This window comes from Pseudopodoces humilis, chromosome 1 (genome assembly GCF_049639895.1).
Source record: "Pseudopodoces humilis isolate 2021_Gansu_Grassland_sample_001 chromosome 1, ASM4963989v1, whole genome shotgun sequence".
NCBI classification, from domain to species: domain Eukaryota; kingdom Metazoa; phylum Chordata; class Aves; order Passeriformes; family Paridae; genus Pseudopodoces; species Pseudopodoces humilis.
The window spans coordinates 110,578,220-110,695,883 of NC_142200.1; the positions used below are offsets into that span (position 1 = coordinate 110,578,220).

The following is a 117,664-nucleotide window of genomic DNA, read 5'->3' on the forward strand; positions in this document are numbered from 1 at the left end:
GACATGGGAGGGAGGGACATTTGTTGGATTTGGTTTGTGCTTTTTTGTTTTTTGGGGTTTTGGTTTGGGTTTTTTTTTGTTTTTTTTTTTTAATTGCTGCTGCAGCAGAGAACTTTTTCCTGTTCTCCTTTTTATACCTCAGTGTGTTTGATTTACTGGCGAGCACAGCATCTTGTTCCCAAACAACTTTGAACGTTTTATGAAAGTGAGTGGGATTCACTTGCCAGGAAGAACAAGTTTGCATCTTTTTTGGCATTTCTGTGTATTTTTTTACTGAAACATGGTAATTTAACAGCACAAAGTGAAGCTGATGAAAATGCACAAAAATTCTTTAAGTTTAAACCAAATTGTTCATTTTAGTGGCTTAGTGCAGTCATTGTAAAGTTCAGATAAAAAGCAAGGCTTCCTTTAATGTATCCTATCATTGAGAATTTAATTTTTACCCCTTTTCACCTGAAAGCTAAATTAGTTTTAAAAAAGTTACTGTTTCTTTTTATCAGTGCCCCAAATCTAGGTAACAGAATAGGTTAGGAGGAGCATTGAAACAGGGAAAATCAAACCCTTTTGATATACTTCCTTGTGAAATGACTTAGTGTTTTTTGCCCCTCCCCATAGAGAAACTTTAAAGGAATAGCATGTGAATGTGTTAGAACAGAAGTGGTACCTTTTTCCAAAAGTAAGAAATAAGCACAGCTTTGGAGATTCAGGGTGTGTTTTGGAGAAGTCAACAGTTGTTTTGCTTTATTTGTTTTGGGTTTTTTTGTTCAGAGAGGATTGCAATAACTCTATCAGTGACTATTTTTATTTTTTTTTTTAATCATTTTCTGGCTTCCCCAAAGAGCTGGACTGAAGATTTTGGGAATATCTACTGTAGCTTTTAGGGTGGGTGGGGTGGCCTATACCTCCCTGCTGCAGGATCTTTGGCTACAGATCCAAGTGAAGAGTTACCAGTACCAGCTAAAGGCAAACTGCATCAAGGTGAAACTTTGCTGATTTTTTTCCCAGGGCAGTACCAAAGAATTCTGTGTAGAATTAACATATATGATCCTTTAAAGCTTGGAGGCAGGGGGAAGTTTGCCCTTTCGGGGATATAGAAACAGATATTCTGAGAAGCAAAAACTTTTGGGGAGAATAGAGATCTCTTTAGCAAAACGTGACTTTGAGTCCCTGGAAGGATTTGGTTTAATTCTTCAATTTCTTGCATTCTGGTTTAGCTGTTCACGCAGATATGGTCTCTACAGACCTGTAGCTTCACCCTCTGGTGTTGGCAAACAAGAATCGTTGGAAGTGGGGAGCAGAGGGCTCTTCTGTCTCTCTGCAATGGAAAAACCTCATGTGTCACTGCTTGGGTTTGGGAATGCCATGGGATTTACCTTACTGTTTGCAAGAGAAGATCTCTGAAATGTAAATATGGTCGTTGTCAAAAGGTCTGAAGAGCCTTAACCATCCTGCAAGGAAAGGGTTCCTCTCTCTGCCAGCCACCATGCACAAAAGTGACCTGAGGTTGAAAGGCTCTTCACAAGTTCGTGAGAAATCACAAGGTGCACTTTCCTTCTTGCTGCTTTTCCCCTCCAAGGAGTGTTAACTTTCTGGGTTTTGTAGAACTACCGATGGTGTGTGCAGACAGAGAGAGCTGCCACTTTAGAGGAGGCTTAAACTAAAAGACCAGAAAGAGACAAAAAAGATTCATGAGATGGAAAAACCTCTTTCAAAAGAAGGGTGAGGAAAACACCTAATTTAAGTTGGATATAAAACAACTGTGCTGCCTTTCAGTCAAAGCCTCAAGGAAGCAAACTCTTCAAAGCAGTGTGTTTCAGTTAGGCTTAATCTTAGGATGGCATGGTTTAAAAACAGTCTTGAAATGATAATCTTTTATACAGGTGTCTGTCATTAAATTTCTGTGGCCACACAAAATGTGTATGAGAGAGCTAGTTTACCTTCAAGTTTTGCAAGTTCTGCCTGTGTACACACCTCCCTTCTTGGGAGTGGCCTACAGTTGACAGAAGTTCATGGTTGTCTTGTATTAATCAGCCCAAAAATTATTTGCAGCTAGGGCTGTGGAAACTTATCAGCCTGCAAGATCTAGATACCAAAGAAAACTGGTTTATAAAGCTTTAATGTTTAGTCTGCAGTATCCTTGCATTTATCCTGTCATGTCTTAATGAAAATGTCAGGTCTCTAAATACTTTGACCAGAGTGGCTGACGGTGTTGAAGTGTCCTAGAAATGCTCTTGTGCTTAAATGCTTGTGGGGCTTGCCCTTCTCTGGGGCTAGAAGGGAGTTGTTTTTCCAGGCATTAAAAAAAAAAAAAATTAAAAAAATTTAAGTGTGCAGTCAGGATTGTGTTGAATTGGAGGAACTTTTTGCCCCCCTAGCCTGCACCGTGTGGAAGGTGACAGATGCTGAAGTTGCCGTTTGCTGTTTTGAATGGAGCCATTATTGCACAACCCCCCAGCCCAGCCCAGCTCAGTCAGGAAGAGGAATGACTTGAACTCTTCCTAAGTTGCTGTCTATTTAACTCAGTGGGATTTGCTTGCAAACCGAACCTTGAGTGTTTGACCTCATGTGTTGGGAAGCTTTTTCGTTTCAAAAACACTACTATTTAGCTACCCAAAAGAATTTCTTGTCTTTGTAATAGATAGTGCTAAGCACACTTGGTCTCATTGAAAAGTGGTAGTGTAGCTTATAAAATGGAGTGTTTTATATGCAATGAAAAAAAGTAGTGCTAATATACAATGCCAACATCAGATGCCCCATAGAGGCTTATTAAAAAGTAACATACTTAAATGAGATTCAAACCTTGCTCTGCTTTTCCATGCACATTCTCAGGTTAAACCCCAGTATCATAACATACATACATGCAGAGAGGAAAAGCAAGGCTTGGAAGCTGGATTGCAAACCAAACAAGCATTCAGAGTAACCTTCTTAACTCGGGGAAATGGCCTGGAGAAGGGTGAAGTGAGTGTGTGCCTCTTCGTTGGGGAGCAGCAAATGTGGGGGACAGAGCTGTCTACTCGAACTCCCAAAGGATTTTCTCTATGCCAGGTTAAACCAGTGGCTTTCTGTAAACCTTTTGCTTGACAAAATGTTATCAGCAATCAGTGTGGCTGGTTTGGGTGTTCAGCATATAAAGCAATCTCGTCCTTTCTCAGAATTATTTAAGCAGGAGCTTTAGTAGCAAACTGAAGCAGATTCAGTACTTGATAATAATGCAGGTTCTTCACATAACTCGCTCCTTTCTGTTTAGTACCTTTTAAATATAACTTATTTAAGGAAGCCCATAAACCTGAAAATTTTAAAGAAAGCAAGGAAAGGAAGGTAACACCTGAAAACTAATGCATGTTAGGGCCAGACATAATAAACCTGGGAGAAAGAATAGGTCACTTGGATGTGGCATTCCCTTGGAATTGAAGGAAAGTGGGCCCAGTCTGTTATGTTACAGTTAAACCAAAATTGATTTCTGAAGAGAGCAGGTTTTATAGGCTCATCTTGCCATAACTTTGATCAGAAGATTTCTTTGTTCAGTTCTAGTTTGAAAAAATATTGTGCCAAAGTTTTGTTTATTTTTTAAAGGAGTGTAAGCCAAATGGTGCCAAAAGGTAATAGGGTATTTAAAAGTAGAGATATTTAGACAAACAGTTTGGAACTGTATAAAAAAGGAACACTGGTACTTGCGTTAGACAAATATTGTACCTTTGGTCTTTGAGTCCTTGGGAGTTTGAAACCCAGTTTGCTGTGGTACAAAATGCACAACTAGAGATGCCACTATCTTTTGCTTGAAATTCTACCTCACTTTGCAGAAGTAAATCATCTACCTCAATTTAGCATCAGACAGGTTTGGGAAATAGTTGAGAATCTGCCTGGGGGAAGGATTCATCCTGCCTGTTGGAAAAGCATTTTAATTGAAACAGAGATACTAAGTGTGTCCTATGTGGTAACTGCTTGCTTTTGTTTGCTTTTGTTTTTGCTGCCTGCCTATGGAGATATTAAGCTGCCCTTGCTAGAGAATCTGTAAATAAAACCAAATGTTCAGGCAAACTGGACTGAGACCTGAAACACTTTTGAGTTTGTTCTGGTTTCACTACGAGGTATGAAAGTGTAAACTTTTGTTCAGTATTATGACACTACTGGCTGACGTGACATACTTCATGTTCATTTGCAGTGTTCTTGTTCTGTGAGACCTTTAGGTCTTCTCTCTACAAGAGAAAAACTTTTATGCATGCCTACCAATGTGTTCTGCTTGGGAGGACTGGTGTTATGATTGCTGTAAACACAATGCTATACCAAATGCTTGAAGGGAATAAGGTCCTGTTTTTTTTTATTTTATTGACTTGGTGATTGTATTAGTAGCTTGCTTGACTCAATGGGATTTTTTCCACCATGACAAAGCAATCAAGTTCCTATTCCTGGAGGGCAGCTTAGGTTCAGACATACTCAGGAGAGGCAGTTTAAAACCAGTGTCTTGGGATTTTAGGCAAGTTAAGTAGTGACGTGCAACGTACCCCATTTTACCTGTGGAGTTAAGTTGCACAAGCACATTTTCAGACTACTCTATTGGACGAAAAAATAATCCTTTTTCCAATCCCCAGCTCATATTGAGGGGTGGCAGAAGTGGGTACAGGAGACCCCTAGTAACAGTAGGCTGTGTTGGGTTTGGTAAATGTTATGGTGGGAAATGTACATTGATGTCTCTAAGTGATCTTACGGGTTAACAAGCCAGAGTGGCATCTTTTTCCATCATTGTTCAACCAATAATGGTTCTAAAAATGCTTTGTGTACCTGCATGGTCTTAGACCTACTATTAATGATTGTATCAACTTACAAACTCAGGTAGATAATTTTTTAAGCTCTTTTCATAGAGCCTTACTGACTGAATGTTAAGTGTCTGTGTACTGATGTAGTTAAGTAACTTCCTTTTGAACTACCAGACTAGTTAAAAAAAAAAAAAAAAGTCTTTTTATAGATTTGTAGAGTACTTTTCAGACAATGTAGTAGTTTTTCCTTCAGAGGGAGAGATGTCTGTGTTCTGGTTTTAGTTGGGTTTTTTTTTTTTTTTTTCTCTCTAAAATGACTAAGAGGTTTTTAACTAGTTTGTAAGGTTTGCTTAGACACCTGAGTTGGTGGGGGTTTCTTACGTCTGTGACTCTTGTTTGTACTGTGCATTACCTGTCATGCCCTGCTCACTTCATGCACAGGTCCTTGGAGGAGTTGAGGGTGTGAAACACATGCCTGCAATTTAACTCAAATAGAAATTGCAAACCTTGAACAAAATGAAGCTCAGCCCCATGAAACCAATGTCAAACTTTTTTTTCCCCTCCTCCTCCCCCCCCCCCCCTTTAATTTGCTGTTAGTTGTATGCCCTGTCTTACAAAATTTTCACTACTGATTTATAAGTAGCATTGCCCCAGTGCAGGTTTGCATTGGGATCCAGGCTGATCTTGTCCTTCTTTGAATGTTGGGCATCTTGAATTGATTTGTTTTCTTGGTTTCCTCATCCGTTATTTCTTTTCTATTTTAGTGACTGATCATGCTGCTCTCCTAATAACAATAAAATATCTCAGGAGGACAGACAGTGCTCTGCTTTTAATGAGCTGCTCACAGCTTTTCTATCTAATTGGGAATGAGGCAGGCTGTGACAAGAATTGCCATGCTCCAAAAAGGGCATCACATTTTGACTTGGACAAAAAGGCCAAGTAATTTTTACTTGTCAGATGTTGAGTACTGCAGAGAAGAAAGCATGACAGGTTATGTGCAAACTTTTACATAGAATAAGTGAACAAAATGTTAGAACCCTTGTGTTAATGGAGGCTTCTGAATGTATCTTTGTGGTCCATAGGGAAGGCTGAAGGATGTAGCAAGGAGATGATGTATCAGCTACTGGCAGCCTTAAAACAAAGTCAGTGTCTCTCTGGACTTTAAAATGTTCCTATGCAGTTTATTTTATTTTTGTTTAATCAAATAAATGTGAGGTTTTTTTCATGGCAACTCTGTGTGTGTGTTTCTGTACTACCAAGAAAAAGCCTTCTCTTCTATCAGGATGCAAAAAAGAAAAAGCCCCTCCTTGTTGTTTGTGCTGTTAGAAAAAGTCCTCATTGTCATGACTGGAGGAAAGAGTTGTGATATTGAACTCACTGCTTACAACTGCATGCTTTTTTTCCCCAATATCTTGCCAGAAAGTTTCTGGTTTAACTTTTCTAGGTCTATTTCTAGGTTTCCATTCCTTTACCTTGGCCACTGAAAGAATGGTTCTTCTGCATGGCAGTGTAAAGCAAAGCCACCAGAGCATTTAAAAAGTCTCTCTGGCATCTTACAGGGCAGACTGTCAACAAAATTGTGTAAAAGCTGCCCTTTTTCTTCACTACCTTGGAAAAGGTTTAAAAAGAAATGGTAAGCATAGGAAGATGCTCTTCAAATAAGGTTTGAGAACTAAAGCCACTGACTGAATTCCCAGCATGGCTAGCAGTGGAGGTGGAGTCCAGGCTTGGGAAGTGCTGGCTGCTTTTGCTTTTCTAAGCCAAGATGCCTTCTGGGCCTGCACCAACTGTAGGGCTCTCAGCACCATGCTGTGCTCTATTCATCAAAATCCTTGACCAGGCCATTGCTTTCTTCCTGCTGGAGCATCTGGCAATGTCAGAAGCATAGAGATGACTTCAAGTGGGAGGGAGGGAGAAGGCCCTGTGGAGGTGGGGACAAAAACTGCCCAGGTGAGTTTGTCCGGCTTCCTTTGTTACTCTGTATTCCCTTGGCTCCTCTGTGCCCTCTTCCTGAAGACAACTGGAAGCCAGAAGCTCCCTGAACAGCAGGAGATGGCTCAGGGCACTGCTGAATGAGCGCTGTCCAGTCCTTGCACCGGGGCCATGGGCAGAGCTAAAGGTTCTGATGCGAGGAACAGCAGTGGCCATGGTGCAGGAGCGGTCCTGAGGCAGCCACAAGGCTTGTGCTGTGTGGAGGGGGAAAGGGAATGCACGTCCTTTCTCCTGCTGTGGGAATCTGAGCCGGTGCATGGCTGCAGGGGAGATCCTGGAGTAAGGGGGGAGTGGGGGGAGAGGGACAGGCACCCTTTCCTTCAGATAGGGCCCAAACCAAACTAAGCGTTATTGGCCTTGCGGCTGATCCTGGGCTGCTCGTGCTCCCCCTTTTTCTACCGAAGCACAGCTCGCTGCTTTACTTGACCTTCGCTTTCCTACCAGAGACTAAAAGCACCTGAGGGAAATGGATTGAAGGGAGAAGCCAGGTCCTTGGCTGCTGCCTCCCTTGATGTGTATTGATATTTACCTTTTGCTTTCTGTTGCTAGCAAAGGATGGGAGCTGAGAGCCGTCGTCACGGCTCCTCCGTGGCTCTGTGCGAGGCAGGGCAGCAGGAAAGCGGCGGAGCTGCTCGGGGGCTGAGCCGCCCGAGGGCCGCGGCTCACGTGTAAATGGCTGCGATAAGATGTGCTGTGCCTTATCTGGGAAACAACTGCATCCTTCACCGAGCCCGGCCACGGCCAGAGCATCTTTTGCATGTGAATGCCCCGCATTCCTGGGGGGGGCGGGGAAGAATCTTCTCTGTTCAGGGCCCGGGACCACACAGGGAGCATCTTGAACCTTTTTTGTATTTAATCAGTCAATCTACTCTGGCGTAAAGGATGTATCAGCTCCCTTCCTTCTTTCTTTCAGAAAGGTGATCGCTACTTACTTTTTCCTGATACTTTTTTTTATCCTTAGTGTTTCTAAATTGTTTGTCCCTACCTGAGGACAAGGGTGCATTGCAGCTCCTGCAGGAATAGAAAAATTACCAAAAAAGGCAGCTACTGGGTTGTATTCTGAAAGGACTGAAAAGCAGGGCAGGCAGTTCTCTGACACGAGACTGGTTTCTTCAAGATGATGGATACAAAGCCAGGGCTGTCCTGCTGCCTTTCTCTCCTGGACACATCTACATTCCGTGACACTCATGTTACTGAGAGCAGAAGTGGCAGGACCCAACTCCAAGGTGCTGCTTGGAGAAGCAACCTTCTTGGTGCTGGCTGGAGGCAAAGTACAATGCCAGCAGCACAGGGAGATGAAGTGGTAGCTCAGCTCTACCCTGGAAATTATCAGAATAGCTGAAATGGCACAAAACAGTTCTGGAGGGACTGTGGAAGGAGTGCTCTGCTCCTTACTGGGCTCCAATTATCCTATGCCTGCATTAGGTCTCAAGGCAGGATCATTCCTCCCCTCCTGTGGTCACAGTAACCTAAGGGTCCTTGATTATGCTGCCATCTTCCTTTGAGTAAAAGGCAGATTATTATTTTTTTTTAAAAAGAGAGAGGTATTCCTCTACACTAGAAACTAGATTAAAAACTGCCACAACTGCACCCCCCCAAAAAAACCTAACAGAAAAAAATCCCCAAACCCTCCCCCCCAAAACAACAACAAAAAATCACCCCAAATCCAACCTTTTTCTCATAGCCAGGCCCATGCTTCCTCTGTACCTGCACCATTGCACCTTTCTATTGGGCAAAGGAAAACCAGGGAGGGGAGAAATAAAAAAAGAAAGAAAAAAAAGCCAACAGAAACAGGTTCCCTCCTTGTTGAGGATGAGCATGCTTCATATGTGTCAAAACAGCAGCCAACACAACAGCTCAACTGCTCCTTCAGGAGGACTTTAGTTCAGGTAAATGGTTCTCTCCACTCACTGCTCTCCCCTCTATTCTCTTCAAAAAGAGCTGAATTACACACTTGGATAACCTTTTTTTTTGTAAATAAACTGCCACTCCCATTCAAAGCAGGTACCAATCTCCCATCATTCATGAAATAACCTTTACAAAAAAGCTTTTGGTTTACATCTTTTATTAAAAATTTACATAAACAAACACACTCCAGCAATTGGGGTATTCAGGTGTCCTAGGTTAAAAAAAATATACAAAATCCCAAGCCCCCACGATCAGGGCAGCAGCAGGTTCAAAGCACAACCTCACTTCCTTTGAACAGTGGTGAAAGCTGGCATCTGAATGGGCTGGATCGAGTGGACTGGCTGGAAAACAGGCTTTTTCCGCATGTCAGATAGTGTTTTCACAGAAGGGAGCAGCTGGTTCCTCTTGATGATCTGCAGTGCCAGCTGCGTGTTACCTACAAGACAAGTTTCAATTAAAAAACCCAAAATACCGTTTTATGACATATGAATTACTGTTCAGGGACAGAGCTGATGAGCCAGCCCTGGGCCCAGGCCAGGTACACCAACAATCCTTCCTCTCCAGTGAAATGCTGGCACAGATAGGAAAAGGCAGTAGACAACAGGAAATTTGAATAAAATAGTTTTGATTGAGTCCACCTATTCTTAGCTGAAGGCATCAAGCTTTTACCTCAGAGCTGGAAGATGCCAAAGCACCTTCTAATTTCCCAAAGGTCACCTCTCCTCTCTCCCAGCTACACAGTGAGGTGTGCTAGATCTCACACAAAATGCTCTCACACTGTGACACTGCAGACGGTAGTGCAAATGCCAAGGGGATAATAAAACGTGATTTCAAAAGAAGAAATCTGATTTTCAGCTGTATGTATGGTCCATCAAATAACCACCGATACACATGGAAAACTTACTCTGTTAAAAATTTAACTTGTAAAATTACAGGCCAAAAGACACTGAGTTCTGAGGAGAGTATTTCTCCCTCATACTTTCCTTTCTTTGAAGTTTTAGTTTCAGAAGAGATGCACCATTCTGTTGTCATTTATAGGACAAAAACCATCTTTAGCCTCTTAGTTATATACTTAGAAGAGGGTGAGGGATGTAAATCACACTTTCTACTCTCTTCTGCTCTGTACATCTTTGCTGCAGAAATAAAGGTTTCCAAAATTCCAATTTAGAAACATCTTTGTAAGAAAAGCTTTACAGAAGTCTCAATTTGAAATGCAAATGCTCAAATCCTCTGCCTGCCTGCAATGCAACATCACCGAAGGGGAACAGGCACACAGAACATTTCACAACACTTGGATGTGAAGTGCCCCCCAAGGGGCACAGGTCTGCAACTATGACAGCTTCAAACAGCAGCTGCACCAGTCTGCTCACACTGCAGAATTCAAGTGCAACCTTTCCAGTTTCCCACTATGTAGGGTTCTCCCCTCATACAAACGAAGTGAACCTTCAAAAGAAAGTGTTGTGGAAGAGAGAGTTATCAGTATTACAAGCTTTGCTGCCACATTTGCTACACAGGCCTTGACATAGCTGCTTTGGGAAACTTGAATTGTGGTTGCATTTTAAAGGAGAAAGCTTTTCAAGCCTTCTTTATAGGATAAACCTCATCAAGGGTTTTACTAAGCCTATCCAAGACTGCTGACTTCTGCACTAAGATAGAAAACTTCAGCTCAGGAAATCAATGTTTAGGAGGTCTGAAGTGTGTAATAACAGGATGGCAATAAACTATGGGAGTGAAGGTGCTCATACATGGGTCCTGCCTACTCCCCTCCTCCCTTTGTATCCCAGACTAAGGTGACAGAACATTTTCCAACTTACCATTCTGCAATTCAAGATACACAGCCAGCAGGATGGCCTCTGGAGGGATCTCTTTGGGGTGGATCAGCGAAGCAGCCTTTATTGAAAGGGGGTGGAGAGAAAAAGTGCTTGAGAGAATGATCGAGCACAAAGAAAGTGCCCCTTGACAAGATTGCTACCACCATCTTAGGTAATGAAACTAAATAACAATTCAACTAAGACCAGATTTTTCAAACTCATACACTCCATTCAGGTTTAAGCATGCAAGGAGAGACTGCAAGATGATCTACATAGCAAGATTGTTTCACACTAATTAGCAGGACCATCTGCTGTGTGCTTATGTTCATATGGATATGTATTTCTTGGGCCAGCCTAGCATGGTTTCCTGGTGAGGTAACAGGTGAAGAAAGTAACCTCCACTGCTCCAAAGTTCAGAATACAAAGTTAACAAGGCTTGTTCATCAGCTTTCCATGTACAACCATTTTTCATCTATGAAGTCAATAAATTTATTGTAAATGCAGAGCCCCACTATATTTTACATCCATGGGTGGCCTTGCACTGCTTTGGGCTTTACACAGGTGTTACAGAGCCCAAGCACAGACACCTGCCCCATCCTAAGAAGGCTCATGAGGAAAAAGAGCCAGACAACTGCCTTAAGTGGATGAGAGCCTCACAGGATTTGAATCTATTCACATACACAGCTACTGTGGAGTAATTTGGAAGCTGCTGTTTCAGTTTGTAGCTCAACAATGCATCCAAGCAGTCCTCCTGACAGACAGGAGTGGCTGCAAAAAGAGAAATATAATGACTGAAAGAGATGGGTCCCAGCCATGAGAAAGACTGAGTGATGTGACAAAGGCAAAGTGGAGACAGCATTTTAAAAGCAGTACTTGAGAATTCTTGGGACAAGAGGCAGACAAGGAGCATACCTCCAGCAGAATTGCAGTTTGCTCTCACAGCCCTAAAGATAATAGTTCTGATGGTGAGTTATTAAATGACATGGGAGAAAACCTTCTCTGAATTATAGCAATTACTACTAGACCACTGAAAAGACCACAAAAAACCCCAAACAAACAAGTAAACTTAGAAAACGTGAAAAGGCTTCCCAGCCATCTTCCACTGTTGTGATATGACCTAAGGAAAATAAAAGGCTGCCTTATAGTGGTACTGAACTTTTTACACAAGTAAGAAATTTGGAATTATTTTTGTTTCTAATAGAGACTGGTTCATAAAAACAAAAGAAATCAATCATGTCAGCAGGGTCTGCAAATAAGCCTGGGCTGTGAAGTCACCAGAATTCGCTGTGATGTGAATGGCACTTTGAAGGAAGTACATTTGTCCCTAAAGCTGCCTTGAGATATGTTTTTCATACCTGATGAAGACACTTTCGAGCCTTATCATATTCACTCCTCAAGCAGTAAGCACTTCCAAGGTTAAATAACATCATTGTTCGTGCAGATGTGACCGAACTGGGGTAACACTGTGGTGTCTGCTTGCCAGCTGCAATTAAAAAAAAATAAAATTCTTTTTGTTCTTACACATTTATTCCAACTGGCCAAGCAAGTTCTTGTACTCTGCTGAATACAGTGTATGGTACTTACAAGATTCCATTGCCTCATTCTCTCCTTTGTCAGACCCTGCAAAGGGGGAAAAAAACAAACAAACAAACACAAACCCATCATGTTCTGTGACCTTTTTTAAAGGTTATTACAAAAATAATATAGATACATATTTTCTGCTTTCTTCACAGTCTGACATTAAAGAGGGAAAACAGATCAGTTTGCTCAAGAGTTTATGTCATTTAAGACTTCCTGTCTTCAGTGTCAGCACTGTCTTCAGTGTTGTGCTTTTAGATCTGCAGATGAGTACAGTGAAGTTTAAACTGCAGGCATGTCACTGGAATCAGAGCTGCTGTAGACTTCACCATACAGATGGTTCTGAAGTACTTTTCTCTTACAGAATACACACTCCCATCAAGAAGGCTAAGATACAGATTGACTAAGTTCTCCCCACTCCTACATCTTACTAAAGTAGACTCCAGTGGTATGACAAAGCCTGGTTTAAAGACCAAAAAGCTGGAAGAGATGGTATAAAACCCAAATGTAACCATAATAGCACATTTAACAAAAGCAGTTTTCAAAAGTTTCTGTCAAACAAGTCAGAATACTACAATATACAGTCCTATTAATGCTACAGAATTAACCCCCTCATAGGAATGACAAACAAGGAAAAGACACACCAAACACAAAGCAGGAACTGAAGCCAGGAAAATAGAAACACAACAAAACTACAAACAACACCCTACCCCACCCCTGCAATAACCAACAGGTCTTAAAATAAAATGTCTTCATCATCATTATATTTGTGCCTACAAAGTTACAGCAGGAAGGCAGTTGAAAGCATAACCAGTTATAATGAAGTGTGGATGCATTAACCTTGATCCTGCTCATTTGAAGAGATCCCAAGGGAAACATCAGTGACATTCTCAGGGTTCAAGTGAGTGATGGCATCAGATATTCTGTCTAGAGAGATGAGAGCTTCTGCTGCATACAAATGCCCGAGAAACCTACAACAGCAAAGGGTCAGGGTATAATGTCAGCACAGCAATCCCCACAGTTTGTTATATGAGACAAACAATGCAGTTTTTAATGTGAGCACATGGGAACTATTACTGGGAACACTTGCATGGAAGATAACTTGCTCATAAGGTATTGTCATAATACCCAGTTCTACCATTTACTGCTTTTAGGCATCAAAGTTAAATAAAAAAAATTCCACACCTGAATAATGACAATACATCCATGCACAGGAGTTGCCATTCCACAGAGAAAGTACCTTGGTGGGGCTTCATTCAGAGAATTAAGAAAAGCCACCCCAGAATATGGATATATCTACAATTTAAAGTGTTATATTATTTTACATTCAATAAAAATAAAGTACCTATTTTCCTGGGACCAAGATACACACCTCTTTGTCTTTGCAAAAGACCAGTTTAGCAATTTCCTTCATTACCTAACAGTAACACAAAATTATGTGTTACCTTGCAAACTCCTCAAAGATCTTGCTAATACAATGACTGTGCAAAAGGATGAGCTCCTGCAGTACCATGAAGAACAGGAGCCAAAGAATTGAATTGGCATGGACCAGTTTAGAGCATGGTGCCAGCATATAAAAATAAGCACGTTACCTTGCCTTCCACAAGTACGTTACTAGTTTTGAAAAATATTACTGCTGTAAAAACCTCTATACTCTCTATATTTTATCCTGTGCATTAAATGGGATATTAAATATAAATAAATAAATATATTATATATTAAATGGATAGGACTGAAGTTGCCTTTTTAGAATTTGTAGAGCTGTATGAGAACTGGTGGGTAAAAAAAGAATGCACTCTGAATATCCTTCAAAAAAAATACAGTGCCAAATGAGAGGTGAACAAGAGAAACTGAAGAATGGAACCTATATAAGCAGCAGTAGCAGGTGACGTGACAGTCCTGCACATACAAGATCTGTTATCCTGAGTGATTGAGCAAACCTTCCCCTCTGAGGCTGTAGTTTCATAAGTAACCTTTCAGCTGTGTGGGTTTGGGCTGATGTTGGCTACCCACAGCTGCACATCCCTGTCCCTTCTGCTGTGCCAAGCATGTACAACCCCACAGTGAATCACGACAGAGACCTGATGGTCCTGCTGCTGCATGGGTCCCAGAGCTGCAGAAACAGCAACAAAAGCAGCAATTGATTCCAAATTTCATGGAATTCATACACAAAGGAGCGAATTCATGTTCCTGTGTGTCAATGGACATTTAGTCAGGGCTTCAACAAGAACAGGAGCAGGCCAAGCAATTCTTTGCATCAGACACAGATTTGGCAAGCAAATAAGACATTGGAAGCTTCAAGTCAGAACTCTCCAGTTAAAAACAGGGCTGAGAAAGAAGATACGACTCCATCAGACTTACTTAAGAGACCCTGAGAGCTTTGGTTGCTGCAGAAGTTTATCTGCATGATTCAATGCCATAAGGTTATCCCCCAAAGCCAGAGCCACGTAAGCACTACACGCAAGGATCGAGCACCTGAAAGGAAACAAAAAACAGACAAAAAAAAAAAGGGGAGGGGGAGAGAGCCAATATGTTAAATGGAGAATTCTGTGACTCCAAATACACCTGTTAAATTTTCTTTCTTGTTTAGTGGTAAAGAAATAAATCAAACTTTCAATAATGACTTTCCATCTAACTTCAAAGTAAAAGAGTTAGTTTTCATTCTTTATGGGCTCAACAGTCCTACCAATATAAACCAAGGATCACCATAGTGTGCAGTTTTCATCATAAATAACAGACTAAAAAAAGATGGACTTCATCATGTGTCATTTTTCTCACACTCTTGTTACTGGTCTTGCCTTGGACTCTCATTTTTACTCCTCTACCCTCACCTTCTGTTGTAGAGAAGAATAGCAGATTTCTAGATTGCTGTAAGACAATCTACAGACACACAGTAGCTATCAATTAAGCTGTAACATATTTCACTCTTCTATTGTACAATGTCTGCACACGGGGAGACGAACACTGTAGAATTTGGCATTTCCACTTTTGTGTGCAATTGAGGGCTGTAAGCCAGTGCCCAAGACTCTGACTGATCCATGGCATTTTGTTGCCATCACAGACTTGCTTATCTTTCCAAAAACAGAAAACCTCTGGCAGTTCATTTAATGAAATCTGAACTACTCACATTTTCCATATTCAAACAATAACCCCACATCGGGATGCCATCATTAGGCCAAGCTTCACACTTTGTAATAACTGCCCCCCTCTCCAAACACCGTTCTTGGGGATATTTTCCACTTGATAAAACATCATTCAGTGCAGGCTGCCTTGTCCTCAGGGCACAAGCCTCTGCCTGCGATGCCCTGCTGTGAGCAGGACTCTGTTCTTCTCCAGGGAGGACAAGTGGATGCTCTGAGTGGGGTCTCACGTTGGGAGCGATGGGAGGAGAGCCGTCAGTTCTCCCGCTGGTAGGCGGGCTATTATTGCGCCAACCTTCTGGCAACTGTCAAGCCCACTTTTGGTCCAGCAGTAAGTCATGTAATTCATGGCAGGACCTGGGGTGCCTTTATTCCCCTTTCCCAGGAGGCATGCTCCTTAATTATGCACAAGCAGGATAAGAAACTTCTCCAGTGTTTCCCCCTACCCCCCACTTCCTCTCCACCGTGCCCAGATGTCACATCAAATCTGAACACATACAAAAGCTTGAGAGAGGGAGAGGAAAGCTTCCCCAGCTCAAGTCCCAAACCTAAAATATTTCTGAAAGGTTGTGACAGAGGAGGGGGATGGAATGGGGGAAACAAAATCTCTGCAATAACAGCCTGCTTCTAACTAACCTCTTTTCGTCTCTGCCTCAAGGAAGTACAGCTTTGAAATCAGCAGAGATGCTGAATGTCATGAGCAAAATACCCTTACACACAAGTCAGGGCCTGCAGAGTTGGTTGCTGCTGCCCTTCCCGTCAATGTGTCTTATATTTTCCACAACTTTTTTAAAGCCTATTTTTATTTCTTCAAGTGTAAATTCAAACACAACACATGCTCCAATCACGCAACAGGATGAAACCTACTCCTCTGCACTAAGCATTAGTCACTGGGCCACATAAAAGCTGGCAAAAGCCTTCAGCAACAGCCGTCTAAGGAGGCAAACATGCGGGTTTCCTCCCCTGCAGTTGTGTTCTTGCACTGGGATCCATTGTTGAGTTGGCTGAACCAAACGCTCAGGAGAGCTGACAGCCAACCGGAGCAGAAGAATTGCACCACAAGGGAAAAGCCAAACTAGTTTTTCACCCCGGTCAGGATTCTGACAAAACTCCACAGGTCGCCTTTGAGCACGGCAGACTTCCAGCATCACCGAGCCTCCACATGCCCTAAATAAAACTGCCTTTGCACTAGGAAAAAGAAAAATGTTTTTTTTAACTGCCAGATCATGTCAAACAGCCTCTTGTATAGGTCTAGGCAACAGGATTTGTCAGCCCACACTGTAAGTTTATGGAACCCCAACTCCACATCTTGACTTGCCTTATTTCTCAGGGAAATGGTAAGCCAGAGCAAATCCAGTTCTTCAAAACTTAGTATGAAGGCACCAAAAATGACACTTCTAAGCCATTAAGAGAACGTCACTAATCCGAAATAATTTCAAATAGCTAAACCAAACAATGGATACAAACTATCTACTTTTTATGTTTCAACACAGGCAAACAATACAAAATATTAAGAAATACAGAATGCAGACTGTGCTTACTCCAAGGGGAAAATCAGCAGCAGCAAAGGGAAGATGGGGAAGAACTACACAGTGGCTAAGAGTGAGGAAGAAGAGAGTGAAACAGCAATGGGTGATAATCACTGTAAGCTTCTAGTATTGTGACAGGGTCAAACAGGCACTGCAACCTTTAAATGGATAACTGAGGCAAAACTGGGTAAGAAACAAATTATCTTACCCAGTTATCTAAACTGGGAGAAAACAAATGATCAAATTATTTCTTTATCTCTGTCTGCTTTGAGGGGGAAAATTAAGGTTCTCACACAAAGACCATTTATCTAGGGAGAAAGACTACAACAAAGCCTGTTGCTGCCCATCTCAACTTTAACAATAAAATCCACAAAATTTTCCAAATGTAGCACTGTGGCCTACCAGAATTTCTCTTCTCTTGATACACCCAAACAGTGTTAGGTGGTTGTGGAGTGTGGAACATACTACAGCCTGACAGCAGAGCAGGGGAATGGGCTTCTCCAAGGATGAGAAGCAGCGAGGAAAATTGTTCAGAGGAAGCTCAGAAGAAAAACCTGGAGTTTCTTCTTCCAGTGCACAAATTCTTAGCAATGATGGGTGTCCTCAGACTTCTGCTTGTTGCTTTTAAATCCTTACAATTAAATTACTGCTTATTATGAGAATAGTCCACTCCACCAATTTTCTAGATGGTATTTTTAGCTTTTAAAAACTGCTTGGGGGCAAAGGTAAGTCAGGTATTTTGAACTCTTACAAGGATGCACAACTGTATAAAATCTTCCCAAAAAAGCATGCACAGTCCCTTTTCAGTTCTAGAAGCAACAGATGTTTTTCAACTCAGTGACTTACCAAGAAAAAACTGAACAGATACCTATTCCTTAGAATAATCCTTGACAACATCCAGAATTTTTTTCTTAATTTTCCCTGACTCAACAAGAATTTCAATTTTCTCACTTAGCTCTTTAGTGAGCCAGGCTAAATGAATTTACTATTTACAATATAAATATACAAGACTACTATATGAATGTAACGTATTTTGCTCTTCACATGTCCAGAAGCCTAGAAACAGTTTCAGCAGGATCACTTTCTAGTAATACGTAGTTCTCTAGATTAAACCAAAGCATGTAGTGAAAAAAAATGCTTTTCCTTTCCTTATTTGAAGTTCTTTACCAGAAGCAGCTCACTTCTTGCTGAACTGCTAAGTTTTTTCCCAACATGTTGTCAGATTTCATCAGTAGATAACAACAGCTGATTGTGAAAGATAAAACTACATATAAAAAAAAAAAATCACAAAGTGATATTGTGTAATTTTGACATGTGGCAGCCACGTTTTCAACAGTCAGGAGAAAAATCCCACAAAACCCACAAGCAACCCACATCACTGTTTTTAATCCAGCGTGTTCTATTTCAAGCAGCGCACTCTTGTACCACTTCAGAATAAATAATCGACATCGCCTCACAGATTCCTCCTGAAGTGCTTTTAAATGAGTACAAGAAGATTTGCTACATGTAGTGGAGCAAAGGAAAGGTTAAGCTGGTCATTATAAAACATAGGTTACCTGGGGTTAGGCTGAAATAGAATGTTTACCTAAGAGTTCAAGTGGGAAATTATTGTACGCTTTGTCCATAATGGAAGCTTAAAACAGATTTCTTTTTTCTAAAAAGGTGCAAGCTTTGTAGTAAGAGATTTTCAAAAGGCTGGAAGCCACCTGAAATAATTATATACCATTTACCAGTAAATGGTAATCTTGTTGGGGAAAAGTAAAGAGGCTCCAGATAACATGATACTTATTTACACACATGTGAGTTATTCTATCTGGAGAACACTCAGACTCCTGAACAAGCAGTTTAAGGATCTTTGAGAACACATAAGAAATCTACAGTGAAATTTTACTTGTTTTTCCATTGTGAGAAAGTCAAATGCCTAGACACAGGCAGTTTTGCTTTCTATTTAATGCAAGATATGGATTTAATCCCGCTGAAAGGAACACCGTTCTCATTGGTAAAAGCAGCTATGCTGTTTCCCACTTTAATTTTTTTTCCCATCCAACAAGCATATAATGGGGGGACTGAATTCCAAACTAGCCTTATTGTGGTTTTAGAAGGAAAAGGTACATACAGTAATTTCCATCCCTTTCCACCAATGTTAACAGCCATTCTCAGGTTTTTAGATTTGTCCTTATGGGACTTGATACTTTCAGCTTTGCCCAATATATGACACCAAACTTACAATACTGGGATCAAACAGACCGAGCTACTTAAGCTGAAATTCTGGATGGTTTCTATTGCTCAGATTCAAAGCCCAGAAGAAAGGGAGCACACACATTTGAAAAAAAAATTACCAGCTACAATTCAACATCACAGGTGCCTACAAAAAAAAAAAAAAACAAAACCAACTAGGAATCGCAATTAAGAAAGAGGCTTATTTAATGGTGGATATTTTATATTATTTACTTGCCTTAAATTCTCCAATTCCTGTTTCTTCAAAGGTGAAGAAGGAGGAGCTGCAATGAATTTATCCCCTTCATGACTTTTATTGCTAGAATAAAAACAGTGTATTATTATAATAAGCAATTTAAAAATTGTCAGTGTATTTATTCACTTAATTTAAAAGAACATAAAAAATTCTGCAGCCTAAAAGAAAAGGAATTTAAGTTATGCAGAGATTGAGGCACATGCTCTTATCCTAACCATTCTATTTGAGAAGGAAGAAGTGGGACACTTGCTGGAAAGGACTTGACAGACAGACCAAACAACCTACACCATCCTTCACAGCCTTAAGCTATTTTTGGACTTCAGTGTAGGATAAGCATTTTTAACTGGAGGGATACAGAATTTGCTGCATTTGTAGCTTCTCTTCTTTTAGCCTGTCAGAAAAGTGGTAAACTAGCTTTCTCTCTAGACATCTTAAAAACTAGTTACATAAATATTCTAGAAAGATAACCCATGAAGTGCTACATCTTCCTTTAGACTTCTAGCTACCCTTCATTACATATATATTATAAATGTCGCTTTTTTCCTCTTTTTTTCCTTTTTCCAAATAAAATTCTACTTTCTTAAAATTACACCTTGTTTGTTTGGGGGGAGCATTTGGGGAATATTAATTCTGTTTAAGAAGTATGAAACTTCACCCTCCAATAAGCTGAAAGAACCTCCTTCTGGAATGAGAACTGAAGAGACAGCTAATGGCAGTGTCTTGGCAGAGAGAGACACCAAGGTCTAGAAAAAGATTTAAAAGAAAATTTAGAACTGAAACTTAATCTGTCCACTTAGAAAGAACTTAATTTATGAATGTAATGTCTGTTTATTACAAACAGGTAAGATAACTTCAACATTCAAAACATAAAGCAGAAAACTCCAAGGTAATCCATACTCAATACTGCTGTAGAGTATATACTTCATGTCTTTACCAAAAATTAGATTAAAAAAATACCCTTGACCACTAAAAGTAATCACTGTTTTCTTGTGAATAAGAGAAGAATCTGCCTTAAGAGTCAGCTTGCTCAATTAGTGGGATTTGCTTTAAAACTATCCTGTTCAATTAGTGTGATTTTCTTCAAATGCCTTGTATGTTTTACTGTTCTCTCACAGAGGTTCCCTTGTCAGAAGGAACAAATCCTTAGAGAACCTTTCAGAATGTGACACAGAAATTCAAGAACAGCCTCTTTTGTTGGATATTTTGAGATTGGCAGTGACTACTGGTAGATATGAGGGAGTCCTTTCTTTAGCTTTTTTCAGCTAAAGAAGCATCTGGTTTTGAAAGCAGAAGGTAGCAAAGGATCTTCCCATACAGGGCATGTTTTCCTTTCCTCACTCCTACAAAAATAAACAAAAAACACCCTAATAGAAAACAAAAAAGGAGGTCTTGTCTGAGCAAGTGCCACCATTTTGTTTTCATCACTGCCCCTTAGTGAGCCCCAAAAGATTAAAATTTAAGTCCCATTTAAACCAGAGAAGCCTCATCTCAATGGGCTGCATATATACTTGCCAGAGAATCTCCAACCTTAGTGAAGAGAAAAAAAGAAAAAAAAACCCTACAACAACCAAACAAAAAGAAAAACCCACAACCACCCCCTAACCCATCTGACTTTTATAAATCATTTGGTCACTTGACAAGATAGATTGTAATCGGAAAAACAGGATTATAGAGAACAGCTTTCAAATACTGTTGCAACAGTAACAGCCACTGACCCCCAGCCACAGTCTATCTGCAGACAACCTCAGAATATATGAGGATGCACCTTGTGCCTATACAACACAGTTTGTGTGCAGTAAATCCTGCCTCGTGACAAATGGATCTTATCTTCTTAACACTTATTGGTACTCAGGTCTGACAAAACCAGTGTTTTTTCATTACTCTCTAAGAAGTTCAAGTTCTATCACAGACACTTTTTCCAGATGAGTTATTGTAACATTTCCGCTCAAAATGGTCTTTAATGAAAGTGCAGACTATGATCAAAAGTTATTCTTTGAAAGGAAGTCCAGAATATATGCGGTAATGCAATAAATTAAACCACCTTCCTTTAACATAGTATCTACAAATTACTTTTTCAGAAGCTTTATTGACAAAAAAGATTTTTCTTAAATTCTTTTCTGCAAAATATGATTTATTAAGCAAAAGCTCCATGCTGCTTTCCTACTTGCTTTCTAAACCTAGTTTCCTACTTTAATGCAAACACAACAAAGTATACTAGGGCTGATGAATGCCAAATCTGATCATAGGGAAATGTTTACAACTGAGATTCCAGACATTCATATATACACATATATTGAATCAAGTCCATGGCGCACGTGTGCGCACACACAAAATCACTGTAACATGTGAAACTTCACTTACAATTAGAGAAATACCCATATGCACAGCAGGAGAGTGTGGGAAAACATAACATTTACAGCACAAAAAAAAAAGATGGCCAAGGGAAAAAATAATTTCACTGTCTAATTTAATAAAAGTTGTTAGGGACAGGAGGAATCAACTCAGTATTTTATTCTTAAATTAAAACAACAGGGATATAAACAATTTCCTTGAACAGGCCAGCACTGTTAAGAGAATTTACAAATATGTTCTATTTTTCTGCTGGCCAAACAAGGTAAGTAGCAGACACAGACTGTTGGCCCACAGTTACTCTGGACAAAAAGAAAGGTTTATTCAATTCTGTTTACCTGCATGCTTCACTGCTTTCAGTGTTTTCTGTATTTCCCCCCAGCTGATTACTTGTTTTAGATCCATTTTCCTGCTTGGGCTCCTGTTGATCTTCTGGCAGTAGCAGCAAGGCATTTCTTAGACAAATCGCTGCAAACTCCATGCTGGCTACAGGTATTGCTGAGGACTGCCCATCACTTAAAGAGAAACAGAAGTTGACAAGTAAGTAGCAATCCTACTAAATTAAAAATAAAAGCAGAGCTCCAGAAATATCTGAATACAGAGAAAACTTCACCCTAAAAATGTTAAATAATGCTTTAATATACCAAATTTAATTTATGAGCATATAGTATCTTGTTATTTTTACATATTGAAAATACATCACAATGCCCAAATAGATTTTACCACGTAACTTCTTGATTTCACTTACTGAAGTTTTATGGGACAGCAACTAGATTCTTCCTGCACTTTTCTAAAGTGGATTACAGAAAACATATATATTCTAAGTGAGAAAAGGAGGACAGATTTAGCTATCTGAAAATAAAAATTTCAGCTAAATGAATTTTAAGCTTTAATGCTCATCTTACTTACAATAAACACACAGTTAAGCCCTCTGCTGGTTATCACAGAGGAGGCACAAAATGATGTTTAAGACTCTTCAAGCATTTTTGCATGCCTCTCTTCACTACATGAACAAACAGTTATTCCATAACAGTTAAAATCTCTGATAAACAGATATGCATCCTTAACAAAGTTATAAGAACAAATAAATTACCCATGGAAAACATACTCACTTATAAACAACATTCTGTATGGACTGGGATGCTAGGACTATCTTACGGTGGTAGCCTTGACCTACTATTGATTGCACAATTCCCTTTTTGCTGGGAAGACCTTTAGTCTCTTGTTCTGATGTCTAAAAGGAAAAAGGAAAAAAAAAAAAAGCTTAAATGTCAAGGCTATTGAATGAGAGCTGGACAAAATAAGTGAAGGCTGAAAGAAGACCTTGAACCCTGCTAAAATATAAGAATAACGGATACAGTTTTAAATCTAAAGTACAATGAAGGATCAAGCACCTTCTATTGTCTTTTGTTGCAGAGGGGTTTTACTGCACACAGTGTAAGCACAGATTAGTTCTGACAGCTTGTCTGATAGCCTACTGACCTAGTTTCTCCTCTGTTTTGAAAGCAAAAGAACAATGAACCAAGTCATATTAAAAGAACTGACAGGATATCTAAAAAGAAATAATTTGATCTGCCAAATAACATTCAGTCTTGGCACTGTAATGCTTGCCATCTTCTGTCCCTGCTTACACAGCACTCGAAACGCTCTTTGGAAAAGCTGCTCCCAAACTGTTCCACAGGGAGCACAAAGCTGAACAACAACATATGCAAAGATACATTAAATTAACTTGTTTAATGGGTTGTTGAGTATGTAGAAACATTATGGGGGTCAAATGAACTTAAAGTACCCTAATTGTCAGTCCCAAGAATTATCTCTACACCATGTTTACTGGGGTTTGTTTGGCTGTTTTACCATGAGCCATCTTAACTTCATTGGTAAGTTTAGTGAGTGATGAAGAGTTGCAGTTTTAAGAAAAAACTTACCCTAAATCTGGATTTTCAATAGTTATCACTTAAAAAAAAAAATATCAGAATCTATTGCAAAAATATTGACATAGTAGCATTTACTGCCAAATAAAAAACACATACACTCAAGTTGCATATGAAGCACATATTTCAAAAAGGGTGTTTGAAATGCAGGTGTTTAAAAGGGAGTCTTCTTCCATTTATATTTTATAAACTAAAATACTAAAGTGGGTGAAAATTAGCTCCAGTGAAATTGCTTTTCTGCATGGTTCTCAGAGCATAAGTATGAATCCATACTTAGATATAAAGGAATATTACTGCAAATTGCGTTACAAGGCCAAATTAAACATATTATTGACTTTAGGGCCTCACTTGTCATGTTGCAAATCTAACGATTTAAAGACACTTTCTCTTTGCCTTTAATATTAATAGCACCCAAAGTTAATTTTTTTCTTTTAAGATTACAAATTTAGGGAACAACAAGCTGGTTTTTTGACATGAATTCAAGCTCTCTGGTACACCACACAGCATCATAACTGTACAGGAAGAAAGCCTCAGGAACATGGCATAATCTACTACTTTGGCTAGTCTGCAGTAAACAGGGAAATGCCCCATAAGGATCTGTATTTCCCTTTTCCAGACTGCTTAACACCCAATCCTAGCTGGAATCCTAGTTGTGGATTTTTGCCACAAAACCTAAGCTAATCCACTCTTATACTCAGCTTTTCACTAGAGATGATCAGATGTGTCTTCTTTATCTATGTGTGACTTGTACCCAGTAGGATGGATATAGAAAACTGAAAAATTAGTATGAAGAAAGCTGTTCTTCCTGCATTTGCTGCGCTTTATAAAACTCAGGCAATCTGACAAGTGGCACATACAGAATCAGTCAGTCCAGTTTTGACCTAGCACTCTTGAATCTTCAGTGCTCTGCCTCTGAAACTGGAATACAACCAAACCTCTGCTATAAAGTTATATCTTTTTTAAGTTCTCTGAAATGGAGATACCAAAATATTGAGTACTATTCAAATTCCCAAGAGAAAAGTTATTAATTTTGTATTTGGAAGTGGGCAGTAAATAAATGCACAGAGGCCACCCTGAGAGGAAAAACAAAGAATTCAGGGGTGGGGGGAAATAGAGTGAATTTGTTCTATTCAAATAGACAAATAAACAAATAGAATAGCTATTTGTTCAATTCATCCCAAACATTCTGTGTAAGGAGTGAAATGGGTATACTGTGGGAATAACTGCATGGGATCATGCAATTACAGATTACATCATTACTCCCCCACACTTAAGGGGTGAATTACAGTTTTACATGGTAACAAGTACAGTGTATCTAAATTTCACAGATGTACTGTTTAGGTGCAGTTTTTTCTTCTAAGAGCAAATGATCCTGTCCTCAGCTCTGTGAATTTTATCATATGGGTTTATCCTAAACATACATGGATCAACAGGTTGAAAACAAGATGTCCCAGAGGACATGCAATATGCCTGCCATCAGCAGGTTTCCACCAGCTTTGCCAGGAAAAGAAGATGAAGACATGGCAATTAGAGGTTCTGTTTCCCAGCAGTTGTGATGCCAACAGCTTCAGGATGGAGAAGGCTGATCGCTGCTTCCTCAGCCTCTGTCACTTTCAGGCTACTCACACTACAGTCTCACCCTGCTTAATCTCTAGTGGACAATAAGTGAGGAAACAATGAAACTTCAGATGAGCTTTGGCTGCATGAAGAGAAAAAGGACATATGCAAAGAGTTCCCTTCAGCTGTTGCAGCTCCAGATTAAACACATAGAAATACATATACACAAGAAAGAATTCGTCTGGATTTACAGAGATGTTACAAGATCAGGCCTTCAAAATACACAGCTTGACTCTAGGTATTAGTTGTACCTTTCTGTAACCACATGCCATTCCTAAGAAGAATTTTCCAAAGCTACTTACCCCTTTATTGGCAGCAATGCAGCATTCTGCTATTCTCAGCCACAGACGAGGGTTTGAGTGATAAACCTGGACTGCCTCAATCAGGCATTCAAAGGCAGCTAAGGGCCTCCCAATATGCAAGAGCTGAATTCCACAGTTATAGAGCAACTCATATCGTTTGTTAGTCAGTAGTGTACACATGGGTCTCCCTGAAAATTTTTTACCTGCAGAAAAGGATTACATCATATTGGATGTGAAGCTCAAGAGAGCACAAAACACTAAGAGGAAGAGAGAAGCTGAGAGAAACACCCCAAAGATACCAAAACACCCTCTCATTGCTGAAATCCACTAGCCTCCCTCTGTAAATTACTTTCATACCAAAACTGATTTCAAAGACAAATTAATTGTATTCTTAATAAAGATTGTAGTACATTAAATGCTAACCTCATACATTCCTTATCACACAAGCTAAGTGTTGCACAATAATACTAAATCCCAGATTTCTGAGAATACACATCTACACACATTCCAAAGAATATAGATTCCAGAAGAAAACCACTTTGCTATTAAGCATAAAACACTTTCTGTCTTCACATCAATACCTAAGGCTCCACTTAGGTCCAGGGGAGAAATAAGAAAAACAATAAAAATGCCTGATAGTGAGTATATTTTAAAGAAAACAAGAAACGAAAACAATTATAACTTCATCATGAAATGATGAAGGCTGAGTGTGAAGGCCCTCTATAGTCAGACAGGAGAGGCCTCACATTCACAAGCTCTGGTCCTGTTCTCTGGGACAACACAGAAGGCCTGGAATGTGTTTATGGTAACTTTCTTCTCCAAATGTTGAAGGAGTCAATGAGGACAGGTCCATACTGGACCTCATTCTCACCAACAAGGTGGGGCTTGTTGGGACAGTGAAACAGTGGAGTTAAAGATCCTTAGGACAGCATGAAGTATATACAGCAAGCTCACTACAGTGGATTTCAGGCAAGTAGACTTCGGCATCTTGTAGGGTCTGATTGGTACAAAACCATGGAATAAAGCCCTGAATGGAAGAGGAGCCCAAGAAAGCTGATTAATACTCACGGACCACCTCTCCCAAGCTCAGGAGTGATGTAACCCTACAAAGAAGTCAGGCAAAAATGCCAAGAGGCCTCCTTAACAAGGAGCTCTTGGAAAAACTCAAATACAAAAACAAGCCTACAAAGGGTGGAAGCAAGGACCAGTAACCTGGGAGGAAGACAGAGAAACTGAGCAACCAGGGATCAGGTTGGAAAGCCAAAGCCCTGACAGGATTAAATCTGACCAGTGACATCAAGAGCAACAACAAAATCTTCTACAGGTATGTTGGTGATGAAAGAAAGACTAGGGAAAGTGTGAGCCCCCTCCACAAGGAAACAGGAGACCTGGTTACCCAGAATAGGGAGAAGGTATCCTTCATGCCCTGATGGTTCTATATATTGCCAGCAGGACCAAAAATAACCTACGCAAAATAGGTCACAAAAACTTTATTTATTTATACCTCCCTAACTGATGGACAAAGTCTATAAACAAGAAAGAATTGTGCCTGCACTATGGTACATCAAGAAAAACAAAGAAATAAAGAACATATTTAATCATCATCATGTATTTCTGGCAGCAGCAACTATATTCTTGTATCAGGTTATCATCAAAATTCTCACCCCTCTTACCCTGCCCTCCACAAAGAGATTTTGGAAGGGGAATTTTGCTGATAATTACTCAAACCTTCTGTTCCCTATTTCCTAGATTTGCCAACCCATCTTTTACCATCTGTTTTAATCTCTTGCTTACCTGGATCCGAGCTGCCCGTTCCCAGCTGTGCACATGCATTATCATTTTCTTGCAAGGCTTTTTTAAAGTAAAAAATTCCTAAATTGTGTTTTCCCATTGCAAAGTGAATGCAGCCAAGATTGTTCCAGAACATACACCTTAAGCATTCACCTGAGAGAACAACAAAAGACCATTTTCAGAAAGTGAAAGCTGTTGCTAAGCCCATGAAATGCTCCAACCACTTTCTGATGGGTCAGCATATTATGGCAGTCTATTAAAAATGTTTTTCATGATCCTGTTGTATCTGATATGACATACATATATATTTATACAAGCAGGAAATGCACTCTTCTTCCTAAATATATGTTCAGATAACACTGTGAGAGGTTCTTTCTAAATAATAAAGGACAAAAAATTAAACTTTTCACTTATCTGATGGTGACTAAAGTTTTACAGGGTTAACATGGATAATAAAGACAAAAGAAAAAAAAAAACCCACCCTAAAAATCCAAATAATCAGACCATTAGCAAATCAAACAGACACTATTTTAGTCATAGCCCAGGAAGACTACTAAGTGAACATTAAACTGTGCCAAAAAGCTAATGCAAGAAAGTTATGTAACAGTGAAGTTTTCGAAAAAAATTTAAGTCATAAAGAGAACTTTAAGCATAAAAACTGCCATAGAGGCCTCAATTCTAGATCTAGTAAGCTGCATTTTGTTTCATTTATTGATTAAGAGACTCAATTATAAGCCTTGCAAATATAACACAGTTTCATAAATCCATTTTCATGGACAATCACAGCCTTCTTAGAAGAAGAAATCAATGAAAATCAGCACAGTGTTATGTGAAAGAGTAGAAAAAGAAAGATGTAACACATCCAGCATGTAAACCCATGACTTTCAGGGCTGACACTGTTAAGTAATCATTAATATCCTTAAAATTGTTATCAACAATAGTCCTATTATAGGAGTCACTGAAGTACCTGCACGATGAAGGGTTTTTATTTTACCTGTTTTCATGAAGCCTGGATGCTCAGCAATGTTGGCACTGTTTAAAAGTTTGACAGCTTTACGGTAATTGCCTCTCAAATACTCAAAATTGCTCTTAAGAAAGAGAGAAGGAGCTGACTGTGAAGAAGAAAACAATAGTTTGTTATCCCCTGCTTGATGATTTCTACTGCTAGTGTTATATCACTTCACAAACTTGGCTCTGCTGCCATTTAAAAATAAATGGGTTTAGGCCATAACATTTTCAAGAACTCTGTCATGAACTATAGAGAACCCTGTCATGGAAATGACTAAGGGCAGAGGATCTCTAACCTGTCTTGTAATACCTTCCTCCCCACACTTCCCCTCCCTGCAGAGTTCCTCGTAGGCTGTAATCTTCCTGGTCTGCCAACAGAGACCGCATGATTCAGAAGGTTTTCTGTTAAACTTGCTTTCCAGAAAGACATAAGCCTCCAAAAAACAACAAAAAGAAGGAAAAAACAATCCTAAAAAATGCCCACATATCCCGGAATTAATATTTTATAAACTGGCTTAAACTACCACTTACATCAAAGTTTGTAATATGCATAACATCTCTAGTAAACTAAAACTTATTTCATTTCAATCATAAAGAAAGCTGAACCTGTTTACTATACAGTGTTTCACTGTTATTTTGACACCACAAGGCGTATTTTTTTAGCAACTGAAAACAGCACAAATAAGAAAATCCTACATTAGTTACATTTGCAAAGAGATTACAAACCAAACTGACTACATAAAGAATTACTTCAAACATCCACCCTCAGCAAGACCTTTTTTTGTAAAGTACATTAGGAAATTCAGTTTTAAGATAAAGTACACAGCCAGATTTGAAAAACAACAATCTTAAGAATACTTACATTTCCAGCTGTATTCATAACTGACTTGATCTCCCTTTTGCATGCTTTTAATGACTTCATCTGGATATAGGCTCTCACCTTATACTGTTAAAAATTAAATTTGTTACATAATGTACAATAATTTCTGCAGGTTTACAAGACAAACTGCATTATTTAGATATTTACTGCAGAATATTTTATATACATCTTTAAAGTAGGTAGAAAAAAGCTATTCAAAAAGTCTTCACAAAAAAGAAATTCTATTTAGACTTTAAACACCACATTTATAGGGTTTGTATTTACAAAAAGCAGATGAACATTTTGTTCAGTGGCCAACAGCTGCTCTATATTCAAACACAGATATGAGTACTTAGAATGACAAACTAATTTATATAAAGAATCTAACATCTTAATCCCAGACATTTACCTACTAAACTGAAAACACCAGAAAGTGAATGCTAACAGAGAAGCACTCTGATTCTTCACATATTTTTCAACAGAAGAGCACAGTGAAATAAAACCTCAGCTGATTTAGACTGCTGGAGGTCAAACAGACAAATTCAATGCAGCAAACTGCCATGTAAAGAAATTATTATAACACACATGGAATGAAATGGTGGTGGTGGGAAAGTTGTTAAGTCAGTTCTTCCTGTACAAGGATTGCATGAAAAAGGAAGATTTAGAAAAATTCATTGTTTTGTTTTACAACAAGGAGAGAGAAAGCATCATAATTTGGGCTGAACTAGTTTTGAAGGATAAGACACTCAGATTTAGAAAACCTGTAAAGAAATGTTCTTCTATAAAGACCCTTACCTGATGTATCTTAGATTTAGCAACCTCTATTAAAGCTCCACTTTCAGCTTTTTGATTCGAGGAATCTTTATTAGTATTATTACCTGACTGTCAAACAAAAAAATTAAGCATTACAGTTAGTCACCTTTTAAATTCAGTTGACAGATTCAACTCACACAAAGAAAAAGAAGTATTTAATAGTATAAATAATAATATTGTTTTAAGTATTTAGTATCAAAATGTACACATCTCACCAGGAACTAACTTGAGTTTAACTATCAAAATCCACGAACCACACCAGCCTATGAAGAGCTGAATTCTGTACTAACATTAGTGCTACTCTGTGTAGCTCTGCAGTTAAGAAGAATTCCTTTGCCTAGAAGAATGACATGCACATTCTAGAGTACCTCTTTAATACTTCCTTCAGTACAATTACTATTATACTTAAAGAGAGAATATTTTAAGTGTGACACTCCATCAAGAGGGAAACACTGAAATGCCTCTCTTCACTTCCAATCCACCACTGATTCTACTGATTTTTCCAAAAGGCAAGTGAAAGACTTCATTTGAAAGTCTGCCTCATACTTTCAGCTACTATGTAAAAAAGATGCTTAATTTCCCATCCTATGCTATCCAACTGCAGTTCCTCTGACACTGACTTCCCTTTCAAACTTAGGGTCTCATATGGACATAATCAAAGACAAACAATATTTGACCCTGGACACAACTGTATTTCCAATGCAAGTCTCTGACTGAAGAAAGACATTTTAGCTCTCTGAAGTAAGAGAAAAGGGTGAAAGAGAGGGAATAAACAGCTGCTGTACACAACTCAGTTACTAACATATTTAAGCTGCTGTCTATAGTTACAGGTGATCTAATATAGTTTTAGAACTCAAAAGCCTTTTAAGACACTAATTTTGGACTGAGCTAAAGCTTACTTCTGATAAAGATTTAATGGCATTTGTGTGATTTTAAGCTTACCTCACTTTTTCCATTCTTGCTGTTATTGTTGCCCTGTGAAATCATTTTTTCCAGAACAGCAAGCAGATGCAAGGCTTTCTCAGCTTGGTAAGTTAACAGGTATAAGTCTACAAGCAAGAAGCATACAGCCTGGGCAAATTTCTCTTCTGTGAAAAGCAAAGAAGAAAAAATTGTTTTACAGCTCTCATATCAATCCCTCCAAACATGATGGAAAAACAATGACTATAAAGCGCCATCTATGCAACACTATGAGAAAAATCAATATATTACATAAGAAAAAATAATGCTGCCGTGTCCATCCCACAGCTAAGTACACACACAGAAAAGAAAGCTCATTCATTCAAATGGCATCAGCATAAAAGCACAGACTAAAGACAGCTTAACAAGTATTTCATGTTCATAGGTTCTGAGAACTGAGCTAAGCAGATCAGCACCAAAGATGCAGCATCTAAACAGACAGAGCCATATGCAGATGTAGAATCCCACAAAGCTCAGAAAGATTTTGTACAAACACATCTCTGTTTAGCTGACTTCACAGAGTAAGTCCCAATTATGCATATTGAAAACTGGGAGGAATTGAAGCAGAAACACAGTCGTATTTACTGAATTTACTGAGACCCACATATATACATCCTTCAGCCTTCTCACTTCTAAAATTCAACAAGGATTATGAAATTATTTCATAAAAGTATGGCAATTCCACTGCACAAGGTATCATAGCTCATAAAAGTTGCAGACTTTGTATTCAGATATAAGCACATACAGTTCTGCATTACCTAATAAAGGTATTTAAAAATGAGTGCCCTGAAAAACAGACACATACCAGTGAAGTTGCATGATGGCTCAAAACATCAGCTTTAAAATAATTTCATTAGCTTGCACATATTATTTACATAAATACCTTCACAAGTTGAAAAAATCCATTTCAGTTTCATAGCTCTTGTATGCTAAAGCTCTCTGAAGCACCTTCCCCCAAATTTGTTTGCTGTCCTTGATATAAGTAAAACATATTCTTCATTCCAAACCCTACTTAATTTCTTAAAACCGTATTAGACAAATTACAAATCACTTGTCTGGTAGTGAGAAAGACTGAATTGTCTTTCTGTGGCTCTTGAATGAACAAGATTCTTCTTTCTGCCTACATACCAAAAGGCTCTATGAACTGGTACAGCTTCTCCCCAACGGATATAGCTTCAGTATACTGACGCAGATGGTACAGGATAACAGCTTGATTGTAGTACAGCATACTGTTCTCAACATCATCCAAACCATCCATTTCTTCAACAACAGAGTGAACCTGAAAAAATCCCACTCATTTCATTAAACTTTCAGTACTCATGATTTTTAAGTACCAGGTATTTAAAAAAAAAAAACAAAACAACTCCAAAGCTATGAATTTTTCTAAAGGTAAATTATAACTTACTGACCTAATAAATTTCATCGTTGTTGCACATTAATACAGCAAAAAAACATACAATGAAATAGAAAATAGTCAACTGAGTAGTAAAGTAATATTTTCACTTTTTTATTATTTCACAAGCTATTCCATGTTAAGGAACTTTCTACTGAAATAACATAGCAGGTCCTTCTATTATTATAGTCTCAGACTAATTTCAACAATAGTTTAAAACACAACTACAAAAACTGTCCTACAAGATTAAACTGACTCAGATGTTTAAAAGTAATATTTCTTTCTTATTTTATTAAATCTACAGGACAAGGGGTAAAAGCTTTACTCCTACTTCACTGAAAGATCCCACCACATTAATAGTACTCAAAATCAAGTATCATGTCAATACAGTTGCATTACCTGGTTTTTCAGCTGGTTAAGGGTTTGTCTCAAATTGTCTGTGGTAGTCTGATTACTTTTACAGAACTCTGCAACAGCAGTATTCAAAGTTATTTTGTAGTCATCTTTGTTTATGTCTTGAAGGGTATTTAGGTGTTGTAAACAAGCATCATAGTTTCCAGCCTGTAAATTGTACAAATATCAGAAGCATGCATGAGAAGATACAGTCTTTCCTTTATCAATACAAGTGAATTAAGCATCTATACACATTCTTCATTATTTATGCAGATTAACATGGATGAGAAGCAAGTCTAAATGTTGAAGCCATATCCAAACTTCAAAAATAATTTGGTGAAGTAAGGACAAATTAAATAGCTGATTATTATTAACAGATGTTTTCATAAAAAGCATTATTCTCATTTCTCTTATATATTAAGCTTCAAGACTCTGTTTCCTCAGTTTTCATAATCTTTCCCCATTTCATGAATACTGAGCAGTTGCTTACACAAGTTCCAGCCCAACATTTTATTTTCAGTCTTCAGTTCATCTGAATATATAGTGATTTACAATTTGATCTATGGAAGTTAGCTCGAAAGATTGGAAAAAGAAAATGTCACTTTCCCAGAATAGATTTAAAAAAAACTTTTCACAACCTTTAGCTGTTGGATGAAATACTCAATCACCTAGGCATGCCTAAGCAGAAACTAGGAGCCAAGCATGATACTCCACTGATGTGTGATTTAATGGAAAATTCTCTTTCTTTGACCACAGGAATAAACAAGGACTTCCAATTCACATACCTCTGCCTGCTTTCAGTTTTTCTTTTCTGTGTTGGTACAGGAGGACTTCAGTGGCATCAAGGAATGAAAGAGAATTCCTCACTCTTTCAACTACATTAAGCCTAGATGATGCTTCACTTTCAACCGCTCAATTCCTACACAGGAATAATCACATTCACCTCTTCCATATCAGAGTTACTTTCAAAGTGTTCAGACAGATAAGCAGATGCATTTCCATCTCTGTCAATGGTTCACACCCAAAAGCTAAGCTCCTGAGTACCACCCTCCACTTACTCCTCCTTTTCAGGTGCTGTTGCACACAGCTTCTCCCAGACTCCTGATTAACTTCATATTAAGGGCAGAATACAACAGAGAATAGCCCTGGGTCCTTCTGCTCTTCCCAAGAAAGCTGCCATTCTGCAGCTCCTTTCCATGGAACCATTCCAGTTCCTTCAGTCTCCCAGGCAGGCACAGTTATACAACACAGAGAGAGGTGGCAGGACATTGACCCATTTTCAGAACTCTAAGCACCAACAGCATGGATTGGCTTGTGATCATGTGCACACAGGAACTTGCAACTCAACCTTTATGCATGCTCCTTAGTTGAGCCAGTTCATCTCCCACTGATTCTCCTCCTGTGCTCACACTTGGAGCTTCTCTTCAGTAGGAGATTTCAGATCACAGCAACAAGGCTTCTAACCATGGCTGGTCTACAAACCTTGAACCTTTAAATGCTCAGCTTATTTCATGATGTTTTTCTTCCACTAGCAGTCCTTTATGACACTCTACTAGATAGGATCTAGAATATAACACCCAATTTTATAAGAATTATGTCAAGACTGAAACTGGACGTGTGATATGATACAGCAGCATGAGAGGCACATGCTATATGGAGCTACTCAATAGCAAGAAGTCGGCAAACAAGGCATCAAATTAATACTGCTCACATCTGTTGCCACCTCACTCTATTAATTCAGGGAATTCTTAAAGCAAGAAAAAACTTAACAAGATAAACCAGATACACTGGACCAGGATAAAAGTAAAAATTAAATCATTAGCAGATCAAAAGTATTTTAGGCATTTAGATGTGTGGGCAAGGTGGAAAACAAATGACTCTCATGTGTCTTCAGTTCTCAGGCTCAAATGCCACTGATTAAAACGTTATTGAAAAAGAGTGAGCTAGACAGCATTCAAGAAGACACCAGTGAACAACATAGTGTTAAGAACCAACTACACGCACTTCATGTAACAAAAAGAGTGAAACATAGAAGTACTTGGTGAAACATTGAAGCAAGAATCTCAAAAGACAACACTTAAATTCTTTCCTGACCTATTTCACAAATTCAAAAAAGAATTTAAAACAAGGCATTTCGGTGACAGAGATACAATTGAAAGGAAAAGTAATTATACTTCCTGTCACACATTAAATTAGGAGCCAATACAAAGAAAGAAATAAACTGAAAGATCTGGTACCTGAACTTTAACACAGAAGAAAAAACTCTTACATGAAACACAGAACAAGTAGCAGATACTTGTAGATACTGTAGGAGTTAGGCATTCAGAAATATGTTTTAATGCAGTGACAGGGCATTATACAACACTTTTTGTGAAAGAATATAGCACAATGCTAAAACACAAAAGTGTTTCATTGTTGTTTTTTAAATATATGAGGTTCTTTTAAACACTAACACACCATTTTTAGCTAGGTGTAATTAATTCTTCTGAGAGATCATGCATTTCCAATGCTGATGCAGAAGAGAAGCCTGCTTCTTCTAATTAACTCATCATATAGCTTTTAAGGTTACTGAGTTTGAAGAATCAAGATTAAAAGTGCTCTTGTTCAAGTATCCTGTTCAGTCTTCTCACACCACAGCGGATAGAAAATGCCTGTGCTGTCTTTATAACAAAACTAGTACTACTTTTGAACATATTCTTAATGCATTTGCAACTGTATTAAGAAAACAGGAAAAACACTTACACAAGCTCATTTAGCTGTAATGTGGTAACTTAGGAGTCTCAGTTTGACTTTGTCTTACCTGAAAAGCTTGTAATGCACTGCTCGACAATTCCTTTTCCTGATCAGTAATCCCAGAAGTACCCGCTCCTTCATGTTTTTCAGTGCCTTGATCTGTAAAGTGGACAGAAGATTACAACAAAGCTTGCAAGTGTGATGACAGCTGTGCAGCTTAAAAAATTTGTTTCTTTCAGTTCTCCAGGTCCTCCTGCCAGCACAAGTAATTTTACAGATAACTGTAGCAGTGTCCCTACTACATTATCTATATCCCAAATTACATCTCCTATGACAATATATCAAGTTATTCTATACTTCTAGTGAATTCCTCTCCATAAAATGCAAATTACGGTGCTCAATGAATAACCAAAGTCCTGCAAGTTAATTGATAACCCATACATTTTAGATTTCTCTTTAAAGCTGCAACCATACACTAGGATTGTCTTATTTTGCTCGAAAGTCAGCAGTGAAGGCCATGCATCATGAAATATGTACCACAGTGGGTTAGATGAAAACCCACACAAAATCCTGTATAGTGCTTCCTAAACAGCAAGCAAGGGATACTCCAGGGTGCAACAAAATCCAGAGTAAACACTGTAACTTCCCCACAGCTCTCTACTTTGGAAGAATATCTCCCCAAATAACAGGCTGCACTTGAACCATCACTGTTAATAATCACTGACAGATCTAATATATTTTTGAAAAACCTCTCTATACTTTTGTATTCTTCAATATACTCCAACAAATGCTGTCTGGTGATTATATTGCAAGGCACAAGCACATGCTGCCTGTTCACTTTTTCAGCCTCACTCCAAATCTTACAGATCTTCCTTTGAATTACCTCCCTTACATGAGCAGGAGCAGTTTATTCTCCATCTTACTCACATTTTTTTTTCCAGAATCTTCTCCAGTTCTACTATACTCTTTTCCAGATTAAGACAAGAACAACGAGTAGCAACTATGATGGTGGCCTCTTTATGCATTTATATAGCAATTTAAGAAGGTTTTCATTCCTTCAATTTTTTACATAGAATTCCTAATGATTTATGTTTCAGTCACCAATGAACATATTTTTCAGAAAGTCTACTAAATTCTTTTGTCATCATGTAATTAAGAATTCAGTGAAGTTGCATTAAAAAGCACAGTACAGACATTCCATGTCAAAGAAGCTGAAAATAAAACCAACCCACTAAGCCCTTCCTTGTGCTGAATACAAACTACTGAGAAAACTAGCACACAACCACCACACTAGAGAGAGTCTTTCTAGGAGCATTAATTAATGTGCTAAAACATACAAAAATAATTTCACATTTTTGAAACAAAGACTTTATAAACCAGCAATGGTTTCTGCTTCTGCAGAAAATTATTTCTTGAATTTCACAGTGGAAGACCTGCTCTAACACACATATCTATGTAGGCTTTGTAAACCAAACGACTGCTTTCTCTTCCCTATAATTCAGAGATATAATGCAAACCCTGCTAATTTTGTTTTCACTTTGAACAAATGAAAACACTTAGCTGTGAGCTCCTCTGCAAAATCCATTCCCCATCATCACCAATATATCTGGATCTTCTACTAGTGACCAATGAAAATTTATAAATATAGGACAAACGACAATTATAAGGGGCAGCCAAACCTCAGAAGATTCATGAAATAATATCCTCAGTAAGAACAAAACAGACTTAATAATCTAATAAGTATGTGCCTGTTCCTGGTAAATAGTGAAATTCTTTCCACCTGCAATAACACTATTGCCCCCTGCATTTGAGCAAGAATTGTAAATATTTGGTTGGGACTTCAATCCTGCATAAAGATGTCAACGAAGTAGAGATTTTAAAATCTCAACAAATCTTACACCAGCAAAAGTCACCCACTGTCATTTGGACAAAATTTAGGGTTCAGCAATTTTAGTATTCCGGAGGGATGGATTCTCAAGGGCCTACACCTGCTATGAAATCTGACTGAATAATGCATTGATCAACACCACTTGCACTGCCTTTTCCTTCAAAAGGAAAAGCAAAAGAGAAATTTAAACCACAAGAAAGCTCAGAACATTTTGGATGTGCCAAAAGCTTTCCACAGTGAAAGAGGAAAGGAACAGGAAGTACCTCTGCTTCAACTTAAATATAGCATAGATCTGATTCCAGCTCTAAACTTGGTGATTATACAGATGAACTGAAAGCTCCCACCCTCCAAGGATCTCTTGAACAACAGCAAATAAGCAAATGTATTTTCCCTCAAACTTTCATGCTAGCAGTGGCATTATCTGCTTTACTTGCTCAGCATGTCTGTCAGATTGTGCTGGTAAAATAACCATGGTGCAGAGCCTTGAGACTCTAAAGCTCCTGATAACACTCAGTCTGATCAGATTCCTCACATATGGGTTTACCTAGCAGAGAACCATCAACTACCACGTACTTTACTGATTACTGCCTTTGTAAGCAGGTTTGTAAGACCAGTGTCTCAAAGGAAGTCTGAATTCAATGTCTTCAGTGAAGCGACAGGTAAACCAAGAGACACTTAGATAAGGTCTGCAATAAAAACTACACTTCCATAGCTTGGTTGCTGTAATTCCTAAGGAAAAATCAGGACAAGCCTTCAAATTTCACTGTCTCTCTAAGCTTGTTGGTACATCAAACAAACCCAAAACATAAAATGAAACTGGGGACTACTTTAAGCAAAACCAGAGCTGTCTCTGTAATATGATCAACTGTACCTACTCTGACTCAGTAAACAAAGCAGGTTTGTGAAACCTGAACTGGAAGCTTATCAAGAAAAAACTAAAATCCAGCTGATGTGGTTGACAGCGTAGCTCCTTCCTTTGAAAAAAGCACAACAAACCTTGGCTACTCTCTACCCTTTTTGTCCAAACACACCTGAAACTTGTTAAAGACCTAAAAGCCACTCCAGTCTAATGTGATACAGCCATTCTTGTTTAGATTGGAAACTACTGTTTCAGCTGATCTTTGCTATCAGAGATCCCTCCAAGAGGAGTCACCTGAAAGCTGGCTGGCATAAGATACTGAACAGAACTCACTGATTCCACAGTGAAGTGGCAGGGGTGGTGGGGACAGAGTGCTCCTGTTCTCTTGGCTGCAAATGGCTATCCCAGCGCTTGCAAATAGAACTGTTACTTCCATGTTCCTTGAAGCATTTGAAAGCGAAACAGGGAACTTGTTCCCTGGCAGAAGAAACAGCATGCCTTGCTCACTTGGGCCCCTGTGACCTTTGGCATTCTTGCAGAAGCATGTGGTGTGGGTAACATATGGCACACCAGTCATCTCCAACATGCTCCCATCTGTACAGCAGCCACAATTATCAGCTGAAATATCCAGAGCAGTGCAGATTCTCTGCTTCACAAGTGAGAGAACTTGATTTATCTCTGTAATTTGTATTTAAATATGGACCAGTTTGTTTAACTTTTCATTTGTCCAACCTTCATGCATACAGACCGACTCCAAAACTAAAATTTGTGTAGGCTCATGATGAGGGGCAAAAGGAACAACCTGGAAAAGGATGTAAAAATCAAGTGCTCAGATTTTGAGGCTTCTGGAAGAAGTTTCTGCACTGAGTTGCAAGTTAAAGAATGAAGCCAGGAATTATCTTCCTAGCTATCAATCCTGGGGCTGAGCAACACTATGTCACGGAGGCTGGTTTGCTTTGTACAAGCAGGAAGCTGCTCCTGCTGGAGAAGGTACATCATGACGGACAGCAGAGCTTCAGGAAAACAACCTCTATGAGAGGTGAACAAGGAAAAGTATTGGACTGCCACCTGAAAAGGAAGATTACTCTCCTCATGGGCTTGCTGCCAGAATTTCATAAAGGCAACAAGAAGTCACATCTCCCACATACACATACCTGAAGACACCTGAGAGTGACTGCAATCATTATCCTTCTCATACCTGCTCTCTGTTTCTCCAAGGACTGCTGTTCCTGAGCTCTCTTGTTCCTATATCCTGAAGATTACATCTTGCATGAACTGTGCTGCTGAACACCAGAGCATCTCTGGAAATATTTTTAATTTCCAAACTCTACAGGCAGAGGGATAATCTTTCTTGAAAGGAGGAATCTATCACATGACTTGCTCCAAAAGAATTTTGAAGCATATGAAGCCCAGCCAGTGTCCAGCCATTACAAGATAAGAGTTTGTGGCACCAAGACTTACATTTTAATTTTTGTATTAAGCCCTCCACTATCAGTATAGGTATAATAGGTTTCTTTGATGTTGTGCAATAAAAAGCAAACACTTCTCAGTGGAAAGCTACCTGTAGCTCACTGCTATGAACAAGTGCAGCATGTAGAGTATTTTGCCATAATTCACATCTTTGATTCATTTTGCACATACTTTTACGAATGTAGAACTGAAAAGTTCCTTCAACACTTCAAAGAACATCAACCAAAGATACTAAAAACTTGATGCCAATTATTTTTCTTGTAGTTTAGCAGTCACAGTTATTGTAAATAAACATGCTAGTTTAGTAAACATCACTCAGTACAGTATACTTAATTTCCCTGTAATGCTCCCACCACATTAAAAAAAAAAAAAAAAAAAGGTGACCAGACACAGGACCCAAGGAAACAGCATGAAGCTGTGTCACTGAGGTTTAGGTTGGATACTGGGAAAAGGTTCTTCATTCAGAGGGTGTTTGGGCACTGGAATGGGTTCCTCACTTGGCACAAAGCCTGACAGAGTTCAAAAAGTGTTTGGAAAACGCTCACAGGCACAAGGTATAATTCTTAGAGATGTCCTGTGCTGGGCCAGGAACTGGAATTTCTTCATCTTTATCAGTCCCTTCTAACTCAGGATATCCTATGCTTCTATTATGTAGACTTATACAATTCTATAAGTAAGGTTTTCCTCCACGTCAGCCTCTTCTCCATCCCCTCACAAGCTGCCATCTGATGGAATGACCTTTCCTGCAATGAAGACTTCTTGCATGATGGGGAGCTGTACGGGAGATGGATGAGCGGTAGTTTACCAGTGCTACACAGCAACTGTATTTGAGATTTATTCTGTCTGTTTACCAGAACATGGCTTATTTTTTAGTCTCAGTGAGTTCTCTCTGCAGCGTCTTTTCGGTCCGAGCTCAGTGAACACGCACTCATTCCCTGAAACCAAAGCAGCATGCCTGAGGGAATCAGACCGAACTCCAGCGATTAAGCAGCACCACCAAGAGTTATAACCTCCCTCGTACCCTCTGCATGCCCCAGTTTAACAAATTAACCCAGACGCTCGACCCCTGTAGGTAGATGTTATTAAGCTCTGGGCGACACACACACACACAAACCCCCCCTCCAAGACGTCCATAGGGCCTTCCCCCCCTCCCTTTCCCGGCCAGGAGGGGGCAATAGCCCAGCGCCGCTTGCCGTGCGCACCCGGCCCCGCCGGTGACCCGCAGGTGTCACGGGGACCCCTCACAGCGGCCCACGGACGGCGGGGCACTACCTCCTGAGCGGAAGGACACGGCACACAGCCGCACAGGCGGCCGTTATCCCGGCGGCGCTCGCCGCCATCCGCGGGGGCGCGTGTCCCCTCGCGCCGGGCCCCCCCCCGCCTCGCACTCACCCGCAGCCTTGTCCGCCGCCCTCTCCGCCTCGGCCGCAGCTCCGTGCGGGGCCGCACAGCCCGGGCGCGCCGGTAGTTGCCGAGAGCCCCCCGCGCGCTGCCCGACCGCCGCCACCAACCGGCCGCTGCCCCCCCCGGCTCTACTTTGCCGCCGCCGCTGCCCTGCGCGCGCCGGGCCCGCCCCGCCGGTTGCGCCGCCCGCCCCGATTCGCCCGCCGCTTCCGGGTTCCCGGCGCGCCCGCGACGTCCGGTTGTTGCCGGGGCAGCGCGGATGTGACGCAAGGACGCGGCGGGGGGAGGGAGAGGTGAGGGAGGTGGGGCCGCCATGTTGGCATGTGGGGGCCGGGGTGTGGTACTGCCCGGTCCTTCCCCGGCACGGAGCTCGCTGGCAGCCGCCTGCCGCCGTCTCGAACGGGTCTTGTCCTTTCTGCCCCGTCCAGACCTGCCGGCTCTCATCAATGTATGCAAATATCTAAAGGTGGGGTGCTGAGAGGATGGAGTCAGGCTCTGCTCGGTTGTGCCAAGCAATGGGACAGAAGCTCATCCATAGGAAGTTTCACCTGAACATGAAGATGAACTTTGCTGTGCAGGTGACGGAGCACTGGAACAGATTGTCCAGAGAGGCTGAGGAGTCTCTATCACCAGGGATATTCAAGAACCCCCTGGAATCCTGCGCAAGGTCTCCTAGGATGGTCTTGCTTGAGCAAGGGGGGTTGGACCAGCTGATCTACTGGGGTCCCTTCCAAATTGACCCATTCTGTGATCCCCTCCAAAGCAATAGCAGTGACCTGGAGGCTTCTGTTTAATATATTCTCTAGTTTATGTGGATTATCAGGCAGAATATCTAAAGTGTTGTTAAGGTGTTTCTCACCATACTAATTAATGGCAATAAATGCCCGGTGCAGGTTGGGTGCCTGCATCCCGCATTCCTTCCTAAGTGGCTGTTTGGGCACTGGACACCCAAAGCCTGAGCAGGGAGACAAAACCCTCATCAGATTGAAGACCCCAATTAACCTTTGTCATTATTATATTTCTCATTAAAGTAACAGGCATGGGATAAATGGCACTGGCATAGTCATGAATACTAAAGATACTTTAGAGTTTGTGTCCAGGTCCAGGCCCCTCAGTTCCAGAAGAAAAAAAGGGGCTGGAGTGGGTCCAGCGAAAGTCAGTGAAGCTGGCAAAGGGTCTAGAGGATAACAAGGAGAAGCCAAGGGAGCCAGAGTTGTTTAGCCTGGAGAAAAGGAGGCTCAGGGGTGACCTTATCACTCTCTACAAGTGCCTGAAAGGAGGGTGTAGTGAAGTGGAGGTCAGGCTCTTTTGGGCAGCCTGTGACAGGACTAGCCTCAAGCTGTGCCAGGTGAGGTTAGGCATCAGGAGGAAAGAGCAATTAAACATTAGAATGGATTGCTCAGGGAGGTGATGGAGTTGCTGCCCCTGGAAGAAAAGACTGGACATGGCACTTAGTGCCATGGTCTGGTTGACAGTGGTGCTTAGTCATGGGCTGGACTTCATGATCTCAGAGGGCTTTTCCAAGATAACAGAGACAGTGATTATTTGGATACTGCTATACATAGTATTTAAGCATTCATTTTTGCTACAATGTATCTTGGTAGGCTCAGCAGCTACTTCTGACTCTTGGGCATGGACTCTGTGGATAGTGTGCAGAGGAGGCAGGTAGGGTTTATTTTTTTTGAACCCTCATAGTTATATTTATAACAGGAAGTGGGATGAGGTTAGAAGGTACCCCAGAGGTGTCCCCTTTAAGCACCAAAAGGTTCTTTGTGTCTCTGTCCCTTGGAGTCAAGCTACAGGGACAGTTACCCTTAATGGCCATCACCGACTTGCACTGTGCTTCTCCTGTGTCACTGTGGGGCTCCTGTCAGTCACAGCTTCCACAGTGATAGGCAACAGTTATCTGCTGATATGGGAACACTTTCTTCTATTATTTCTCCAGACATGGTTCTTCAAGATTTCCCCCTCCCCCCACTCCTTCCTCATTTATTCCTGTTAAACTTCACCTTGTTTTTCTGCTTGTGACAGTGAGTGTAGATACAGTCAGTTCTGATTAAGAGATTTTAGCTTTTTTGCCTCAGTTTTTGCTGCATTGCCAGCAGACAACACTTGTCAAGACAGCCCAGAGTGTCTCATGCACACTGCACCTATGGCGTGCCTCTTGCACGTTAGAGAAAGGTTTAAGGAGGAAAGTTGTCATAGGGGAAGTCAACAGCTAAATGGATTTACTGGAAGCAGGATTTCTTAGCAGTCTTCTTGCAGTGGCCTCCAGTGACAATGTTCTCCCTAACTCTGCTGTCAGGCCCCTCAGAGAGGTCAGGTTTGTAGGTAAGGAAAGATTTAACACAGGGATACAGTTGGGAAGAAACACACTCTAACACACACCAGCTCTGAACAACTTGAAATCACAGCTTTTAATGAGCCAGGCCCTGTAGCATGAAGGATCCTGAAAAGGAACAGGATTATTTCAGAAATTTGAAGAGCAGGATGATTCTTTAAATTTTGTAATTGAAGTTCTGAATATTCCAAATTATGTCTAATAACTTACTATTTATCACCACTTCTCCAATTCATCTTCACTCAGCTCTGATCTTCAGGCTTTCTTTTAGACATATATATGAAAGAATCACACAATCCTTTTTCTTAAATATCTTATACCAAGTCTCTGCATTTGTTGTATCTTCTTTTGTAAGAAAGGGCTGTAGGACAAGACCTGTACATGTTTGCAAATATCTGCCAGTTGCAATAGCAAGTCCTCCTAATGTGTATATATTTAAAAGTGTAAGTATTTATTTATGTTGGCATTCTATTTATTTATATGTGCATATATATATATGTAAAAACCATGCTGTTTTGGTAAGAAATAAAACCTATACATGGAAGAGCGCTGTGCTACAAGTTTAACTGCATGTTCTCTCTGATTTTATCAAGGAAGTCATTAAAAATCTATGCTGACTGACCAAGCCAGAATGGCCAATGTGGACCTGATGTGGGTGTCCATGTCCCGGTTTCCCAGGCTTGGCCTGTTTATTGCCAGCACCTGAGCAGGAGCCTGCTTGCTCCAGAGCATGTCACAGCAGGATGGGCACCACGGTGAATTTGCAGTACCTTACTGTAGCTTTTCTTTAACGAGCATGTCAAAACCTATTTAGCTTCAAGAGTGGCAGCCCTGGTATCCAGCTGCTCCTCTTCCACATCATGACATCTAGAGGACAGTAGTAAGAGTTTTCTTTATCCATCATGCCGTGATTTTACCACAGGACTTGTTTACCTGAGGGGTACTTACAGCAAGCTTTGGTATAAATTCCATCATCATTTTGTCATGTCTGTGGCTTGCAAAATAATTTCTCTTTTTCCATTTCTAGGGGGCAGACAAAGCAATTTTTGTCAGCTGGCCTTTTATTTTTCCCAGTATGGATTATTTTTAAAAAAGGAACTTAAATAAAATCTCTTATTAATAATCAATTGCTTATGTGTGTGGAGGTTAGTGAAGGAAAGGAAGAGACCTGCCCTTTAATACAATTCAAACACATAGTCATGCAGTCAAAAATGCTGACATTTCTCCTTCAAAAATATTGTGGTAGCATCACTACTTTCCTCTAAGGAAAGAGGAGCACGTTTATTGCATAATTGTTTCTTATATTATACAATTGTTTCTATGTTATACAAGTTTCTTGTATCATTTACATTCTGCTGGGATCTCTGGTCTCAGGGAGGCAGGCACGCCATCTGCTGTGGAAGATACAGAATAAAATCAAATACCATTTGAGAGAATAAAAGTGTGAGGCAAAAAACCCAAAAAACTCAAAACACTCCTAAAATATTACCTCTCCTGGAATTTTGGTTTTTCAGGAAAGAAATTACCACAATTCAGGCTTTTAAAACAAATCTCATTTTGAAGAAAATAAACATGGTACAGAGATGGGCAGTTTTTCTATGCTTCTTTTGCCCATTTCTAGGCTGAATCATTAGAAGTCCAAGGGAGCCAACTGTAATTTGTAATTTCAAGGAGAGTTGGGAAATTTTCAGGAGGAATAAAATGTATCTGCTCTCAGAGTAGTCTCAGCATCTCATTCCTGCCTTGTTCACTACCTTCCTTTAGCAGACTAGATTAAGTAGAACAGGGTTTTCTCTCTGCTTTTGGCTTCAAAAAGCAAACTTTTCAAGGCTCTATTTCCAGTCCTTGGAGACCCAAGCCCAGCAGTACAGCAATCTCCTACCAAGCTTACAGCTGTAAGGAGATGTAGATAACCTCTCCACTTATCATACCAGGGAGACCTGGCTAGCAGAGGAGAAAATTGGGATTTGTGGCATCCCCATGTCAGGCTATGGAAAAGAGGAGAGAGTATGGCCAGCCCCAAAGGGACCTGTGAAATTACAATTCTTTTGCCAGATTCCACAGTATGAAAATCTCAGCAGCACTTTGTTTGTCTAGTATATTCCAAGAGAGAATCTAATAGAAGAAATGCTTTATATGTTATTAATAAAGCTCCGTCTCCTTTGCCGCTCTAGTTTAAAACCCTTTACCCCCTAGGTGGCACTGTAAAATAAAGCAAGGCATGTTTAAACATGGCATGATCATTAAGAAAGAGTCATTAAGGTTGGAAAAGACCATGAAGATCAACCTGTGGCCAAACACCACCATGTCAACTAAATCATAGCACTTAGTGCCATATCCAGGCATTTCTTGAACACTCCCAGGGATGGTGACTCCAGTACCTGGAGCAACAGGTTGTACCAATGCTTGACAACCCTTTCAGTGAAAAAATTCTTCCTGATGTCCAACCTGAACCTCCTGTGGCACAGCTTGAGGCCATTTTCTCTTGCCCTGTCACTTGCTGCCTGGGAGAAGAGACTAACCTCCACCTGGCTACAGCCTCCTTTCAGGTGGTTGTAGAGAGTGATAAGGTCCCCCCTGAGCTTCCTCTATTCCAGGCTAAACACCCCCAGCTTCTTCTGCTTCTCACAGGATTTGTGCTCCAGGCCCTTCACCAGCTTTGTTGCCCTTCTCTGGACTCCAGCACCTCAATGTCTTTCTTGCAGTGAGGAGCAGAAGACTAAACACAGAACTTGAGGTGCCGAGCACAGGGCGACAATCACTGCCCTGGTCCTACTGGCTACACTATTTCTTTCACAGGCCAGGATGCCATTGGCCTTCTTGGCTACCTGGGAACACACTGGCTCATGTTCAGCTGGCTGTCAACCAACACCCCCAGGTACTTTTCTGCTGGGCCAGTGGAGTTCTTGTTTACAATGTAAATTAGCCTAAGTATGTTGAGTGTAGCTATTAGTCTCAGTTTGGTACTCCTCATTTTCTGAATCTGTCTCTCAGTCAATAAAGCATACTGCTGTGAATCTCATTTAAATACAGTGTTTTTACTTTCAGAGTGTTATTGAATGTATTTTCCTGGAAAATTATAGTGCATTGCATGTATTTGTTCTGTCTGGGCTAGTGAATAAACCAGCAGAGGCTGTATTTTTACTTTAGCAAGTCATTTAGAGCAGCAGGATCAGATTGACAGCTGTAAACTGCAGGAACTGCGGTTCCTCACAGCTCCAGTATATTCTCACACAAAAGTTATTTTGCATCTGGTGGGAATTGGCCCAGTACTGCACATCATCATCACCTATTTTGAAACTCCATGAAAAAAAAGCTCTCTCACAAAACTTCCTTGACCATGGGACCTCTAAGGAGCACCAAGTTCCCCTTTCACCTGTCTCACATACATATGTTTCACACCAGTCTCCACTATGTACATAAAAACTTCACAGGTGGAAGGAAGCCCTCTTTTCTCACTCCTCCAGTTTCTGAGTGACACTGTTTTACCTGTTTCATATCCTGCTCTTCACTCTGGTGCTGGAACATGGATTGCTTGATGGCACAGGGGAGGAGGAATAGCCTTTGCCCTCCAGGCACTGTAGCAGTGCCAGGAAAACACCTTGAGTAGACCCTTCTTACCCCTTACTTTCACATACAGAAAAAAAAAGAGACAGGATATTTTTCTGACAGTGTTTACCACTGTGACAACTTTGTTCACAGTCAGATAGAAATGCTGAGCCTAGGAGACAAGCTTAGACAGACAGGATGTTGGGATGTGGAAAGAACAAGTGGATGCAAAACTTCTGAGAGCAAGGGGATAGATACCAATGAGAAACAGGGAACTGTGCAGTATAAGGGATTTAGAGGAATGATGCCGCAATATCCTCAATAAATTTCTGTAATTCCCTTTTGAGAAGAGGTACTCTGCTTTTCTTCATATTCTAGTACCTGGTAAATAGCTCCATCATGTACCTCCTCTTTACTTGTTAAAGATCTCTGATTTTCCTTGTATATGGTATTGTGTGTTGTCTCTTCATTTGGCTCTCAAAATTGCACCATTATTTTTTACTGGTAATGGGTTTAAGTCCAGAGATCATCCAAATTCTGCCATGTAAGTCTTTCCTAGGATAAGAAACAAAACATGGTTTTGTATAATCTGAAGAAGATTATACATTTTTCTCTTCTGGTGTCATCTAGAAGAAATCTGCCCACCCAATTACTACTCTGGCAAACAAAGAAGTTATGGGAGGAGAACTATTCACATGTCAACATTTTGGGTTGTTTACCTTCCTGTAGAGAAGGCCAGCATAAACCTTACAGAACTTTGGTTTCCAGTTCAACTCTCAAATTGACAGCAGTACCTTTATTTCAACAAAAGTACGCTAAGACCCAATCCATAACTTGCAGAGGGGCAAAATTTCCAGTGTTACCCTGTTAGGAGTAAAAGATCTCTAAAACATTTTGTGATTACATCAGTGCCTTTTAGTGCAAGCAAGAATTGATTTATTCCTAGCAGGAGGATATCTCTATGACATATGTGTTTACGTCCAATGGGACAAGCACTACTTTATGCCCTTCACCATTGCAGAGCTTTGACCCTTTTTAAGACACAGAACTAGAAAGCAAATGTACCTATGTTGAATCAGAGGTTTTGAGGAAACATTTGTTCTTTCAGACCAGCCTTAAGAATTCTTCCTGTACTGGCCCAAGCTGATATGCACACTTAGCAGGAAAGTCTAACACTGGATGGTTCCTTGGTTTACAACAGCTAGGAGGCTGGAGCTTATTAGGAAATTGTCTCCAGGCACTGAAGAAGTAAATTCATATTAATGACTTGTTTGTTGTAGTTATTATTCTCAGCATTTCTCCAGACATTCAGAAATACATGATTTCCCTCTTAAGAAGTATAAAGCAATTTTTTTTTTCACTAAAGAAACAAAATATTTTGCTGATAAAGCCTACATGAGATGTTGCAAAAGACAAAGAAATGTATTCAGTACAGTTTTCCTACCTTAACAGTGTGCAGCAGAATTTTTATGTATGTTCTATTTATTCTTATTTATTTTTTTTAAGCTCTCATAGGCATTCGAGTGAATTTGAAGTATTTTTTCCTCCAAAACTTTTAGGAACTTAGGGACATAAGACTGCCATGCAATTTGTTGAAAGATGTTAAGTCTATGGTGATGGAGTTGTTTTAAGAAATAAGAGGGGGTTTTACCTATTATTTGCCTAGAGTTGTAGGTCTCTGTAAAACTTGCATCTAAATGTCTTCATGCTGCACATCATACAGAAATATCCCTTTTTTGTTTGTTTGTTTGTTTGTGAAAAGCAACAGGAAATACTCTGTTGGCAGCTACTATTGTTCTCTGTGTGAGTCTCTAAGGTTCTGACTCAGTCTCTACTTCAAGTCAAAACCTCAGGTTTTAATGATATATTATTAAATACAAAGGGGGTTTTGTTGGTTTTTAAATTAAATTTTAACTTGCTGTGTTACATCCCAGGAACAAAATACTGCATGTGATCCTGGGCGAATGCAGGACAAAAATCCTAACCCACATGTTTTTTTTATTTATAAAGATTATTGTAGACTTAATTTTATTTCAATTGCTTGTGTTGGCTCTTTTAGTTCCAAATATATTTGACCGTAGGAGTAATTTCTGAAAGCTATTTTAGCTTCTTTCTATCTGTCCTTCCTGCCTAATCTAAGTTAGTTGTAAATGCATGTGACTTCAAAGGAAGGAGGAAAAAAACATAATGAAAATAGTCAATGTGCTCCAAAATGTTAAAAAGATGGAAAACTATTTAAAGAACAAAACGTGTCTCAGGAGCTCAAGAATCACTGTGGACTGACATATGGAAATCGTATGTCAGCATATGCCTGTGCTGCTTCTGCAGCATATCTCCATTTGCTAAATTCTATTTGTGTCCAAAGTTGTAGCAAGAAGATCAAGCTTCAATGCAGTTAGAAAAATGTACAAGCATGATGACAGGTTTAATTTTTAATTTTCTGTAGAAGTAATTCTGCATATTTTTATTATTTCCTTGCTCCTTTTTCTGATTTCAGAGACCATTTGACACTTCAATTTACCCATCTCATCCCATGTTAAATTCTCTGTATCAGGAAAATTTGGACCAGCTCCAAGATTAAAAAATATTTCTTTAAGTTTTGGGGAGGGGGGGGACGATTCAAAAGATGCAATACATAGAAACATGTAGAATTAGAAGAGGGGAAACATGTTCAGTTTCCTGCTCTAAATCTAGTAATTTAATGAGTTAATCATTGAGTTATTGTGTGTATTTGTTTCTGGTTTCTAGAACCCAGAATTCCCATTCTGAACTAAAGTAATCTCCCCTTGGAAAATCTTGATGAAGTTAATATATTTTTAGTTTCAATTAAAATATTAAAAAGTGGTGCAAAATTTCAGCTGCAAACTAACTATGAGTTATGAGCTAATCCGAATTCTAATGTTGTTTCCTAAGAAATATTCCTTCCTCCATCCCAAAGTTGAAGACATCTGTTTATTTCAGTTTTATAACCCATGTTAAAGCTGACAAACTACATATTTGACTCTCCTGGCTACTAGAAAAGTAGATTATTAGTAGCAAATAATGTTGACAATTAACAGTAAAAATATTGTATTTTAAAAGTATTATTGTATTTTAAAGTATTATAAAAGTATTGTATATGGGTCTGAGATTCCTTCCATTACTACAGTGTGAATGGAAAGCATTTTACTTAAGCATACTTGACATGACATGGCATGACACAGAAATAGGTTAGAGCAAGAAAAGATTCCAAGGGTGACATTGTGTTATTTGGGTTACACAGATAAAGTAAATGGAGCAGGTATTTCCTTTCTACAGACAGTGAAGATTTTTATTTCCAGGCAGATGGGCAGGGAGTGGATTCTCCTGTCAAGATAAACCCAAAAATAACTTCGCCAAAGGAACGTCTCTAGATACTCCAGATGAGAAATTCCCCCACATTTTTGAGTCTCAAGCATGGATGAATGCCAGCAGACTGGTGAAGCAATCATATAATCATTCAGTTCCATTAAATGGGATATAGGGTAGTTCCATCTGTCAAGAGCTAGAAGAAGGAGAGCTACTTTGAACATATACAGGCCTTGGGATTAGAAAACCACCATAATTTCTGCCCAAGGACTGTTGCACTGAAACGTCTTGGAGGTTTCTATCATAACCCAGCACTGTGGTGGTGGTTGAGGAGAGGCTGTGCAATGTTAACTGCAGTTTCTGCTTCGCTGCATTACTTGTAATGACATTAGCACATATTTTACATTCTGTGAGGGGAACGCTTCCCTCCTCCTCCTCCTCCTCCCTGCCGCTTAGAAACAGTGAAGAGATGAGATCTGACACTTGAAAATGCTATAGCACTGTGACCTCACTGGGGTATAAGACGGTCTTAGTGGAGGCAGAAAATTCAGCTGCCTGAAGTACTTTTGCTTTGTCCAGCTGGTGTCCTACTGTCTGCAAAGCCACTTCCAGACAGCAGTGCTTTGTTATTCACTTGACTTTACTAGCCCTTGTCAGAGTTAATTGGATTTGTGACATGCTCAGATGTTTATTTCTTGATTCTGTTGTCCCTTGCCTTACAGCACACAAATGCCAGGGGAAACAACAGTATATCTAGCAAATACTAAACTATGAAGAGATACATAGAAATGCTGTCTAACTTTTTAGGAGATAAAATTTAAGGAAATGTGTGCTTAAAATATTTTTCCCTCTAATTTATGGCAATACTTAGCTCTGGTTTATCACAATAATTAAAGCAGTTATAAAACCTTTTGTTTAAATATATCCACAGCTCTATAGACATATCTAGAAATATCACATTCATTAATACGGTCATGAATAAATGCCCAACTAAACCTTATGGTAGTTGAATGCTATTTTGGGGAAGAATGCACATAAATCCCATAAACACAAGTTATACTTCTAGTAAAATCTCTTAGTTTATTAAGTATTTGAGAAACTTACACTCTTCATAAAAGCCACTGCCTACAGGCATAATTTTATTATACCTTCCTTTATGTAATAACTTTTGTTTTGTATGTGAAATTATATATAATATTAGTTATACAACTCACTTTCTAATCTTTGCTTCTATTACTGATGTAGTATTTTGCTGTAAATGCTTTAAAATACAATGAAAAAAATGTTTATCAAGTCAATGATACCGCTAAATGATTTAAATTCAAAACCAATAAAGAAGAGGACTTAATTTACAGCTGCTACAAAAAGCGTAAGTTTTGGCATGGAATCTCAGAGAAGGTTTTATTCTGAAATGCAGTCTCCCTTCTTACAGAAGTTTTGGTTGGATGAGAGTCCCACACGTGGTCTTAGAGAACAGATAAACACACACACACTCACACCACTCTGGAAGTCACACTGGATACAGTCTTTTCTTCAGGCTTGAAGCCTGAAACCACAGCTTTGTGTACAAAGCGTGTATAGAAATACCTGAACATTCATTCATATGTCAGCATGAGCTAAATTTCATAGATGTCATATGATAGTAACAGCAGGAGGACAGGGAGAGAGACACATTGACAAAGCAGTTAAGCATGGGCTTAACTTTAAGTTTGTATCCAAATCCTCATGAAGTCAACAGCTATGCCATTGGAGCTATGCCAGGATGTAGCTGAAAATGTGACCATCACAGTCTACTTTATGTAAGCATGTTGTTATTAAGTTTGTAAACAGAAATGGAGTTAGGCAGTTATTGGTAATTGGTAAGTGTTGTGAAAACCATGTTGGCAAAATTTTTATATTGGCTAGTGCAATAGAGAGCAATAAAATCACAGAGAAACTACTTGTCATCACATCAGCAAGAAACAGTGTGTACTATTTATTTATATTTCATTCTAATTTTATTATTAACAGATCCCCAGTGCTTTCCAATACACATAAAGCTGCAGTGGCGCAGGGGCAAATCAATCAAGCTTGGTTTAATTTTGGGCAGCTATTTGGAAGCATCTGCAAAATTCATAACAAAGCTAACCTCCACTCCAACATATTGTACTAGCTGAGGAACAGGAGAGGAATATTTTCTTCTTTTTTCCCTTTTTTTTTTTTTTTTTTTTAATTATAGTGCTTCCACCTTTTTTACTGATTTTGATGGGCCTTTGGTTCCTTAAATAAGGCAGTGTTTAGTCCTTCACTTCTTACACTGTGAGGTAACATTGTATAAGCCAAAATAGTATCTACCTAGACTCTGAAACTGTTACTCTACCCTGCTAGGAACTCCAGAAATGGATTTACTGCCTTTAGTGGGGCAAGGTCTGAAATAAAATCACTAAGCAAATTTGCTGAAAAAGTTACTAAGCTGAAGAAATTTTACCAGACTGTCATCCTCTATTGTATCACTGTTTCTATTTACCAAATCAATTACAAGATGTTCTTAAGCTTTACTGTATTATGTTAATTAAAAATTCTTCATTACATTTCCTTGAGGGAAGTCATAAAAAGGTATCATCTCCAGACAACGGTCTATAAAATATCTGGTTTATCACAGTTCCTTCATTACATTCACATGTGTCTTTCAATATCATTATTTAGTTTCCATAAAGTTGAGATTGATTGATTGATTTACATGGCATCTAGTAGCAATCTACAAGCAATACCTAGAGCAGAAACCCTGCCTATTATTGTGTAATTGATTTATTTTTGGAGTAGAGCTCCATTAGAAAAGACAAGTTTTCTAGCAAGCTATTCAAAATGCAGTAAAATATTAAAGTATAATCAGAAAAAGGAAGAAAAATTGCTTTGTGCACTTTTATTATTTATTAACCTGAGTTGGCACTTACTTTTATACAAAGAGTTACACATACCCCAGAATGCTCCATGTTCTTAAATTGTACTTTTCTCAGCCCTAAAAAGATAGGATAAAAAATACTAAGGTCAAAAACCATGTACACACCAACATAAAGCTTATCAGCTTCTATTTATTCTTACAGGTCTTTCACAATATATTATTAATACCAAGGTTGTATCAACTACCATGAATATTTAACTGATTAAAAACTAGTCCACAAAACATTGCTGATGTCTGATTGAATCTCAAATAAGATGAGATATTATTGGGGGGGGGGGGGGGAGGGGCAGGGAAGAATGTCTCCTAAGATAAAAGGGAAACACAAAACCTCAACTAAACCTAAAGCTAATGTCAGAAGCCAAATTCCAACTGAAAAAACAACATTCTTCTAGACATGCTGTTGCATTTTGTGTCATTTCTTCATGAACCTTCCTCAGAAGCAGGACTGATACAAAGTGATGTGTTAAAGGCATCCGTCCCTGTCTTTAGGTACAAGGCCTTCCTTAGTGACAGATATAGGATGTCCACTTACAAAACAATTTCTTAAAGAACTACTGAAAGCTGGCACAAAGTAAAACATTTCCAGGCCTGGAAGTTCCTTAGCTTCCAGCCCTGCCAGGAGGCACAGCACATCACCCCAGGGTGACAGGGACCCTTTGGGAGGGAGTCCATCTGGACACCTGCTCAGGGACCTGAAGCCCTGCAAGTGCTGCCAGCCCTGGCACAGAGGCAGCTGCAGCTCTTGGAAGGCTGGGCCACCTGCCAAGTGGACGGGTAGAGAGCTGGCAGGCAACCAGGAAGTTTCTGGCAAAAATCTGACAAGCTTGGGTTCCACAAGATTTCTCTTGTAAAACATAAGAATGCTACTTTCTCTTCACAAGAAAATACTAAATATGTTAGGAAGTGCATTTTGTACAAGTCCATCTACTCTGTCCAAAAATATACATTGAGTAAAATTTAACTCGACAGTTTGTGGTGAAGTTCAGATAAAAGCAAACATTAAGGAATATATGCCTAATTAGAAAAATTAGTATTGAAATAAATAGAACCATACGATTTCCCTGGTAAGTCTGTGTCATCTGTTGTTTGAGTAGTGCAATGCAGGGCACAGTAGAAATTCTGCAATTCTAAGAAACATTGAAGTATCACAAGCAATGTATCTGCTTACCCATGGCACTTCCTCAGGCAGACCAGGGCCACATGCAGGCAGACATGGACTGGAACAAGGGGTTTAAATGTAACTCTCCCAAGTTTTTGTTCACTTCCTTTAGCTAGAAATTGTAAAAACACAATGTGATTTCCTAATATAGCTCAGTATGAAGTTGTCTCAGCACAACTTTCAATCCATATTTTAGACATAAATTAGCACATATTAATGTTAATGGAGTTATATTGCTTATTGTGTCTTAGCTAGAACCTTCAGCTTTGGTTGCTCCCATACATATTTAGAAGAGCAGGAAAATCTACAGCCCTCCTACTGCCAAATAGCATAACAATTAAGTAATTAATCAGCAACTACTTAGCTCTTGGACTAGCTAAGCTAAAGAACTGTAGCAGCTATAATTTTGGGGATTGAAGACTGAATCCACATTGATGGATCCAATATCCTTTCTGGATTTCTGTCAGTGCTTTAGACTCTGACAGAGTGGTTGGCAAGCCAACCCAAGTTCATATTATTCAATATTCATATATTGTTTTACAGTCAGGAGTTTGCTATAATGAATGCTGACAGAGTAGTCCCTTGTGAGTACCTACATCTCACTGAATTTCATTTTCAATATTCCCCCTTCAGCTTTAAACAAATGCAGGTTTCATGCACCCAGCTAAGTATTAATTGGCCTGATGCCTATCACTTGGGGGGAAAATAACTTTATGCCATGTTACATTCCTCCAGCTCTTATAAGTGTGGGAACCAGTTTCAGCTATTACATGCACTTCTGGTTTTTTTGTGCAGGAACCTAAACAATCTGCTAATGAATGTATGCATCACTGTAGCAGGGAATCACTGTCCCATTCTTTCCTTTGCCAGCAAGAAAACACTGTAGTTCATGGTATCCTTTTGCAGCCAGAAATTTCTGTTGTACCCCTACAAGACTTCCAAGGAAAATGTCCGGCAAAAGACAACGGAAAGTGCAAAGTCTTGTCTCAAAGTTTCCATCTTATATATTGCACTATTTAACTTCCTTGATCAAGGCAGGAAGGTGGTGAAGTTCACAGGTGGTGAAGTTCAACTCTTCCTCCTTGACAGCCAGCAGGAATAGAGGTAGACAGTACACAGATTAACGTGCTGCTGTCTCTTGCATCCTCTGGACCATTGAGAGAAACTGTGAATTCCCCGTGAAGCTTCCACTGTGAGGAATCTCGTATGTGTGGCTGCCTTCCTAACAGTACCTAGCAGCATCCAGCATACACGCTTATACTGTATTAGAATATAACAATTTTGTAAATGTGGAAAAGAGACACATTTTCTGAAGTCAATGAGTACAGCTAGAAAAAAAACATAGCAAACAGGAAGGGCTGCACAGCAGACACATGTATAAACCAGTGCCTTTCCTTCAGAGAAGGACACCTTCATTTCATTAATTGATATTAAGCTGAATTTCTTTTTCCACCTGGTATGTTCTTGGTCACTGGCATTTTTCACGAGACAAAGCAAATGCTGATCCTCTGTGGGCTGTATGGAAAAACAGCTGCTAGTCAGAACTGGGGTATTGAGAGCACTTGGCCAACCCAGCTTCATAGAAGGTTTAAGTACCTCCAGACTGTATCACATCTGTCAAAGCAGCAGCAAATACAGCATAAAATGTAGAGCAGGTCCAATTTTTAGTGTGTCAGTAGAATCAGCCTGCAGTTATTTTTAACTGCCTTGGAAAGCTTAGCAGGCAGATACAGTTAATCCTTTAAAGGATTTGCAGGTATTCATAGCTTAATAAGTAAGTATAGTGGATTAAGCCAATAGGAGATTGTAGACAGTCAAAGACAACCTTTGCATGCTAACATTAAAAAAATAAAAAGAACAGTTTCTTTTATATAGTTATTTCCTGACAATCACCATCAATTGTCAGGATGTGCCAGAATCCCATACAGTGAAATATGAAATAAAAATGTTAGTCATTAACATCAACATGTGTGATATTTAAATTATCAGGAAGCAGTGAATTCCTGTTGTCTTCTATTTCCACTTATTCTATAAGTGCTTTGAAAAGCAGAACTGCATTGTGAAAACAAATTAAAAACACATCTAATTATGTACTAAATAAATAATAAAACTAAAATGGTAAAATTCATTTTAGAAGAAAAAGAAGAAAAAGGCTGAATTATTTTTATAAGTCATATTTTATATTGCTTGTATTCTTTTTCAGGATTCACTGACTTAGGCTCAGCTGACAGATGTGGGTCCTCAATATATTCATAAACAATGTGGAAAAAGCCACACATAATAAGACAAAGGAAAAAAAATAATCAGATGACACCAAACTATTAGACTGAGGAAATCTAGGGCTGGCTATGAAAAGCTTTGGAGGTGGTTCAATACTGAATGGGTGATAAAATGCCAGAGGCTATTCACTGTCATTAAATGCAATGCACATCAAGAAGGGAAGAGAAAATACACATATATGTGTGTATATATTTATATAAAACATATTTTATATATATATATATATATATATATATGTATATATGGGGTGTTAGTATCACCAGGAAAGAAATCTGGAAACATCTGGTGCTTAAAAGAACAAATATGTCTGGGATTTATTTAAAACTTAACAGAGAAAAACATGAAAAATCTGCCCTCTAAACACTCAGGCCACAAGCATATTACGAATACTATATGGAGATCTAGCAATTCCTTTATCAAAAAGGTTATGATATAATTAGAAAAATATCAGGAGAATAATACAAGAGTGATGTACTAAATAATTAACTCTATTCAAAAGGTGACCTGGTAAGTTATTCATTAGTTTTCACAACATAGATATTGGAAGGCATGTGGGGTTTTTATGTAATAATAAACTAACTTTCATTAGATATTGTGAGACACAAACTGTACATGGATCAGAAAAATCATGACTTCATTGATTCAGCAGTTCTATTCAGTAGGTCAGCAGTAACCATTAAACAAAAGAGTCTCCTAATCGCTGAAGGCCTGAAGAGCATGATGGAAAAATCACCATAAGCATGACTGCCTCCGGACATTTTTTCCATAAGTATCTACTTACTAGGTTAGGTAGACTTTTCATCTGGCTGAATTCAGCAGTTCTCAGGTCCTCATGGTTTGAATGACTGAAATCATGATGTATTTTGTTTGGCATATTGTTACAAGAAATTTGGCCAAGAGCTCCCTGCTTCTATCACTGCTACAAAAAGAATCACAATAAAACAAAATTGCTTCATTAACTGTCCAACTGAAGCAGCCTAATTCCCTACACATTTTCAAGGTTATATACTCTGGCTACCAGACAAACCACTGCTTTCATACCTCAGTCATGTTAACTGAAATATTGTTGATATGTATGTAGATAAGAGATACATGAAAGATAAGAGGAGAATATTACTGCACAAGGTTATAATTAGGACCCTGCTCTCCCCAGATGATTCAATAGTGGGATGTATTGTTGACTCTGATGCTTGAACAGAATTGTGAGACATGGGAACATAGGACTAGAAGGAAATTCCTGAATCACTACAAGTACTCAACTCTTACACTTGCAGTTGTATCACTCAATTTATTTCAGAAACTGAGCAAAGCCCCTTTTGTAACTACTCCGAAAATGTTGTTTGATTTTTGGAGTCAGTGTATTCCTAGTCAGTTGATGCTCTTCTATTAACATAGTTCCTTGGCTTAAGGAGAACTTTACCTCTGTGCTGGTACATTCAGAGAAGGAAATTATATCATCTGTTAATACTCATTTAGCTTGGCTCATTGAGGCAAGGTCTTTTACAGCACATCTCTCCTACCGTGGTATGCAATGTGAAAAGGTCCCAGCTGGCTGTGACACCAGGCCTGTCAGAGCAGACACTGCAGACATTCTACACCCACATGCCCCTGGTCCCAAGAGCTGTGCAGGTAGGTTAACACATTCCTTTCAGACCAAATGTGCCCTGCCACTGAGACAGCCAGTCTTCCTCAGCATGTATTCAGAGCCAAACAAACATGGCTGCACAAAGACACTTCTGGAAATAGTTTAGTGGTGATTAAATCAATTATTGATATACTATACTTCACTGTGTAGTGTAATTATGCTCTCAGTTTCCCACTGTACATTCCCAATCCCATGGATCACTAAGCTCTTTCTCCTCACTGACTCTGTACTGATTTGCCTTTCTGGAACGCAGAACTTCCATGGAAAAGACTCCAGTTTTTCCATACGTATCAAAGTCTAGGATAATCTTTGACATGCAAACTGAAAAGATTTTCAGCATTTGCACTAAGGGCTTTGCTGGAATGCTGAGCCCTGCAAGTCACTACAATGACTCTGAAGCTTAGTGACAATTCTGAGAATCACATTGCTTCTTATCGTTTTGGAAGAAACATCTTAATATAGTAGTGGCAGATAACTGACATCATCACCAAGTTCCGAAGACATGCCTGAGAATGAAAGAAATGCAGTTAAAACAGTAGGAAATGCAGACTGACAGAACACTTTACAATGGTTCTGCACTTTTTAAGAGCAGTCTGTCTTAATTTCCAATCTTTTGCCTGTACAATCCAATTTGCTTAGGTAACTTGGACATCTTTCACTCCTCATGGTTTCTCTGGCTCCGTTCCACACTGCAGATTTGTTGCTGCAAGTCACTCCTACTAGCAGACACTGCACAGAGAACACAGTTTCAGGAAGTCTACCACTTATCTCACTGAGTGCTTCACTGTCATATCAGCACTTTTTCCAAATTCAGGAAGGGCAGGGGTCTAGGGGTGGGAATGAGAGAAACTGCTTAGGCAGTGGATTCTATCCTTATACAACCATGAAGGAAAGACCAGCACAAAGATCAACATAAACCTCAAAAAAAAGATTTGAGGACATAAAAGGGCTCTAAAACACAGACACCATACAAAGAGCTTTATCACAGAGCAAATGAAACGTAGTATCATGGAATCACTTGGGTGGGAAAAGACCTCCAAGATCATTGAGTTCAACCATTTACCTAATACTGACAATACTAAATCATGTCCCCAAGTGTCACAAGATCAGAAGCTCCAGGACCTTAACGGAGCTTGGTGGGTGGGAGGATGAGGGACATTCATGTTTTATAGATGAGTAAGAAAGTGGCTGTGAAAGACAAAGTAGCTTAAGAGAAAGGACAAACTGAAAAACATTTAAAATGAAGAGTTGCTTTTTTTTTTTTAATGTGTGTCCTTCTGCAGAAATTTAGATTTAGTTATTGAATATCACTACATAATAGCTGTGTATGCACATTTATTCTTATGAAAGCAAGCAAAATACTACTGAAGTTGAATATACAGCCTGTATGTATTTATCCCCATATGAAACCATACAATGTTTACCTTACGGTGATTTATACTCTAACATACATTTTGAAAATCTGTAACACACATCTCAAATCAGACTATGTAATTAGAAAGATCCGTGTTTGCTTAGCAGAGGAAGCAGGGCAGTGGTACTTCCTCATTCCCTTTCTGCCATCCTAATGTCCTATTGCCACTGCACCTGGCTTCTGTGTTCCTCACACATTGAAGAACTGAATGAATATGAGGAAACAGCCTGCAGGAAGCAGTCTGTGTTTGGCTATCCTTTCATGCCCATTTTGCTTTGTGGCAATACCTCTGGCTTAATGGGGGTTTCACTTGATTTAGTTCAAGTCAAGGGAAGAATTAACCCCACAATATGCCCATATACCTATCCAACATGGCTTTAACATTCCTGACTAACCTTCTGAAAGCCTGTCCAAAGGCAAAACAAAGCAACTGGAGATTTCAGATGCAATTTGGATGTAATGTGATGTGAGTCAGACAAATGCTTCAGCTGATCTCCATCTCTTTCCAAAACATGGAACACTGCATTAATAAATATCAATACTCATTTCAAAATCTTCAGAGTACTTAGCTAAAATACTTTCATTATAGTCATACAGTCAAGTGTTAGCAAATTTTCATCTTAAAGATAGATGCTGCATTGGCAGTTTGCAAAGAATTTAGAGAAAATAATTAAACACAGGAAGCCCCAATGACATACATAATGCTGGACAACTGTAAAGATTTTTGGGGAAAAAAACAAGCCCTGATTTTCTTAGAAAACATATAATGTTGAATAAATCAAGAATTTTTCTTTCCTTACTTTTCTTTAGTACCTTAACTCACTCAGGTATACTTGCTGTGAATCAGTTTCATAGAATAGTACTTCCCCAAATTAAGATTTGATCCTTTTTCTTTATCTTGTCAAAGTTCTTACCAAAGTAATGAGAAAGTTTTTATGGTCCACAAGATACAAGATTTCTTCCTTTATTATGAGTAAAATAATTTATTAAAAAAATCAGTTAATCCTCAGCTACATCCATAGACCTGCTCCCATCACCCAGGGATTAAGAATCAGAGGCCTTTCCCTCAAGTGTGGCATCACTGAGCGAAGGGCAGGGATAAGAACCTGGGAGGGTGCCATAAAGGGGACAAGAACAGAGCATCTGTCTTCTCTCCTCCCACACATTAAAGGGAGAGATGCATATGAAGGTTGTACAGTGCTTATTTTTAACCAGTCAGGCAAAGGGCCATGATGGCCCTGTCCCATTGCTCTGTTTATCTTGAGCACAGCTATAAATGCCTTGTGCTGAGATCTGATGTTCTCCCCTCATGCCATGGTATCCCACTCCCTATTTTTCAAATGTTGCCTTATGTGTTAAGAATGTGTCTCAACAACACATATTCTTGGCACTCTGCAGGCAGCTCTGCTCGTTGTTTTTGTGCATCACATCTCTTAATACAACATAAGGATAGATCTTGCCAGGACTTAAATAAAAGCCAAAAAAACCCCAAAGTAATCAGGCCTCCTTCCATGCTAAAGAATTTTCATAATTCTGTTTACTGAATATATTATTTCTTTTAGGTTTGCTTTCGAGCAAGAACTCTTAACTCTCATTGCCAGTATTTCTCCTCTTATCATATTAATAACTTTTTTTTTGGTTTTCTGTTAAGCATCCTAAGACATTTTAAGGCTATTCTAAGGTAGTTCCTCATATAGTCAATTTTTGTTTATTTTCTGTTTGGCCTAGGTTTTTCTACCAATTCACAGAGAGTACAGTACTGTATAATTCATAACTTGATTATACTAACCAAAGTCATCCATTCATGCATTTCTGAGGAGGATGATTTTACCAGGCAATTTTATTGAAAAGGACATCATCCTCACCAAAGATATCATTCACAGCAAGAGCAATATGGAAAAGAATATCCTTCTCCAACACATGAAACTACATACCTCTTAGTTAAAATTGTGATTTCTAACCTAACTTTAAGCAAGTACATACATATATAGTTTAACTCTGTAGGGCTTCAAAGACTAGACTATGTAAAGGAAAAAATTAGGAAATCACGTGTATCATTCTTATTTTGCAGTAAATGGAAGATATCTTACCTTATTGTTCCTACTGAAGACAGAACAAACACAAAATTCTTCATGGATACCTTGAGACAACATGCATGAAGTAGTTGCCACATCACAAACACAGATCCTTCCTTGTTTTATGTTAGCCTATCCAAGTAGCCATGCCATCTGGCAACCAAAAAGCCACTGTAAAGAAAACCAGCTACTTGAGAACAGTCATTCAGCTCCCTAAGGTAAAGAACTCACTGAAAAAGCAGAATTGTTAATAAAACACATGGAAGTATTTGCTGCTCCTTGCCTCTACAGTAATTGAAAAATTATTCATTCATATATATTTTTTCTGAATAAACAGTATTGTATTAAAGAAATTAAACAAACAAACCAAACCACCTGAGATTTTTCTCTTGGAAGAAATTATCCTGCTCAAACCAACAGAACAATTGTACTTACACCATGTGGCCCTGAAAGAGCTGAATGTGCCTTGAGAGGGAATATACCTGGTCTGCTAATGAAAAACAAGGACACTCAGATCTCAGCAAATCAGACCCTCCATAAACTCATAGTAAGCACATGTTTTTAATCGTCACTGAGACATGTAAAGCACATTTAAAATCCCACTAATTTCAAGTAAATTTAAGGATGCACTTAAACATATGTTTAAGATGCTCTGGTAACAAATTTAGATTCAAGAAATCAAACATTGCCTATGTGAAATGAAAGAGTTTTTGTCTCCTATGGCAGCAGACCATAATATACTGTTTCACAGTTAGCTAGTCCTGACCATTCTTAAAAATTTACAGTGCAGTATGTAGAAAATAAATTTAGAAGTGGTATATAGAGCTTATATTACCAAACAGCACAAACCACAACTGGATGAATAACAAGATTTATGCTTCGTCAAATGAAAAATAGAAATGTGATACACAAAACTGGTCAGAGTCTAGAATTTCTTAGGCTTAATCCCAGTAAGGCTCCCACGACATGTTTGTTTTTTTAAAGTATTATCTAGAGAGTTTAAATTAACAAATTTCAGCATACAAACTGAAATATTAATTCTGTGCTGAAGTAATCCATTTGCAAATTATGCTATTGAAACTTGTCAAGTAAGTCATACAGTATTTTTTTTAATTTCTTGACAGAATAACTTGAATGTTGTAAACAAGATCAGTAATTCACTTTCAAGATTAAGTGTCAGAAGACTGGCTGTTAACACTGCAAAAGAGACACTTTCAGAAATCATTACCAACTTCATGAATGCTTTCTGCATATTAACTTCGCAAAAAATTCCAATCAACAAATGATGACAAATCACATTGTCTTTCCCTTTTAAAGGCTTATTTTTATATTTTTGAATACATTACATCCAAAGGCAACAACACATCTTTTTGGAAATTTTATGTATTCTGCTTCTTCATTGCTGCCTTTTCAAAGGGAAGCTTTTTGCACAGTAAACTACAAGTATATATTGTGCACAGTGAACTCTGTAATTTTGATTTCAACAAGGTCAACATTGCTAAGAAGCTGGTTTTGCCTTAAAGGCAAAAGTCTCTATAAGAACCCAACTGGATCTTTTAAATGTAATTGAACTATAACAATTCATTTCCATAGGCTTATAAAAAAAATGCCTTCTAAATTTGCAACCAATTTTATAGTATTTGACCACTGACAATAGATGCAGACAGGAAAGCTGGATCACTGCTTTTTGAATTTCATACACTGCTAACTCAGACAAAAGTTTTTATGTGAAGAGAGACAGGCAACAAGGAGCCCCCTGTTAAGAACAAGCACAGCATAGTCAAAACACATCAGAAAGTGAAAAGGCACATCAGAAAGTGAAAAGGCACAGGATGTGAGAGAGACCTAGACTCCACTCCTGGGATCACCAGCCAGCTGTGCACAGGAGGCATCTTTCCCAGTTGGTGCCTCCTTGGTCAGCACAGCACAGCTGACTCCCTCCCAGGGTCTGCTCTTTGGCATCACCCCAGGGCAGCTCACAGAGAGATGGAGAGCCTGTTTGTACCAGGAAATTACATTATTTCAGCAGTGAGATGTTGCTGCATTTTACTCTTGTGCACGTGTGTAGTTAAGCTGTTGGCAGTGCTGTTTCCAGTTAGAATGGTTATAATGATCATCAGCTGAAAAAATGTTATTTCTGATCACAGTTGATGGATCTGTTTCTTCATTACCTTTGTATTGTACAGTCATACTTATCTCTGCAAGTGTAACAGCCACTAGTATAATATAGTATCAAATCAAAAACTTTAACTTCAAAATTTAAAATGTGATAATAGGGAAGACCTTATTGTTAACATACTTGGCTAAATAGCTACAGGTTGGGTGAGGTAGGAGAAAATGAGGCTTTAATGTTTGCTAGGCACATCCATTCCTATTCACAGCTACACTTTGGAGAATGCTACACTGCGTGGTTTTTCCCATATATTCACAAGATCATTTTTGCAGACAGAAACTTATTTCACAGGATAGGAAAGGAAAAAACGTATTACTGATTTCCCCCCTGCTTTTCTACAGTTGCTTCATTGCAGCTTTCCTAAATTTCCTCTTCCTATCATGCTGTACAGCGAACTCTATGAATAATTTAATTGGGATACTCTATCAGCATGCTGCAGTTGATGAAGGCTTGATTCTCTCAACATTTTTGCTTCCATCCTGATTTTTTCGTAACCTAACCTGAGAGCATGATGACCAAGCATTTCCATTTTCACTTTCTCCTCTGCAGCTCCCGAGACAGAAATAAAACGGAGAGGGGGCAGAATGGGAGGGGAGAGGGATGCCTTCTGCTGAAGGTAGAAAACATCACACAAGCACCATCAAAAGTTCACATGTGACAATCTGGTAAGTGAATCCTCAGGGAATTTTAACTATACACATCCCTTCACAGGTACACAGCAAAATCCTCTATGACAAGAGGATGAGGCAGTGAAAGCCACCTTAAAAAGACTCCAGAATGAAAGGATGTCAGAGGAAGGAGGAGGGGAGAAAGAAAAGAGGTGGTCTCTTTTTCACTGTGAATAATCCTTGTTAGCTTGGAAGCTTTCTAGTTTCCAGATTGCATTATTAGCCTCTATAACAGTAAAAAAACCAGGAAAATTGCACCATCTTTTCTCAACATCAGTAAGTTCCTAACTTGCCACAAAGCAGCAAGCTTTTATTATCATTCTCCCTTGAAGCCTTTTATTTTCTACTACTTTCACATATTTAAATATTACTTCTGTCATCTACATTCTAATTTCAAAAACGTCCTAGGGTTATATTATTTATATATCTCAATTGAATATAGCTCACATATGAATGATAAGGAACATAATTTAAAATAACAAGCAACATGAAGTACTTTAAAACTCCTTATTTTCAGTGCTTCTGCAAGTGAGGTGTTTAAAACTAATTCAAAAAATTTCAGTGATTCACCCCTTTTTAATAAAGTTTCACAAAAATCTAAAAACAACACACCAGGATAAACAGACATCTGTTTCTCATATTATATTAAAAGCAATGTTATCCCTTTTGACTGAAGTAGCTGGCTGAAATTTGGACTCTCAAAAGCTCTTTCTGTTAGGAAACGCGTCAAGAATCTGTTTGGGTTCTTTTTGTTTTTCCCTCTCTTTGAACATGAACTCAATCTGCAACTGAGCTTATCTGTTTACTGTCACTGAAAAGGCATTCCCATCCCACTCTTTCCAAATTCAAACCTTACCCTTCTTCTTCCCTTACTTTCTGGTCAATTCTGTTCTCCCTCCCTTGTATTGGCTCTGCCTCTTGTCAAACACTTTCCACAAGCTGATTCAGCTCATTAAATTAGCAGTGTTAGTCAGCCATTCCAGCAATCAATTTTTCTGTATTTTTGTGATTTAAGTCAGCTGACCCAATGGTGATGAAAACCAGAGATAACGGGTGAAGGCAGCTCACAGCAGGTCATAAGGAGGCCTTGCAGGGTCATGCAGAAAGGGTTTTTTCTTGGCAGCTTTTCAGCAGCATTCCTCTATTCAGTGGCCCCTGTTTACTGGATGATGCATCAACATCAAAACTTTGCCAGTCTTCTGCACCTACATTCTGTCCATACACTTCTGATCAGTAACTGTGCATTTATTGTGACAGATACCTCCAATTCAGCACATGGCTACCATAGCTTCACTTACTTTATAGCTGAAGTACCTGAAAGAAATACACTTTCATGAATGGTGACCTACACATCACAACAGCTGATCCCTACTAAAGCAACAAACATGTGAAAGAAACATCTGTATTTTGGGTTGCAAAGCAACAGAGAGACATTGACAGAAACACATGGCTAAGAAAAAAACTTTTTTTCCCCCTGTTTCAAAATGCTACTTAAAATCAGTGTTTTCTGGGAAAAATAAGTCCAACACAGCACCAAGAAAAATAAAAGTGCAAACTGCTGGCGTACATAGGTCGTACCTTTCCGTGTACCCAGAGTCTCTGGGAATGTGCATCCTTTGTTTAAAAGGGGGAACAAGAGGAAACGTCCCCTGTGTTAGGTTTTCCCTGAATTCCCCTTAAGGGACAAAACTCACCCACTGAACAGACTTTACCGCCATTCTTGTGTTACACTAGGAAATATATGAAGAGAGGGTTGGCACACTTGCAAGCTTCTTCTGGAACTTCTAGCCAAAGTCGAGCTGTTAAAATGATGGTGCTGTGACCCATCTTTTCCGATTTCTCATGCGATACTCGTGAGAAAAGAGCAAGTAACGAGGCCTCTTGCAGAGAACGACCACCCTGTTCTCCCCAAATGGCACACCTTGCCCCTGAGCCGCACTTACTTCTCTCGGATGCGCGGTGCTTCCTGCAGGGCCGGGGCTGCCCGAGAGCCAGCGGCACGGCGCGGCCCCCTGCCCACGGCAACACCTCACACGGGGGAGCGGTACTGAAGGCAGCCGAGCCGAAGGCCGATCGCTGCTGTGCCGGGGCGGCTCGGGAGGCGGCTGAGGGGAGAGGCCGAGGGGCGAGGCCCGAGCGCCGCCGCCCCCGCCCCGGGCCCGCCCCCGCCCCTCCCAACATCCGGGTCCCCGCCGGAGCCGCGGCGCCGCCGCCCGCTCCGCGTCCCGGGGAGGCGGCGGGGCAGGGGAGGGAGGAGGAGGCAGCAGCGAAGATGGCGGCGGCGGTGGGGAGAGCCGGCTCCTTCGGCTCCTCTTCTTCTTCCGGGCTCGGCTCGGCTGCCAGCTTTTCCTCTGCTTCCTCCGCCGCTTCTACGGCCACGGCCAACAACAACAACGCGGAGCTGCGGGCGGGCGGCGATGAGGACGATGGGCAGAACCTCTGGTGAGTGCCCGCCCCGCCCCGCGGACCCGGGCGCGCTGGCCGCCGCCCTCGGAGCGCCACGGTGCCCTGCGGGGGGCGAGGGGAAGGGGGCTGGATAATCCCCCCGCCCCCGCTGGAGCTCAGTGCCTCTCAGTCACTGAGCTGGGGGGGCACCTCCCCTTGGCAGTGGCAGCTCCTGCCCTGCCCCCCGCCCCTCATGCCGTAGCCCCCCCCAATTCCCAGGGGATGGCGAGGGTGGGGACCGGCAGGAAGCAGGAGACCCTTCCTAAGCGCTGTCGTCTCTCCTCGCCAGGTCCTGCATCCTCAGCGAGGTGTCCACGCGCTCGCGCTCCAAGCTGCCTTCGGGGAAGAACGTCCTCCTGCTGGGTGAGGAAAGCATCCCGGTCCTTCTGCCTTCCCCTCCGCACACAGACTGAGGAAAGCATCCCGATCCTTCTCCCATCCCCGCCGCACACAGGCGGGCTCCTAAGCTCTCTTGGGCGCCTGCAGCTTCCCTTGTTTAGCGCCCCAAGGGAAGGGGGGGGTGATGGGTGGCAAGGCGCTGTCTTAACCCTCCCGCTTCCTCCCTTTGCATGGCTTTGCTTCTTTTTGGAGATTGTCCACAGATACTTTAGATGCGCGCCTCATCGTAGGTACCTCGCCATAATACCCTCACTGTTCTTCCCCCAGCCTGGCTCCATAGGCGGGGATGGCTTGGATCGGGAGCTGTTATTGTCTCTCCCACGTGAGCCTTGGCTTTGGGAGGCGTGCGGCTCCCGAAGCCTCCCCCGCCGGAGCCGGCGGTGCCGCTTGCCGGCGCTTGCGGTGTGTCATGCGGACACAAAAACCGCTCCCATGGCCCGAGCGGCGTCAATGACGGTGCTGCCTGCGGGCCGGAGGGCGGGGAGGGCCGTGCGGGCTCTGCCCTGCCCACTCGCACCCAGCAGCAGCGCTGCCGCCCTGGGATCTCCACCCAAGGCCTTAGTCCAGCCTGGTCCTCGGCAAGGTGAGAGGTACGGAAGGGGACTTTGATAGGGCGGTGATTGGACACCCAGCTGCAATTCATGAAGGAAAACGATACGTCAAAATTAAAAGCTTCATGGAGGAGAGAGAGAAATGGATGGTCTCAAGTGTATGTGTATGAATAGTTATTAGTATTGTTATTAGTGTGGTATGGTTTTTGTTGTTTTGTGTACCTCAAAGACTATTAAGTACTATTACCAGTAGACAACATAATGAGTTCAGGTGTATGGATTTATAACTAGCTGCTTCTTCCGCTCCTTTTGACAGCCTCCCTGTCCCCAGAAAGAACTGTGCTAATATTTGGAAACAGGGTTAAAACTCAGTAAAGATATTTTTGCAGACTCTGTGCACGCTATGATTCTGCGTAGCCTCGTGGCTTATACTCTCGAGGTTTTTCGAGTTAGGCTTTTTTTTTTCCCTCTGTAATCCTAAAGCAATCACTGTGATCCTTTTCTTCCTGTTTTGATAAGCTGAGTGGTTACTTAAAACTGACTGAGAACGAGAAGACTGTGCAAGGATGGTAGCATGGTCTTCTGAAGCTCTAACAAGACTTACTACCCTTTAATTTGTTGCCTTGTATGTTATGTAATTAAGTAGGATATTGAGATTGGAAGTTGCAGTGATATTAAACAAAGGAAATATTTCATAAGGATTGGCAGCTTTTTGTACGACACTTTGAACCTAAATTGGATGATTGTCCTTGCTGAAGTTGGAAAATTCTTCTTCAAGCTGTGATCCTTGTCAAGAAGATTACCCTGTTTGTTTTTCCTCTCTCTTTGTAGTCAGGTAATCCTTAGTGCTCAGTAACTGGAGACTGCTTCCTTCAGAGCTAGAAAGGATACCATAGATTGTTTCCGAATGCTCATGTAGTTTGTGCCATACAACCTGTTGTATATAAATTTCCTTTTTTACCATTTATGTAGAGCTTATAGAATGACTTAATGTAAAAGCTTTTTCTCCTTTATTTGTCTGATGCATTTTTTTGGAAAATGTACAGATTTATAGAAGAAATTCTAATTCTTGCTTAGAAATTGTATTTTCTGGAAGGCCTTGATCCAACAGGGGGCAAAAAAACCCCAAATTTGGCATGTATTTAGGAAAAAGAATATCAGGTCTGAGGACTGGCTAGTGAGGACCATGGCTGTGTTTTCATGAGAATATGTAATCTTTGTTGTTCACTTGCAAGTTATGATGCTGCTCCTGAAGCAGAGTGGCACAGGAAATGGAGAGGTTTTACGTATTCTGTATTGGACAGATTTCAGTGTGTGAAGTTCTATCTGTTTGGATTTTTGAGTTGTGTTTATGGTTTCTCTGTTACCAAACATTTCCTCTATGTTCAAGCTTTGTTCCTTTAGATAGTTTTGTACCAACTTTTGTTACTAATACAGAGTACTTCCCGGCATGATAATTTTAAGTTTCTTTATACTTTCAGTACTTTTAAGCAAAAGATGTAAAGCTGACCAGCATCATGATAGTTTTCAGTCAGTTTGTGGCAGGCGAATATTTACTGTATAAACAGTCATATTGGTCAAAACTTGCCAGATTAAATATGATTTATAGTAACAAATGAGTGCTTATTTTCAATACAAACTGCATTAAAAATAATCCCTTAAACCTCCAACATCTCTTGGCCCCACCCTGAAAAACCAACTGGAAAAACCCACCATGTAGTGTTCTTTTGTTTGCTAGGACAGGTTTTCTAATTTGCCTACAGTGTTTTTATTTTTCAAACAGTGCATATAGTTGTATGCCTAATTGTTCTGGAAACCTATGTCTGGCATGCAAATTCTGCTATTTCAGTATTTATTTTTAGCTGTGTTAACATCTCGTTTTTAAGAACCTGTAAAGCAGTTGGAGTTATCTAACTAGAGGAGACTGGAATGCCAAATGTTAATCTCTAGAGATGGCACATAGTTTTGTGAAGTGAAGGTTAACAAATAATGTTGGTAGTCATTTGCTCAAAATCAGCCCAAAATTAATTGACTTACAGTTTTACTTCTCCAAAGTTGTTTCACTTGCAGACATTTTTTCAATAATTATTTTTCTTTAAAGTTTAAACTCTGATTGGCACCACATGTGGTGTGAAAGCTTCTCATCTTTCTGTTCTTGTATGAACAAACAATAAAAGTGCAAGCTTTTCTAAACTTTACTGTAAGTCCCTCCTGCTCTGATTCCTAGGTAGTTTTGTCATAGTGGCCATAGCTACCAGCAGAAAATGTAAAAATGTCCATGCTTTCTTAAGGATATTGAGTGCTCTCATTGACATTTCTAGCTACTTTTTGCAGATAGCCAAAGCAGTGTGTTTTTGTTGCTCTTGCTTTATTTTTTTCTCTTTTTTCTTCTTCTCCTGGGCCTTTTGGTCATTTGTGTAATAAAGGTAGTTGATCACAGGAGATGGTTTTTGTGATGAGAGAACTGATGCTTATAACTGGGAGCTCTTGTGTTCATTCCCTTTCTGATACATCAGCGAGTGGAGTAGAGGGGAGCAGCTGACAACTCACCATTGCAGATAATGGATGGAATCCTTAGTGCTGTGGAATGTGTGAAGGCTTGGATTCAGAGACCTGAACTAATAATTTATCCAATAAACTGCTGCATGCATTCAAGCAGTAATGTTCAAAGTCATTCCAGGATGCACCAGAACACAGGCTTCCAGCTGGCAAGCGAATTGAATAGTTGTTTTCTATCTGGCTTTGTGTTTCATACATTTCTCTGTCTCTGAAGCCCAGTATATTCTTTGCCTACAATTTTAACAATGTCAAACCATCCAGTGACACTCATATGCCTGACTCTCTGTGTCTTACTACACAGTTATGCTTCTTGTGAATCACTAGTGGGCTTGAGTTTTGTATGCATTTTACTTGACTTGATGATAAAAGCTTTGAGTTTAATGGGCAGTGAGAGTTCAGTTGCCTCATGTCCACGTATTCTCTTTATCCCAGACATATCACTTCCCAGGGCTAGGCCTGTTTGTTTGAATCTTGGAGCTCTGCTCCTGTCCAGTGGCATCCAGTAAGGATGCTTGGAAAGAAGCAGAATCCACAGCTAATTTACAGGTACACTTTTCTGTGTGTAGGTGTACCATTTTCTGCAGTAGCAGCCATTCCTAATGTATCTTCAAGAGCAGGTTTAGCTTGCTGCTTTTTTCTAGTGGACCTGTGGAATATGAAGAACTTGAAAGTTAAGTTTTGATATGGCAAACTTTCATGAGATTGTAAAATCTGCTTACTTAAATTTGTACTCAACAGTATAAAAATTAGTTTTTCTTTTCATTTTTTCTTTCCAAAACCTGACAGCTTTTATTTTATTTTAGTTTTTATAATTTGATCATTGAAACTGATAAAATACTGCTTGTTCATACTGTCCATATTATTAATCTCAAATGTTTTAAAAACCCTTGTACTGCAGAAGTTAGTTCAGAGGGTTTCTTTTTGTCCTCTTGCAACTAATTCACCTTCTGCAGGCAATGAAAGCCTTGCAAATGTAGTCAAATTGTGTTTAGGTCAGCAGAGTTATGCTTCTAAAGTGTCAATTGTTTTGATGGGGCATTGACCTAGATAAAATTCTAATTGCTTGTTTTGAAGCTACATTTTTTTAGAATTAAATACACAACTTCTTTGTGTACACAACTTTGTGTATTGTCTTTATTGTCCTTCCTGCTATAATACCCCTCCAAAAATCCAAAATTACAAGAATGCTGTGTAGTAGAAATCACTTAAAACAGCTTGGAAAGTTCTGAAATTCTTGAATTACATTTATTTTAGTTTGTCTCTGCAGTGTCAGAGGTGCTGCTGGTTACTGGATCTATCTCAGAAACAGCTCCAAAGGCGAAGAATACTGAAAGGAATTGTGCTTTTGTGTTTTTCAGGCAGGTTAGTGGCAGGAGTACCAATAAAGGTGTCCCATGGATAGTAACATGGGATTATACTATTTTGGTATTGAACCTGGATAAAATACACTAGACAACTTCCTGCTATGTTAAAGGAGAAGGACTGAGTTAGAAATGGATGCTGTTCATAGTCACTGTAGAATTCTCTGCAATATTTGCCTTTCTCTGACTGTGGGTCTCTCCAAACACTGTTAACACCATTGCTGTACATATTTCCACAGTCAGGCTGTGTATTCTTCTGGTGCAGGGCATGGCAAAATATTTGCTGGAAGAATTATCTGCAGTCTGCTTTCTGTCATGTTGAAAGGCTGACCTGCAATTAAGGTGCTCCTCAGAAAAGTTACTTAATTTTTCAGTGCGGCAGATATACCGAGTGAACCGTATGTGAGGGGAAAGATTTATCTGGCAGAGTAAAATAAACTTGGAGAAGGAGACAATTTTTATTCAATGAGCAAGTGAAAATTTAGTGACAAGTTATTTGTAAACTTGTTATGGCCTACTTATTGTGTGCTTCCATGTTGGTTTGAGAGATTGTATAGAGGGCTCTCATCAGCGTAACAAATTTTGTTCTTTAATTCTCTGAAAGCAAACTGAATTTGGCTTACTCTGATTATTTTGGTCTTGTTCTGTAAAGGACATTCTTCAATTAGTATAGAATGTGTAAACAAGCCTCTTTCACTAATATGCAGCTGTAGAAAAGGCAGTTATTAGCTTGTGACAAGTATTTTATCTTGAAAATAGCAATAGTGCACATGTGCTTGGTTCTAGTGGGAAGAAGATCATTACGTCTCTATGCCACTGTGTCAGGATTTAGGCATTCCACATGGTATGGAATAGAGATTGCTCTGGGACTCTGGGAAGGCATTTTAACCCCATTTGTTAACTCATGTTTAGACTTGGTGGCTTTGTTTTATCATATTTAAGCAAGATAGATTTTTTTTTCTATTTATAAAAATATGCAATGTTTTATGCTACAGATATTGGACATTCTGCATTTTTCTATCCAGAAGCAGTATTTTGCATTGTAAAAAGTGTAAAGCTGATTAACAAAAATATGCTTAGGGGTGTGGGGTGTGCTGAAGATGTTAATTGGAACCATTACTTCTAGTTTTGTTTGGCCTTGTTTGAACGTGGTTTTTTTTTTAGAGATGAGTTGTAGAATTCCCATATCAAGCTGAATTTTAATTGATGGGTTTAAAATTCAAACAAAAATCTTTCTTCAAGGAACCACTAGGATTATAGACTACAAACAAGTACAGCATCCAGAGTTTTTCAAAGAGCTGTTGAAATAAAATCACAGTCCTGGATTGAAGAGGGGCAGGCTACCAATACTGATGACACAAAATAAATATTCACTTCTTGTCTCTTTGCCTTGACATATTTTAAATACACTGGACACTTTACAATGGAGGAACAATTTAGACAGGCAGTTAAAGCTCATGCCTGTCCTGGAGATAACACATTGATTGCTCTTCCATGTTTCACAGATTTCTGTGGCAAGTAAGAAGTGTTAAAGGATTCTTGTTATAGGACCAGTGAAATTCTACTTCTGTTTTCATTCGTTAAACTGAAAGAAATGTGGAAGTAGCATGAGTAGTAAATATTTTGAATTTGAAAATGTTAATTTAAAGTATTTTGAATTTGAAAATGTTAATTTAAAGTTTGAATAAGTTCTGTAACGGAGAGCCTAAGTCCTCTCTAATGTAGTAGTTTATGGCTGAACAGTTGGTGTAGCAGGACACAGATAAGTGCCTGTTTGCCTGCACTCACAGAAGGAGATTCATTCACCTCATTGCCCACTCTTCCTATCTGGGGGGGGACCATTCTGCTAAGTTCTGTATTGTAGCAGAACATTTAGTGATACTTGATTTTCTGCTCAGTAAAAGTGCTTTTTGCCTGGAGTAGTGAGAAGGGAGGAGGCTGGGAAGGGTTTCTATTGTTACAGTTTCCTATATGTTTGGGGGCAGCAGCAAGAAGGAAGTTTTCAAAATCTGTTTTGTGAACAGAGTAGCACCTTGGACAGAGGAGCTTTCACAACTCCAAACTGGAGCTCCTGAGAGGAATGTAGTAGCAGCAGTGTGCGGATAAAAATGCAAGAGCGTTTGTTTAGTTGGGTATAAGACTTTCCATTTTGTTAACAAGACAGTGAAATACTGTGTGTAAGCAGATTGGTTTGGCTTTGTTTCAACTGCTTCCTAGCCTGACTTTTTTTGTGCAAAATTAAATCTGTTTTTCTTTTACTAGTGTTCAGCTTTGGTGCATAGCACTGCTTGTTAGAAACATCACTTCTGTTTCCTCACTATTGTATTAATGTGTGAATGCAGTTTGGTTTAATGGAGAAATTTTGTTTAGTATTTACACCACAAAAGGAAGCCTTTTTATGTTATTTGCAAAAGAAGGGTGCAAAATCTACCTGATTTTTATTCTCCCTTGAAATGCTATGTCAGAAATGTTTTGCTCTGTGAGCTTAGGTATGGAAGTCAGTTGTTTAATTATCCCACAGTTAAAAATAAAGAAGCTACAGGATTTTCCAGAATTCTGAAATGGAGATTGATGGTAATTATTCTTGAAGGTGCATAAGGCTCTGTTTTCTATATTGCTTCAGTAGCACTTGAAAAAAATTCTATTTCATAATATTAATAAGCAGTAATGTTTGAGCCTAGGGGATATGAAGTTTTCCTTTTGTCTGAAACTAAGCAGTATTACTTTTTAATATACTTTAGAGATATCCAGAGACAAACAAAAAAAGGTAAATATGTTAAATGTGTTAAGGTTTGTAATTTGAAAAGCCATATATGTATTGTGATTTACATATTTTCTTAACATATATACTTTTTTATATGCCCCAGGTAGCAATTAATGTTAATTATATCAGTATGTTGTGCATTATCAATCAAACCTCCAACAGCTAATAGACTTTAATTTCCTCACATATATTTCTCTCTCCTCTGGGGGGGGAGAGAAGATGCTGTACAAGGTAAAGCATTACAATGTTTGATTTTGTTCAAATTTTATTTTAAGTAAATTAAATAAATTTTGTTTGAGAAGTCTTAGAAGTTAGCACTTAGAATTAATCTGATAATGAGATTTCTAAAATCAATCTAGGAGTTTTAGATAAGCACTGGTTTAAGATTTTCTGTTTTGATATTGTTGCTGAAGAGTAGCTACAAAGCAAAAATCTGCTGCTGCTCTTTCTTAGCATAACTCAGTATATTCAAAGTGTGTTGACTTTTCAAGTGTTTTTTATTGAAGACTAGGTTGGGAAAAAATAATAACAAGGATACAAATACGTTTGCAGCTGTCATGATTTCAAAAGGTATATGCAACATACTATGCATAGAAAGTAGACGTAGATGAAACCTCAAGTTTTAGCATGCTGGGTTTCACTAGTGTGGGGTTGGACTAGCTGACCTTTGAAGGTCCCTTCCAACCCAAACTATTCTGTTGTGATTCTGTCTCCTCTTGGCCAAGACAGTTATCTTTTCCTCACCTTTATGATCAGTTGTTTGGGCAAAAAAGAGGAAGTCCTTGTGTCATAAATGATGGTCCTGTTTTTACTTCCTCACAGCTTTTAAAATACTACTGACTCTAATTTGGTTTAAATATGTCAAGAACTCTGGATCTCCTGTGGGCTAGGGCACATTTAGATAGGCAGCTATTTTGTACCCTTGCAAATGGGTCATCCTGTTGATAAACTAGTTGGTTTATGTATTATTAAATTCAGACTTCACTGATGCATCATTCTGGCTTCCCTCATGAAAGAAGAGTGCTGCTCTCTTCATGCAGTAACTTGTACAGAACTGTTATGTGTGTCAGTGATCCACCTGCCCGATCTTAATGTTTTGAAATGGGTGAATATTTGCTAAGGACAAGAGAATAGACAAGCTTCCTCATGGAACAGATTAAATTCAAGTAGATCTGTGATGGAAGGCTGAAATTACTGCTGTGTGTGCATATGTGTCCAGAGGTACTCATTTTACTTCAAATCAATTTGTCTTGTGCTGTACTTGGTAAAGCTTCTTTTAGTGTAGAGGGGAAAATAAAATTCCAATTCTTACTTTGTCATAAGGTATTAATTTAACAATATTGAACTCCAATTTATTTTAGGCATTTGGAAATACGGGGTTGGAGAGGAAATGACATAACACAGAGCCATGACAAGTAAGGGGCCTGTGGGAAGTATATTTCAAGCTTGCTTATATTGCTTAGCATGAGCACTTTGTAACAATAGTTGTCTAGGTATTAGCCATCTGTATGTTTTAATTAGGCTGTTTAGGTGTATATTTTATCAGATGCAGAACTTTTTACAACCATGTCTGTTTTTTTAGAATTGTTGCGGCTACTTTAAGAGCTGGTAGATACACACAGGAGATAGTAAAGTTTCCCAAATTCAAGCAAGTAGCAATTTTTATTGTCACTTGTGTGAATCAAACTCTAGTATGCAAAAGAACTTAGCTGGAAGTCAACTGTTTTGAGAAACTCAGAAAGCTCTTTGGTGCAACCCCTCATTAAAAGGAGTAACAGATTTTCATTTGTCTTACCTGTTGAGCCTTCTGCTGGCATGCATTAATTGAAGCTGCCAATTCAGAAAGGTAGAATAGCACAATGAATCATAAGACATTGTTGGCAAAAGTTAAAGCAACTTCATAACATTAGAGCAGCAGCTAATAAAGTCTTCTCAGTTATTTGTAGATGACAATTTTAAGAAGCTTGGGTAAGTACAGAGGTGAAAGCAGAGGAGGAATTGTAATTCAGCTATGGTGATGAAGCTTGAACTCTTCACTCTTCATCAGAGTCATTTAAAAGATACTCTTACAAGAGGAAAAGCGTGATGTATGACTAGAAAGTAGCATTGCTTTCCAATGGTTATTTAAAACTAGCTGTAATTGTTTGCTAATGTGCATCTTGATTTAATACAGGAGCTCACAAATGAACCCTTAAATTGTGGATAAGTTAAAGGAATGCAACTTATTTTTTCATTTAACTTGTCTATACTTAACTGGATTTCAAACTTCAGTGCTGGTCTTATTTCTCTCTCTTTCTCAAAATGTATTTCATTTAAAATGCATTCATTCTATTGAGTAAAATTCCCATGGCACCTTAGAGTAGGCAGTCTTATGTTTTCCAGTGTTAGTGAAATATGAAAATAAAGTTATCCTCTGAATTGAAGACTTAGTGTGGCAAATTTGGGGATGATATGTTAAGCAAATTCAAAATCAGTCTATCAAAGTGTAATATCTCTGTTCTTTACAGTGGTTATAGCTATAGTAGCCACACCTATAAGATCGTGGTCAGTTCTTTTCACAGGGAAAAAGTCATTATGTCTAGCAGTGAAAATTACTGCCCTTGAACTTTTGTCTTTGTTATGTGATTAAAAGCAAGTGTTTAGACTCTTCCTCTATAGGAGAGACTTGGGAAAAAAATGTTCTGTTTGACACAAAACTGATAAAGTGTTTCTTAGGGACCTGGGATAAACCTCAGTTTTATAAGCTGTGACTTTCAAGAATTTTGTCACGTCTGTTACAATACTCATCATTCTGCAAATTAGAGAAGAAAACAAACTGACAAACCCCTGCTTTATGTCCAAATTCAACTTGATTACTCTTTTGAACTGGAAAAAAATGCACATGAAGTTTTCCAATTCTGAGACCCATGATTACAAATGAAGTTTTTCAAGAAGGGTCTCTGACAGTAGTTAAAGTGTTTACATTGTGCATATGCTGTAAGGTTCAGTGGTTATCCAAGCTCCCTTTGGAAGGGAGAGAATAGGAGTGAATGCATCTGGACTGCGGGCTTGTCTCTGTGTTGTCCAAATACACACAAATGTATTGTAAGGCAGTGGGCTTACTGTTTGTCACTTCTTTTTAAAATTTCTTGAGAGCTGTAAAAGAGAAAATATTCAAAGAAACCAATTCATAAAAGCTGAGGTAACAGATTTGCCTTATTCAGTGTGCTGTTTGAAATGAGAGACTTCTGAACTGTAAGAGGAGCTAACTGTGAATTAAACTCTATTTTAGAAAAATTTCATTACTACTTTGATTATAGTTGAAAGACTGAAATTGTTTGAGGTGTTTAACTACTCCTTTGCATATGCTTTTAAAGATCTGTATAAAAGCCTATTTCAGGTAACATTGTTGGTGTCATAATTGCATTTATCAATAAGTAAAAATAATATTTGAAGCTGAAGCATGCACTTATAACAGATGGATGATGGGGCAAAACCTGCTGTGTTTCAAAACTCCAATGAGCTCAGTTACCCTGTTAAGATACAGTTTTCTTTTTGCCCCAGGTGATTTTTAATATGTAACTGTGCTTAAAGACTGAGTGATATCTTCTGTTTCTTCAGGTGAAGATGGAGCAGGTAAAACTAGCTTAATAGGAAAAATTCAAGGAATAGAGGAGTACAAAAAAGGAAGAGGAATGGAGTATTTGTATTTAAATGTGCATGATGAAGACCGAGATGGTGAGTCTGTATTTGTAACAATATCTTAAACCAGTTTGAAAGCAATGGTTGAGTAGTGTGATATTTGAAATGACAGTGGGATGTTTTTCTGTCTTTATAGCATGCAGGAATCCAGCTTATGCCAAAAGTGATTTGTATCATAAGGAAGTTTGTCTGTGTAATTTCTTCGGTAGATATCAGGAATGATCACTGAAGTGGTAGAGAAAGAGAGGAACCTGTCTAAAGAAAAAGCTAAAAAGAAAAGACCAGGGAAGCAGACTTAGCTGCAATATTCTGAATAGATGTGTGTTCCTCAGGCCTAGAGGAGAAGGTGACCAGGCTTCTATCTTCCATTTCAATTGCTGTGGCAAGTAGTTAATGTGAACCTACAGAGAAACCTTTGTCTTGCTGGCACACAATCTGCAAGACTATTGCCATCAGCTCATGGGTAGGAAATTGTGCACAATGCTAAAGGAGATTTAAAAAAAACAAACAAGAAAATCCAAAAACGTGGGTGAAGGTATGGCTAGAAAGGAAAAAGTATGTTTAAGGTCCTGTTTAATATCCCAGTACCTGGAGTTATAAGATGTGAATAAGGATGTACTGGAAGTCTTGGAGAAAAATGGGAACTCTTGTGTATACTATAAAAAAAAAAATCCCAAACATGTTAAACATGTTGAAGGAGAGCTAGAAGAAGTTGGCCCTTTTTTTTTTTTTTTTTTTTTTTCTCTGAAATCACATGTTTTCCTGACATTCATGTCTGGATACTGGTCTCCAAGATGGCTTGGAACCAGATGTAAGAAGATTGGGAGTTTTCTTTAACTGTCTTCCTCAGAACTTCTGTACCAAGTAATAAAAATCTGCCTGAAAGGACATGTAATTACATTAAGCCAACTAATTTTGAATCAGCATTTCTTCTTATACTGAACAAGTGTTTGTGAATTTCTAGTATTGTGGTATTTTTTGGGGGGAAACAATGGGATGGTCTGTTTGTATGGTGATTGTCGTTTTGCAAACTGGAAGAGTAAACAGTCTGTTAAGTCAAACTCAGTCATTAAAAACTTACAGCTCTTCAGGTTTTTTTGAGTGGCTGAAGTACATTCTATGCTCTAAGAGTTATCCAACCATGTCAGATGGAGTTTTGAAAGAGAGATGGCAGTCCTTGAGAGCTGAGCAGGCCAATGGCTGCAAAAAGATGACTGAGTTCATCCAATATTTCTCTTCTAAGTTGCATCTTGAAGAAAATAGTTTCTTACTCAAAAATGGTGATCAACTGTTTTGGAAATGTTGAATGCTTCCTCTGGATCTTCTCTCTCAGATAATGTATTTAAAATCTTCAGTTATCAGCCATTAAACTTCAGGGTTTGAAAGGGGAGGAGCTTGTCTCCCCACAAGTTGCAGATTGCTGTGTCATTATGTATGTTCAGTGGACTGATAAAACATCATCTGCTTTCTTCCTTGTATTTTACATGTCCAAAGAACATTCAATAGCCATTATGTAGTGGTGTCTTTCAAGTAAATCTCATTAAATGCTTTTCCTTTTTTTTTTTTTTTTTGTAGACCAAACAAGATGTAATGTATGGATTTTGGATGGTGACCTGTATCACAAAGGTCTTCTTAAATTTGCAATGGAGGCGAGCTCTCTAAAGGACACTCTAGTTATGTTGGTAGTAGACATGTCTAGACCTTGGACTGCACTGGATTCTTTACAAAAATGGGCAAGTGTTGTAAGAGAACATATTGACAAGTTAAAAATTCCTCCTGAAGAAATGAAAGAAATGGAGCAAAAGAGTGAGTATTCTGCAAATACATGGGAATCCATTTAAATATGCTTAATGCTTTCTGCACCATTTAATCTCTCCATTGCAGTCTTTTTCATTCTTTGGAAGTGGTATTTAAAGTTAGAACTTATCAAGCAAGTCTAGCTTCAGATAAGTCTCAAGAAGCTATGTGAACAATACTAGTCTTTCTAACAGAATAACAATATGGGGGGGGAAAAACTTTCAGAATGAACACAGCTGAAATTAGTCTTGCTTTTTAAGTATTTTTCTAGATAAGATTCACCAGGCAAAAAAAAAATTCTAAGCATTCAGTTAATTTTTCATTTATTTGTTTAAAGGCAGATCACTACATCAGCTTCTTAACTGTTCCTGTAGTTAGCCAGTTAGAGAATCTGGGACCTGTTCTGTGCCTACCAAAAGTGTAAATTTTGTGAGGATTTATGGCAGCATGGCCATGTCTGGGCCCTTTCCATTTGAAGAGTTTTGTTTTAATTATTATTGATGTTAACAGAGCTATGTGTTTGTTGCTCTGTCCGTGTCTTCTATTTTTAGTTTTAAACATGCAGAACACAAAGATTTTGCAGGGTTTCTTAAACTGGCTGACTGAACTCACATTATAGCTCCATGTTATTTTTGAGCAACCCTTTGCATTTCCCTTAGGGTAGTAGAATTTGAATCTTTCCCATTCATCTCTTGGTGAATTACTACAAGGAAGAGATTTGAGAAAGCTGCGTATTGAGATCAAATAGCATGATTAAACATGCTTTTTAAGTCTGAAGTTGCACTCTGACTGGTACATTTTTAAGCAATGAGTGCTTACACTAATTTAGAAATGTAGCTGTGCTGTGATGAAGTGGAATGTAAGGTGAGAGTTGTAGATACTCTGAAATGAGGTATGTGGAATATTAGTTGTTTTGTTTGTCCCTTTAAGGGAGAGATTCTTCTAAGGGAAGTATCCTTGAGAATCATATCTTCCAGGTGGGAGGAGTTGAGCTCTCTTGGATGTGTTTTTTGGTTTGGTTTTGGATGTTAGTGCATGTGTGTTAAACATTCCCTCAAACACTTTCAGGATAGGATTTTGCTGGATGAAAGTATGGATGCAGTATGTTATAAAAGGTGTATAGCTGATAGTTTTGCTTCTATATAGACTGAGTGAACAGAATAGAGAAACTACAAAATCCAGAAAATGTAAGTGATGAAAGGAGTCAAGAAAAAAATGCTGCGCCATTTAGTTTTGTCAGTTTTGGTTTTCTATCATCTGGTCTAATTCTTACAGATCTAAGTCATCTGAACACTGGCTATAACAGAGACCCTGGACACAATCCAGCTGTGACTGGAAGCTGGTTTTTGTTTTGATCACGTTGTGAGGTGACTTCATGCATTGCTAGGCGGCCAGGAGCTTGCCAAAAGGACGAGGGAACATTGTTTGCCTGACTTTTGGCTACGGGATCCCACTAGATTCTTGCATCAGGCTCAGTGCTCCTGAGAGCTTATTTAACTTGCTACCAGGACTCAAATCTGCTGAGGGTTTGTGTGTGTGGTTTTCTGGAGGCGTGCTGCTGTGTTTGTCTTCAATTCTAGTAGCTTAACTCCACTCAAAGACAGACCCTGTGAGGGTACAGAAGGGCATTTGGGGATACATAGCTGTGTGTGAAAGGTTGGAATAGCTCTTCCTCTTCACTGAATTAATCCGTGTTTAATGAAATTGTGTTTTTTAAGGAAGACCTTATCTTTCTAAGGAAGATAGTATTCCACAGTTTTGGAGCTGTGATATACTAAATTATTCCTCCTTTATACTGCTTTCCATACTTACATAAAGATTAGTATGTTATGATCACACACTGGGAATTTTAGGAATCCACTGGAGGATTTATGTGATTATCCCAGGACAGGATACTATACAGTAAAGACATTGCAGAGTGACTGGCATATTGTGGTGAGAACTCTGGGTTTCAGATACATTCAGTGAATCTTAAAAGCTCTTCAAACCAGACTTGAATTAGAGCCTGAGTTGACAGTTTGAGATGATAACGTGTGCATGTGCTTTTTGTTACTGTGAACTCCAAGATCTGCAGAAAAATTGAATAATCTTGACCCAACATAAGTTTTCCTCCAGGGTGTTGAACTAAATCTTGCTCTGTTAATTGCAACAGATACTTTTCTAGGTATAAACTCAGAGGGCTTCAGTCAGTTTAGTGAAGGTAGCAGTGGATTAACACAGAAGGGAGGATGTTCTGGTGTAGTTCACTGCCCCTGCGCATGATGCAGCTGAGCTGCCTTGCTGCCTGACTTCTTGTGCTGAATCAGGATGTGCTACTCATGGAATAGAAGGCAGTGGTTTGGTTTGGTAGAGCCTTGTTTCTGCTGTGTGGAACAGGACATGTGATGTGAAAAATACAGACATTTTATGCCTCACTTTGTATCCCTGACTGTCGGAATAGTGAGTGTGTAATTAGAGGCTTGGGTGTGTGCAGCAGAACATGACAAGGACTTGGAACAAGAATTAGAAAAAAAGGAAGTTAGAGTAACTTACCCTGCTTGCTACATTTTAAAGTAATATCTGATAATTTTAAAGCATTCCAAATGTTTAATATGCTATTAACTAGTTATAAAGCTAGTTTAAAGTAGTGTTTACATTTTCTATTATTTTTTGTTTATACGACTACTGAGTCACTGTACAGAGAGTGAAGTGTGGACAAAGGGTCTTTGTAGGTAAAACCTAGTATACAGTGGCAGCTAAGCAGTTTGTGTGAAGCTTAATTCTGTTTATTCTGAAACTGTTCCATTAACTTTGCCAAGAAGAATGGAAGGAAACTTATGTCCTTTAGGAAGCAGATCAAACAGCAATCCTTAGTAGCAACTGCCTAGTGGTTTCATGATGAAATGATTAAAAAAAATTATTTCATATTGGTCTTATAGGCAGTTTTCTCTGATCATGTTCTTCTGGCAACTGATCCAGCATATCTCAGACTTGCTAGTTCTCCCTTGTGCTGCACAGAGCGAAGAGCTAGCCAGGACTAGGTGCATGCTCCATCTTTTTAACGCCAAGATGCAGACAGTGCTAGAGATCAATGGCAGTGGAAATCATTGTTGAAATAATAAAGCAGCTGATGTTTTAATGTAACTTTTTTTACTTTCAGTGGTAAGAGACTTCCAGGAGTATATAGAACCAGGCGAGGATTTTCCAGCTTCTCCACAGAGAAGAAATACTTCATTACAGGAAGACAAAGATGACAGTGTGATTTTACCCCTGGGTGCAGATACACTAACATGTAACTTAGGCATTCCTGTAGTAGTAGTTTGTACAAAGGTTTGTTTCACATTTTAGGTCTCTTGCATATTTTATTGAAGTAACTCTGTCAATTGTGGATTGGGGTGGGAAGCAGATGGTTATTTAGTTATTCTGAATACCTCACTTAAGAACTCTTTAAGTGTTTAATATTGATGATTGGTTATCTTCTGGAACCCATTATTTAATGTTCTGTTGGAATTAGCTTTTCCTTTAGTTCTACCAGTTTTCAAGGATTTGAGAAATACCTCAGACCTGATTTTGCTCACAGAAATGAGCTAGTCAATAAGCAACTAGAATTCCCCTTGATTTCCACAGTGCTCAATATTCTGAAAATAGTGGGGTTTTTTTAATATTTCTGCTATTTTTCTGAAGATAACTTCTTCAAGAGTTGTAGTTAGTGAAGTGCTGCACTTCTAACTTTTCTCAGTTCTTAGGGGTCTATGTGATCTGTTTTGGTTTCTGTTAGATATGTAACCATATTAATGAAAATAATGGTGTGGTTCTCCTGTGGCTATTTTTCATCTGGTTTTCTTGTTTTTTTCCCCCTGGCTCCTCAGTTCTCATTGGCATTAAGCATACTGCATCTGCAGCCTCTGCTGTCCCCCAGGAAGGCCAAAATCTTTTGATGCATATGCTGTTCCTTCTCTGGAAAGCTAACCCTCTCATTTGAACAGCATGTTTTTCCCACCTCCTCGTTTCCATCTATTGTTTTCTCCACCCCCACACCTTTTTTCTTTTTCTGCTTCCATATTCCTTGCTTTTGCCTTCCTATGCAAAGAGCTAGTTAGTAACTGGATTAAAAACAGTCTTTTAATGCCACAGTGTGTAAAAAAACATTGGATAAAAAATTATGATGTCACTTAGTGGCAAGTTTTCAACAGAGATTTTGGGTGGGGAGTGCATTGGAGTGGGGAGGGAGAGTGCATGAAAAGTTCCAGTCACTTGAACTCTCAAGTTATGCTGACTCCAGTACATGTCCATCTGGTTATATATTATTAAAACCAAAAACATTCAGTTGTGCTTCTAAACTATCTTAGAAGGTTTTGTTTTCCTCTGCACTACCCAACCCCACTCCATCTCCCTTTCCCCTTGTGAACTGGATGTGTAGCAGCACTGTTATTTTAGCAGTATATTAATTTTGTGTTTGTTTTGACAGTGTGATGCCATCAGTGTTCTGGAAAAAGAGCATGACTACAGAGATGAACACTTCGATTTCATTCAGTCACATATCAGACGGTTTTGCTTACAATGTATCCTTTAACACATCATAAAGATGATACAATTACTCAGTTCAATGTTTATATTAATTATGACAAGCTTAGAAGAATATTTGTGTCTGTACCAAAGTAGGATGCAACTCTTTTACTGTAGCTTGCAGTCTCCTTCAGCTACCCCCATGGGCAACATCTAATAAAATTTTTCTGTTTTCTTGTACCTTTTTTTTTTTTTACAGAGCTACAAGAGTTTCTAGCATGTCCCCTTACCATGAATTGCCTCTATTTCCCTAATTAGGAAATCAGTTCTCAGAACAGCACATTTTAGCTGACAACCTCCCTAAATACCAACAAGATAATTAATTTAAGTATGATCTTGCTCCAGATGCACATAAGGCACGTTATTTTGTCCCAAATATGCAGTCTTCTCCATGCTCAGGAATTCCACAGGATGAGGTTAGGACAGAAGGAAAGAGGTGTGAATTGCTGTAGGCAAGGTCCACTGACTTCTCTTGCATTGATACAGAGACAATGCCCAGAAGCTGTTGCTCTGCTATTATTATTTTTAAACTTCATTTTTTTAGAAGTGTATAAAATACGAGTCTAATATTGTTTATTCAGATAGACATGCTGAGATGTAGATTTTAGATGCCAGTAACATGCCTACATTGTGTCTGTCATCATTTGTGCTGAGGTAAAGGGAAGTTTAAATGCTATTGGAGGGACAGCAGGTGACAGATGGAAAAGTTAGTTCAAGAGCCAGAGACCTCAGTTGAAATGGCACTTCCTTCAAAGGGCTTCCAAGACGTAATTTTTCAAAATGGAATTATGTAGTGACTCTTGTGTGTGGCAGAAGAATATAAAACAGTAGGGATTAGCCTCCATAATTGCATATGCCGTGTACAACTTGCAATTCCATTCTGAATTTCCCAGAATAGGAATCAGACCCCACCATATGACTTTCTTCTAGGATTTGAATTGCAGGCATGTAGAAATAAATTAGGGAATTTGGTATTTTTATAATCCCAAAGTTAAAATTACTCTTTTATTAATCCTATGCATAAAATGTGTTAATTTGATACTGAACCATGCTAGAATACTAAGCACTCTCTTGGTCTTTTAGTAAATGATACATAGTAAACTCATTTGCCTTCATTTCCTTTAAAAGCAGATCACTGTATAATGTGAGAGTTTGTTCCCCTAATTAAAAAAAAAAAACGCAGATGGGAAAGTAGAAGATATTTGGCTGCTAGTGTCAGTGCTGCAGTGATTGCAGGGTGGGATAATGAGAAGATACAAGGATATGGCTTTAAATTTTTTGTTCACTAAAAGCAGAAGACTTCTTAAGGGCATTTAGTGAAACCATTGGTACTGGGAGGCTTTGAAAGCAAGAAAAGCTTTTGCTTTACTTGAAAATCAAGAGTTGAGGTGGCCTAGAACAAATGCAGAAAAAAAGAAAGATTGATTTAAGTTACTTAATAGCTTATTTCAGAATGAAGTGTTGGAAGTTATTTGACCTGTTTTGCTTTGGGTTTGTATTCCCTTTCAAAATTCTACAAAGTAGCTGACCCTTTTTTGATAGTTTAAAGGTTACTTTAGTTTCTCTTACTTTCCACTAAACAAAGTTTTCTTTAACATGTTTATTTAGATGGGGCAGCACTTATTTACACTTCAGTAAAAGAAAACAAAAACATTGATTTAGTGTATAAATATATAGTCCAGAAGTTGTACGGATTTCCTTTCAATGTTCCAGCTGTTGTTGTGGAAAAAGATGCGGTATTTATGTAAGTTATCTGCACTATTGTGTGTATGTGACTACAAAATGAAAATCTGCAATACTGTAAAGCTGCATTTATTTTTGGTTTATGCCTTTTAAAGTTCCATGTAACATTCTCATGAGCTGGAATTTGGTGAGTGCCAGTGGATGAAGATTACAAACACTCACTTCTCCAGTGGATGAAGATTACAAACACTGCTCCAAAGGGAAATGTTAAGCATGGTGAACCAGTCTCTACCTACTTATACTGATCAATCTTGCATTGGAGAATGGGCACTGTGACAGCTTTCCTGGCTCTCAGTTGTGTGCAGTTCAGGAGTGCATGCAAGAATAGCCTGAAGCAGCAATAGAATTTTAAGCCAAATAATCCCTTCTCTAGTCCTGCAGGTTGGGATAATGACAAGAAGATAGGAATATTGCATGAGAATTTCCAGACACTAAAAGCAGATGACAATTTTGAAGACATCATAACAAAACCACCAGTCAGAAAGGTACACCGAGATGTCTTTGCATTTAACTTCTTTGCTATTTATTTACCTGTCATTTTTTTTCTCTTTCATTGAGACTGTGCTTCCAGCTTATCAAAAGTGTGATGTACTGGGGGTGGGGGGGAAGGAATGTTCTTGTTTTGTACTTAAAGTTGCTCTTTAGTTAACAAAAAGGATCATTATGTGTTTTTGTTCTGTATAGCTCTTCTTCAGCTTACACCTTACTGTTACATTGTTTAAGACTACAAATACACTTGATTTGCTTTTAAGACATGTTTGGTATTGAAAAGCCTAAATATGACTTACCTGTTTCCCAGGTTGTGTTCATTTTCTTTAAGAACATTTCATTTTGCTCTGAGTTGTTTATAACTTCATAATGCTTTCTGTTTCTTTTGGAGTATTTAAAATAAGAAAGCTTGAGACAGTGTAAAATCAAAAATAAACATGTGCAAACAGCTTCTACATACATTTGGTGTATTTTCCCTGGTGCTATCTAATGAAAGGCCTTGACAGAATGACCTGTAAACATATGTGAGGTTGTTGAACAAAATGCCTGCAGCAGTGGACTCCCATGAACTCAAAAGTTATTGAAGGCAAATATTTCTATGGCTTTTTTCTAACAAAGCTAAGATTTTGTAACTGATCTTATTTTCAATTGGGAATTATTTTAGTGGAGGAAACTAATACTATGTCCTTTCTGAAATCTTAAGGGTAATTACCAAGACATGCTAAATAGGTATCCAAGGAAAATATAACTGACAATATTTCCTTTTGCATGCTTACGAACTTCAGGCCTGGATTATAAACTTTGATACTTATATTTCCCATGCTTGCTTGGGAAAAATTTTTGATGAATTTATTTGGAAGGAGAGTGCTTGTGATTTGATGCATAGAATTGGGTTCTGAGATGTTTGTGTCCAGTTCCTACACCAGTGTGGTGCAACACAGCTGCAGAGTCATGTGTGCCATAGTTACTTATAAAGTAATACTGAGGTGAGGCCTCAATAAATTAGGAGACATTTGCGTGATGCAGAGTGTGTGTATCTGTGAATGTTTCTTACTGATCCTGAAACTCCTGAATGTGCCTTGTGAACATTTACCTAATTCCTTTTCACTGAGCAATTAAGTGAACTTTTTAGTGGGTCTTTCTACAAATGTATCTACAGCTTTATACTTGACAGGTCAAAGGAGTTAATGATAATTCTATTTCACTTCTAATTAACTTGGCCTAAATGGAATCATGAGGCAGCAGTCTTAAATATGAAAAATGTGATTTGCAGCAATCACAGTATTTTATACATGTACTTCATTGAATGTTTTGGTCATATTCACCAGAAGATAAAAAAGAAAATACCTTTCTTTCTTTCTTTTAGTCAAATTTATGCTCATGTTTTTGTATTGCAGTTTGTTCATGAAAAAGAAATTGTAGCAGAGGATGACCAAGTGTTTCTTATGAAGCAGCAGGTAATTTTCTGTCTATGAAACAAGCAGCAAGAGTTTAATTTAACAACATTCTCAATACAAACTTGGGGTTTTATTCTTAGTCATTGTAATATCTAACACTTACATGTATGTTTGTTTTTTTTGCAGTCACAGTTGGCGAAACAACCACCTACTGCTGCAGGAAGGCCAGTGGTTAGTAACAAAAATTTTAAATACCATCACATGAAAGTCATTAACTTTTATTTATTTAGAAGTTTGATTTTAATGGCACTGTCAAATATTGCTTGATCTAATTGTTTTAAACTACATAGTATTTAAAGACTCGTAGTGCTCTAAAATTATGACACTCCACAGTGAGTCACGACAGCTTGTACTGACAGTAAGGGCTAAAGGGCCTGGCTCTCCTTTTCGTATGTTAGAATGAATTTATGGTCAGAGGCACTACTGAGTAACAGATGGATTTTCAGGTTTCTCATGGGGATGAAATTAAGAGCTTCTCTTGTGCTTTAGTTACACTAAAGTTAATAGTATGTTCTACAAGTGTGAAAAGATTTGTATGCAATCAGCAAAATCTAATCCTGTGTCATTTCAGTTGCATGAGATACTATATTTAAAATACAAAAGCTTAGGAGCTGTGAGAAATAGCAAAATGCTTCATTTAACCTGTTCTTACACTTTGGGTTTGTTGGTTTGTTTTCTGTTGCTTTTTTTTTTTAATAGGATGCCTCACCAAGAGTTCCTGGTGGATCTCCTAGGACACCAAATAGATCTGTAACATCGAATGTTGCCAGTGTTACACCTATCCCCACCGGGTCAAAAAAGATTGATCCCAATATGAAAGGTACCTTTTCTTATGAAGGCACAAATGTACCTGGAGAAGCAGAATAATTGCTTTGCCTGCTTGCTTTAATTTTCTTATTTAGATTTATTAACACACTAAATCAGTATTTACTTAGAAAATCTGTGTTGGTTTTGTGTTGTGTTTTTTCTTTCCTTCTTCCCCTTGTAGCTGGAGCTACATCTGAAGGAGTCCTGGCTAACTTCTTCAATAGTCTCCTGAGCAAGAAAACTGGTTCTCCTGGTGGCCCTGGTGGTGTTGGTGGCAGTCCAGGAGGAGGTGGCACTGGAAGTGCTGGCAGCAACTTACCACCATCAGCAAAAAAGTCAGGTATGATTAATGACAAAAGATCAACTCAATCTAAATTGAAGAATGCATTGTTCCTGTTAGTATAGTTTATCAGAATTAAGAACACTACCGTATTTAACTGAATGTTAGATATATAAAAATGCTTTTATATTCTATATGGCTTTTTGCTTTTATTTTCACAGCACTTTAGTATTGTATTTTTGTGGCTTTCAGAGGAGCAAAGAAAACCTTCATGTAGCTGTTTAAGCATGAATCATATCAACATGAGTTCCTAGATTTTTTCCCTTATTTCCACCATCCCAGTGAAATAGCTTATGCCATAAGCCTCTTCTAGTCTTATTTAAATAGGGTAGGACTGTATTTCAAGTTGATTTTTTTTGACAATACTGTCAGTATTAAAATAGCTTTAAATTAATAGCTAATGTTCTAGCTCTGATAAGTGCTTTGAGTTTAGTGACAGCCTGTAAAAATACTTATGGTGTTTTCTTTTGACAGCTGTTTATATATGAGGCAATTTAAAAATATTATTAATCTAGAAATGTTTAATAGTGACTGTGCTAAAACTAGATGCAGGAATGTACTGACTCCCTGCTTCCCCAGAGGTTAATAATGCTGCACTTAGGGGAGAATGCTGGTGTTTCATTGGTACTTCACACTTCCCACTAACATTTTGTGTAGATTAACCCTGATTTTTTTTTTCACCTGTGCACACTTCCGTTTTCTAAGTGCAAAACTCTAAGTGCAAACTTTGGCTAAGCAAAGTCTGAGTGCTTCCTAATGTGCTGTAGGCAAAGTCAGCAGTGCCAGTTTGAACAACATATGGAGATTGTTCAAACAAATGCAGCTGACGCAATATGAGGCACAGAGAGCACCCACTGAAAAATCCTGTGGGGAGTGGCTGGCAGCAGGTTTGGATGATGCCAAGCAAACAGAGGTAGTACTCCAGAAAAGTGTTCTGTCTGGAGCTGTGGCAGAAACATCAAGGACAGAATTTAATCATTAAGGAGCAAAACAGTTCTCAGAAATTTCCTACTCTGCAACAAATGAAGGGTTAGGTTTACAGCTGGTTTAACATCAGAAAGGACTATGTTTTCAAGGAGTTATCATAAATGCTAATAAATTTGGCTTAGATATGACCTCGTCATCATCCTCAGTGTTTTCTGTCTTGTATTTAGTGATATCTGCGGCACTCACTCTTCAAATCTGAAAACTGTCTGTTAAGACAGCAGTTTGGGATTTGAGAATTACTTTTTCCTCAGCAGCTTTGGGAAATTCCACTGCTTATTAGTTGGAACATTAACTGTTTTGATTTTAATACAGTATTATCTTTAGTTAAATGATTTGAAGAGCAGCGAAGTACATCTGGCCAAAATTACCTTTATGGATAGTTCCTATTAATTTGCAGCTTCAGAAAGGATGCTGGGACACTGCTACAACTGCATATGTGTCAGAATATTCTTTTACAGATGCTGTGCACCCTTGTCATAGTATTGGAGTCCTAATACTGCACTGCCTTTTCCCATATTCTCTCCTCCATTCTTGCTATAGAACATAGTGGGATAGAAACCTAGACCGAGGAGGAGGAATTAAAAGAGTGGGGGAAATGGTGTGGTTTGAGTTTGAATTAAGTTAGAGTGTGGCTGCACAAATGTTTGTGCCATTCCAAGTTAGGGAGGGGATAAGTGGGTGAGGAGAGAAAGGGATTTGCCATCTGCAGGTCTGTGTGTACCCATGAGCAGTGGTGTCAGGTTTGTGTTGACCTGGTACACAAAACTGACTTTGCTGGGCTTGCTGAAACCCCTGATTTTTACATTCAGCATTATTTCAAAACAAATTATACAGAAAACTGTATAGAAGTAGTCATAACTGCTAGTCTTAATAGTCTTCTGTATTTTATACTTTAAGGATATGACTTTCTCTCTGTTTCCTTTCTGTTTCTTTAGGGTTTTGGCCTTATGCCTTAATTTTTTTACCCGAAGCATGCAGTAACAATTATTAGGATTTGTCTGATTGGAGAATTGAAGATACCATAGGCTTTTCATAAACATGACTGAATGATACACATTTATTTTGTAGGTCAGAAGCCAGTTTTAACAGATGTTCAGGCAGAATTGGACAGAATTTCACGAAAACCTGAAATGGTCTCTCCTACATCATCTACATCTCCCACAGAAGGTGAAGCATCTTGAAGACACCAAATAAAACCAATTGTTCAGTTTTCTGGGATAATTCAAACTTGCCTCTGCCTCTTCCTTCAGTGACTGGAACTAAAGAACTGAAATATCTTTCAGAACACCAACCATTGATGTCTGTCTTTCTTTTATATGTGTTGCCCAGTTTTACAAAAGGGAGCTGTACAGATGGAAAACAGTTATCATATTGTGTAGGAGCACTGCTCAAAAACAGTAAATTAATTCTTTTTTTCTGGGTTTTGTTAAAAAGTCAGTGTAATTCTGTAAAATTGCAAGTATGTCCACTTAAGTGATAGGGGTTGCTTAGAACCGGAAAACTGATACACACCACAGGCACTTAATTTATATTGATTTCCCATTCTGTTAGGTAAGTTAAATACTATCTTAAATAGATTAACCTCTACATGAGAGAGCTACTGCTAGTTTTCAAAAGAGAAAAATAATTGCACAAATCTATAATAGCAACAAACTCCAGTTATACTTAAACACTTCATTGGGAATATGGTTTAAAAAAGTCTGTTTCATCTCCACTGAAATTTACACTGCATTCAAAAACCCATGCAAAAATGCATTCAGGTATAAGACTAAATTAGTGGCTGGTTTTTTTTTGTTTTTTCCTCTTTGATTAATTTCAGACACTGAATAAATGATGTATAAAGAAAAAGCAGAGGTTAAATGTACAGAATATCAGTATCCAGATTTGTCTATACATATGTGGCTCAGCCTTAATGTCCCCCACTATGTTTCCCACACTACTTATGGTTTAAAATTGGTCATCAAAACTGTAATCAGTTAATAAAGTATTCTCTGCATTCAAATTTAAATAACTTTAATTGAAGCCATGGTGTTCTTGTTCATTTACGGTTACATCTAAGGATGTGGTATAAAGCATCTTAAAACATGCTTTTATATTTTTACCTCTCAGTGAATAATATATCGCAGGTATTTAAACTTCCTTAAAACATTGTTTCTGGAAGGAAGGGGATAAGTCTGCAGTGTTTGTTCCTAGGAGTGAAACTAGTTTATCTGACTTGGGTGGTTTGTGCTGCAATGTTTTCAAAGCACACTCATTAGACTAAGGATCTTGCTGCTGGCTGCAGTGTGTTGTCTAAGTAGCAGTTGACCAAGGCTCGGACTTAAGCTTTCAGTACACAAATGCTGAACATCACTTTTTCCTCTGTGAAATTTGTGATTATTTTCTACTTACAGCCTCAGACTAGGAAATGTAAAAGGTATATCCTAATCAAATGATTGCCAAGACACTTTAATGAGTTTGGGTTTTCTAGGTTTTTTTTGGTTTTTTTAAATCAGTCATATTAATTTCTCTGATTAGTTAGAAATCTCTCTATTTTGGATGTGGTAATACTCTTCTTTCTCAGTTCTTGCATTCTGTAGTGGTTCTAGCAAATTCACAGAATGAATCAGGTTGGAAGGGACCATAGTGGGGTCACCTGGTCCAACCTTCCTGCTCAAGCAGGGCCATTCCAGAGCATGTGGCACAGGATTGCCTCCAGGCGGTTTTTGAGTATCTCCAGTGAGGGGGACTCCACAATTTCTCTGGGCAATCTGTTCCAGTGCATAGTCACCTGCACAGTAAAATTCTTCCTCCCATTCCAGCAGAGTTTCCTGTGCATCCCCTTCTGGCTGTTCTCTTGCCCTGTTGCTGGGCACCACCAAGAAGAGTCTGGCTCCATTGTCACCCCCCCCTTTAGATAGATACTGGCAGACATTGATGAGGTCCCCTCTCAGGCATCTCTTCTGGAGGCTGAACAGGCCCAGCTCCCTCGGCCTTTCCTTGTGAGAGAGATGCTCCCTTCCCTTTATCATCTTTGTTCTCCACAGGACCTGGTCTATATCTCCATATCTCTTGTCCTGAGGAGCCCAAAACTGGACACAGCACTCCAGGTGTGGCCTCACTAGGGCTGAGTAGAAGGGCAGGATTACCTCCCCTCACCCGAGTTACCTCCATATTTTCTAAATACCTAAATTCATTTAAGAACAACCTATATTTTGTTGTGGACTTAGCTCCCTCAAGTTAAGCACACTTGTTAAAATAGAAGATTGAATTGTGGACTGAGAAGTTTCAGTGGATATTCTTAACTATGTATTTAACTGTAGTCCTTAAACTTTTGCTTATGTCAACAATTCAGTAAAGGTGACACATGGGGAAATGCATGACCTGCTGATGAACAGCTGTATAGAATAAATTGTCTGGAAGAAAAAAATTAGGCTTCTAATTGTGGGTGCATGGCATGCATCAGTATCAGAACATTTGTCTAGGTATGTAAACTTGAAACTGAATTTGGAACATGCTTGAGAGAAAAGATTCTCTGATGATGAAAGCAGGACCCATTCCACACAACTGCAGTATGTGTCATTAGGATGCAACTGGGTTTTACATTTTAAACTAGTGGATACTGTCCAGATTCTTGAAAGACAACTCCTGGAATCTAAGTTAATTCACCTGAGCATTTGTCAAAGCACAAAACCCTTTATGAAGCTGTAAAATTGGCCACATAATGCACTAATTGCTATTGCACCAGGTGCCCTTATTTGGAGAGGCTGCGACAGGGCAAAACCTTAAAAATGACTCATTATAATTTCACTTCTTAAAACAGATGCCACTTCCGTGTATTTGAAGCTTCTAAATGTGATTTTCCCTAAGGCCACGTAGCTTTGGGGGTTTTGGGTTGTTTTGATTTAAAATTATTATTTACAAATTATTATTTACACAAAGACTGCCCCCTACCATGCCTTTTCATTCTAAAAGACTAAAGTAGCTTGCTTCCCTCCTTCAAATTCTCTTAATGCTGCTGTCACTTCCCTAGCTGCAGCCTGCTCATGCTGTTTGGGGGAAAATTTACCACAAAAGGAAAATACCTGAGAATATTTCTGTGTAACCTGATGTCTTTTACTTGTTTCCCTCTCATGAGACCAAGGCTCCTGGGCTGATTTCTTTGTCCTCTTGAGCTGCTGCTCTCCCAACTACTGCTATGGTGAGAGTAGACAATTAAGATGGGATTTACCACAACTATAAAGCAGAACTAGTCTCTGTGACAGATGGCCCTTTTCACAAAAGGTAGTGCCAGTAAACCCTGCTCCCTGTTCTCCTTCTTTCACCATCAAGTAAGCACCAAACTAAATAAATTGGGTAAACCACTGAAGCTAATTTGGCAAAAATAACATCTTGCTCTAGGCTGGGGAGAGGTTAGGTTTGGGATTACCCCAATTTTTAAAAGAGTAACAGTACAAATTACATTAATTTTTCTCTCAATCACTTCTCTGCCTTTATTGCTGTTGGACACAAAGTTTCAGACTAGCACATAAGATGCAGAAAGCAGAGGTAATATAACAGGGCACAATTTTAATAATAATACTTTAAAAATGTTTTTCAGTATGAACACTGAAAAAATGCTGCAATTTAAATCAACTAAATTTCTTTAGACTTTCAAGGCTAGTTGAATGTAGACAAGTTGCTGATTAGACTGAAACTAAACTGTTTCAGGGGAATTTTGTAAATCTTCTCTTTCTCCTTCTGTCCCCTGTTCCCACATCAGTTCTTTTGAATATACTGGTTATAATAAAGCTGCTCTGCAAATTTTAAGCTTGAAATTTTTGAGTAAATGTCCACTTTATTTCCAGGCAGGTCATACTTTTCAGCTGAAAATTACAATCTCTGAAATGTGCACATGGCTTTTAGGTTTTATGGACTAGCTACTGTATTAACCTTAAATTTCTAGTGATACTTCTGAAATGCAAGAATTGCTGCCTGTTGGGCTAGCATCTCTTCTTGGGGAACAAACAATTGGCAGTGGAACACCTAGCAGAACTGTTGCCTATCAAATATCTCATGGTTTAATGCTTCTCTGTGCCATGCAGATGCATGCAAAAAAACACTGAGAAGAGTTGGACTAAGCTTGCATTTGGTAAGTGTGGGGATTTCATCTGTAGTGCCATAAGGGATACTTAGTAATAGCTGTTAAAAATGTTAATTCTTCATCTTCAGCTGCTTAAAAATCACACGTTTGGGCCTGTTTCGTGTGGTGTCACAGTTTGTGAAGTTCAGCTGCAATACTGAGCACAAAAATAGAACCTCAAGAGGAAAAGGAAGTTCAGCAGATGCAGTACATTCAAGTCTTCTGAGTTCATTGTAGTACTTAGAATATTCCATTTGCTAGCTAATCATCCTGTAAACTTCGTATTTTTCATATATTTACTTCGTATAATACATGGGGATAGTCTTGAAGAGAAGATGTTCAGATGCCCATGTGAGAACATCAAAATGAAGGAGATGTGCCTCAGACAGGCTGTCTTAAGTGGAGCTCCCTGAATTGTGCAGTAACACACACTTCTTCCTCATCACTCTTCCAATGAAATGACGTCTGTCTCCTTCAGTGGTTTGGGCTTCCAAGCTGCTTTCCCATTCCTCTACTTACTCCTCCCTTGCCTTCTGGAAAGAAAAGCAAAACCACCCATAACTGCATTTCTGAAAGTGGGAAAAGGAGAACATGAATTCATGAGGCTGGTGCTGCCAATTCTGAGTGTGAGGGACTCAGGCTTTAGTGTTGCATTGTATCACAGCACACAGAGAGTGCCAAACAGCCACTGGGGCTCACTTGATGAGAACAGCGATGCAGCTGTGGCCCAGAGCCCCCTTATTGCAGTAGCTGGCATCTACTCAACTGCTTCAAGGAACTCCAGCCACCATTTTTGAAATTATTTCAGCATGGGGGCAAGAAGTGGCAACTGTCATACAGCTATGCTGTGTACACTGCAATCTCCTCTACTGAGGGGGCTTTCTCCATTGGTATTGCTTTTTGGTCACTATGGAGGGTGTCTTGGAGGAGATGTAATGAAGGAGAAAACTAGGTCATTCATCACTAATCTGCTTCCACTGATATCCCTCTGTGTGCCTGGCTGAGTGGAGATGTTACCACAGCTCAGCATCCAACTATGGGGTTGCTTCTCTGCTACCACGTCCTGCCTTTAGCTCTGCTCCTGCCATTCCAGAAGAGGCTATGGCAGGATAAGAAAGACTTCTTCTGGAAAACTGTCAGGTGTAGCACATAACCAAAAATAAATTAATAGCTGTTTACCTGGAATGGGATTTCCATCACATCACAGTCAGCCAGTTACTGTTATTTGTATTAAACTCTATTCTTACTTACAGTACCTGTTTTATTTCCCTCTTTAAAGGGAAAATACTCTACTAGAAAGTAGTGTGATAAAAAGGGTGAAGAGCACCTGCTGTACCTCTGTGAAGAACAGCATAATGTAATGCTTTAAGTATTTTCAAGATATCAACTATGCTGTTGTCCAGTTTTCATTCCTTCTGTCACATGACCTTACAGTTCCCTAGCTTTGCTGTAGTTTTGCTTTTCCCGAGCCTCTTATAAACAAATAAATAAACTGGCCTCAGTAAGTTAGGCTTTAAATGGCAAGCTAACCTTTATCATTCATGCATCGTTGATATGTATTTCCTGGAGAGAGCCTGAACAGGAAAACCAGGTTAAAGGCAGTAGAAACTGGAAAGAGGTTGCCATCTATTTTATCTTTTGTAGTCTTGTTTTGTGTTTCTGTGGCTCCTTGAAAAGCAGTCTGTCCTCAAGACAGTTGTCTTCAGTACTTATATCTGTACTCATAAGCAATTCCACATGAAGGCATTCTAAAGACTCATAAAGGAAGGGTTACAAAATAGCCTTAGATGCTTCTGAACACCTTAAAACACCTGACAGCTGCTTCTATCTTAGTTAAATCCTGTCCCTGTCACACCACAATATAGCCTAGACACATGCTGTGTGGCTTTGGAATGTTATTCAGCCAGTTGTGAAAAATTATGAAGGAAGAAAACAAGAGGGAAATTTCCTTCAGAAGAGAGATGTCAGCCTCTGTAATGTAATTTAATTTATAATGTACTAGTGTGAAAAAAAGATAGTGAAGGCACTAGGGATTTATAAGCAAATGTTCCTGACTACACCTACCTGCTCCGTCCTGTAGTCTGGGTTGCTGCCAACAGAGCCCTGTTAGACTCACCCCAATCCCAGGCAGAAGCTAGGGCACACCCATGGTGATACCTCATTTGTTTTAGCAGAAACACCCACCCCTTCGGAATCACAGGACTTGCCCTCCTCATTTGCATCCCAAGCCAATTCCTGCAGCCAAACATGTTTATGGCAGAGACAGATCTGTATGCTCCTGCCTAGGGACACTGTGTATTCCCCTGGATTGTGTTTTCTTACTGGGAGAAGTCGGGCACACAGCCTGCTGGTACACACTCAGCAGGGAGTGTGGCCCAGCTGCTTTGGTCTGGCCCATACTTCCACATGTGCCCAGCTGAGAGGGTGTCCTGGCGGAGTTAAAAGTAGCCCCAGCCTCACGGGGCTCTGTAGCACACACTGCACTATGTGGCTCCCAAAGAGAAGCAATGTCCAAACAGCCTGATCTGTTCCCTAAGCAGGGAATCTGTTCCTATACACCTAATGTTAAGCAAGCAAATCTCCTCTTTTACAATGTGCAGCAATCTTCCATTTCCTTGAAGTTAAACAAGTATAACTGAATATGAATGACCATAATAGCTCTTTGGATAACACATCAATAATATATAAGCAAGCATAACACACCTTTGCTTTACATATAAAATGTTCGATCTACTCTTAGTATGCAATAAAAATTAGAGTTTCTTTTAAAAGCTGATTTGGGCAATGGAATGGGAGTATATTAGAAGAGGCTTGGGGATATGAGTATTTTCTCTCATTGACAACAAGGAATGTCTTTAATGACAATGATTCTTCTCCTGTACTCAGCACTGGTGAGACCATACCTTGAGTGCTCTGTCCAGTTTTGGGCCTCTCAGTTCAGGAAGGACATTGGGGGTCTGGAATCAATCCAGAGAAGGGCAGCAGAGCTGGTGAAGGGTCTGGAGCACGAGTCCTACGAGGACCAGCTGAGGGAGCTGGGGTTGTTTAGACTGGGAAAAGGAGGTGACCTTAGTGATATCCAGAACTGCCTGAAAGGAGGTTGTAGCAAGGTGGGGGGCAGGGTCTTTTCTCAGACAACTCATGATAGGGCAAGAGGATACAGCCTCAAGAGGCACCCAGGGGAGGTTTAGGTTGGACATTAGGAGGAATTTCTTCACAGAAAGGGTGATTAGACACTGGAGTGGGATGCCCAAGGAGGTGGTGGAGTCACCACCCCTGGGGGTGTTTAAGGCAAGACTGGATGTAGCACTCAGTGCCATGGTCTGGTTGACATGCTGGTGTTCCATCATAGGCCGGACGCGATGATCTCAGAGGGTTTTTCCAATCTAATTGATTCTGTGAACGTAAGCAGGGAAAGCTTTGGCTTAAAACCCTCTTCTGATAGCGTAATCTCGTGTGACAAGTGAATAATCTTGTAAACTTTACCTACCAAGCCCCGGTTAGTGAAAGGAGCCCAGACGGGGCCTGAGGCGGCCCCGCGGTCCAGGCCGTTCCTCGCGGGCCGTCCCTCACGGGCCGCCCCCGCCCGCGGCCGCCAGGGGGAGCGCCCCTGCCCCGCCGGGAACAACCGCTAGAGAAAACGCTGGAGCGAACACCACCCCCCAGGCCTCCCGGGATCCCCCGGGCCCCCGGGGGCCCCCCCCCGCCCCCCTGGTGCCCCCCGCCCGCCCGGGTGTCCCCCCAGGCCCCCCGGTGCCCCCCGGGCCTCCGGGTGTCCCTTCAGGCCCTCCGGGATCCCCCGGGCCCCCGGGGGGCCCTCCATGCTCCCCGGTGTCCCGGGGCCCCCCGGGGCCCCCCCCAGGCCCCCCAGGACCCCCCGGGCCCCGGGGGGCGCCCCCAAGCCCCTCGGGATCCCCCCCAGGCCCCTCGGGATCCCCCGGGCCCCAGGGGGGTCCCCCAGGTCCCCCGGGGTCACCCGGGCCCCCGGGGGACCCCCCAGGCCCCCCGGGGCGTCCCGGGGTCTCCTGTCCCACCTGCCGCCCTTTTTCTCGCGGCTTTTCCCAGCTGGCAGCCGGCGGCACGGCCCGCCCGGCCCGGGCGCCGTCCACAACAGGACCAGGGAAGCGGAGACGAAGGCACCCCGCCCCGTCCCGCCCCACCTGTCGCCCTTTTGCTTTCGGTTTTTCCGAGCTGACAGCCGGCGGCCCGGCCCGGCCATGGAGAACGGTACCGTCTACAACCAGACCACGGAACCGGAGGCGAAGGCGCCTCGCCGCTGCCCCTGCGGCTGCACCCTGCGGCACCTGTGGGGATGGCGGCTGCCGGCCAAGGTGGTCCAGACGGTGAGTGCCCGCCTCCCCTCGCCGTGCGGGACGTGCCGGGCCTGGCGCGGAGGGAGCAGTCCCGGCAGGATAGCTGCCAGCGGCCGGAGAGACCGGGACACCGAGAGTATCCTGGGGCTGAGCCCGGCGGGGCGGGGGTGGCCCGCTCTGGGATGGAAACGAGCGTGTTGTGATGACCTTCGGCTTTAGGGCGGTCCCCGCCGTTTATAAATTAAACTCCTCTGTGAACCAGCGCAGGCTGAGGAGATGGCCACACACAGGCCTCGAGGGAATGGGTTCTGCCGGTCGGAAAGGGCTGGCTCCGCCGGGAAGGTGTCCTGGCTTGGGACGTGGCATGGGGTCACTAAAGTTGTGCAGACGTGTAACTTAGGTGGAAAGATGGTATGGTGCCTTATAATGCAGGTTTCAAGTGATTTGTGGTAGGATTTATATAGGAAGTGCTGGTAGTGCTTCATGTCTGAGCTGCGGGAGGAGGTGCTGACATGGGATGGTGCCGGCATCGTGCTCCCGAGGCTCGGTGCTGCAGCCGCCGTGGTGCAGCTACCTGCTGGCCTTAAACACCACCCGCTCTGGCTCAAAATCAGAGGGAAGCCTCGCAGGAAATGTAGTGTTTTCTTCTGAGGGCAGGATTGTATGAAAAGAGGAGGAAGAAGCTTTTGGTTGAACCTCACCATAGGGCAGTAGAACTGGGAAGGCATTGCTGGGTCGTGAGCTCCAGACCTTCCTCTCTTGCTGCTCCTGTAGCCCGTTCTAAGCCTGTCAGTGTGTACGGTCCACGCTAAAATTAAGGAGCCTATTTCTCCCATGGTTTGTGGTAGAAAATTGCACCAGAAACCCGTAATCACGGTGGCCCATTGCATGAGACATCACGTCAGGCAGCCCTGCACCCACCAGGAAATAAAAGGCTTATTTTCTTCTGGCTTTTTTACTACATGTTGTTGCTTCTGAATCAAGCGTTTGGGCTCCTGGTGCAAGGTCTGTTCAGTATTTGGTGATGGGCTCTTCCAAAATGTACCAGTGTTACTGCTGATAAGGATGTGAGGAGCATCACTCTTACGTACTGGCAGGGAATGACTGAAACCCATGGCGGTAAAGGGCAGCTGACTGGAAATGTGTCAGCGTGCATTTTGCACGCAGTGCAAACACAGTGGCTTTTTAGTCAGATGTGTCATGCTTACAGGAATTGTAGGTGATTTCCAACCCTTTCTTGTTACTTCACCATTGCAGAAAAGAGGACGTTTGGGTGTTAAGCTTCATCTCACATACAGTCAAAACCCTCAACCGTAAATGTAATATTCTTTACTGTTCGTAAAGTGGTAACACTGCCAAAAAGAAACTTTTCTAAGGGTGTTTAAAAAAATCACACCCAAGAATGCTTTAAATAAATATAATGGAACATAAACTTTTAATTCATCTACTGGAGATTATTAAAGCAAGATCTGCTGGATTCTGCTCCCTGACAAACAGAACATTTATATAAGTAGGTTCATTGACTAAAATAAAATAAGTGATTATGTAGGCAAATTTACTGATGTACCAAAGCCTTAAACTGTTTAATTATTTAAAATGGTTTCTAAGTACAAAACCAGAAAAATTGTCATTATCCTAAACAGGATGAATAGCTGCTTGACAGCTTATTACTTATTACTTATTCTTAAATAAGTAGCAGTTTATGGCCTGCACCCATTTGTCAGTGAGAGGAAAAAGAAAATGGAGTTCTAGTTGTTCACCCACCTAATTTCCAACATTTTTCCCACCTTTTTGTAACCTTTATCAAAATGCACAGATCTTGAAGTCTCAGTCAAAACACTTTAAACAAGCCCCAGAAAGTCCTGAAGGTGGAACCCTCAGTCTCTGCAGTAAGAAGGTTCCTCTTTTGGGAAAGTATTGATTTTTGGAAATGCCCGCAATGATCATTAACATCTGTTGACTTTGTGTTACAGTAGTGGTTGTTACTGGGATTATGCCTTGATAATTTCTTTTGTGGACTGCTAAAACAGGGTGTTGCAATCAGAAAGCAGACTCTGTTCATTGTAGAGGTGATCAAGGGTTCTATAAAATACTCTGAAATCACCTGCAGAAAACTATCTTCTAAACCTAAGAAATACTTTTCTTTAAATGCATAATAGCATACACTGAAATCTTAGCCAGTTCTTTTGAGCAAATGAAACAAGGAAAATACAACTGCCAAAAGTCACAAATGTGAGTGCCAAAAGGATGTTGGGAGGCATGTTATTGCACAGGTTTCTAGGACGGTGTGGTGTTTGGATTGTTTGTTTGTTTTTTTATTTTTAAATAGGTGGAATGTTTTTGTTAGTCCATGACAGGTTAAAATTCTGCACAATGGTAAATGGCACAGTGTGTATTATGCCAAGACTGAGGTAGAAACTTTAGAAAATTCTTATCTAAAGCAGGACAAGCTGTCATCAACTATTGTTTAACTTTAGTCAAAATTCCCTAGCTGGAAAGGAAAATTGTAATTCAGGCTTAAAAATCAGCTCCTTTTTGAGTTGATTAGTAGCCTGAATTGTGCAGACTTAATAGAGAATTAATATGTGCACCTGTCTGAACTACTGGGAATCCCACTGCTGAGCAAGTTCACAGGCTTGTTGGCAAGTTCATTGATCTGCTCTATTTTTGTAGCAATTCACTTGTTAAATCTTCTTTACAAAATTGACATTTATTTAGAAACTTTTAACAGTAATGTCAGTATCAATGAATAATTTCTTGCTGGTAAGACACAGACTTATGTTTAACTTCTGGGGTACAGACAGGACTAATAACAAAATTTTAAAAATCCAAAATAACTGCTTCTCCAACAATGCATTTGGTGTTTAAAACTATTTTTTTTTTTGTGGTAGTAGGACAACAGAGGAATCCTGGTTTTTCCTGATAGTGATATCAAAGAGCAAGTTAAGAAACCCAAGAAGAGCTCTCTAGCATCTTGTAAATGTGCTGCTGATACATTAACTTAATCAAAGCACTTACTCAAAGTTCTTCAATCCAACTTTTTTTTTTTAATTGTTGTACTCTATTGTATTACTCAATTTATTAATTAAAAAAAAATGGAATATTGACTTGGGCAAGTCCCACACAGGATTCTACTTGGTGAATCTCAGTTATTTGACACTGAACCCTTTATAACTGCTCTTTGAGTGGGATTTTTTTCAACTTGTTTGTACACTCAGTGGAGAAGCTTTTTTCAGTTATTTAGACCATGTAATGGTTATCTGGATATATTCTTTAAGGACAGGTTTATTTTCTTTCTGTTCTGTTTCAGCCCAAATGAAAGTGATGGCATTCAGTTTCCAGTTCTTATAAAAAGAGATGTTTTCATGTACAGTGCTATCTCACAGCTGACCTTGTGAAAAATGTGAAATTGAAAGTCATTGGATGCAGTTGTAAGCACATGCTTAGAAATGCAAAAAAAAAAAAAAACAACAAACCAAAACCAAACCCAAACCATAAAAACTGGAAAGTCAGAGTTAAAAAAAATTCCTGGACTGATACTGTAGTTCACTGGTTTAGGTGCAAAGGCTGCTGAGAAGTTTGTGTTGCCAGACACTGTGGGAGAGAAAGGAAACATGGGGAGGCCTGATAGTAATATTGAAGTTTCCCAGCTCCCATTCTTTCCCTCTCTGAGCTCCTGTTTACTTTTTATTGTTGCATTTCCAAAACATGGTTCTCTGATGTGCTCTTCTGAGACCTGGCTTAGTAAGGGGAATTTACATTTCCTACTGCTAAATTGTTGTTCTTGCTTTTACTGTGAGAAAACTGAAACCGAAGACTGGTTTCATATTTTCCAAGAACAATTCTGAATCTTAAATTTAGGTTGGTTTGTTTGTTTTTAACAAAGAATGTTTAACCTCTTTATTGCCCACATACTCTTATTAAAATATGATCATCATTCTCATGTCAGTCTCAATTTTATGACCCAGTCTGATCTTATTCATGGTTTTGTTTTAATTTGGTGAACTCCTTACTATGAAGATCTGTAAAGCTATGCCAAGTTTATGGGATGAAGGAAGCTAGCAAGAAGTGGTCAAAATAAGTGAACAGTTAAATAAAGCAATATTCTTCCTTAATAAAATAGTAGAAAATCCAGCAGCAGGGATATGGTGGCTGTACAGGAAGTAAGTCACATTTTTTTCTCGAACCACACTTTGGCAGGAAGGTGAAGATAAAGCTCTGCATAGATTAAACATTGTCCGACATAGCTTGAGCATAGCTGTAAAGTTTTGGTTCCTACAGGAACAGTTGAGCTTCTGTCATTACTGGGTCACAAGCACGTGAGTGTTGGGTTCATGGACTTTATCTGAAGTTTTATCAAGACAGGTAACATCAGCTGTGAACTTTTAGGGGAGGTGGCTGAGTGTGTCAGTACTGTCCAGTTTCCCCCACTGCCCTGAGCCCAAATTCATTCAGAACTCAGTGTGCAGCTCAGTATGTAGTAAGCAGTAGCATTTTTGCAGGATATCTATTCTCCACACTGTCTCATCTGCTTCCAACTGCCAGTTGCACAAAACCACAAAACAGGAATCTTGTCTGTCTAATCAAGAAGCCTCTGTTTGCCTGTGTGCTCTCCTTACGTGAGTGTACTTTATTGACTACCTTTAACAGCCAAGTGTAAACCGTGTCATTGTATAATTATTTCTGTCTGTAAGAAAATTGTGCAGAACTTCACCAAACTCTTTGTAGATTGAGAATTCTTGTCACAGCTAGCTTTATTAATCTTGATATCAGAGATGTCTGCTTGTTGAAGATGTTAGAGACTTGATCCAACTCAAGCATGTTGTTACTTGTTTGCTTGCAGATTTTTTCTTTTGTGGCTGTTGTTTGTGAAGAAATTGTGGATGATTGCAGCACTTGTAGTGGACTTTACTTCTTTGAATTCATAAGCTGCAGTGCCTTTCTTTTGAGCCTCCTGATTCTGTGTCTGTATTGCACTGATTTGTATGAATCACTGGGGAAAGATAAAGTGCAGAAACTGGTAAGAAAACTTTTTTATTTTGGAAAAACAAACTGTTCTAAGTGCATAAAGCCTGCTGTGGAATAAAAAGCCTATGCAAAATTAATCTCCTTTTCTTCTCCATGTAAAGAGTAGATTCAAGTATCTTATAGTTTTAAAATGAGCCAACTTTGAGAGTTTGTACTGACATCTTTTTCAAAGTTGGCTACCTGCAGGATTTTAGGACGTGTGGAAAAGTCTTTTAATGCTACTAATACTACAGCATAGCCATTGCATATGTGTACATATAAGGAATACAGTTTACTGCCAGCATGATGCTTGCTTGCAGTTTACCCTATTTTCCTTTTTGGCAACAATCATAACTCATTGCATTACATAAACATTACAGTTTATGGCTTTATACTTCAGAAGATCCAGTGGTGGGAGAAAGTTGCTCTGTAAAGTCAGTGGGAACATGATTCTGTCTCACAAGTGTCCCTTCCTATTTGCCTTCAGAGCAAACAGTAGTGTCTTTATGTGAGAGTACAGATAAGGGAGTGTAGTAAAATGTTTGAATGAACACATTTACTTACAGTTTCTAATTTCTCAAATGTTTTACTTAGGGAATAAAGCTCATGGTTGAATTTGATTGTGAAAATCTGAGCTTGAATGTGATTGTGAAAAAAGGTTAGATGAAATCAGTTAAATACTTAAAAACAAAAACAGGCCAGGCTCCTTTAAATAGTTGATAATGCTGTTTAAATAGCTGATAATGTTGAATGTCATTTGGAATGTCGCTGTAAAATGTATTTTCTGAAGTTTCCACTAGCATCAAATTCATAGGCAAATTCATAGGCAAGCCAACTCAGCTGATGTTATGATGTTTGTTCTTTTTAGGTAACCTATCTACAGTTAAATGATAAATATTTTTATATATATATTTGCAGAATTTTTGGGCTGTGCCTGTCATAGCTGCCTGGTTTCTGTTAGCATCAATAGTGTTTTCTGCAACCTGCTCTGGCTCTGCTGTTGAAAGTGCTGCATGTGTAAGTCTTAAAATGGCAAGATTTACTTTGTATTTATCTGTTATGTTAATTTCTCTGCCCTCTAAACTTCACTCAATTTGCAGAGGAAAAGCTGGGTAGGGAATAGAACTCAGTGCATTGTGATGTTTCAGGAGGAATTAGCTATTTCAGACCTTCCAGAAACTTACCAAAGGAAATCCAAAGATGTGGGATTCCTCAGGTTTTCTGGAAAGCTCTGTGTGCACTTGCAGCTCCCTAACTTTTGCCTGCTGCTTCAGATTTGTATTATTTCCTGTCACCTCTTGCTGTTCAACATTATCATCTCTTGAAGCTTGTCCAGTTCTCTGAAACCCTAATTCTGAAATTTCTGGTTTTCCTCAATTGTCTTTTCATAATGTCACCCCCTCACAAAGTCATCAAGAAATCCTGTCTTTTGCTTTTACAGAGCACATGTGGATAACACTGAGTTGCACAGTCTGCAATAAGAGCAGCAGTTTCCTCAGTGACAGAAATAATAGAGCAACAGGGCATTCACCTCCCAGGGAACACTGAGGAGGCTCAGGGCAAGGCACTGAAAGGGCTTTTGAGATGCTGTAGATGTCATAATTCCCTAGTCATTTGAATACTTCTTTTGAGTAACCTTGGAATTGTGAACATGTGAGTTTAAAAGATCCAATTCTTGAATGAGAAAAAATTATTGGGAAAAGAAAGCAAAATAATTCTGTTCCACAGGCAGCATCAGCTATCAGAGATACACACTTTTGTATAGTCATCTTATGTGATGTAGATCTATTTAGACCTAATAGTTTGAGCATAAATCAGGTTTCAGCTTTGCTTTTTTTACCTAGTGCAGGAAAAATAAAAACTACTGTGTTGTAATACTTATTAATATCAAATTACTTTGGTCCAAACCAGTTGTGTAAAATTTAGGTAGAGTTAGAATAACGCATATATTTCATTCCTTGTTTGAAAAAAGCTGCCTTCTCTTTACCACTTCTCATCTTGCCATGACTACTAACGAAATGTCATTCACAAAATGTCATTTAATTCTCACTTGCTGACCCAGGCTCTGCAGATCTTCTCTTCCTTCACCTTCTGTGTGTTATTCTTCTTGATTTACTCTCATTAATCAGCAGCCCTCTCTTGAATAAATAGTCTGCTATATGCTGTGCTACTTTAATAACTGATTTTGGCAATGAAACTAATATACTTTCAGGATTAAAGGTTGATTGGAACACAGTATAAGGTTCACACTTGATTAAAAGAATGAATGTTTAAATGATTAAAAGAGAATTAAAACTGTGAAAACTTCAGCAGTGAACATCCTAGAATTATGATTTCTGATCTGTGTCTAATTTAAATGGAACTATTGATTTAAGGAAAACTGTAATCTTAATATATAAGCGTTATTAATGTATATAAATGTATATAAAATGGTACAGCAAATATTTCCAAACAATGTTAGGATACAATTACTGTTTATGCCTTTTAAAATCACATATTTCTGTCACTTTCACAGGTATTCGGATTTTTTGCAACTTTTGCATTTGCAGCTGAATGTGGTATAGAGCTCTATCTCAGGCAAAAACAAAACATCGATGGACGCCCTGAAAATCCTGGTAACACTCCAGGAAAATCCAGAGAAAATCAGCCATTGAATAAACAAAGATAGCTTCCTAAAATAGTTTCAGTTTTTTGTTTTGTTTTTTTAATTGAAGCAAACTAAAATGAGCTTTCAGTGCACTGTAGGTAATAACTTCTCTTTCTTTGTTATGATCGATTTTGTACGTATTGCTCATCAAATTTTTATGGATTCTTGGGTCAGTTAATGGCATCTTGAGCATCATGTTCTAAGGTAACTGGTCCTGCTACCTGCTGGGATGACAGGCACTAAAAAAGCTTGGGTCTAAACAGAATAACTTCAGGACAGCAGTGTGCTGATTCGATTTTGACAGAGATGACTAATAAAGGTTAATGTCTGAGGCATAAATTCTGAGCTATAACCTAAAGATATTTCCCGGTTAATTGGACCATATGCTTCTGTTGCAAGTTACAAATTAGCACTGCAGGATTCATTTTTGTACTTCCTGGTCAAACTGAATGTAAAAGGGATACCTAACTGGAATCTTACAGGAATGTTTATCCTTAAGTAAGGGGGTTTGGGTTGTTTTTACTACTGCTATGTCTTACTTCTGTCTGTGGAGATCAGTTTAATGGTATAGTGACTGTAAAGGGTTTATGGGGAAGGTAATGTAAATGGTATATTAAAGAGACAGTTTTGCACCCCATGTTTGTCAAAGTTTGGACTTGTATACCAGAATCTTCTTTCAGATGGTTTCGAAAGTTGTAACAATTGCAGGAAGAAACTCGAAGAGCCATCTGTGAGAGGAATAAGATAAAGAATAAATATTTACATGAGACAACTCCAGAAGTAGCAATCTGAGTATCAAAAGGAAAAACCTTACAGCATGTTGGTTCTATCCTGGTGGATATTACTTGCAAGGTTAATACCACATGCAGCTTGTTTATGTGTAGATAATGCTAAGTTTTGCCAGAATGGTTTTGAACCTCACCATTTTCTGTGTTTATAAATTTGGCAGTAGCTTGAGACTCCTTGCTGCTGACTAGCTCAGTTGGTAAACAGGTAAATAAGCACTTGTCCCCTTGATTTGTTTTACAAGTGACAGTCTGTAGGACTGCAAGGAACGCTGCTGAAGGGACACATATCAGACAAGTGACGGATGTGTCAGACCAGATATTGATGGCTGTAAAAGAAATGAAGTAAAAGCATTTTTCTGATGTCTGAGGTAAAAGCAAGACTGCTACTCCTCTCTTAAGAGGAAATTCTTCAAAAGCAGAGCAAATTACTGTAAGCCAGGAGGTGTTCCACAATACTAAAGCAAATGAGAAAAAGCTGATTATGCAAAAACAATTCTTGTTTGAGTGCTTGAGATATTTGATGTGTCTCTCAGGTGTTGACTGCATTTCACCGATATCCCAATCTTGTGTGTTCCCAGTCCTGTAACCTCTTGCAGCAGCATTGAGACCAAGCCCACCAGAAACTGCCTGAGCTGTATTTGGAAAAGGGAGAAGAAGATGTTTTAAGACAGAGAACTGTAATAGCAAGTCAAAGTTGTTTTTTTTTCCATTGCTGACACTTTCTGATGAGTGTGAGCTTGTGATGTTTTCTCTCTCTCTATGGCCTGGGACTTAACCCTAACACTACACTTTGCTTGGAGGATGTAAAATTTTGCCAGGTGGCATGAAGCACCAAGTTAAAGCTGTAGCTTGGTTTTAGAGCTATGCATAGAAGAGATACTTTCCTTCATAGAAATTTCTGGTTTGTAAAGAAGAAATGCTCTTTGAACAGTTTTGTTCTTTGGTTGGGTTTTTTTGTATTTATTAGTGTCTGTTTGCACTAAAACCTGATTTCAGTCAGTGCTTGCTGTAGCTGTCTAATAACTGGGGTAGATTAGATATGTTAGATTAGATATTAGATATGTTTGGTTTACAAGTGATGTTACCAGTGATATCCACAATGAGAAATATCTCCTCTATGATCTGCAATGTCTTACTCTGGTGACCGTGCCCATATAAGTAACATTCCAATAGTCTTGTTTTGGTTTCTTTTTATTGCCTAGAGTCCTACTGAATTTTTGTCCACACCAAAATGTCTACAGTCTTTAAATCTTCATCTGTAATTGGTGGCTGTAAATATAGTATAAGAGTAACACTGTGCTGCTAAGTATTTATTAAGCAATGCAGCACCGTGAGTGGACTTATCTTGAGGTAATTTTTCCTGTTATTTTTCTCAGTCTGAAGATAGGTTAATTGAAGTCTGGGTTTTGGTTGCTTTTTCTATAGACTTTTCCCCACCTAAGCAATGTGTTACTGGTGTCCATTCCTGGAGATACACAAAGGGATCTGTAAAGTCATTTCCTGGCCTTGGCAGTTTACCTGGCAATAGTCTGTCACACAGTAGTTAAATACTTAGGAGCAAGTGACATAAAATTAGGCAGTTGCCTAAAATGTTGCTTCCAAAACAGTTGTTGGCTAACATGCATGAGGTGCTGTTAATCCTTGCACCTCATAAGGTGTTTTTGCACTGTTTTAAAATAGTTGAGAAGCAGATTTGTGTGTGTGTGTTTTCTGCTCTGTAAGGTTATTTGTTTTAACTACTTTTTTAGCTTCCTATATACTAACTTTCCTTATTACTCCTAGCTCCTCTGCCCTCCCAGTCTAGGTGGGGGAGAGGCTTCCTTGCTGCAGTGACTAAGTAGACTGGTCTGCAGTCTTGACATGCCCCTTTGATGCCTCTGGTGTCAGGTGCTGGCTTTAAATGTCTGTCTCTTAATTAGACTGATCCTAGAGAATGCTGTTGGCGCTGGATTAAATGTCTGGTTCTGCAGGAGCTGTGTGTATGGCTGGATGTCCCTAACGCCTTGTGCTCTGTCAGCAAAGCCCTTTGTTTGTTTCCCAGCCTGCTTCTGATGAAATCAGCTGACCTTATTAAAACCACCTATTTAAATTGCTTCCATTAAGGTGGTTGATTTTGGTTTAAGTGGATTAGGGATTGTTCAGGAGAATGATGGGAGCTCTAGCAGAAGTGCTGTTAGATACAACGGCCTCCGATTTCTTCTGTTGGCAAAGCGAACATCTCTGTACCTCATAACTGGTAGTAAAGCCTGTTGGAAAGAAGCAACTGGCCCAGTATATCTATCTGGGGATTGTCTTCTCCATTCTTCATCACAGTGCTTGGCAGCCTGCTTGGACACTCAGCTTTGGTGTTTTCGAGCTGAACCTGATAAGTTAAAGCTCTGCAGCCTTAAAGGCTCTGCAGCCACTATCAAGGCCTTTTCACAGTGCCTTGAGAATCGGTGGAGAGGATTTTTCAGGTTATGTGGGGACTTGCCACAGTGGCTGGACTGTGAGCTTTTGCTCTGAAGATCTGTACTGGGCATTGTGTAGATTGTGAATGTTAATTTTTGTGTTTGGTGTTTAGCCCATGTTAAAATCACAGTGCTACCCTTTGGTTCTGAGTATGAGAAGGAATTGTGCCTTACTACCTGTACCCTGTGCTTCAAAAGAGCAGGGAAGGGTTGTGATCTGTTACAGGTGAGTTCTACCTTTGCACCTTCCAATGTGAAAGAGCAGCAAGTGATCTCACACAATTCTCAGAGCTCAGCACAAGATGTTTTTGCATAATGGCTGTCATGGTGATCCTCGTTCAAATTTCTGCAATAAAATACCAAGCTTTCTACACTGAAGGGAAATTCTTAGTGAAATTTTTCAAAGGTTCTATAAAATTGTAGCAAATCAAGATGCTTATAGTGCCTGTAAGATGGAAATTCATCCCTTTTTTAGTCTATTGCTGTAAACATAAGCAACTCTCTGGATATTAAATTCTATGCTGGACAGAGCTATATATCACTTTTAATACCATTAAGAATTTAAGTGATTTTTAATTATCAGAGCAGGATGATAATACATTAATTTTATATATATGTAAGGTAAGAATTATGTCGTTTTATTTCCAGTGTTGCCTTGAATTTCCATCTAAATAATTTTTAAATGCTTAAGTATTTTTTATCATTTTAAACCTGTGATCTTTTTTAATGAGTTGTTTTCTTGATCTAAGGAACTTTATAAGATATTTTGTAATCATTTTTTAAAATAAAGGTTTAGTAAATAACTGTTTCTTGGTTTTGCTGCTATGATTTGGTGCTGCTATGCAGTTCTTCCAAAGCCAGCCATAGGAAATAACATCATTCTTTGTTCCTGGTTTGGAAGAAAAACCTTGCATTGTGTTTGCCTGTTCCTGGGGAAGAGGGTCCAGCTGGCTAGATATTCTCACTGGAAGTTCCCAGGAAAAAAGATCTGATAAGGTCAGTATTGTCCCTGACCACAGGGTCCAGCCAGAGTAGTTTGCAGTAGCCTTTATATGTGGTCTCTAAGTTACTGTGACAAACATAATCCAGATGCTGCTTCCTATTGTCTTGATTATATGGAATGGCAAAAAATAAAGGGGTAGACTTGCTAAAGAAAGGAGCACAATGTAGCAAAAGGTGTTGGGAGCAAATAATTTATTCTGGTGTAGAAAAATGCAGGTCACTGACTTCCTTAGTTGAGGGAGAGACGCTTGATCTTTAAAAAATTGTTTGGCTGATTGTCAGTGGTAGGGAGTGAGGAAAAGAAAGCAAATCTGTATGTTTGCTTTTTTGGCAGGGGAGTACTTTCTTGTTTCATAATCCTACAGATGACTTATTGCCTGGTGGTCATCTTGTACACAGGAGGAGAATTGCACTACATTGTTGGCACAGGAACTGGACTGCCACAGTATGTTTTTCTCTTTTTTTAACATGACAAGATGAATTAATTTTAAAGATGGAATTGTCTCTTCGATGAAGTTGCCAGAGATGAGTGTAATTGTAAGGAGTCAAAAGGGAAAATGGTCTCAAATGTTTTGAATTACCTAGATGCAAGAAAACAAGGCAAAATGTATTATAAAGGTATGTCAGTGGTGGATTTTACACCTTGAGAAAATAACTCAGAAATACTAGATTTAATAATTTGGAGCATGACCACACAGTTTAAGTCGTGTTATTGCTAGAATAACGACAACCCCCTTCTCAGGAGCGTAATGCAAGTTGGTTTACTGTAAATGACCAGAATATAGTGCAGCAGGGCAGAATATGGGCTGGTAGCATGCAGCTTTCCTTTGTTAGTGCTCAGGCACCACCTGCTCACCATGTCCATCCCTCGGTCTAGGCACAGATGTATTTCCTGGCTTCGGGATGGTTTTGCCCTTACAGCGAGGAGCAGGACCAGCCACTTGCTCTCTCCCACAGCTTCGGTCATGCAGGAGCGAAGGAAGGGTCAGTGCTTGGCTGGGCTTTGGGTGTGGCTGCCCCTTGGATTCGGAATGGCTATTCTTAGCCCGCGGAAGGAAGCACGGGGAAGGGCAGAAATACATTCTGCATTGTTCCTGCCGTCTGCACAGGAACCTGCCGAGAAGCTGCAGGAGGGAAGGTTGTCCACAAGAGGGCAAAGATGATCCTGGGATTGAAGTTATTTGGTCTGAAGGACTCCGTCCTCTTCCCACCTGTATTTCCAGCGGGATTGAAGCCCCCATGTCCCTCTGTTGTCAGTATGGCTATAAATTGAACTGTGCGTTTTAGGGATATTATTTCCATTAATTTTTTTATTTCTCAATATATAGCTTGAAGGATTTTTGGCAATATAATCTTACCAGTATTGTGTTGAGGAGATACTTTGCCTGAGCAGTTTGAAAGGGTTTTACTTGCATTACTTGTGTTTTGTAGCCTGCCAATGAATGTTTTTAAAAATTCAAGTAGAGCTTCAGCTGCCTTAAAACACTGCACTTCAAACACTGCACTGCAGTCTTGGAGAACTTTGTGGTCTGTACTATGCTGTGGTTTTCAATAAAAGGTCTGTGGATCACAGGTAGGAGAGGAATGGAGTGGGGTGTACCTGTGCATTTCCTGGACTCTTGAGAAGTTAAATGAGGGAAGCTTATTATCCAAAAATGCAAATTATGCATGCTGGAAAAAAATCAGGGCCCACAAACAGAAATGTTGGCAACCATAGCTGTAAAGCGTGCCAGACGGGACTTCTTGTAATTCCAGTCCTCTCCAGGCATCCCAGTGAAACTTGCTTTGACCAGCCCACATGCCCTGATCACTACTCAGTTTGTTTCTTATGACCTATTATCTCTTGGCTGAATTACTGGTGGGAAAATAAATCAGACTTGGCTGTTTTGAAGTTGGCAAATCCTGAGGTGAGAGTCAAGCTTCACGAGGAGGTGACAGCACATTCTTCTGCAGCATGATGCATATCCAGCCAGATGGGGACAGCAAATCCCCAGTTAGGTATGCACTGCTAGATGTGCTGCTTGGAGACAGACACTATTCTGCAGTGCTAAGCTTGGGGTGTATGTCAGAGCTCTCTTTTTAGTCCTCACTTGGACTTACAGGAAGCATAATATGGTAAGATAAAAAGGATGACAAGTTTTCTGTTACCATATGCTCTACACTTGCTTAGAGAATGGAGCAATGTTGCTCAAAATAATGCAAGTCTGTCTGCCCTCCTTTTAACTACTTCCTTTGCACCAGCTGTTCCTCTCCCAGAAATATCAGTGCAGACATGATTCTGAAATCCCTGCTCATGTTGAGCTCTAGGTAAGGAAGGGACAGTTAATTGTTCTGTCATTTCTGTACTCCACTAACCAAAGGTGTGGATCTGCTATCCTGGTGTGAGCAGCAAGGCATCCTCAAGAAGGAGGACAGATTCATCACTCCTATTTTATTAACACCCATTTTCAGTCTCTTTTGCCTGCCTGCTCAGTTTCAAATGCTTCAGAGCACTGGGTTTTGATACTCACATTGCTAAAGCCTCCTATTCCTGTATCTCAAACCTAAACTAAACCTGCCTATCAGTTCAACTCATAGCAACAAGAGCTTTGGCTAAATTTCTGCCTGCTAGTTTCTCAAAACAGCCGGGATAAAGAGGCTGTGGAAGCCTTTCTGAGAGGGTACAATACAGCTCTAGAAACAACTGGCTCATTAATGTAAGCCTGTTTTCTGCCTCATCGTCCTTTTGCTCAGAAAGGCTTGTTTTATGAATGAACCAATGTTGTCCTTGACTTGATACAGTTTTTTTTTTTTATTTAATTGTAAACTCTTGTTTCTGGCAATTGTGCCTCTCATTTGAGGGTAACAAGGGCATAATTATTCAGCTCTCATGCATCACAAACTGCTGAGCATGAGGTATTAATGGAGTGCTTTGCTGCCACCATAGCTTAATAGCTACAGCTGCAGCATTGTGCTCTTGTTTGGCAGGGGTTCATGGAAAAGGGGGATGCAGATCATTAAGCTTTATGTTAAGAGCGATTTACAGATGTAGCAATAACAGTGACTATGCTAGACAGACAAAGCACTTCTGATGTAAAAGGAGCTGTTACACCAGCAGAGCTGTAATTCATACTAGTGGTGGTACAAAGCCCCCAGCACCAGTCCACCTCATATAACCCCCACTAATGATAACAAAGGAAAATTGTGTTGGTGTAATTGTGTGTGTGCTGGCAGGGGGAGGAGGGGAATCATACTCTACCATCACAGCTGGCTTGCAGATGTAATAATAGGAGGAAGCTGCAAATGGGTGCTTTTGGCTAGCTATAGGCTTTGAGGTGGTATCAAATTCCTAGCCTGGTCCCTTCCCATCCACCCAGCTCTTCTACAGCACCAGCTCTGTTCTGTGCTGAGATACAAATGCTAGAATTAAAAGGTGAGTGCTTCCCCAGATGCACATGGGAAGGTAAAAGCAGTGTCAGCTTTACCCTGAGATGTTCCAGCTGAGAGGCCAAGCTGTCCTGGTAGCTGATGGAGGAGGAGGCACATCCAGAGGGTGAATCAGAGGGGAAGGGTAACTCCTGCACTCTGACTCGCTGCTATGATTCACTCTTGCCCTTCTCTTCCTTCATTTGATGTGCAGGGGAGAGTGACTGAGTATTAAGGCTAGTCCCATGCAAATGGTCTCCAAGATACACTGCTTTTTCCTGGGACAGTGATATTTACTCTCTTTGAGTTGCAAAAGTAGTGCAGAATGAGTGCTGTCTCTAATTTCCTAGTCTGACCTCGTATGCCAAAGGGTTGGTTATATGCCTCAAGTCTACACCTGTGGAGTTTTCTTCCCCACGTTCCAGTTCCTTCTTGTTACAATTCCTCCTGTGTTAAAAGGGCTGCCTGTCTGTGTTGCTCTTCCCACACAAGTGCAAACATGTAAGAAAAGAACAAGTGGTTCAGACATACTTAATTTAGCAATGACTCCCCATTAGTGGCCTGGGGATATTCCCCTCTGCGGGGAGGAATGCCCCACCACTCTGCGTAGCTGCCACACCATTCACACACACACATTAGCATGCCAGCTCTGCCCCAAGAGCTGGTGTCTTCTCCTTGTCTTTCTGGGAGCCCCTTCAGCGCTCACAGAAACACACAGGTGCTTCCTTCACCCCCACACAGGACTGTTTTTCTGCACAAACCCACACATGCAAGCACAGAGCACTCAGCCTGCTCCTTTTCTTCTGTGCTATTCCCTCCTTCCCAGGTGCTTGGCTTGCTGCACAGTTGCTTGCCTGCCTTTGCATGGCCCCAGCTGTCTGGAGTCCCCTGGGAGAATGGCTCTGAAGTGACACATGTGACAGTGCCTCTGTGCACCAGGCAGGGCCAAAATCATTGCAGGGCCAGGCAGAGTAACCCAGGGGCTTTGCAGCACCAAGTGTTGGCACCAGGACACCCAGGCATTCCTGGGTTACTTGGCACTGCAGGCAGAACTTCTTGTCACTGTGAGGAGGGCAGGACTTCTGCTCTTTGGCTTAGGCTTTAGAGGTTGCAGTTTATTCCTTTATTTGTGTCTTGCTGTTACTCTAGGTCTGCAAACATCTAAAGAGCAATAAATGAAATTTACACTATCTTGGGCACTCTGAATTGAACTCAGTCCAAGCCAGGATTATCAAAAATTAATTTTAATTGAAGCAAATTTATCTATGCCCTAATCTTGTTTTTTCTGCTTCAAAAGTTCAGGCCTTTATGGCTGGCTAGTGCTCTGAAGGACATACTTCACTCAAATGTCTCACCTGAGAGCCAGCATTTACCCAGTGACAAAACTGCTTTTGAAAAATACTAATGTGCCTTTCTGCAATACTGGAGTTCAGCAATATAGAAAAACCAGGTGTTGCTGGAGGTGGTGTTGTGCTCAGGAAGCGATATAAAAATACTAATTCAAGGAACAGCTCTGTTCTGAGTTGTTCCCTCAGGAAAGGTTGGGTAGTGCTGCTACTCTGCAGTGACCCCTTGATTTTAGCTCCTTCATCTGCACTTCCTCCTTTAGCTCTGCCCTCATTCCTCACCATCACCACACAAAAAGCCAAGGTCCCTCACAGCCTCCTTTTCATGAGCCCTCCCTATCATACTACCGTCCCCTGCAGCACATTACAAGCAGCCAGTCAGATAAGGCCTTTGACTATTTAGTGCTGGGACCTTAAAGCCAAGCTTTCACAGCACTAAGCCAATCAATGCCAAGGATTTTGGTTTCTAGATTCTGCCTCCCTGTAAAACTGAAAGCTCGTCTTGGCAGCCACTTCATCCTGGTGGCAGGAAACTCCTGTGATGCTGCAACTCTTTTAATTATTGTTTTCTTCTTCCCCTTTTATTTTTTCTCCCCCTAACTTTTAGTCTTCGTACCTGTGAAGTGCTGCTTCTGGGCATGGCCAGACAGCTTCACTTTCACTGTTAGCACAGCTCAGGCAGAGATTTGGTAAAGGGCAAAAAGCAGACAGATTTTTTTTTTTTTGCTACTGCCCCAAGGCACAGGGACTGGGTCAGGCATGTGATGAGAGCTTGTTTGATCCGTAATAAATTGGCAAGTCATTTACACAGTAGAACAGTGCAGATATGAGATAACAAGAGGATAAATCATCAGTTAATTAGAAATGTGGCCCTTTTTTTTTTTTCATTTTGCACAAGCTCTGGGATGGTGGGAACCCGCTGTATGTTGATCAGCCCCTAGTAACAAACACCAAAGTGTACTTTTCATATTGGCTGTGAGAAACCAGCGTGCTGACCCAGGGGACCAGCTGAGGCTGATGGACTGGGCTCAGGGACAGGCAGAACAGAAATAAACTCTGGAGTAGCCCGCTGTGGGTAATCAGTGACCTCTAGAAAGGACATCATTCTCTTCCTGTTTTGCAGCTGCTGCTGTGCTGGAAAAAAGTAATTGTT

The 117,664-nt window shown here is 39.7% G+C and overlaps 3 protein-coding genes and 2 long non-coding RNA genes across 12 annotated transcripts; 2 read left to right on the forward strand and 3 right to left on the reverse strand.

Annotated features, from left to right (window-relative positions):
* Positions 1-8,808: 8,808 nt before the first annotated feature.
* On the reverse strand, positions 8,809-42,780 carry CNOT10 (CCR4-NOT transcription complex subunit 10). The gene is made up of 20 exons (XM_005518978.3): positions 42,691-42,780; positions 40,944-41,415; positions 35,402-35,493; positions 32,608-32,769; positions 31,944-32,094; positions 30,798-30,943; positions 29,838-29,924; positions 29,046-29,129; positions 28,170-28,287; positions 27,179-27,328; positions 25,385-25,587; positions 22,647-22,768; positions 21,873-22,049; positions 19,168-19,248; positions 14,405-14,518; positions 12,884-13,014; positions 12,050-12,085; positions 11,821-11,948; positions 10,469-10,544; positions 8,809-9,090 (listed from the first exon to the last, which is right to left on the reverse strand). The coding sequence occupies exons 1-20, from the start codon at positions 42,778-42,780 to the stop codon at positions 8,936-8,938; spliced, it is 2,775 nt and encodes a 924-aa protein (XP_005519035.2). The 3' UTR covers positions 8,809-8,935.
* Positions 42,781-43,390: 610 nt separating this feature from the next.
* LOC106628012 (uncharacterized) lies at positions 43,391-66,639 on the reverse strand. Of its 7 annotated transcripts, none has more exons than XR_001331198.2 (7): positions 66,471-66,639; positions 61,702-61,857; positions 57,334-57,471; positions 54,282-54,384; positions 53,130-53,170; positions 47,227-47,400; positions 43,391-44,690 (listed from the first exon to the last, which is right to left on the reverse strand). It is a non-coding gene; the product is annotated as an uncharacterized LOC106628012 (long non-coding RNA). The 7 variants fall into 7 exon arrangements; XR_015773171.1 differs by having other exon boundaries at positions 43,391-44,687; positions 53,106-53,170; XR_001331197.2 differs by having other exon boundaries at positions 53,106-53,170.
* A 96-nt stretch (positions 66,640-66,735) lies between these two features.
* Positions 66,736-92,469, forward strand: DYNC1LI1 (dynein cytoplasmic 1 light intermediate chain 1). The gene is made up of 13 exons (XM_005518977.3): positions 66,736-66,969; positions 67,262-67,335; positions 78,207-78,323; positions 79,863-80,093; positions 83,224-83,393; positions 84,532-84,625; positions 86,238-86,373; positions 86,746-86,857; positions 88,259-88,318; positions 88,445-88,489; positions 89,018-89,138; positions 89,307-89,465; positions 91,521-92,469. Exons 1-13 carry the CDS (start codon positions 66,800-66,802, stop codon positions 91,631-91,633), a joined length of 1,602 nt encoding a protein of 533 aa, XP_005519034.1. The 5' UTR covers positions 66,736-66,799; the 3' UTR covers positions 91,634-92,469.
* Positions 92,470-95,248: 2,779 nt separating this feature from the next.
* Positions 95,249-99,700, reverse strand: LOC148185197 (uncharacterized). The gene is made up of 3 exons (XR_015774365.1): positions 99,588-99,700; positions 98,457-98,949; positions 95,249-96,086 (listed from the first exon to the last, which is right to left on the reverse strand). It is a non-coding gene; the product is annotated as an uncharacterized LOC148185197 (long non-coding RNA).
* On the forward strand, positions 99,627-111,562 carry CMTM6 (CKLF like MARVEL transmembrane domain containing 6). Of its 2 annotated transcripts, XM_005519148.3 has the most exons (4): positions 99,627-99,896; positions 104,710-104,886; positions 105,792-105,890; positions 107,389-111,562. In XM_005519148.3, the coding sequence occupies exons 1-4, from the start codon at positions 99,771-99,773 to the stop codon at positions 107,539-107,541; spliced, it is 555 nt and encodes a 184-aa protein (XP_005519205.1). In that variant the 5' UTR covers positions 99,627-99,770; the 3' UTR covers positions 107,542-111,562. The 2 variants fall into 2 exon arrangements, with proteins under 2 accessions (XP_005519205.1, XP_014104270.1); XM_014248795.2 differs by lacking the exon at positions 105,792-105,890 and having other exon boundaries at positions 99,644-99,896.
* Positions 111,563-117,664: the final 6,102 nt, after the last annotated feature.

Bases quoted from the DNA above. Each gene is read 5' to 3' on its own strand.
- CNOT10 (XM_005518978.3), bottom strand. From the start codon at position 42,780: ATGGCCATTAAGGGTAACTGTCCCTGTAGCTTGACTCCAAGGGACAGA. The intron at 28,288-29,045 runs GTAAGTATTCTT...TCTTCTTCACAG, and splicing joins TTATGAATACAGCTGGAAAT to TCAGCTCCTTCTCTCTTTCT. The intron at 12,086-12,883 runs GTTAATGCATCC...CCCCCTTTGCAG, and splicing joins TTCAAATGAGCAGGATCAAG to GGTCTGACAAAGGAGAGAAT.
- DYNC1LI1 (XM_005518977.3), top strand. From the start codon at position 66,800: ATGGCGGCGGCGGTGGGGAGAGCCGGCTCCTTCGGCTCCTCTTCTTCT. The intron at 83,394-84,531 runs GTTTGTTTCACA...TTGTTTTGACAG, and splicing joins TAGTAGTAGTTTGTACAAAG to TGTGATGCCATCAGTGTTCT. The intron at 86,374-86,745 runs GTAAGTTATCTG...TCCCTTCTCTAG, and splicing joins GAAAAAGATGCGGTATTTAT to TCCTGCAGGTTGGGATAATG.
- CMTM6 (XM_005519148.3), top strand. From the start codon at position 99,771: ATGGAGAACGGTACCGTCTACAACCAGACCACGGAACCGGAGGCGAAG. The intron at 104,887-105,791 runs GTAAGAAAACTT...ATATATTTGCAG, and splicing joins AAGATAAAGTGCAGAAACTG to AATTTTTGGGCTGTGCCTGT. The intron at 105,891-107,388 runs GTAAGTCTTAAA...TCACTTTCACAG, and splicing joins CTGTTGAAAGTGCTGCATGT to GTATTCGGATTTTTTGCAAC.